This window comes from Durio zibethinus, chromosome 6 (genome assembly GCF_047325235.1).
Source record: "Durio zibethinus cultivar Kanyao isolate XHJ-2024 chromosome 6, ASM4732523v1, whole genome shotgun sequence".
In the NCBI taxonomy this organism is placed as follows: Eukaryota; Viridiplantae; Streptophyta; class Magnoliopsida; order Malvales; family Malvaceae; genus Durio; species Durio zibethinus.
The window spans coordinates 32,324,831-32,461,031 of record NC_143167.1 but is presented as its reverse complement, the minus strand read 5'-3'; the positions used below and the strand labels follow the sequence as shown (position 1 = coordinate 32,461,031).

Here is a 136,201-nt window from a genome sequence, read left to right as displayed (position 1 = left end):
AAATGCTGATCAGGTGCCTTGCAATTGCATTATTTATTTCCTAGTTAGTGTCTTTTCCTGCAATTATTTATTAATTTGGAAGATAACATTTAGGGGATTAACCTGCTTATCTTTGCCCTTTTGTCGGTCTCAGTCGTAATATCCACGCAATTTTCCTTGTGAAATTTCCTTCTCACGCTTAAGTAGTGCATAGGGATATGCCATCCATCTCAGCAGTGTTTCATAAATTTTTCTACCATGGTAGTTGAGGACCACTTTTGAGTTCTATCTTGTGATAGATTCTATGCCAACTTATGTACTTCAAACCTCATAGTATTAACTTATTTTTACAGTTTAATGTTCTCTTGTTTCAGAAAGCCCTTTAGTACATATTTAATTTCTTCTGGTTCATGATTTGAGAAACAAGTTGCATAAAGTAAGATTGCATTATATATGTCATGTATCATGGTTCCTTGTTTGCCTTGGACTTTAATGTTTTAAAGCCTTCTTCAGTTGATTAACAATGACCCTAACTTTAGGCCATCTCTAGCTGATACTCACAACCAGCATTTGTTCCTTATAGGACTAATAAGTGGTTGATTTTACCTTACCAAGATGTCTTTGTTTATATTGCTTTGTAAACTAGGTATCCGGATTTACAGAATTAGAACGTTAGCATATAATTTGAAGACATATTTGAGGAAGAAAAAGGAAATATGGCAGTGCTTGTTTTCTGATGCCTTACATCTCTTTTTAAACTTGTATTTATCTTCTTCTTTCTCTACGTTCCTCCATTTGCTATATCACTTCATTTTAGCTTATTCATTCTGAAGCCATTAACAGCACATTATAGCGAAATTGGATATGAGCTACCTTTCAGGGGAGTTTGGAATGCCATTGAAATGAAAATCTCAATGGAAGGAGTGACATACTGGGATGTCATTTTCATTAATTTGCTTGCTGTAGTTATGGTGAAGTCATTTCACTACAAAGTCAGCTCTTCTGCAATACTTTATTAGTTTTTACTCGAAGTAAAGCCATCACAAATGTCATCTTTTGGTACATATCTTGATCTTATCACTCTGGGGTGTTCTTAAGTTGTCAGATCATGACTCAGGCATTACATCCTCTCAGGAGTTCGGGTTTCTCAATAGATCCTTGTGGCATATCTTTGAATTTGTGTTTCCAATTATCATGGTGTGGGATGGCAGTTTCCTTTTCTTTTAAAATAAAGAAACAAAAAAAAACTGATTAGTGATTCCTGTGTTAGTTACTTTCACAGTTGTGAAGCATAATTGCTTCAGTCAATCAAGATCATCCCTTTTTTTCTCTCTCATAATCCTCTTTACAATATAGACATTAGCCATTGGCGTGAATCATGCAGATTGTCATTATTCATCATGAGTGCATTAAAGCATTAGCAATTGGCATTATCGAATGCGCTAGGGTTTGAATCATTCTCTTTCGGTCTGACATCTAATCTGTTTTTCATGCTAACCTGTTCGAATGATACGAGTCATTCTCTAACCAAATGTAGGCAGAGTATTGTAACTTGAGAAACTGTGCCACATTCCAATCAACTATCTATATATAGCAGCAGTAAAAAATTTTACTAAAAGACTAAAGAGACATGGCCTAGTAGTTTGCACTCGTCTTGTGTTAGCGAAGCAGGAGTAAATCCCTTGGTCGAGCTTCACAAGATCTCCACTAACAAGGGGCCTTCAATTTACAGAAGCTCAGCCGAAAAGATAAAAAGGCAGGTGGGGGGTACCATTTGCAATTTGAGAGTGATCGCCCCCCATTCCTCGTCGCAGTTGGGGAGGCAATTACTCTGTTCAGTCTCCATGCCTCTGGCTGTGGCAGGGATGGCAATTCTTCCGACCTATGGCTGCCAGGCAGTTAGGCCAGCAAATGCTTTTCTTCCATTTCTCAAATACTAACACTAAAATTAAGGTGAGGGTCAATAGAGAAATTGGCAATTTTTGGCCTCGGCCAATCCTAACCGACAAGGGGAAAAATATTACTCTCATGTAAACCTTTTATATCAAATCAGCATAAATCAAATTTTCCTGATAGACAATTTTTTTTTTTATCAAACGTAGCTGTAATTAACATTTAATGAATTATTAGTAGATATTTTGTTTGGGTATGAACGACTCAAATTTTGATGTTGACTGTACACTTACCAAGAACAAAACTGAAGGGGAGATTCTTATAATTATACCAGAAAATTTGCCTTAACCTTCATCAATCAACAGAGACACTACTATTCTGTTGTTGCACCTCGCTGTACCCCTTCTCCTCTCCTCTCTTCCTTTTTGCCGATTAATAATAAAAGAATCTAACCATTTTTATAGAATTCGAGTAAATAGGAAAAGGTATTGTTGCCAGACACGTTTCTATTCCTTCCAATCATCCATTCCATCAAATCGCACGCGAGAACATGCCATGGAACTAGCAAACGACAGCCTTCGCCAAATGCCAACCCTGAAATCCGAATGATTAAAAGAGCCGGTTAACGTAAGGTAGCGACAACAAAGCCACTGGCTGACAAATAAATTCCTGCCTTTAGGTTATAAAAAAAAAAAAAAAAAAACCCACAGGAAAGAGAGAGAAAAAAGAGAGAGATTTTAAATTTTCAATTAGTTTTTTTTGTTTGATGATTGATTTCAGAGGGATAGCAAAGAAGAAGAAATGTGGGAATCGATCTGTTTAACATTGGCTGCCACGGCGGGCAATAACATTGGCAAAGTTCTACAAAAGAAGGGCACTGTTATTCTCCCTCCTCTCTCCCTCAAGCTCAAGGCAATTCACTGGTTTTCTTTGACCATTTTCTTTTGTAGGTTTTTGTTTTCTGTTTCTGGGTATCTCTCTTTTTTATGTTATTGCATCATTCTTATGGTTATGAAACTTTTTAAAGCCACTGTAGAATTGGATTTGGTGTGGAATTTTTCAATTTGTGGAACTATTGAGATATTGGTCATGAAAAGTTAATTATTTTTTGTTTGCTTTTGGTTATTGTTCAGTCTTAGCAATTGCAGCTTGAGATCAGGTTTGGAATGGGGTCCTTATTTTTAATCGTTAATAGAAATTGTTCAAGATGTTATTTTTATAGAAGAATAATGAATTGGATTTGGTTTCGAGTGTTGAATGACTTTACGTGTTTTTGTGTAGGTGATAAGAGCATATGCTGTTAATAAATCATGGGTGATAGGATTTCTGATGGATATATGCGGTGCCTTGTTGATGTTGAGAGCGTTATCTCTGGCTCCTGTAAGTTAATGTTAATGATTTCTTTGTTTCTGCAGAGAACCGAAATTGATGTTCCTTTATAACTTTATTGATATGAAAGATTACTACTTTAACTACATAATGGCCAATGTTTGGCTGCACACTGATAGAAGATTATTTCTGATGATTTATATTGTAAATTTTGTGTATTCTTTATCTTGGTGATGACAAAAATATTGCTCAGGTATCCGTCATTCAACCAGTTTCTGGCTGTGGGCTTGCCATTCTTTCTATCTTTTCACACTTCTATCTACAAGAAGTCATGAATGTTATCGACTGGATGGGGATTACTTTAGCTGGCATTGGCACCATAGGTAATGCAAGTTTTTCATGGTTCTCGTATTTGATTAGTCCCTGTGGAATCAATCATATAATACCATTACAAAGAGATTGCAGTCAGAATTTTGCCATGATAGTTCTCAATTTAATTTAAAAGAATAAGTTAATTTATTTAAAACCTTCCTCATTGGCATCTTCAAATTGTATTTTGTCAATGATTTAAGGGTTTTAAGTCTGTAAAATGCAGCCTCTCCTAATGTTTATGCATATAGTTTCTGCAATGATCACAATCATCTTGTTTTGCGATATGATAGTCGAATAGAATACTAATGACCTAAATAAAATAATAATATTCCTTTTTTTTTTCTTTTTTGCACATTCAGGAGTTGGTGCTGGTGGAGAAGAGCAAGAGGCTTCTTCAGTATCCATTTTACAGTTACCATGGTTGGCATTCGTTGTCGTGATCATGTTTGTGGGTACCTTTTCCCTGTACTCTTATCCAATAGTATTGTTTTTATTAATATTATATGTTTTTATTATCATAAATATATTGTAGGGTTCTGTGAGAGGCTAAGTCTATTTTATGATAAAATTCTTGCCTTGCAAACTTGAAACTTATTACAAATTCTTAAGTTCAATGGAGCATGTCATCACTTTAAGAGATACAAACCTTTGATGCATTATGCCAAATGGTGTTACTTAACAGGAAACTTCTAGAAGTTATCTGAAGGACTTGTCCTATCCATAAATTCTATATCGTTAATCTTATAAAAAAGCAAGTCAACTAAAACAAGTGTCATAATATATAGATCCGTAGACCTACTGTTAGACATGATTTTTAAGAGTCGCCACCAATTTTTTTTGTTTAAGTATGACTAGCCATCTCATCGAATCTGTTTCATTTAAAAAAGAGTCCCAAGATTGACTTAGGTATCTTTAAATAGTATATTTTGATCCACGAAACTAGATTTTAGGTTCGAGAGTGCGGTTACGTGTGAGGAAGGTTATTGCACCTCTACCGTGTCCATCTAAAGGATAATATCAGTTTGATTTCAAATTATCCAAGTCTTAAATATGTTATAATTTATCAAAATATTTAATGTTAGAAAATTAATCCTAAAATTACTCTAATAGTTTGGTAGCAATTTAAGATAATTTTCTCCCCTAAGGTGTATTCATGGAAATTAGTGTCCCACGCACCGTTGTCAAATTTATTAATGTATTTTACCCAAGAAAATAATTAGTAAAGTCCTCCAATAGTTTGGTAGGATTTACTTTGATGTAGATCTCCTAATAGTTTGGTGAGATTTTCTTGTAAATTTATTTTTAGAAAATGTATTAAATCTTTCAATAATTTGGTATGACTTAATTTAATAAGCAAATCCTCTAATAGTTTGATAAGATTAAAACAAAATATTTTATTGGTAATATTTTTTATAAAATTGATTTATAAGATTCTTCAATAAGTTGGTAAAATTCATAAAAAATTTAAATTCATGAAAAATCATTCAATAGTTTAGTAAGATTCATGAATTTATTTTAGAAATATTTTTTTATTATTTTTAAATAAATTAATAAAATAAAATTCATAAAGGTATTTAAAAAATAACTAATAAAATTTGTAATTTAAAATAATGAGTAAAATAATAGTTAAGATGAAAATAATAAGTAAAAATAAAAAATCTAAAAATAAAATAAAATAGAAAAAGTAAAGTAAAATAAAATCAAAACAGAAACTAGGATGAAAGAAAAAAGGAAAACCTGCCATCGGGTCAGGCTTGAAGTGCGGATCTTTACGCGAGTCGCCAGGTTCAAGCAAAAACATCAAACTTCAACCAGAAAATTCATCATAAACCCAGAAAAGTTTCCAGATTCTCCTCAAGAAACAGCTTGGTCTAACAACCCTGCATCCCATCTTCCCAAAGCAGCAACCTCCAATCCCTTGCTTTAGCCACGGTTAGACAATCACGACATTCTTGCTCGGACAAATCAGGAGTGCACTGTTCTAGAGCATATACTGTTTGAAAGGCGCCCACCCATAAGTTATCTGCTGCATACTTGCGAAGAGGACCCCCAGCTGCAGCTCGACTGCTCAGATTATTCAACAGGTTACCCAATGCCTGATGGAACTGATCAGCATTCGCTACGTCCTGTGTGTTGAGTAGACAAGCGCCAGCAGAGTCTTCCATTTCTCCAAGGATGTCTCAGTTTGCGTAGCGCAGCATACAAAATTCAGACCATCCAACCACCTCCTTGTAAAAGGGACATCGCTGCCTGAGTTCAGATATGGTATCATTGAGGCAACCATTGCAATCAGCTTGGTTTATGTCCCCCCTGCAAAGTGCGATTGCATTAACTTTGGTGGTGTATTCACCAGCAGACAGATTATAGAACCCATAGTTGAATTCTGTCAGAGATGTGAGTTGAAAGAAGAGGTTGTTGAGGTTGGCCTGGTAAGTGCTGTTTGTGGTATAGTTACCTGCTGCGCTTATACAACGATCCTGAAAGTATTGATCGGCTGTAAGGGTGAGAGTAGCAAGGAATGGGAGAACCAAATAAAACAAGAGAAACAGTCTTGAAGATCCCATTGCCATACCACCTTCTCCTTTTCCCATTGCTTTGATTACTGATTTATATAGAAATTCATGCTCCATGAATCCTCCTTAAATCTATGATTTTATTTGATTTTATTTTAACGTGAATTGATTCTAGAATTAAATCCTAAAAATCTCTCAACATCATTTTAATATGAATTGATTTGGAATTAAATCTAAAAATTTCTCAAGTACGGTTGAAGGTTGTTTCAATTCCGGAAAAATTTCCAGACAAAATGGACTGTCTGCAACAAGTCTTAAACTCTTTTGGCCAAAAAAAAAAAAAAAAAAAACCAAGTCTTAAACACAGCCTGCAGAGAACAAAATTGGTTTAGTGGTTTAAACATATTGTCTCAATTGTGATTAATTTTTTGCTGGTGTCCCCCTCCTCTGAGGTGCAAGATTAGATTGGCATGATGATGGCTATTATTGATGACTATATATATATATTGTAAATTCAATACTGAATCTATTTTCTTTTGCTCCTATAGAACTCAAAATATTTTATGAATTATCAATTCCTGTCAAGGTATATTTTATTGGATTTAAAATGTTAGAAAATTTAAAGTTTAGTGGAGGTGAATCATTTAAAAAAACTAAAGGCCTGTTCCAAACATCTTGTGGTTATATTGTGGTAATCCATTTTATGATAATGGAGTAGAATCATTGTTCCCTTGGTTATATTGTGGTAATCCATTCTATGATAATGCTTTGATAATCTATATATGATTATACAGGTACTCCTAAATGGGTGACTGCGCATATGCAAATGTCAACAGAGAGAACAAGAACTGGTAAACGTGCTCTCTCAATTTTAAAGATTTTTGTTGCTTTCACTCTGTAGTGGTGATCGCTTATGTAACGTTTTGTTTCTTTTCACCCTTCAATGTAGTGCACTTGTTAACAACTTTTCTCATGCAGATGGAATATGAAGTCGTTGAAGAAATTATATATGGCTTGGAATCAGGAATTTTATTTGGGTACCCTTTTTCACCTCCTAATGGAGATTTTACCCTTTTAATACAAAATTAACAAAGCATTAGTGTGTGGCTGCTTCAAAACCGATGTGTGATTATGGTTCTAGATGTTCACCTTAAATGGAGTTTCATCTGTTTGCAGAATGGCCTCAGTGATTTCAAAGATGGGATTTGTCTTCGTGGAGCAGGGCTTCTCCAAAATGTTGATCCTCTGTGTGTCTCAATCAGCATTTGTTGTAGTGGTACTGGATTTTACTACCGGGTATTTGAGCCACCTAAGTGCTTTATGATGAGATCTGACCATGTTGATATCCTTGCCTTAAGCTGTTTAGCCTTTTTCGGCCCAACAAAACATTTGTCCTGCATATCCTGCATAATAAGTTCATGTCCATGTGTGTGATTCAGGAATTCATGTTTACCGTGGTCCAATTATGTTCAGATTTAGTGGAAACCAAGGTTCATTGTCAGGAAATTTATGTTTAACAGGGTCCACTATTGTCTTACTTTTTATATAGTTGAACAAACTATTGCTGCATACTTGAGCCTCTTGAATAATTATAGCATTATCTTTTTACACCTTTTGAGCAGACTCGTGGCCTAAAGCATGGTAGAGCAATTGTGATCTCCACGTGTGCTGCTGTGGCATCAATTGTGACTGGTGTACTAGCTGGTATGCTTGCATTGGGTGAACGGTTGCCTTCAGCACCAGTTGCTTGTCTTTCACTTCTGCTTGGATGGTATATAGTGCAGAACCTAATTTTACACTCATATTGTACCAGAATAACATCTTATTCCAAAATTTTGCAATGTGTGGCTTCTCAACATCTTCCATGTGGCCAGTATATGCATGGAAAAGCTTATCCGGTAGAGATGATCCAGTTAAACAATCTTGTCTACCACATGTTTTTTAAATTAAAAGAGAAAAAAAAATTGGATGAGACTGTGCCACTTGTTTTTGCTTTTGATTGATAGGTGTAAATAGTTTTTATTTCAAAATCATTTGATCATTTACGTATACCCATTTTTTTAAGTGCAATCATTTGTGATTTCATATTTTTGTAGCTCAAATTCAACATTTTTGCCATGAATTGTAGTTTACCTGAATTTTCCCATTACAGGTTATTTATCATGACGGGCGTGATTTTGCTTGTGAGTTCGACAAGACTGATGCGGCATCTTCCATGGCCATTGTGGAATTTGGTACCCGGTGGAATGGACCGGAATTTCAATCCTAGGCGTTCAGGCTCTCATCGAGTCAAGGATTCTAGTCCATGTGCTGTTATCCAGGCAGCGACATTGCATCATCTAATTCCGTTACCAAGTAAGGAGAAGGCATAAATGAAGACAACAAAAGATCACTGCATATGACTATGTCACAGTTAATCTATGATCAAATTTTAGGTCTTGATGCGCTTAGGATGTAGGGGGGGGGGGATGAGAGTTTTTAAGTTCAGTCCTTCGCTGAGCTGTTTGACATCATAAATTGTGAAATTTGTTAACCAAAACTATTCTAAAATGCCCTTAATACAGTATGCAAGTTAAATCTATTTACGACTTCTTGCAAAAATCATGAAGGCAACCTCGTAAAAAGTTATAGAATTGCCAAGAGGGCATAAACAGATTCAGGGAGCGGTTCTCCCTTCTTCCCTTATCTGTAGCCCTTATCTCATTGTAACCATAGTCGGTTGTTGTGGGGCTCGGTGCTCACTTGATGAATTTTTATGATTAGATGAGTGGAAACAGTAAGCAATCATCACATTTTCTGTTCTTTATTAATTGATAAGCATCAAATTATTCCCCCTTTCCACATACATGTGCACGCGGGAACAGAGCAAGACGAACCTTGTAAGACTTACTGCGTGGAAAGCATATATGCAAACTCAGGCAATCGGTGATTATTCTCTAATTCACCTAGAGAAAGTCATGTTTTGTTGACTTGAGTGATAAAGGAAGGCAGCATTTTACCTGTCTAATTCATCATCATACAAGCTTTAGCTTAATCATAAGTTACAAGTGGCTATGTGCTTAGACGTGTAATAAGCTCCATCTTATACACCCCCCCCCCCCCAAAAAAAAAAAAAAACAAAAAAATACGGCACAACCTAGAAGGAAAGCGTTTTTTCCCTCTTGATGTATTTCTAAGCATATCATATGCTATTTGCTTGGCACTGGCAAAGGTAATCCCTTTACGAATCCATGAATCTCCCTCGAGTCAAGAAAGTAACAGGACCAGGAAAATGAGGCTTAAGCATTTTCTTTTGTAATGGCTTGAAGTATGATCTCAAAGGAAGCCCACAATATTTGTTGGAAGTTTACTACTTATCCTTTGTAATCTTGTAAAATTTAATAGAGCAAATGACACAAGTAATTTCATGCTGATTTGCTACTACTACTAGGCATGCAAGAATGAGAAGAAAGGGAAAGTTTTGGAAGTAAAAGTATAATTTTCCTAACTTGAAAAATCTTTTCTACCTTCCATTAAAGAAAGGAATAAATTTATGAAACAATCAACTCAGAAGTCAGAATGAGAGGACAATAATAAAAAGGACAATGTCTGTATAGGAAAACAAGACCTGATTCTCGAGTTGAAAAAGGTGTAAACCAGAGGGTCCCATAGTCCTTTCAGAATGAACAGTGAGGATGAAGGGGACGGCCAGAGGGGACCCCCAAAGTCCGTACATGGCAGAAATAGTGGTGGGATAACTCTGCAATCGCTCATGGTATGTCTGGTAAACAGTTGGTGGCTTTTGGGTTATTGCAGCAAACCATTTAAGATCGGCGAAGGAGAGAAGAGGGACCCCGGGGGCAAGCAACAGCCACCTCCACCTTCACCTCACTCTTGTTTTCTTGACATAACAGGACGCGACACGACACCAAGGTCCACCATGACTTCTACGCGGACCACCACTAGTGAAGTGAATGTTCCACGATGAAAAACAATAACCCTTGAGAAGTGCCATGACTACCAATGGAAATAGGCTGGCCTGTTCATTTTCCTATTTTTGAAATGACAAAACAGCAAACTTTGTACTCTCCGAAAGTAGTGTAGTATAGCCTAATCCTAACAGAAATGAATGAACAAATTAATTATGAAGATGCTCACAGGCATTAGGACCCCTTGGTAGCTTATCCCTTGAAAAGTCCATGTGAAAGGCAGTCGGCATCTTCAAGAAAGGACAAGCTTGCCTAGATAGCTACATATAATGTTTCTGAAAAGTGACAGACTAGCCATGGTTCCTAATATTTTGGACAAGGTTTTCTTTTGCTCCATTAAGGAATATCCTAGCTTCCTATACCACAAGTACAAAAGTTCAGATGCTTGTGGAAGCGTGGCTTCATGGCCAAACATCTTTTAGTCATTGCTCATTTCTTTTGCAATGTCCAACTTTTTTAAGGGTTGCAATAGGTTTCCTTTGGGCATTGGGCAGAAAAAGAATTTGGTACGGAAATGACAATAAAAGAATGCTGTGTTTGAAGGCATTTTTTCACTAATTTTGATGGCACCAAGAAATGATCATTCAAAAACTTGTAGAATTATCATTGTCAAAGTTATAAAAAAGCAAGTGCTCCTATTTTAAACCCCACGAAGGCAATGAACCTTGGCAAAATATCACCTTAAATTTAGAAAGTAGCAGTATAAAAGGTGGGAACTGAGGTGGATTGATTGCTTGGGCACTATCTTCTAGGAATCACTCTCTTTAGAGATTAGACCTCAAGATAAGCCAAGGCCTTGTGGTCCACCGGTCATACTCGCAGCAAAATATTGTTAAGAAGTATGGTCAGCTGTTGTCATCAACAACTTCACCCTATGCCCCATTCCCTTCGGTAAAAATGTAAAGGAGTTTTAACTGTAGTTTCCCTCTCCTTGAAGAAATGCCTTAGAAAGCCGGATTGCCCTTAAAACTATCATCATCGAGATACCCTGGCAGCTGTTTTTAAAGTTAAGCCAGATTTAGTTGCTCGGGATTCTACAACTTTACTTCTAAATTCGTAAGATGTCCCCAACTCATGCACCTTATCCGCCATCGCCACTCCACCGTGGGACCATCTCACTACACCAAGAAGATTCTGCTGTAAACTTTTCGCATTTCAAAGTATTTTTTGTCTTCAATATGTAGGAGCATAAAAACTTATTATGTTGGTTAACAGTAAACAACTTAATATGACTAAAGATCCAGAGGAGCTTGGTTGGCCATAATCAGTGCAGGTATGTCAATGGCAGATGGTGTTGGGAGCCAAGGGAGCTTACCCCCCCAAATTTTTAAAATTCCCTAATTTAAATATTATTAGTATTAATAAATATTTAGCCTTATTTAGTAGGAACCATGAAAAAGCCTAATGGTAAAAAATTTATTAATCAAATTGTTATAACTATTTTTTTTTTAATTTTGTAGCATAATATTAAAGTACAAATTTTCTATTATTACTCCTTTTTATCTTTCCTATCAATAAAAATTTGCTTTTCTTTTATCAATTACAACTTCTTTTCATATATTTCAATTCTATTTTATATATTTTTGATCGTTTTCAATATATTTTGCTTAATCATTTGGATTACGACTTGACGACCACCTTAACAAAGCTAAAATTATTGTTAAGATTTGTTTTTTAATATATATTCTTGTATTTATGTAAGTAATTTTAAATTTTTTATATTTTATCAAAATTCAAGATAATTTATTTTTAATTTATGACATAGTACTATTTAAATTAATTTTTCTTAACAATTTATGAAAACAAATTACAAAACTTAACACTTGTGGAGAATTTATTACGAAAATTATATTAATAGATTTATAGATTATGAATCCATAAATTTTATAATTTTATGAGATATATATTTTCATTAGTATATTACTTACATATATCTTTTTTATTAATAAATATAATAAAATACTTTAAATAAAAAAATTACAATTTTAATTGGGCCAAAATCAAATATAAGATATGCCATTGATGTCTCTCAAACAGTTAAAATGATTTTAAATAGGATCAAATCCCATTTAATGGTAACAAAAGTACATGGTAAACGACCAACATGTGGCCCATCCAAATAGATTGTCGTGCACAACTCGATGATGAAGCAATCAGGAATCAACAGGGGAATCCTACCACAATGCTTCATTGCGCATTTAGTTGCTTGGGATAATCACCAAGTTGCTCCATCTGCCAGCTTTCATGAGGAGCCACTTGTTCATGTGAAGATGTGTATTGCTGGAGAATTTAATAATAAATTTTAGATAATTGTAATCCAAGATACAAGTAGCGGTCATATTGTTGTCTCAAATATCTCCAAAGAGCATTGGAAGTTTAATTATGAAAACCTGATGGCAAGGCACAGAGAAAGCACACACAGACAGGCAAATGGAAAGCAAAACAATCGACAATAAACAGAAGGCTGCCATGCCAGATTTGGAACCTTTCACATTTCACAGATTCAAGTTCGACCATGTATTTCTTGGAAAGTTTTCGACTTTTGAATTGCTTTGATTAGCAGGCTAGCCATTTCTTTAATTATCATCTCTAGCTTCTTTCTTTATGTCAATATTTTCTCACCCAGATAAAATAAGGCCAATTAATTAGCTTACTTTTGACAGCATGGTAAAAGAAATTTCTATTCCATCATAATATTATTTTATGACTGGATGGATTCTTGGGAATTTAATCATTGGCTCGATAAAATTCTCTTTACCATGCTGCCAAAAAAATTTTTTAACGGCGTGATTCAAAAAAAAAAAAAAAAATCTGAAGTTCATACCTCCATCTTCTCCAAAAGTTCTTTGGCTGTTGGAGCAGAGACAATTATATGCCTGTCACCTGGCTTGATGAAACCTTCGTCAACGCCATTGTCAAATAAAGCGAGCAAATTATTGTAGTAACCGTCAACATTTAGCAAACCAACCTGTATTACGTGCAATGAGAATAGCAAATATTAGTGAATGTTTACATAGCTAGCTTAATTCTTCAAGCTTGAAGATTGATGTCTCACTGTTTTCTTATGTATTCCAAGTTGGGACCATGTTATCATCTCCAACAACTCTTCCATTGTTCCATATCCACCTAAAGCATCAAATTCTAAGGTTAGAGCTAGTTTTATTATCAAATAACAAGACCAAAATTTTCCTTTTTAATGAAAATGGTCAAGCTATTTTTACCAGGAAGAGCAACAAATGCATCAGCTTCTCGGGCCATTGCAGCTTTGCGCTCATGCATGTCTAAAACAGCTCTCACTTCTCCGACTGTTTCTCCTGATATCTGTCAATATTATCCAGGATTATGCATTAATGGTCGATCAATCCCAGCCTATAGAGATAAATACTTACAATTAAAGAAAGCAACAATTGACATTAATGATATTCCTGCAAATTCTTTTACCAAAATTTGTCCTAATAATAAGAACTCTTGTGCTGATGAGCAACATCAATTATTACTAATGTACCAAATTCAGTGATGTGAATGATGAAACCGTATAAAACCATTAAATGGTGAATGCAGGAAAGCATAAAACCTCAAATTAGGAATTTTCAAAGAAAGACTGATTAAAATTATTAAACAAGACTCTTGGACACAAGATTCAATAAAAAATAGTTATACATGGTTGCAAGTAAAGAAACAGATACCTCTAGAGGCATGAGAGCTTTTGGAATTATCCTGCATGTATAGAACAATTATTTACCAAGTAATACACCTAATGTGAACAAGAAGGAAGCTGCTTGCAACTTGTAACAGGTTCTGCAGTGAAAACCTTTAAAAATAGGCTCTTCAATATGCAAGGCAAATTCCTTACTTACCCAAGAACATGACAACCTCCATCATACACTGTCCGGGATATCAAACCCATCAACCCAACACTTCCCCCACCATACACCAAGTCTATCTTCCTCTTCACCTGTAATCAACACCAAGAATGAGCAAAACAGGAGTCCACAAATTATTAGAAAAAGGCAACCAATTTTGACATAGAAGTCAAGCTGAAGAACACTAGAAAAGATCCATTTGGGCAAATAACTTGCTTGCATCAAACCCCAAAATTTTAACTCATGGATATCACTCACGTATAGTCAAAAAAGAGCAACACCCTGTCAGCAGAAGCTACCTTGATGGTCAACAGTGCCATGACAGCAAACAGAGCAACCCCAATTCAGTACATGAAACACCAAATGTACAACTCCACCGTCATAGAATAAAAAAAACAGCAAAAATCTCATCTTTCTCACTAGAAGCTAACACCCAATAATCTAAAACAATGACCCCAGTTTTCAAAAAAGACAAACACCCACTTACCACCACCTCAAAACAAGCATTAAACCATTAAAAAATTCATCTTTGGAGACCAATAACACAAACTTTTTTCAAACTAACGTGTATAGAGATAGAGTTAAAGCAAAAAAAGCAAACCAGTTCATTGCCCAATTCAAGAGCAGCATCGCTGAAGACTTTTCTATGGCCAGAATTGCTTCCACAGAAAACACACACCTTTTTGAACTTGCTTCTGGCTTTCTCGTCTTCCATTAACAATCTATCCCTCTACCCTCAGTTTTTGTTTTTATTCCAATCTCAAATCATTGAGTTTAACTAAAGAAAACAAAAAGCAATAGCCTTTCCCTTTGAAGAGATAAAATTGTCCCCCTGACAATAAAAACTTTCTGAAAAGAAAGAAAAGAACCAATCAAATAATAAGGAACACCAAAAACCACTTCTTTTGAAAGCAAAGCAATCTGGGTTGATCTTGAATTGGTAATAAATAAGAAAAAAATGCAAATTAAAAATGAAGGAAATCAAAGAGGGCCTTTTTATATTAGAGGAGAAGAGAACATGTGGAAGACCACATGCTCCATCCCCTTTCTAATCCAACGTTTCTCTGTCGGCTTCAACCCTTCATTATGGGATTTATCTATTATGATTAAATTAATTAATATATTAATTGTACAATTTTTACTTACTAATTATTGTTTGTTTTTTCATAGTCAAAGGGCAAATTCAAATCAGAATTTTTTTTCATAAAAGCTAGCAAGAGAACTTAAAAAAAGGTGAGAATTAATAATGGAGTGATGGCTAAGTTGTTGCTTTCACTAATTATTAAAAAAAGTAAATGACATATCAATTTTTTTCTTATTTTCTTTCTAAATTATAATATAAGCCAAAATATTAAAATTTATTATAAAGTTTTCAAAACATGATTTGGTAATAAATATATGTATCTTAATTATCAAATTAAATTTAAATCTATCTTAAGAAAAATTATAAAGTTTGAATCTATCTGATTCATTAAAAAAATAACATATTTTTTAATCAAAATTCAGATACATAATATATGTGCTATGGCAAGGAAAAAACAAAAAAGAGATCCCCCATTATAATTGGATAAGATGGTTTATAAAGTTACATGTGACACGTAGCGTACCCATGACCATTAAAATTAAAAAAAAAGTTAGCAGAATTATTTGACTTTTTAGTTCAAGTTAATCTCTAATTACTTATAATGATAATAGTGTAATTTAAATATATAGTTTATTTTATGAACATTTGCTTTGTTTATTTTAGCATAAAATCACATAAATGTTATTTTTCTTATTTTATTATTTATTTAGTTAAAAAAAAATTTAAGTGTGTAAATTTCTTCAAGTTCATAACTTTTATGTGCTAACTCTAATTCCATGCAAAGATTCAAGAGATAATTAATATAAGGTAAATTAATGTTTTTAATGTGAAAATATTAGAATTTTTGTTTTTTGAAATGGCAAAATACTAGATTTAAGTAAAAAGAAATTCGATCTTCATGTTGGGCCAAGGCCCTTGCCCCTTATTAAAGGGCTTAGGAAGCACACCTAGGTAGATAGGTCCATTTTTAGGTCATGACATTGAACATTATTCAAGGTAGTAAATGCCAAATTTAAACTCAAGTTGACAAGGAAAGTAACTACCGTAACTGCCAATGAGATGCTTTGCCAAAAATGGAACCTTTGAAAATCAAGTTAAGCGACTTGCAACTCTGCCTCCTCACCTCTGTTTTCCTTACCTTCCACTCCTTAATTCAAGCAATTTTTTTTTTTTTTTTTTTACTTTGACAGAAAATTACACCAAAACAAAGCCAAACACAAACACATCCAGTTCATTGTTCCCACATTTTCTTTTCCAGGGAAATCTAAAATAACCTTGTAACACATGTTTTTAACATCAAACACCCAACAAGAAAAAAAAATTGGTGAAAAACCAACCAAAGAGTAATTATCTAACCTTTCAAACTTCCCTTTTCTTTATGTTTGAACTATGGCAAGGATGATTCCATTAGATGGTGATTCTATAATACATCCGGCATTGCCATTTTCTCTCCTGGTGGCTGGCATGGCTGCAATCATTGCTATAGTCACTGGTCTATGCGGGTTTCGGAGAAAACCATCATCAGATTTATCAGCCCCTGATTTGGCAGAGAAGTCAGATTTAGATATTCCACCATCCAATGCAGCAATTGCAGAAGCAGAAACTACAATGATACCCCCCCAGCCAGCCACCACATCTACAGCATTAGAAACAGAGGAAGAAACAGAGAACTCGGATCAAATAATCAAAGAATTGCCTCTTCCACCAGGTATGAGGACATTAAAAGAGACCCATTCTTGCAACAATTTCATGACAAAATCCGCATCCACGCGAAAACTAAGCTCAACCTTGAGTGTGATGCACGTAAGAAGCATTTCGGTGAGCAAGATTCGAGAGAAAAGGAGATCCAAAGCTGAGGATTCGGTTTGGACAAAAACAATTCTATTAGGGGAAAAATGTAAAATATCAGATGACGATGATGATGCTGTTATCTATAATGGCAAGCATAAAACAGTTTCAGCATACCACCCCAGGATCCAGAGCACCGCATCCATTTCTATAACGAATTCCTTCAGAAATCCAGACACGATTCTAGATAAAGACAAGGAGAAAGAGGCAACAAGAGAAGAGAAAGAAGATTCTTGATGTTTATAGATAATCTATTTTAAAAGGTAGTAGGTAGATTCATCTTTTATGAAAGAATGCAGCTGTTTTCACGACCAAATGCAAATTAAACATAATTGATTAATTTTCTACTAAAAGTATTACTACAAATTTACTTTTCTAGCCAACTAGCTTGCCTGAATTACAACTTATATGACCTACCTTTTCTTCATTTTTCTTGAAAGATGGTATGAGGATATATAATAGAAAGCTTAATACTTGATATATAGAAACTTTTCACAGCCAGTAATTTAGGCAGAAGGCTCATATCCGAAGCAGAAATGTGCTGGTAATAGCGTTAAGTTGAAACTCCCGTCGAAAGATCAGTCAAGACAATCTTTGTCCTTGACAGGTTTTCCATGTTCTTGAATTTTGAGGTTATATTGGATGATGGGAGAGTTAAATTTAAGGTTGTTTCTGTGATGACTATGGCTGCTTTAAGACAGCTGCTTACCTTGAAACGTTGAACAAGACAAACTTGATTGCGACAGAATTTAATGTTCCGAAAACTTGATAGGTAAGGTAACCAAGACCAAAGTATATACATTGCATCGTCTAGGAAATTGCTGAGACCATCAATCAAATTCAAAAGGGCAAGTTGTATCACAACCAAGACAACTTTGACTAAAGTACTAGGAAATTCATCAAAACTCATAAACAATGAAATGAATCATTTTTGGCCAGCAAACAGCTAGCTTACGCTTATTGCGGGCTTTCCTTTTCAATGAAATATTTCTGCAAACTGGTTTTAGACTGTGTAAACGTCAACGAGGAAAACTTGAGTCGGTAGCCAAACTTTTAGGAGGAAAATGTTACATTCTCTCCGGTGCATACTCCCCATGGAAACTTCATACGACTTTGATAAATGGCTGATATTGAGGTAGAACTGTTTAATGGGAATATTATATAATTTTAAAAATAAATACAATGACGATTTTCTTTACACGAAATTATTGTCTATTTTCATTCTTTTGTAAAATTAGCAGCTTCATGTAAAAAAATATGTAACATGAATACTATCTGTATAACAAAAAAACACTGATTTCTCACCATGATATTGCTCACAATTATAAAAGAAAATGTGCGTTGTGCATATTATAAATGGGCTTTATATTATGTAGAAAAAGTATTAAGCGGCACTAATAAAGATTTTTTTTATTAATCATATCAGAGTGAAAATAAAAAATTGAATAACGAATTTTAATTTTTTTAAATGTTAATTTTAAAAATAATTATATAAATCAATTAAATTAAATTATAAATTTTACCTTAACAAATATTTAAAAAATTAAATATTATATATATTGATAAAAAAATATTTTTTTTTTTATAAATTATGTTATGAATTTTACAAATAAAAACAAACCATATCGTATCCTCAAGATTTTCATTTCCACTCAAACACTAAAAAAAAAAAAGAAAAAAAATGAATAAAGACGTTACCTAGGGGCTAGGATGTTAAGAACATCCAATCCATCAAACGTTCAAAAAAGGTCCATCATCGTCCATCCAAATGAGTGATCTACTACCCTAATTTCTAGGACGTTGCGTGCGCCATAAGTTACCGTACAGTAGTGTATCGAACGCCAGTTACGTTTGAAGCTCCACCGACTTTAGTGCACCATTGTCAGACCATAAGACTTCTCCCTTCAAATTTGCAACAAAAAACGCCGCCTTTGAAGCAAAAAATAACCACAAATACAGTCTGGCTTTTGAAAAGGAAAGGGGAAGAAAAACCAATAAGGAATCCCTCTCCTCCTTTCTGGGAGAACAGGTATTTTCGATTCTGGTTTTTACCCAATATTTACATGCCTGTTCTCCTTTGATTTAACCCCCTTTTTTTCTTTTCTGGTACGCTTTCTAAACCCTCTTGGATTAATCTCGCATGGGTATTGAATGATTTGAACTTGGAATCATCGGAAACTCTTTGAATTGATTGGTTTTTGGAGTTGTTGAGGGTTATGTTATTTATGCTTGAAAGTGGTCGCTTTGGGTGCTTTAAAGGAGACTTTTTGCTGAATCTAGGTTGAGGGTATCGAAGCTTTTTATGATATAGATCCCATGGGAGCAATGTTATAACTGAAAGGATCGATTTAGGGTTTGGCAATCTGTGTGATCTGTTTTTCTTTCTATTCTTGGATGTATCTTGTTGTTATTGAAGAAAAGGATCGGTTTGTGAACTTGCCCGGCTCTCATCTGGATGTTCTCAGGCCATTGAATCTACCCTTTGAACAGAAATCGTTTTCTTTTTGTATCCCAAGAGATAGATGGGATAAAGAGTTCTTCAAGCTTCAGGGCGGGTAATTATAATTTTACAGATTTGTTGAATTGAGGAAGATTTTGGTAATATAATTGGTTTGAGTTGGATATTTTAAGATGGGTTCTCCTCAAGGCTCCACATTGACAACAAATATGGCCGGGCTTGTTGATGGTTCAACTGCACGCAAAGAGGTTTCCCATATTGATTGTTTGCCTGTTTATGTCAAAGAGCTAATAGCTGGTGGCGCTGCTGGAGCGTTTGCTAAAACTACTGTTGCACCTTTAGAACGGATTAAAATACTCTTGCAGGTCAGCTACTGATTTATCTATGTTGCTTTTTTTAGATTTTAGCAACATTCATAAATACAAAGCGAAAAACGGTGTTTGTTATTATAGCATTTGTGATGCTGAGCGCAATTATATGTTTAGTTCGTCTTTGGGTTTTGTAAAGATGTTACTACATTTACAGTAGTTCTGTTACAATCAAGTGATTTTCCTGCAAAAGTAGTTTAAGTAACAACGGTTTTTAAGGGTTAGTTATATTATATGTTACTGTGGTGCTTGCTGGATGTTTGTCAAGTTACGAATTTGTTGCTTACTTTGTTTTTCAACCCCCCCCCCCCCCCCCAATATTTTCTGCATCATGCATGTTATTAGTAATAGCTTTCATATGATTCTCTCTCTCCTTCTCTATTCTACAGACAAGGACTAATGGTTTCCAGTCTCTTGGGGTGTATCAATCCTTAAGGAAGTTACTAAAGCATGAAGGTGTTATTGGATTTTATAAGTAAGTTTACAGATTATTTTACCATTTTCCTGTATCTCTGCCCTCTCATAAAAGTTAGACTAATTCATGCCTATTCTTACCCGCAGAGGAAATGGAGCCAGTGTTATTCGGATCATTCCTTATGCAGCCTTACATTTTATGACTTATGAGCAGTATCGAGGTTGGATCTTAGATAACTATTCTTTCTTTGGATCAGGACCTGTTATAGATCTTTTAGCTGGCTCTGCTTCTGGAGGAACAGCAGTGTTATGCACTTATCCCTTGGACTTGGCTCGCACTAAACTTGCCTATCAGGTAAGAAGTTTCTCATAGCATAGTTTCTCATAGATATTTTTGAATCCTTTTCTACTGTTCAAGTGAGGTTGATCTAGCGTGCTGGTATTTATAATAAATTAATTCTGTCATCTTGTTATACTAGTTTAATCAAATCTATTATTACTATCATGTAATTGCTGAATGCTGATTCTGGTTGTGGATTTGAATTACTAAAGCACTCATGGCATTAATTCCTTATGGAAGATGTTTTTAAGTAGACCTGTAACAGTAAAGAATTGATGCTTTTTGAACAAGTACACCCATTCCTTGGATGAATGTAACTTCTTATCAAGTGCTTCTTGGATAAATTGGATTACTAAAGGAAATGAATGTTTTTTACTCTACTTTATCTTTCTAATTTAACTTTTATGGTTCAATAGGTTGTGGACACCAGAACAAATTTCAGGAGTGGTATAAGAGGTTTATATCCTCAACCTGCATATAGTGGCATAACAAATGTACTGACAACTGTTTACAAGGAAGGGGGAATACGTGGATTATATCGAGGTGTAGGTATGTAGGCGGTTGTTTTTAATGCTTCATATTACAGATTAAGAATGAATAGTTTTAACAGTGGCTCCTAGTTCTGTGCATTATTGTTATAACTGGCACGATCATTCTTGTTGTCCTGTTTAAAGTATCTTCGGTCTTTCATGACAATAGAGATTCATTATTTTAACATGCAATCTTGAATTTTTTTTTTTTTGGTGTTGCTTCATGTGGCATCTTACTTTCTTTGCTAGTTGTGCTTGGACTTGATGAAATTTTTGTTTTCATAGGTCCGACACTCACTGGGATCCTCCCTTATGCTGGTTTAAAGTTCTATGTTTATGAGGTACTAAAGACGCATGTTCCTGAGGAGCATCAAAAGTCCATTGTGATGCATCTTTCTTGTGGTGCTCTGGCTGGGTTACTTGGGCAGACCTTCACATACCCATTAGATGTTGTAAGGAGACAGATGCAGGTATTGTGTAATTGCTGTACACTTCTAAGCGGCTGTAATTATTATTCTTTATTTTGTTGGGAATTGGCATTATGTTGTCTCTTTCATGTGTTATTATTAGAATGGAAACCTTTGGGGAATGTTTTAAATGTTGTGAGGTACACATGAACTATAGTTAAGTGCTAGATATATATATAAACCAACCTGGTTAAATAAACTGGTTTGGAAGTTCAACCTGATATACGTGCTAGTGTGTTTTCTTGGTGATGTCAATTAACCATGATCGAATGTAACAAGTCATTAGTGTCTCTCGGCTTTCCTATTGGCACCTAGCTTGTGATTGACACTGCTGGAAAGAAATTTTTGAATGTTACCCTGCAGGTTGAAAGTCTTCAGCCTTCAACAATTCAAGGTAATACAAGATATAGAAACACATGGGAAGGGCTCACTACTATTGTCCGTAATCAAGGATGGAGACAATTGTTTGCAGGCTTGAGCATTAATTATATTAAGGTAGTCTATAAACTCAGAAACACTATTGCAGATTTTTAAATTTGTTACCCTTACCCCTTTCTCTCCCAACTTTTGAGAAACAATAAACATCAGTACTTGTAAGAAAGAGATGGAAAGTTTTTTATAGTCAAGTGTGAGCTTTGTTATATAATTTCCAATTTTTATTTTACTTGGCTTTGTGATGGTTTTCATTCTAATGAAATCTGTTGCAATTTGCTTGTCAGATTGTTCCTTCTGTGGCAGTTGGATTCACGGCATATGACATGATGAAGGTTTGGCTTCACATACCACCCCGAATGAAATCACAGGCAATATCTTCTGGATAAATGGAGACGGATTTACAATGGAGGCAACCAAAATCGAAAATGCTTCTGGATAGAACTATATTTTAGCACCCAAAAATAAGATGCTTGTGCTTAATCTTTTTATTTTCGGACTATTATATCAGAAAATAAAAATGAGATGCAAAAGTGAAATGGAGTGTGTTAATACTAGAACTGATCTCAAGATGCTTGTGCTTAGTATACTTTTTATGTACTATTACTGAGCGAGGCATATAAAATATCTTATCTTGTTTCACTTTTTGAGAAAATTATCAGACATGGCTTTCAATGATTAAGATGGCTTAACAAAAAAATTGGGGTATGGTTTTGTAACTCGAAGACATTTAGATACCATTCATTTATTGATTTCTTTTGCATGATAATGGTAGTTGCCCATGGATTTACAAGGCACTGAAAGAAAGCTACTTAATGCCCAATAGTTAGATGGACCAGAGTGAAGGGACCATTGTTCGGGACTGAAAAAAATGTACATTGTATTTTGTATATATGTAGGTAAGACATTGGATGGAACATAGGTTTTATATATATATATATATCACAAGTGGATGACTACCTGAAATGTAGGTTATTTAAAGGTCAAGTTGGATTGGAAATGTCACGTCCTTCATTATTGCAGAAATTTTCAAGCCAATTGAATTATATGAGAAACCCATAAGACCAATCCTCTAAAGACGTGGTACTAATTGTTTAAGTTTTCAACAATGAATGTTACGTATATTAACAAACCTCAGCAATAAAGTTAACGAGTGCATGCATGTATCATTTCTTAACATATATGCTAGTAAACTATCACTTAATCTTGAGCTACTTGGCTAAAAAAAGGGTTTTATTCGGTTCTATTTGAGTAAAATCAAACAAGTAGTGGTTACTCTATTATAACCTTTGACATCATTGAACCAAAAAGAAAAATTCAAAGGGTATATTGACTTTTCTTCTTTTGAAAATAAGTACATGGAATCTGGAAGTCAACTAATTGTCAAATTCAAGTTGTTGAACATTTCAAAATCATCTTTTTCAGGATAAAAAAAAAAGTCATAATCCATCAAACTACAATTTTGAGTAATGATTTTTTGGAAATACCTGCATTAATTTTTTTAAAAAAATAAAATATATATTATCTCCCTCTTACACTAAAATGAAATGACATTGGGTGCTTAGCTGTCGTTCTACAGTAATCTAAACACCAATGATTTGAGTCAATAGAAAAATAAAATAGGCAGAATCATAAAATCATGGAAAGGCCAATGGCTTATCACAACTTGAAGAGGTTGAAGATTTCGTTTCCGAGTATGGCTGAAAATGAAGTTCCACTGACAACAGTACAAAATATTGCAATTATAGAGCCCCCACCACCCACCATTTCTTACAGTTTCTACGACCAGGCAGAAAAGGAAAAAAAAAATCAGTAGTAATAGTAAAATAAGTAACGTCTTTAGCTTATAGCCTCATACCTCCTATAATTTTGTTATTATCCTCTCTTTTCCTTCCATTTATAACATGTTTTCTTTAACTGGCGCTTCTTCTATCTTTCTTATAAACTTCTTTGAAGGTCTCCTGAACCCCGCCATATTCACTTTTTTCCTTCCCAGTCCCAGCTCAGCTCTTTCAGTGAAATTGGGTAACTAGCTTTATCCATGACTCGCCAACTTTGAATTGTTTTAAGATTGTCCTTTCCATAGTATTAACTTTCCACAAAGAGCAGTAGCTTTGATAGTTCAAATGCCACCCAATTGCCTATATATAAGCTGTCTTACCTAGTTAACAAGTTGCATGCTTTGCAGTTGGACTTGGACTCAATTGTCTTCTCTTTGGAAAAGGTTGGAGAAAAAAGTTTTCTGGTTTTTGGACTGCTTTTTTTTCTTGATCTGTAGGTGAGGTTCTTAATTTCATTTATTTGGTTTTGATTTTTCTCTCTAATTCTTCTTTCTCTGAAGACTAATTCTTGCTTTTTTTGTTTCTTTGGAAAATTTCTATGTGGTTCCCTTCCGAATGAGTCAAGAGGACTAATGGGTATTGCTTTCTTTAAATCTAATGATCATGTTTGATAGTTCTGATTTCACAGGTTTGAGTCTATAAGAGGTTTTAAAGCAATGGGTCTTTCCCTGTCTTTGCTTTTATCAGCATGGAAGGAAATCCTGAAACACCAGGTTTTTGGTTATGCCGACACAGAAAAGGTTATTGTGAGGTCCATAAGCCTTGGAAGAGAAGATATAAAGGTGACCCTAAAAGCAAAGAGTTTCAATAAGGATGATTCAGAGTCTCCAATTAACAAGTTCGATAGTTTGAATAATGGTGGTGATTTCAAAGAACCAAAGCTTGAAACATCCGATTCATTCAAACAAATAGCTTTTGATCAAGGGAATGGAAATTCAGTTGTTTCAAATGATAAAGCGAACAGAATTGTCATACGAACAAAACCCACCATAAAGCTGCCTGAACCAGCGGTACTATTTTCTCCGAGGCCAGTAACTGAGCTTGATACTGCTGCAACTAAGCTTCAAAAAGTCTACAAAGGTCATAGGACAAGGAGGAACCTGGCAGATTGTGCAGTTGTGGTTGAGGAGCTCTGGTTTGTCTCCATATAATCTCAATTTCTATTGCTATTTCTCAGTGTTTCCGATTTTGAGTAATTTGTTTGTTTCTTACATTCATTCAACATTGTAGGTGGAAGACCTTAGATTCTGCAGCACTAAGAAGGTGTTCTATTTCGTTCTATGACATTGAGAAACAAGAAACCGTTATGTCAAAGTGGGCACGGGCTAAAACAAGGGCTGCCAAGGTACTTTATTAAGCTGTCACAAGTCCTTAAAATGTGGTTTGCTACTTGGCAAAGTTGCTTGAAGACTGACAAGAGAATCCTTTTGAGTTTGTAGGTTGGTAAGGGTTTGTCTAAGGATGAGAATGCCCAAAAACTAGCCCTTCAACATTGGCTTGAAGCTGTAAGCCAATATTATCCTTCTTGCATTAGAATTATCCCTGTTGATTTGTACTACAGTAGACTAGGTTCGCTTACAAGTAGTTTGCTTTGCTAATTCAAGTTTTATGGAAGAACTGCAAACTTGGAACCATCAATTTTCTTTCAAAATTGGCTTTCCATCCTTCAAAAAGTAGATATTGATATCCTCTGGTTTGGTTTAGAACAACTGAACATAGTATCAAGATTATGGTAAACCATATGATTGTATTACAGAATTCCATTTTGAAAACAAAAATTGGTGACTTTTATCAAAATTTGATGGTTTGATAGGACGCATAGGGTCTTCATATGTAACAGACACCAAATTCACATTGGCTGGATTGATATCCTTCAAATACAATATTGCTATTTTTAGGACAAATCAAGGAAATATCCATGAATAACTGTTCTTTTTATATTTCTGCAGATTGATCCACGCCATCGTTATGGGCACAATTTACACTTCTACTATGATGTCTGGTCTGCAAGCAAGAGCACACAACCTTTCTTCTACTGGTAATGTATTTCATTAAACCGACCTGAAAGTTACAAAAGAAAAGGTTACTCCGTTGTACCCTTATATTCGGATTTCTGAAATTCATTTTCTATCCTGGAATTGAAGGTTGGATATTGGCGATGGCAAAGAACTAAATCTTAAAAAGTGTCAAAGAATAGATCTACAACAGCAATGCATTAAATATCTTGGACCGGTGAGTCTTATTACTTCTATCCCATGTTAATTGCACCAATTCTGTCTAAAATGTTTTGTACATTTCTTAACCATATCTGTTTTATTGCCTGCAGAAAAAAAGGGAAGCATTTGAAGTGATTGTGGAAAGTGGAAAGCTTGTTTACAAGCAATCAGGAATGCTTGTTAACACCCTTGAGGGTTCCAAGTGGATTTTTGTACTTAGCACATCAAGATCCTTGTATGTTGGGCAAAAGAAGAAAGGTGTTTTTCAGCACTCAAGCTTCCTTTCCGGAGGAGCTACAACAGCTGCTGGAAGATTGGTGGCTTCTCAAGGAGTTCTTGAGGTACATATGTTGTGCAAACACTAATACACGAATTATTTTTCTCTCGGATTTTGTTTGATGCTAAATGATTCTCTTCTTGTCCAGGCTATTTGGCCTTACAGTGGTCATTACCTCCCAACTGAAGACAATTTCAAGGAATTCATTATTTTCCTTGAGGAACACAATGTGGATTTGACCAACGTTAAGGTAATAATAAATTCTAGTTCATGAAACTTTCTTTTCTCCACCTTAGCATGTGATTAGCTAAAATAGGCATTAGACTTTAATTAATTTTCATAGATAGCCACCAAAATTGCTCATTTATTGTGCAGAGATGTGCAATAGATGATGACTACACGTCATACAAAAGTGCTAATGATGAATCCAAGCATGGGGAGGTCAAAGATCCAACGGCAGCAACAAAATCAACAGATTCAATGGCTGTGGATGTTGATGGGCCCACAAATGGTGCGTGCATGATAATTGAAAGTCTACAAAGTAGCATGGGTACCAGTGCAGCCAATGTGGAAGCACCAGCATTCAACAAGGCCAAGCGTTTGTCTTGCAAGTGGACAAGTGGGGTTGGTCCTCGCATTGGGTGTATCAGAGACTACCCAACAGAACTGCAATCCCAGGCTTTGGAACAAGTTAACCTATCTCCCAGAGTCACGCCTGGTCGCTTTGGAAACTCTGGTCCCATACCTTCACCAAGACCAAGCCCCAAAATCCGAGTCTCACCCAGGCTTGCATACATGGGACTCCCTAGCCCGAGAGTGTCAGTGGTTGCTAATAAAACTTTTTGAGCATTCACCAAATGATAAATGACCAAGGTTGAGCACTTCTTGTGCCCACAATTTTGCAGCAACGGTAGTAATAAAAATGTAAAATAGGTGAAGTGATCTGACCAAACATTCTTTGTTCTTTGATTTGTTTTTTAGGCTTTAGGATAACCCCTTCTGTCATGTGGAGTTTGATTTGCTTTGTCAATTCTTTATTTAAGCTGTAATAAGTAGTAGTAGTTTTTTTTGAAATAATGAACAGTTTATGAAAGATGCAAGGGATTGCCTTCCAATCCCAACTGTTTTTTATTTGGCTGGTGGTTGGAAGGGGGTGCGGGGGGTGAAGACCACGGACGACAGACAAGGTGAACATTCATGGAACTATAAGCTTTGACTATTGACTATTGCCCTTGTCTATTAAGATGAAACAACAATATTACCACTAGGATTTCTTCAAAACCTCCCCCATATTCGGCAAGTTACTCGATCATCTTCAAATCCAAGTTCTGAATTTCGATTTGATGAGAGCTCTGCTTCATCTTCAATATGCACCTCTACCACACCAGTTTCTGGAAACGCTATCTTGGCTTCAGATAGAACAGAGGAGAGTGGCAATAGTAGGCCAAACTATGTGAACTTGACGGAGACTACCAAGGCAAAACAAAGAGCTGGCAATCATGCCTTTTACCGAATCCAAAGGTGGTCCATGGATGAGTTCCAGTTCAAAAAGTAGTGTTGGTTCTGATCCCTTAGTCCATATGTCTCGACCACTATAACCACCTACACGATTGGATAAAAGCACAATGAAATCCAGGAAGAGGGGAAATTGCTTGTATGATTAGATGGATTAATTGGATAAATGTTCAACACCTTGTTGTTCTTTTTTATTGAAGTGTACTAAGTTAAGAGCAAGCTGTTGCAAAATCCTCATTGAGTATTTTGTATCTGATTCAAGGGCAATCCATTTTGTACAAGTGTTCATTTAGCTCTTCCTCGAATCACTTCTACTTTATCATTTTTTGCATTTATATGAATGAGGAAATAAAACTCAGCCAGATACAATAATCGTGTTCTTTTTATGACTCTGAGCTCTACACCATGTTTGAAGTTGAGAACTATGCTAAATTCAAGCTCCAAAGGTTTTGCCACGCTTGAAGAATGTCGATATGTATATTTCCGATACAGTTATATCAAGGAGAGTTTGATTTCTTGTATGGAGAACTTCTGGCCAACGCATGCCTAAGGCCCAATTCCAAAGGGTATGAGAGCATAAGGATGCCTTCGTTTCTCTTCTTCACAGTTTGGATCAAACCTTTCCGGTTTAAATTTATCTGGATCCGGGAAGGTCTTTGGATCTTTTGCTAGGACTCCAACTGCTAACCAGACCCACGTTCCCTGCTCAACAAAGCATAACAAAAAGGTGGAAAATCACGGACAAGCCTTTAGTCCATGCACAAAATTAAATTGCATTGAGTTCTATATAAGCGATGGTAATACCTTAGGCAGAAGGTAACCTCCTATCTCCACTTCTTCTGATGTTTCTCCTGCAAGTAAAGGAGAATATAAGTAGAACCTCATAGCCTCTTTAATCACCTGAAGTCAAACCAACAAACAGAATTAATGAAACATAAAAGCACAAATCCAATCTTGGGTATGGTGTCATTGTCAAACATTTCATAAATGTCAGAAAGTGAAGCCCCACGGACTTGCATGATCAAGACACGGAAATTTATGCTGGAGATCATAAGCTGTTGGCACCGGGTCATGCGGCCCAAACCCATCAATCTCTGCCAGCAATTTTTTCTCTACCTCTGGATGTCCAGCAACTAAATATACAATGACAATGTAAATGCTGTTGTTGATGAGCCAGCAAGAAGGTGTTTGTGTCACGGATTTAAGGGAAGTCTTGAATTTCACGTCGAATATAATAAGAAAATTCATGAGATATAAAAAGGTTCACACAATCTCCGTCTTGTGAGACACTTTTTGTAGGATAAAACCGTGAGGTCAGATGGGTCAGAGCGGATAATACCTCACAAAAGTGTGAACCGTGACGAAAGACTGATTTGAGACGTCGGAATGATGAATGTCCGAATTTCGAAACCGCACGAATTCGAAACTTGAGTCTCGATCCGTGACACTTGTACGTAACTGCGCTGATGTAGTCCGGAGTAAAAACATTCTTAGCCACGTCCTCTGATTCCCTTGCACTCAATATTTGAGACAAGAAGTCCTTTGAACCTATGTTCATCTCTTTCATTCTGTTTGATACGATCTCATCAAGCCGACTACTCAACTTCTAATTAGTCCTGTCAACTTTCCAGTCCATAGTTCCTGGTATTCTTTTCAAAATCTGCCTAAAAGGCTCCTGCAATATGGGGACAAGTAGACCTATTATAATTGAAAGAGAACCAGATAAGTCCATCTTAAGTTGTGTCGTGGAGTATATGTGGTGATTGATGAAGTCAGAGATAATGATGTCAACCGGTTAGGTCGGGACGGGTCTTTGTTCTCTCCAAACTTGATTCCATTTAAATATATAAAATTTAAACTTGATTCAATAATTTTTTTATTATTTTTTATATCCAAATTTGATTCGATTTAATATTATATAAAATCATATCCGATCCAAAATTAATAAAATATTTTTTAAAAAAATATAAAATATTATTTTTAATATAAATATAAAATTATATATATAATTAATTAAATAATTAAAAAATAATTTATATATATCGAGTTGGTAGGATCAAGTTTGCCTAAAACCCAACTCTGACCCGACCTCAAATTTTTTTATACCTTTCAACCTGATTTGATATTCGATTTTCAAAAAAAAAATCGACTCTAAAAAATCAAGTAAAAACCTGTTGATTTCGAATTTTTTTGTCTTCTCTAGTTAAAGACTTCATCATTTTAACTGCATTTGTTATCTGTAGTCCTAATTGATTCACTGATTGATTGTGGTTTGGATAGACCAAGGTCAACCCCAAAAGCAGCTTGTCCAATTACATCAGTAGTTAGTTTGAGTGAGAAATTAGAAAAAGTTGTCTTCTTTAGATGAATGGAGATTTTCGGTAGCAGATTCAATATAAGTTTGCATGGTGGGAACTAGGCTTGCCAAGTGTAACGGTCGGTAGATTGATAACATTGCGTTTCTCATAGTCGACCATCTAGCATCCCTGCAATATCAGGTGTCATCAAGATTTTACATTATGTTTGGATTGAGTGGAAGGAAAAGAAAGGAAAGGAAAATAAAGAAAAGTATGAAAACAGAAAATTTTTTTCTTTGTTTGAATAAAGTTTTAATTAAAAAAAGAGTAAAAACTCAATAATTTTTTATTTTTTTTATAATTCTCACTTTTTTAATATCTCAATTTGAGAAAAAAAACTAAAAAAAAAAATTGAAAAAATTTTATTTTTATAAAAAGATTATTATATCCATATTTTGATTATGACAGTATATTTAATTATATAATTGACACTTCCTAAAAAAATAATTTTTTATAAGTATTTTATATAACATCACAGCTTATAAATATTTTATAATTTTCCAAGTCTCAACAACAAAATAAATCAAATTATTATCAAAATAAATTAAAAAACTAAATTAAATATAAAATTAAAAGTAAATTAATAACCAGTTAATACATCTTATCATATTATATATGCTTAATTTTATTTAAAAAATTTTATTTATATAAATTAAGTAGTATAAAAATATATTTGTATATTATATATTATTTTATTTAAAAAAATTATAATTAAAAAATATATTATAATAAATTATTTTTTTTATTATTTATCCAAACAAAGCAGTACTGTAGTTGTATTATTTGTCTGTCGGCCTAGCTAGCTAACTTGATTTGAGTACCTTGTGAAAAAAGAAACCCTTTTGATGAAGTGGGGAGGCTGCAATTGGTGAGGGAATGCTTCTGTTGTTAGGCCAAAAAGCCTCAATCTAATCATATCAGTGAAAGTAAAATCAAATAATAAATCAATCACAAGAGAGAAAGTAATTTAATGTGGTTCGGTCCAACTAACTTAAGTCCACGGATGAGAAATAAGATCCACTAGTTATAAAAAATTATATTGCATTAAATCAAATCTCACTCAACAATCAATACACATAAGCTTTCTTGATCTTCTCTAGTCCTATGGAGTTCTCAACCTAAACAGACGCATACTCATGTGCATCATTTTCACACAACTAAACATATACCTATATGCACCCATACATCATACCTATGTGGACCATCTCAGTCTTTTCTAGTCCACTCATAAATAAATATATACCCATAAAACGTAAATCTTCAGTAGTCTTATAGCGTGTCTATCCATAAAACTCTATAATTCTCTTATATCTTTTTCTCATACCTAACCCTACAGAGATTTTTCCTATTTATAACCATATAAACTTGCATATTAAGAATCTTTTTCCTCTTAAAATTTTTTTCCTGCAAGTCTTCTTGTCTATCAAGTAATATCTAACAAATCGTAAATAAATCTATTATAAGATTTAAGTCATTATTCCTAATACTCTCCACATTGACTTAAATTTTATCAATTATTTATTTTTACTCTAGACATGCTTGGCCTACCTGCAATGGAAGTCTCACAATCATCTTCTCTTATGTGTCTTCACACTTCATACAAACTGATATTCAATTCTCAAAACTTGAACTCGAACTCTTTTTTTTTAATCGAGTTATTCTAGACTTACCTCTTCTCATATCTTGAATCATGCTCTAATAGCACTTATTGAGAATCACCTCAGCTCTGATATCATTTGTTAGGCCAAAAAGTCTCAATCCAATCATACCAGTAGAGGTGAAATCAAATAATAATCAATCATAAAAGAGACAGTAATTTAACATGATTCGATCCAACTGACTTACGTCCATGGATGAGAAATAAGATCTACTAGTTATAGAGAATTACAAACATATATCAAATTAAATCTCACTCAACAATTAATACCCATAGACCTACTCAATCTCCTCTAGTCTTATAGAGTATTTTTAACCCAAATAGACACATGCTCATATGCATCCTTTCAACACAACTAAACACATATTCATATGCACTCATACATCATACCTATGTGGACCCTTTCAGTCTCTTTTAGTTCACTCACAAATAAACATACACACTCATAAGACATAAATCTTTAGTAATCTTATAAGGTGTCTACACTTAAAATTTTATAACTCTTTTACATCTTTTTCTCTTACTTAATCTTGTAGAGACTTCTTATATTTATAACCATACAAATTTGCCTATTAAGAATATCTTTTCTCTTAAAATTTTTTTTCTATAAGTTAAACTTGCTTATTAAAAATTTTTTTACTTTTAGAATTCTTTTTATACAAGTTTTTTTATCCATCAAATAATATCTAATAAATCTTAAATAAATTTTTAATAAATTTCAAATAAATCTCTTATAAAATTTGAATAATTATTTTTAATGTCTGTTTGGGATATCTTTGAACTTCTTTATTCCAACTTCTTGACAAAGGTCCGGGTCTGCTACAATTATCAAAGGTTGTCTACCCATATGAAACCTGCTCCACCAAAATCACATGCCCAATTATCAGTACCCAATCCATGTTTTGTAATGTTTAGAAATGGGTCAGTAAGTCATTTTGAACTTTTTCTTGTATTTTGCAAAGGAACGAAAGTGGAAGTTCTTTGCAGTAATCAGATAATGTAGCATTTTTATGAATTAATAGATGCAACCAAATGTCAGATGCATTTGTGAAAAAGTAGGTAAGATGTTCATCGCATTTGGCTAACCTTCAGATATGGTCCTGACTTCTGACAATGCCATGAACGTGAGTATGTGTGTGTATATATATATATATATAAACCTATATTACAGAGATGTACCTTTTAGCAAAAACTGATAATAATTTGTGTTGACCAAAGAAATTCAAAGAATCGTGTCAACTATGTTTTATGAGTAGTCTTAATCATATTATCATTTTCTCTGCTATATCTTGTAAGAAAGAGAAAATGTTACACTTTACTTTCTGCAAAGAAAAAAGAACAGACTAAAACATTTTCTGTTAATTTCTATTGAATTGTCAATGAACTGTAACAATTAAACCAGGTAGCAAACATGATTCTATCTATTTCAATTGTTGCAGGCAGTTATATGTTTATCCTTCTCTTTTATTACCATTCTCCATAAACTAATTCCATTGAACAAGTGATGATATGAACATATAAAAGTATCACCAAGAAAATAAAAAGATTAAGCGGGGATTTAAAAAAAAAAACTTATTGGATGTTGACTTTACAAAAGGCTGCAATGGCAATAAGATCGGCATGTCCAAGAAGGGCTTATCAAAGTTTTTTGGTCTGAAATTCATTAGTTACTACTCCACATTGATCATGAAAGATCTTATTTGGTCTGAGCTGTACCAATTGCTCTGACAGCTTTCAAAGAATTCAATTTATACATGTAATACCCAACCCAAATGACAATTGAGTTAAACTATTATCAAAGCCCATTATATTAATTAAGATATTAATTACTAAAAAAAAAATGGGTTGAGTTATTTTATTAGAGAAAACTTTGTTATTTTTGTTCAACATGAATAAAAAAAAAAAAGAATTTTTATTCATTTTCATTAGAGTTAAGGAGTTTAAAAAATCAAACTGAGAATTCGAAATCAAAGGCTATAATTTAATTAATTTTTCAAAAGTGAGTGTACATTTTTCTTTTATTTAAGAAAAATATTATGTTGACTATTATTACTTGAAGTTGAAGTTTATGAGAGAAAAATCTAAAAAATTTATGAAATCTCTTATTAATCTTTATAATATATTTTGGTAAATTATTAGGTTTTATATATTTAATGTTATTAAGATTTAATTATGATTTTTTAATGGATTTTAAAGGTTGAATGTGAATATTTGAGTTTTTAAAAATTAAAGGAGAAATTTTGTTTTTGAATAAAATGCTATTATTATACAATAGTCAATTAAAATGAAATTTTATATTAATGGATAAATTATTACCATAAGTATTATATATCATTAGAAAGTTTGTTAAATCTACTTTCCAACTAAACAAATGGAAGTCCATTTCAAGTTCTTTACGAAGAGTTGTCTTACTTAAGCATGTGTTGGTTGCTTGGTAGCAATAAGGATGAATAACAAAAATTTTCTTAATTTTTATACAACGAATTATGAATTGAGCCATAAATTTTTAGCAAGCTTATTGAGTCTACTTTTCAACAAAATAAGCAAACTGAATTTCAAATCTCCTATTAATAAATATTTAATTTTAATTAGAATGTATACATGCTGTTTGACAATAACATATGATGTGGATTGCAAAAATTATTATAATTAATCTATAAGAAATTACAAGATGAATCATATATGGTTAGAAAGCTTATCAAGCTTAATTTCTAATGCATTAAAAATATCTTAATTTCAAGTTGTATATCTTGAAATAAGGTCTTTTGTGAAAAGAGCTCAAGTTGTCAATATTAATTAGTTGATTTAACATTTGTATAATTTAATTATTTTTAGTATAAATGGTCTAAAAAAAGATTGACTAATTTTTGATATATTGAAATGACTTTGAGTAGATAATTAATTATTTTGGAAAAAAATTAAGTGGTGAAATTGAAAGGAAACCAAGTAAAATTTCACATTATATATATATATATATATATATATATATATACATGCATATCCTAAATGAGTGAATGTTTATTTCTTTATTTTCAATATATGAATGGATCAAATATTTGATTATTTTGTATTTTGTTATATAAATGATGGATCATGTTTATAAATGAAATGAAAAATTAATTTATGTTTAAAAAATGATTTTATGGTAGCTATTAATGAATTTTTAGGAAGTGAGATTATCGGCACAAAAACTAGTTTTATAACTTTGGTTAACTAATTATAATAGTTAGTATAATAATGATCATACGCCCTTAGTTAATGGGTTATAGTAGTTAGTATAAGATCATGACTAACATGTTATAATAATTAACAATAATCATGAGAATAAAATTATCAATACAACCATTATCATTGGTTATAATAGTGACTGTAACCAATGATGAACTAATGACAAAAACAATACATTAATTTTGTGTTTGGTGCATAAGATTATAATAAGATAAGATGATATTATGAATAGGAATAGATTAAATAATATCATTATATCTTATTTTTTATATATGTAAGGATTAAGATAAGATAATTTAATTTTTTGTCAAAATTATCTTTTCTCAAATTTTTTATAATTTAAATTATTAATGTAATTTTTAAAGGCATAATAAGAATATAAATTCAATTTTATGAATTAAAAATAATCACCTCAGTTTTAAGAAGATTAAATTATTTATCCCAAAAATATAATTAATTTTCCTTATAATCTTAACCCTTTTTTTAATATATAAACTAAACAAAGTATAAAATAATTATTATCTTAGCGTATCCATTATCCTATATACCAAACATAGCCTAAATATCTTAGTCCAGTGAATTCTATTTCTTCTATCCCATGTTTATTGCACCATTTCTCTCTAACATTTCTTTTCCATATCTGTTTTATTGCCTCCAGAAAGAAAGGGAAGCATTTGAAGTGATTGTGGAAAGTGGAATGCTTGTTTACAAGCAATTAGGAATGCTTGTTAACACCCTTTGAGGGTTCTAAGTGGATTTTTGTACTTAGCAAATCAAGATCCTTGAATGTTGGGCAAAAGAAAAAAGGTGTTTTTCGGCACTCAAAGTTTCCTTTCCGGAGGAGCTAAAACAGCTGCTGGAAGATTGGTGGCTTCTCAAGGAGTTCTTGAGGTACATATGTTGAAATGCAAACACCAATACAACAACTATTTTTCCCTTGGAATTTGTTTGATGCTAAATGATTCTCTTCTTGTCCAGGCTATTTGGCCTTACAGTGGTCATTATCTCCCAACTGAAGACAATTTCAAGGAAGTCATTATTTTCCTTGAGGAACACAATGTGCATTTGAGCAACGTTAAGGTAATGATGCATTCTGGTTCATTAAACTTTCTTTTCTCCAGTTTGGCAAGTGATTAGCTAAAATAGTCGTTAGACTTTAATTAAGCCTCATAGCTAGCAACCAAAACTGATTCCTCTTTGGAGAATAGTGCAGAGATGTGCAATAGACGATGACTACACCTCATACAAAGTTGCTGGTGATGAATCCAAGCATGTGGAGAGATCCAACGGCAAGAACAAAATCATCAGATTCAAAGGCTGTGGATGTTGATGGGCCCGCAAATGGTGCATGCACGATAATTGAAAGTCTACAAAGTAGCATGGGCACCAGTGCAGCCAATGTGGAAGCACCAGCATTCAACATGGCCAAGCGTTTGTCTTGCAAGTGGACAAGTGGGGTTGGTCCTCGCATTGGGTGTGTCAGAGACTACCCAACAGAACTGCAATCCCAGGCTCTGGAACAATTTAACCTATCTCCCAGAGTCACGCCTGGTCGCTTCGGAAACTCCGGTCCAATACCTTCACCGAGACCAAGCCCCAAAATCCGAGTCTCACCCAGGCTTGCATACATGGGACTCCCCAGCCCAAGGGTGTCAGTGGCTGCTAATAAAACTTTTTGAGTATTCACCAAATGATAAATGACCAAGGTTGAGCACTTCTTGCGCCCAGGCTTTTGTAGCAACACTAGTAATAAAAATGTAAAATAGGTGAAGGGGTCTGACCAAACATTCTTTGTTCTTTGATTTGTTTTTTAGGCTTTAGAATAACCCCTTCTGTCATATGTCATATGGAGTTTAATTTGCTTTTGTCAATTCTTTATGTAAGCTGTGAATAAGTAGTAGTAGTAGTTTTTTTCTTTTTTGAAATAATGAACAGTTGGTGAAAGATGCAAGGGCTTGCTTTCCAATCAGAGAAGGTAATATAATATGAATATAACAAATTTCTATTTGCTTTAATCTTTTAAACTTTTTTTTTTTAAATTAGATATCGAATCGAATCAAGTTTTAGATAAATACAAACTTATTCTATCTTATATATATATAAATTAATATTTAAATTATTTATTTATTTTTTTATATTTATATTAAAAATAATATTTTATATTTTTTAAAAATAATATTTTATTAATTTAAAATCAAATCAAATATAATTTTATATAATATTAAATTAGATTAAATCGAATCAAATATAAAAAATTATAAAATTAAATCAAATTCAGACTTTATATATATATATATATATATATATATATATATAATCAAATCAAGTTGAGGATGAGTAAGAATTCACCCCGACCTATTATCATCATTATTTCCAATCCCCAACTGTTTTTTATTTGGCCGGTGGTTGGAAGGGGGTGCAGGGGATTGAAGAGAACGTGAGACAGACGACAGACAAGGTGAACATTCATGGAACAATGAGCTTTTACTATTGACTATTGCCCTTTCTATTAAGATGAATAATAAAGCTTTCAGCACTAGCGGAAAAAACAGGAAAAACAAGAGCTGGGTGAAGGCTATTATAAAAAGATACAGTAACAGAAATCTATTATATGTGAATGCTATTTTGAATTATCATCAACGTTAATTCCACCACTGCCTCAAACACCATATTAATGAAGGTAAGATTCAAGCTTAAGCTTGCATCCATTAAGAATCATGGTAAGAATAGTCATATATAATATAAACCTAGTAAGGACAAGGCAACTAATGACCCCCAGAGTTATTTAATTCTCGACGTCAACGCCTGACAAACACAAAAATCTAAGTAAAACTTTGGCAGTAATTAATTAACCCAAACTTCCCTGTTAAATGCTTTTTACTTTAATGTTCCTCTGTCTCTCACATATTCCATGGCATCTCCTCTTCACACTTCACGCAGCTCATTTTCATTCAGCTGCAGGCAGCGTTGTTGCAACCAAACGGTTTTAAACTTACTTGTCTTTTACTCCAATTACATTGCCACAATTAATTCCTACCATCGACTTCTGATGCTTTTTTATCCATTGACAGAGAATCCTAAGCAAAAAAGTTCACTTTAGATTATATTAATGGATTAGAATTTGAATGTTAAAAGACAAAAATAGATTTTGTCATTTTGGTTTTTGGAATAGAAATCTCAGACTATATTTTTATTCAAAAAAAAAAAAAAGAAATCTCAAACTGTAGCAAGTTATATTGGAACCAAGTCCTCATTTTCAAGAAATTTGAAAATCAAAATTTGTCTTTTGCAGAACAATTTGAAATCAACCTGGCTGTAAAATTCAAGTGCTATTTTTATTATTCTGAATACTTACTGGCCTTCAGACCACCAATCAACTTTTCAGAATTTTTGTTTTTGTAATGCTCAAAGCTATGCCCAAAAAAAAAAAAAAATTCACAACTTTTGATTTTTTTTTTGTAAAAAAAATCTAAAGATAAATAAGTATTTAATTTTTAAATCAAAATAAAATATATTATATTTAATAATTATAAATCATGTGTTTAAAATAATTTTAATAAATAATTATTAATAAAATTCAAACTTAAAATTTTTTTATAAAAAAAAAATTTAATTAATTAAAAAAATTACTTATTAATAAATAATGAGTAAGTACAAGTCTTTGAGATAAAAAATAATAATGGGCAAGTACAAGTCTTTCTAAAGAAGAGGATTTCGAGCAGAGATTTTCAGCACTGTCCATACAAGTGTCCCGAGCCAGTTACTCCAACAAATAAACCAGATCCTCGAAGAGGAATCTTTTGTCGGGTAACTTCTTGTCTTTTTTGTAACTTTTCATGTACTAAAACAAGGGGAACGTGCCTTTTCATGACGAATTTCCCTAAAAGCTGTGGGACCAAAAATGCCGTAAAAATAGTTCCAAATACAAGGACAGATAGTATCACTCTCAAAAGCAATTCAATTGAGCGGGATCGAGATCAATCCTTCTGTGTCCGTTGGTTGGTTTGTTTTGAATTTCAAAATACTGAACGGTATCATTGGACCTTGGTAAACCCACTCTTGTAAACCCGTTAACCCGAAAGTCCAAACCCACAATCCCTACATTTCCCCCACATTTCTCTCTCCCCCTCCTTCTGGTTTCAGGTTCTTCATAGTTACCCAAAACTTTATTTTCAGGGCTCTTTGGGAACTATTGTTTCAACTCTCTCCATTTGGGTTTTTGTTGTTTTGAATTTTCATTCAATCTGCTTTCTTTTTCTAAAAAGGGAAAAGTTTTCTTCTTGAGCCTCGTTGAAGTTTGTATTTGTTTCAAAATTTTTCCTTTTTGTCACCCCTACTCTGATATTCACTGTTCTCATTGCTGCCCATTTCCTTTCTCTTACAAAGTTGCCTTCTTTTGAGCTAGTTGAGATCAAACTTGCTTCATTTATCTGTTTTTTTTACTCCCCTCAAAGAAAGAAAAAACAGTTCTTTGTAGCTCTGAGAAAATATATACCTTGAACTGCGACTGCCAATGGGTGCTTCTGGGAAATGGGTGAAATCTCTTATTGGTTTCAAGAAGACTGAAAAGGAGGACCAAGTAAGCTCTATGCTTTTGTGCATGATTAACTGTTATATACGTGTTTGAACTAAGCTCTTCTTCATTTTGCTGTGCAGGAAAAGCTGAGCGGCAAGAGTAAGAAATGGAGGTTAAGGAGGAGTTCTTCAGCGGACTTGGTGTCCTCGTGGAAGGGTTTTAAAGGAAAGTTTCGAGCAGATTCTGAAGGATCTGATTCTTCACCAAGGACTGATGCTTTCACCGCTGCAATGGCCGCAGTAATTCGAGCTCCTCCTAAAGATTTCAGGGTTGTAAGGCAAGAATGGGCTGCTATACGCATCCAAACTGCGTTTCGTGGCTTCTTGGTAAATTTGAATTCCCTTTTACTGCCATCTGTTTCTTTCCTCGCTTGGTGTCTGAGAAAGTGAAAGAAATTTTCCGGAGCGGAAGTTCTTTATTGTTTCTCAAATTTCAACGTTTAATACATTAGTGCAGCCATAACAAATAGTAAATAAAGATTAGATCTAAAATGATTCAGCTCATGTATTTTTTTTCCAACACTTAATTCTTAACTGGACTTAGCTCGTTATTTACAAATTTGAACTTCATTGTAAAATAGTACAGTAGTATTATTTGATCTGGATTATTGTTTTTAAGGTTTATGTACTTACGCTTATTCTTCAGTAAATTTAATGTCAATTTTGTATTGATGTATTCACCCTCGGATTTTGAACTTGCTGGTTTACTACATGGACAATGTTTTCTGTTATATTCTCCATGTTGATGGTGATTGTTGCGGAAATATTTGGTTGTTGTTGAACCAACATACCTATTTACCAGCAATTTTTATGTAGGCAAGAAGAGCTTCGAGGGCTTTGAAAGGAATTGTGAGGCTTCAAGCCTTAGTTCGTGGTCGACAGGTGAGAAAACAGGCTGCTGTGACACTTCGGTGTATGCAAGCTCTTGTTCGTGTCCAGGCTCGTGTTAGGGCTCGTCGTGTGCGAATGTCCATAGAAGGGCAGGTAGTTCAGAAGATGCTTGATGAACGCCGCAGTAAGGCTGATATCTTGAAACAAGCAGAGGTACCATTAACCAAGATTTTAGTTGGCACTTCAATTTGCTAATGTCATTAAATTTTCCCCCTATGACTGTAAAAATGCTCTCAGGATGGCTGGTGTGATAGCAAAGGAACACTGGAGGATGTTAAAACAAAGCTACAGATGAGGCAAGAAGGAGCATTCAAGAGAGAAAGAGCACTTGCTTATTCTCTTGCTCAGAAGGTATGGAGATTTTCTAAATTTTGTACCTTTGTGATGGCTAAAAATAATTAAGTTCTTTGCTTTTACAGCAATGGAGATCAAACCCTGGTTCAACTACCCGATCAAATAATTCATTTCCATATCTCAAAAATGAAGAGTTTGACAAGAATAGTTGGGGATGGAGTTGGCTAGAACGTTGGATGGCAGCCCGGCCATGGGAGACTAGATTGATGGAGCAATCACAGGCTGACCCTTCAGAAGTAACTCCACCATCAAAAAGTTATTCTTCTGAGTCCCTCGTGGGAAAGAATACAAGATCTTGGGAACAATGCTCTGTGAAAGTCAGAAAGAACAATATTACCACTAGGATTTCTTCAAAGCCTCCCCATATTGGGCAAGTTATTCAATCATCTTCGAGTCCAAGTTCTGAATTTCGATTTGATGAGAGCTCTGCTTCATCTTCAATATGCACCTCTACCACACCAGTTTCTGGAAACGTTATCTTGGCTTCAGATAGAACAGAGGAGAGTGGCAATAGTAGGCCAAACTATATGAACTTGACACAGTCTACCAAGGCAAAACAAAGAGTTGGTAATCATGCCTTTCACAGAATTCAAAGGCAGTCCATGGATGAGTTCCAGTTCAAGAAATCAGCTGCTTTCTATAATGGGGATTCAAATAGTAGTGCTGGTTTTGATCCCTCAGTCCATATGTCTCGACCACTATGTCCTCCTACGCGATTGGATAAAGGCACAATGAAACCCAGGGAGAGGGGAAATTGCTTGTATGATTAGTTGGATGGATTTAATTGGATAAAAGATCAACACTTTGTTGTTCTTTTTTATTGAAGTGTACTAAGTTTAAGAGCAAGCTGTTGCAACTTGCAAACACTTTATTGAGTATTTTGTATCTGATTCAAGGGCAATACATTCTTTACAAGTGTTCATTTAGCTCTTCCTTGAATCAATTCTCCATTATTATTTTTTGCATTTATATGACTGAGGAAATATAACTCCAGCCAGATACATTAATCATGTTCTTTTTGTGACTCTGAGCTTTACACCACGTTTGAAGTTGAGAACTATGCCAAATTCAAGCTCCAAAGGTTTTTCCATGTTGGAAGAATGTCGAAATGTATATTTCCGATACAGTTGTATCAAGGAGAGTTTGATTTCTTGTAAGGAGAACTTTTGGCCAACGCATGCCCGAGGCCCAATTCCAAAGGGTATGAGAGCATAAGGATGCCTTCGTTCCTCTTCTTCACAGTTTGGGTCAAACCTTTCCGGCTTAAATTTATCTGGCTCCGGGAAGTTCTTTGGATCTTTTGCTAGGACTCCAAGTGCTAACCAGACCCACGTTCCCTGCTCATCAAAGCATAACAAAAAGATGGAAAATCACAAACAAGCTTTAGTCCACGCACAAAATTAAATTGAATTGAGTTCCATATGAGAGATGGTAATACCTTAGGCAGAAGGTAACCTCCTATCTCCACTTCTTTTGATGTTTCTCTCGCAACTAATGGAGAAACTATGTAGAACCTCATAGCCTCTTTAATCACCTGAAGTCAAACCAACAAACAGAATTAAGGAACATATAAGCACAAATCCAAACATGGGTATAGTGTCATTGTCAAAAAGTGAGCCCCATGGGACTTGCCTGATCAAGATACGGAAATTTATGTTGGAGATCATAAGCAGTTGGCACCAGGCCATGCGGCCCAAACCCATCAATCTCTGCCAGCAGTTTTTTCTCCACCTCTGGATGTCCAGCAACTAAATATACAATTGATGACAATGTAAAGGCTGTTGTTGCTGAGCCAGCAAGAAGGTGCTCGTAAGTAACAGCACTAATGTAGTCCGGAGTAAAAACATTCTTAGCCACATTCTCTGATTCCCTTGCACTCAATATTTGAGACAAGAAGTCCTTTGAACCTCGGTTATTCTCTTTCATTCTGTTTGATACAATCTCATCAAGCCGACCACTCAACTTCTTGTTAGTCCTGTCAACTTTCCAGTCCATAGTTCCTGGTATTCTTTTCAAAATCTGCCTAAAAGGCTCCTGTAATATGGGGACAAGTAGACCTATTATAATTGAAAGAGAACCAGATAAGTCCATCTTAAGTTGCGTTGTGGAGTAGATGTGTTGATTGATGAAGTCAGAGACTTCATCATTTTGACTGCATTGGTTATCCGTAGTCCTAATTGATTCACTGATTGATTGTGATTTGGATAGGCCAAAGTTAACCCCAAAAGCAGCTTGTCCAATAACATCAGTGGCCAGTCTGAGTGAGAGGTTAGAAAAAGTGATGTCTTCTTTAGATGAATGAAGATTTTCAGTGGCAGATTCAATATAAGCTTGCATGGTTGGAACTAGGCTTGCTAAGTGGGATGGTTGGTAGACAGATAATATTGCGTTTCTCATAGTCGACCATCTAGAATCCCTGCAATACCAGGTGTCATCAAGATTTTAGTTACAACACTTATACTATTGACTGGCACAACTGTAGTTGTATCCCTTGTCTATCGGCCTAGCTAGCTATCTTGATAAGAGTACCTTGTGAAAAAGAGACCCTTTTGATGAAGTGGGGAGGCTGCGATAGGTGAGGGAATGCTTCTATTTGGGATGTCTTTAAACTTCTTTATTCCAACTTCTTTACAAAGCTCTGGGTCTGCTACGATTATCAAGGGTTGTCTACCCATATGAAACCTGCTCCACCAAAATCACATGCCCAATTATCAGAGTACCCACTCCAAGTTTTGTCATGTTTAGAAATGGGTCAGCATGTCATATTGAACTTCTTCTTTTATTTTGCGAGGGAAAGAAAGTGGAATTGCTTTGGAGTAATCAGATAATGCAGCATCTTTTATGAATTAATAGGCCGCGGCCAAATGACAGATACTTTGGTGTATGGTCCTGACTCCTGACAACGCTAGAGACAACTATTTTGGGATTTCTGAAAGGTCAAAGGGAATTCAATGAACCGTGTCAACAATGTTTTCTTGAGTAGTCTCCATCATATTCTCATTTTCTTTATGCTCTATCTTGTAAGAAAGAGAAAGGTTACACTTTCTCCAGAGAAAAAAAAACTGAATAACATTTTCCGTTCATTTCTCTTGAATTGTCAATCAACTCTAACAATTAAACCACTCGACAAACATGATTCTATCTATTTCAATTGTTGCAGGTGATTATATGTTTATCCTTCTCCTTTATTACCATTCTCCATAAACTAATTCCATTGAGCAAGTGGTAATATAAACATAAAAAAGCATCACTAAGAAAACAAAAAGATTGAGTGGGGAATTTCAAAAAAAAAAAAAAAACTTGTTGGATGTTGACTTTACAAAGACTACCATGGCAATAAGATCGGCATCTCCAAGAAGGGTTTATCAAGTATTTCCTGAAGGGGAACAGAGAAACGCAGCAGACTGACCTGAAAATAGGACCATATTGTTTGGCAAGGACTGAAAACACATCAAGGCCGTACTTTGCCATCAAGGGCAGGTGTCCTACCAGTGGGACAGCTGGTGGACCAGGCACCCTTCTTACCCCCCAATAGGGCCTATATAGATAGCCCAATACACCTGCTACCATGGCTAGCACTGTGAAGATTGTCGACGCCGTAGAGATATTAGGGTAGAACCCTTCTATACCAACTGAGCTTTGAAGAGTTTCATAAAATAGAGCCATTTCCTTCTACTTTGAGTGTTTGAAAGATATAGTTTAGCTCTCGCAAAGATGGAGGGGGTCTATATGGAATGGAAAGTGGGATTTCTCAAAGCATCTTTCTGGCATTTGGTCTTTGTCAGTATTTGAATGATTATTTTGGTGAAATAGATACCTCATTGGTTTATTTATATCCGTTAGTTTTATATTGGACAGGATAGTGAATAAATAAATTCGAGTATTGTGCTTGTTATGGTTCTTTGTATATAGTCCTACCAATTAATCCAGACCCTAGACAGCAAAATTGTCCTTGTGGGGCCCTCCTGAAGCCCACCATTACATAAGATTTGAAGCCTCTAAAGGATCGTTGATTCTCCCCAATGCGGGACAGAATAGATCACTTCATTTAGATTTTCAGACTTCATAATGCTTTAAAATCATGCATAGTTTAATCAGATTATGAAACAAATTCCATTCTTTTCCATATTTCACAGTAACAGGTTTAGAACCTGGAATTTTCTGGGCATTTTCAGAATGGGATTATTATGGTTGAAACATTGACTCATTGGCCGGAAAGCAGACCAATTGTTTGTTGACAGCAGCTTTCCATCCTTTCAATCCTGATGTTGGGATGTTATTCTTTCTTCCAAAACAAGTTGATTTGAAAATGATTCCCTTTAACTTATGCGGATTGCTAATATCACCTGTCTGTGCTACTCCTCCTGGCCGCTTAAGATTCCTTCGGGTGTGTTTGTCATACTTTATGTTCTCACTAAATTAGTATTTGTAGGCAAGTGGACAGAGCCAGATAACATTAACTAACCTCTTTTCCCTGCTCAGCTATCTTGTATTACTCGGTTTTAGATGTTAACAGATAATGTGCGATAACAGGCTGGAACACCCTTTTTTCTTTTTTTGAGAAATCTATGATTGTAAGGGTTCTGGTGTGGTAACCCTACTGTTTTTTTGCATTCCAATATCTATTATTCCATGGACGCTTGAAGCACTCTCCATTGAAAATGATTCACGTTTGAGTAACATATAAACGCGACTTCTGCCAGCCTACATATATTGATTCACTTAGCCACAAATGAATGACCCTAATCAATTCGTTGTGCTACCGGTTTAATTCTTCCAATACACAATTGCTCCGTTTCCCTTACTTTCCACAAGTGTCATGCACCCGGGGAAAACAAGTGATGACTTCCCTTTGTTGGATAAAGTCTTACGCACGAGGAAAATCCATGCTCATCTTGTCTTTACCATCTGGCAAAGTTTGACACTCATACTGTTCTTCAGACAGCAAAAGACTAGAAAAGCATAATTGGATAAAACTAAATCTTTGATCAGATTTATACAATTATTTCATCTTTTGCAGAATAAGCATAGTTGTTCTAGTCTTAGCATCTAGTGACTCAGCTATTAGAGAAGTACTTAAACTTTGCTGTTGAACAAGGGTTGAATTCTTTTTTGACAGACATCTATTCCCTACCAATCCAAGATGCTTCTATTTCATCAATCGAGAGCATAAACACAAGCCAAAACTCACGCTACTTCCACCACCTTGCTGAGTTACAATTATTCTCTTGAAACCATGATTAACACTTTGTCGATTTATCAGAAAAAAGACAACAGACTTCTGAAATTCATTAGTTACTATTCCACATTTATCAACGAAGATCTTATTTGGTCTTAGCGTTACCACTTGCTCAGACAGCTTACAAAGAACTCAATCCATAGAGTAATATTCCTTGCCTATATGCATATCGAATATATGCATCCATACTGTACACATGGATTGAAACTGATATTTACATTAACAAAGATTAATATGAAGTTAACAAGGATACAGAAAGAGCATTAGCGCAAACATATATAGGCAGTAGGAAATAGGGACTGGAAATCTGGAACTAGAAGCTTCTGGAAGACTCGTGCTTGGAGGGGTCCCCCAATAAATCTTTGTCGGTTAGCCCGCCTGCAAAAATTTGCCACAAGAAACAACAAATATCATGTAACTGGTAAATCAAATTCCAAAGTGCATTAAAAAGTGTCAAAAGGAAATGAAGGACTAGATTATCAGTAAGGATACATAACAACAGGAACATCTGTTGGCCCCTTGGAAACTTTCACCATTCCCTGCTGTGTGAGAAATCATATACTCTTATTAGTCACAAACAAAATACAGAAGCAACATAAACAAGAAGCAAAAATTCATGAAATTACCAGTTTAAGAAAACAAGGAATGGTGTCGTAGAGACCAACTCAAGCCTAGAACAACAATATCCTACATTCCATTAATGTGTTTGGTCATGGCTTTGACCCGAGATAACCCACCTGATCCACTAGGCCCTGCAAATCATCAACCCAATCTGCAGGGTTTACAGCCAAATCCTCTACCTCAACATCAACTTCAGGCTGATCACCCACCACAATTTCCCCCTCTGGTTCACCAGCTATTAGGTTTTCACTGATTAACTCCTCCCATATTATCTCATTAACACCCAAATTAGCTCCACTTGATATGGGCACCGGACTTGTCATAGGATCCTTGATTTCACTGCATGATTCATTGTCCAAGGCAGAAGAGAAAAATGTCTCTATCTCAGACTCTATTGTTGCCAATTCTTCTTGCTCCTGGTTGGTGCAATCAACAACTTGGTCATTATCAACTACCACAGGAATTGCTTCTTCTTGCAAATTCTCTACACTTGGGCTAGCTGTTAGTCTCCGTTTTCTCCCGATTTCAATACCTTGCATCTGTCTTTTGTGTGCAAATTGCAGGATAAAGGTTGGGTTACGAAGAGCCTTGGCAAGGAATGTCATTATCTGCCGTTGCTTTCTTTCCGTGCTTTGTAACCTCCCCTCCATTGCAACAATTTGGTCTCTTGAATGCTGCTGTTGCTGCCTTAGACGCACGATTTCTGCCAGTAGCACACCTCGATCTCTCTTCAATCTCTCAAGCTCTTCGTCTAGTCCAAATTGTCCTAACTCAACACAAGCTCCTCCTTGCTGTTGCAAACTTTGCGGGATATTTCTTCTCCTCTTGATCGTTTTCAGTAGGCATTTTTGCCCTCCCAGAAATCCTTCATTGGCAAATTCCCAACGGTCTGGATCAACTTTCCTAAACCCCTGCATTAGGTTACAGCATTAATGTGATTAGTTTACCTTGAAATTTATCAGACTGAAAATTGATCACCAAGACACAGAGTAGGACACACAAGAAAAGCCGTGGGGTTGAGTAATCACAACGTTAAAAGAAAAAAAAAAAAAAAAAAAGAAGCCAAAATGAGTTCTGATTTTCTCAGACTATTTTCTCAACTAAGAGGCAAATAGATTTTAGACAGAAAAAGCAAAACAAGGACAACCCAAGTAAAAATTGTACAAAATTAGCAACAAAACTAAAACAAAGACAACATTTTTCAATAGATTACTTACATATGTATTGAGCTGGCGAATGAAGCTGGAGAAATTACTGTGCTTGAAGTACCTAGGAAGCAGAGTAGTCGAGAATTTATGAGAATCCCAAACAATGAAGCTATTACGAGCTTTACTCCATGAAACCACTGAGTCCGTCGAAGGATCTTCCACCATTTCAAAAGTCTTGGTCAAGAACGGCGGTGGACCAACCTCGTTAAGCCCTTCCATCGGCTGTGGAGTAACACTCGAAGACGGAGAAGAAGATGAAGATGTAGATGTAGATAATCCTGCAGTTCCAGCTACAAACATCACTGTTTCCTCTTCTTTTATTACCACTCCTTCCATTTCTTGTTTCTTTCTGATCTTCTCTTCGGCTCTGTAATAAATCTAGCAACGTTGCTGAATCTGTTGTTGTTTCTTTTGGTGAGTTTTCACTTCACTTTGAAGTTCTGTCCTAAGTTTCAGTTTCGTATGAAAAAAGAAAACTGAGAATGTTTTAGGGGCAAATGTCCTGGAATTACAAGTCAGAGAGAGAAGTGATAATATAAGGCGGTGGAAAAGAAAGTTCTAGTGACAGATTATGTGTGAGCTTTTTTTCTAAAGTTTGTAAGAAGTTTCTGCTCAGAAGCAAAAGTCTGGAAACTTCTACATTTTGCCAGATTCGCCAAGGGTCAAAAGCCTAAGAGCTTGTCCACAGCCGTCGATGGTCGGATTATGGAGCCTACTTGGTAAGTCCAGATCTTTTTCACCCCTCAACTTTTGCCACGTAGGTTGTTTAGATTTTTCAGGGTGGAGCCGAGGAATAAACAAATGGGTTTCGTTAACTCAGATCGAGTTTCCATGGACAACAGACCCAATGTTAGTTAGAAGAACCTTATTCTAAATAGTTACTACTAACTAGTTGTGAGGAGGATTGAGAACAAGACAATGATTTGGGCTTCAAAGATGGCCCACTAGACAGTCGGGAGGAAAACAAAAGTCTTGCTGATGAAGTTTGTTCCAGCTCCAAATATAATATTGGATCGAAGTCTGCTCAATTTTCTTCCTCACTGGATCAACATGAAAACTTGGGCCGACAACAATTCTGTTCTTCATCTTGTTCTGCAATGTGCCAAGGCATATACTCTGTTTCTGTTATTTTTTGGCTAGCTTTTACAAGTTGAAGTTAGTATAGGTTGAGTTATTTTTTCTTTAATAAAACCCAGATTCTTAGCATAGATGTAAAGGATTTGACCTATAAAATTAATTGGTATCTTCAATGATTTGCAGAGCCAGGTAGTTTTTTTTTTTTTTAAGAAAATAATTATTTTTTTCACAGTTAAAAGACTAAAACGTCTTTAATTTTATTTCATTTTTACATACTTTGTTAATTGAGTTTATGTCACTTGACTCGTAACATCAATTCAATCAGAAGTTATATATATAATAATATACATATAGATAAGCCTTCCATCAAATAAAAAATAAGTAAGCAAAGTTGCATGTGTTATAAAATCAAATCTATGATACGATAACTTCCACTTGAAGGGATCATCCTCGTTTTTTTTTTATTATTGCTTACTACTTATATCTTAAGTAAAGAGATTCATTCAAATTTCAATCAGCTTATATGTAAGACTAATTTCCCTTGAAGGCCGTAGCCCGTGGAAAGGTAAGCCACTTATGTTAGTCAATTAGTTTAATGCCACCTTGAATGCATCATCATTGAGCTATTCTAAACCAGAAATTAATCCCCAAAAAAAAAAATTAAGAATAATAATTGAAGCCCACCACAGTAGTTGCCAAAACTAATGAGAAAGTAAATGGCTGCCGCTCCGACTTTTTATTTTTTCTATGACAACCCAACCAAGGTGATGACTTCATTTTGTTGTCCATTATTTTTGGGGCCCTGCCCTCGCATGCCTTATTTTCTGTCTCTCTCTTTCCCATTTGCCCAACCAAAAAAAAAAAAAAAAACCCTTCTTTTTCCATTCTGCTATTATAATTCATGATTACAGTATGTTAAGGAGGAGAAAGGGTGAAATAGAAATGACTTATTTATGGAAAATAGAAATGACTTATTTATGGAAAAAGTACTATAATTAACCCATTTTGTTTGGTCAAAACTCTAGTACATTATAGTTCTTATACAAATTTTCGAATCCATTGAAGTTCTTTGGTTGTAAGCATAGTTATTAGAGTTGAGTTGGATCGTCAATCCGATCGGATGAATTGGTAAACAAATATTGAAATCGATTCGATTTTATAATTAGATAAGTTTTACAATTAAATTATTTTAAATCGTTGTAAACAGAAGATTCACATAATAAATTAGCAAATCGAATGATTTTTTTTATTGAAATAATTTAATACCAATTAATAAGTTTAAGTAAAATATAAAAAAAAATGTTAGTATTCAAAATAATATAATTAAATCCTTATACTACCATTTCATCCAAATAACCCACAATCCTTATTTTTTAATATCTTACATCTTTATATTAATGATATATTGACATATTTTGACACGTGAATAATAATATTGTAAAAAAATTTATACATGTATAAAAAAAAGTAATTTAAAAAAAAAGGATAATCTAACAAAAAATTTTATTAATTGATACCATAATTAAAAATAATTATAACAATAATAATATATACAATTAATAAAAAATAAAATATTAATAAAAATGATTAATTATTTGATCATGAATGAAAATAATTAATAAAAAAATGTATATATGTAAAATTAATAAAAAAATCTACATTCATATAAAAAATATAAAAATGATTTTAATTTCTCTTTTACTAATTTTCATATAAATATAAATATTTTCTTTTTATTAATTCTATATATAGATATTTCTTTTTTATTAAATAAAGATTGATTTATATTAATAAATAATATTTATATCTTAATAAATATAAAAAATAATTATTTATAATTATTTATTACTTATTATTTATTGTATTTATTAAAATATAAATATTATTTCTAATTATTAAAATATAATATATGATTTTAATAAAATATTAAGTAATTTAGTATTTAATTGTTTTATGAATTTTATATTTTAAAATTTATAATTTATGATATATATGTTAAAATTCATAGCTTTGTTATTGAATTATTAAATTTTAATTTTAATTAAAAGTTCAAAATTTTAAAATATTTATATTTTATATAATATTTTATTGAATCGATAATTAATTAATTAATTTAATTATTAACTTAATAATTTAATATTTAATTCGATTTTGATAACTATCATTATAAGTCCAAAATGGCGTTCTTTTCAACACTTTTACCACCGGTAAATCAAAATGCATAAGCCTAACCTAAAAGCTACATTTACAACCTCTATCATCGATCAGATTCAAGTCGGCAACTCAGTTTATCTTCTTCCTCATATTCAATATGCTAGCTGTAAAACTTGCAAGTTTTTTTGTTTTAACATGAACAATCAAATTGATTTTCTGGACAAGACAAGACTGTGTGTGCTTCAGATATCTTCAATAAATTTTAAATGTTGTCAACTGACACGACACACTCTATCTAATGAACATTTTTTTTTTAAAACAATTGGGATAATGGAATAAAAAAATAAAATTTCAATGAAAGAAGAATCAAAACTCTCGGACAAATGGGAGCACTCAATATTCAATACCCTTATCAGGCCTTAGCATTATTGCTCCAATGAGCTGTTAATTATCCATGCCCCCTCCTCCGCTCTCACTGCTCATTGTCTCATATTTTTGTATGGTCAAAACCTAACAGAAAACAGGCATGGCCACCACAAACTTAAATCGGTTGACCCCATGGTATCAACCCCACAACTTAATTACAATCTGCCACATGTACGGGCATGATCAGATGGTTTTTCCAGGGGAACAAACCCTTCATATTTCACCGTGCAAGGGAGATAACCTCCCCTTCTGCAAAAGGACCAGAGGGAAACTAGACTACGTTACACGTATGAGCGACACAGATTCAGATCATGACATCATCGGGTCCTACTATCTGACCCCTGACTGTCACAGCAGGTTTTGTCACCCATGTGTCACACTGAACCAGATAACGAACTGATTTACTTAAAAGAATAACTAATAATAAATAAATAATACGACTGAAATTTATGTTAAAAAAAAAAAGCAGCGGCGCCAATTAACGAAACAGCCTGATAACAAGAACAAGGGGCTATGCTAAAGTGCACAACTGTGGATAATGAGCACCAATGACGACCTTAAGTGCAGGCCTGTACCCAATATGTACATGATACGGATTCGGGTCACGGACACAGATCTTGCTGACAACATCTCCTAAATCTTCGCTTATAGAAGGTACGGACATGTGACCACTCACGTGGGGATTGTCAGAAGTAACGAATCGTGCAAGAAGAGAAAAAAATAGTTAAAGGGTAAAAATTAGTTTTAAATTATAATTTAATAATTATTTAAATTTTTAATATTTTATTATAATTGATCAAACTTTAATTTTTTATTTTGATTTAATTAAATTTTAAATTGACAAAATTCAATCACATGATAAAATTTAATGAATTAAATTTTGAATTAAAATCAATTAAATTCATGAAAAAATCTTAAAAAGAGGGGACAAAAAAATAAAAAAGGAAAAAAATTATTTTACTTTATTTTTACTTATATCAATTATGTCAAGTAATAAGCTTTTGTTTATTTTAATAATGTCACATAAAATTTTATCTTAATTTATAATAAATTAATAATGTTAAAATTCGTCTAAATAAAAATTTAATTTAATACAAATAAATACTAAAAATATTAATTAATTATAATAATAATAAATATTTAAATAATTTTTTAATTAAAATTCAATAGCTTTTTATATTTTCTAAAATAAAATTCACTGCACTATCATGTAGCGCGTGCATGAAAGTTTTAAATTCTTAGAGTAGGAAATTATAAAATTAAAAAGTGAAGTGAGGTTTAGAGGTTTTATATTTAGACCTTTTATGTTTTATTATGATATTTTTCTCCATGAATGTCGGAAAAGATAATGCATTTTTTACGCAAGTTTGATGAAACAAAATAAAGGTGAAATATACTTTACTACTACTATATATCATGTGAAAATTAATTTTTAATTTTTTTATTTTTTATCGTATCTAAAATTATTTTAATAAAGTGAATACTAAGCACGCCTAGAAATATGTGTTATGGAGGTGATTTGATTTCGTGGGTTTCCCACTTGCCACAAGAAATTCTCCTAATTGGCTTAGTTTTTGTAATTTTATTGGCAAAGTCTATGATGTAAAAGCACCCAACATAGTTTCATCTTGTATTTTTAAATGAAATTGAGAAGATAATGTATCTTTGAATTGACAACATTAAAGAGACTAGATGATTTGTAATCATTATGTCAAAACCTTGCGACAATAAAAATTTATTTTCTGAATTATTTTTTATCTATATGGTATGTGATATCAATCACATATATGATATATTACCAACCAACCAAGCATTTATAATGAATGCATTAAATGTTCACAGGGTATTAAATAGATTCGTTTTGAAAATTATAATTTATGGGACCCTATACTATATATGCAGTGATCCCATAGTACCATTTTTTCTTGAGTACAAGACCGTAACCAAAACATTAAATTTGGGATTTATTTTGTACATCAACTAAATTTTAAATAGGTTCATTTAGTCATGTGGAGAGTAAAAAAAAAATCTACGTCTCCCTTGTCTGTTGGTGAATTTGTAAAGGGCAACTCGATTCACATTTTTTTTTTTTATAAAAAATTTGTAATTTAAAAATATTAAAATATATTAAATATTATTTCTTAATACTGAATGTTCACTAATTAAATTTATTGCATGGTGCTTGGCTTTTAAGTTTCCTATAAGTTAGGGTTCAGGTCAACTTTAGTGGCACTTCATTGATTGAGTGATAACTATTAAAGCAGCCACCGAAAGACTTAGTACTATAAAATGGGATGGGTCCACGAAACACTAGTGTAATATTACAAGACGGGCTCATTGAAAGCTCATCTCATCAATTTGACCCCTCTCTTTAAAACAGCATAAGTATTTATATATATTCCGATTAACTCATGTCTGCAAATATATGATAAAATGAATTTAAATGTTATTTTAGAATAAAATTGGCACAATTAAAGTGAAAACAATGTATTAAAATAATATTACATATGATTATCTTTAGTCCATATTTATAATCATTTGTTAATCGAATTTTTTCAAACTCAAATTAAATTGAAGATGGGTTATAAATGAAAGAGAAAAAGAGGTGATGGCCATGGGTAATTCATATACAGCAAAAGAGTATATTAATGATATAAATAAAGGACTAGCTGCCAATGCGGAAAATGCCGGGGTCTGTAGCATCAAATTCAGCCTTTGCTTTTCTTTTTTCTTCTTTCTCCCTTTATCTTTGGATACAACGTGAAGCATGTTAAGGCGTGGTCTCTGAGGAGTTCTGGCAACAACCTTAAAGACTTTCCGTCCATCAACAATGGCTGATGACGTTGAGAATGACGATAACTTGTTGTTTGTTGATTTGACCCTTATGCATGGTGACCACGAGTACCACTTCTTTTGCATTGTTCTTTTCTCACTTTTGTGATATTTTATCAAAGGAAACGAGGGCTTTTGGTACACGGCTTCCAACCAACTCGCATATATCCCCATCAATGCCAATGCCATTGTAGCACAGCTTGTAAGTCTCTTTTGCTTTTGAATCTTTGACCTCCAATCAAAACCAACCTTTTTCTTCTTTTTTTTTTTTTTTCATTCGGTTACCCAAAAATTAAAAGTCAAATTTGAATGGATGGCACTTGTGATTTTTAAGTTTTCAAACATATATGTTTTCATGATTTTTCAAGTGCCAGTAATAGACGTGATACCATTAATAATGTTTTTATTTAAGATTCGAAATAAAAAATCATTAATTCTATTAAAAATAAAGTTTTTTAACTTTATAAGTTTGATTAATAAGATGATTCACATCTTTTAATGTATATTAAAAAAAATACATGTCATTTTATCAACCCTCTTATAAAATTAAAAATTTTTATTGGCAATATATTAAATAATTTTTCATATTACAAAGTGCTTAATTTTGTGGGATTTTATCTAATACAATATGATGCAAAAAAAACCATTACAACTACGATTATAATGATGAAAAATAATAAATAAACAAATATATGAACATTTGATTTAATAATAAGTGTATTTTTATTTTAAAAGTTAAATTCAAATATCTTATTCTCTTATTAGTAATTAATTAAAAAGTACTAAACATGAAAAATTATGAATATCATACCATTTAAAGGGTTTTTTTAATTTTTTGTTTGCAAATTATTTGGAATTTAAATCGAGGAAGTTTATTTAGTTGATTTGGTTAATTTTAAATTAAATTATCAAAAAATAAATTAATTGAATGATTTTTTTTATTAATTGAATTAAATTTATTAAATTAAATTTGGATGTTTTATTTATTTTCGTTAATCAAATAATCAAACATATTTAAGTTAAATTATATTTTAAACTCTTTATTTCATATATTTGAAACAAACTAAATAAAATCATCTAATAAAACATTCAAATATTAAATTAAAAACTATAATAATTTATAAAATAAAACTATCATTTCATATATTTTTTATTTTATTTTTTACTTCTATTATATTTTAATTATTTCGATTAAAAATTTGATTAATTAAAAATTAATATTATTTTAATATTATTTTTAAAACTATTAAAATTAATTTGATAATCAATCGATTAATTAAATTAAATTAATTAAGATAATTAATTTGATTAAAATAAAAATTTAAATACCCAAATTTAAAATGTTTGTTTTCACCTCAAATAAGGAAGAGGTGAAACATGACTACATGTGGGTGAGTCAAAACATTTTCATTTTATTGAAGTTTATAATTACTCTTCTTTTATTTTATTTTTCTTTTACACAAATTCTTCAACCATTAAAAAACCAAACCTACTACTACTATGAAAACAAATAAAAAGGAAAAAGAAAATCTTTACTTAACACAGCTTGAAATGAATAATTGAAGTGGCAAGGCGAAATTAAGAGAGTGGATAACTGAATATTCAAATGTTATAGATTAATAAAGTTTTGAAAAATTGTACATTTAAAAAAATTATTTAATGTATTGATAATAAAAATTTTTAATCTCACAAATGAAATTAAAATTGTAATATATATTTCCTTTTTTTAAACTATTTTTTTATTTTTTAATATCTTAATTTACTTATAAAATTAAAATTTTTTACCATTAATATGTTAAATTTTTAAAAAATTTAACCGCATTATATCTTCAAAATGAATAAAAGTAAAATATTAAAAGTAGATTAAAAATAGAAAATTGATGAAGTGGGCCCCAAGTGCCGGGGTGATGCTGATGCAATTGCCCTTTGCTTATCTCATCACATGTAGCAGACAAAATCCACCATCAACGGTGCTCCTTTAATGTGCTCCTCAAACACCACATTCATGATGGTGGCCCACACGCACAAACAAAAGCAAAGCGGACCAGCCCCCTCCCTTCCCCTTTGCCGCCAATCCCATCAACGTCGCAGAACGCCGACGACCATGTGGCATACTCTCATTAGCTCCATCTTTGAGACCCAAAAGGTGTGGAGGGCCCCACATCTCCCCCTAGAAGGCCCCACAATCTCCATGCCTGAGGGAAAGTGAAACACAGCTACCACGTGTCAAGCACGGAACGTCACGATGACGAGGAAAGTGTAATTTCGTTCCGATGATTATGTCATGGAAGTGGGGTCCAGCCATCCCCCCTCCTCCCAATCAGTATTCTCTCCACATCAGCTATCTTTTTCCCGTAGCGCTTGCGTTCGTTTGCTTTTAATTTTAGTAGCGGTGCAATTTTTAATAACAATAAAAGACTTTTTTTTTTTTTTCAAGAAGAAAATTTAGTCGATCGAGAGAGAGGGAGAAAGGCAAAGTTATAGCTTATGGGTTACGTCATGGTTCAATCAGAGTGTTCCACGTGGAAAATAAGTTGACCAAAGTGGGGGTCATTTATTACGATCACCACCATCTCCATGTGACTGATCCACGCCACTTCTGCGGCTAAAATCCTGTATTTCGGAACTACTGTATCACGTGACGCACGACATACTCTCCCCTCACTCGTTTCCTTGGGTATTTGTAAGCCCACCCTTTTCAATCCTTCACTATTTCTTTTTGCTTTCATTTAATCTATTTTTAAGCCCAAAATTTTTATCTATTTAATTTATCTAATGATTATATTATGACTCTAAATTTTCTCCAATCTTCGAAATTTTGATTATTATACATGTTATTTAAATTAATACTTAATCGATTCTTTTGTTTTCTTAATTATTAATATAATTTTTATTTTTTTCCTTTTATTTCATGCAATTCAAATAGAAAGAAAAAAATAGAAATTAGCTAAGTTAAACTACTAATTTAACCAAAATAATTGTGGGGCAAAATTAAAAATAAACTTGATGGTATTTCGTTATTTATAAGTTTCTTAAAGCTTAAAAACAAGAAAAAAAAAATAGAACAAATTGATACAAAAGGGATATGACATGTCAATATGTCATACTTACAATTTCTAAGACAAAAAATCTGTAAGGATTTTATATAGCACGGTTTCTTTCTCCTTAAAAGAATAGCCAATTGGCAGTCAAAGACTTTCCACCTCATTTTGGAACAAGAAAAATCTGTTAAATAAGAACACAAGAATCCACTTGTTTTTACAAATAAGGATAGTTTTGTCGTCATAAAAAATACACAAGTCCAACCTCCGATCACTACCCTTTCTAATATTTGCGACTAAAAATACCAATATGACATATGCCCACGTGCACATGAATGAATATGAACAACAAACCAAACCAAAACACACATATAAAGAGAAACTTTAGTAAATTAGTTTTTTAAATTTTTAAATATTAACCATTTCTTACTTCTTAGTATTTAATAGTGTCAATTAAGATAATATTTAAAATAATAAATTATTAATTTTATTAAAAATTATAAAAAATAAAATTTGATTATTATTAAATTAAAATATTAATATTTTATAAACAAGTAACAATAACTGTCGGTTATTATATATTTTTGAATTTAATGAAATTATACATTTAAAAAAAATAATATTTTAATTAGTTTACATTTTCTTTTTTCTTAAGCGCGTGGGCTTTTCCAAAGTCTCAGCACCCCAAAAATCTCATGATCCCAAAAAATAAAGAGAACCTATGTAACACAGTACTTTCTGATGTAAGCAAGCATAGCCAAGCCAAGCTCAATTCTCTTCTCTCTCATTTTTATACTAGCTTTGTATTTAAATCTCCCATCCCACTAGTTTCTCCTCGTTGACATTACCATATCACAACGAAAGAGCCCTTGTTTTTCTTTGGCGATGCAAAGCCTGAGAAGCTGCCCAAGTGACGTCGTTCAGCTTGATCTAACACCATTACCACTACTACCTCCTTCTTCCTCTTCCTCAAACAACAATCCCATGAGTACCAGCACCACTACCACCGCTCTCAGCGGCGCAGGCCTTTCCATAGGCGAGGAGGAGTCAACGGAGACACGAATCAGGAGGCTGATATCGGAGCACCCTGTCATCATCTTCAGCAGATCATCTTGTTGCATGTGTCATGTCATGAAAAAGCTCTTAGCCACCATCGGGGTTCACCCTACTGTCATCGAACTTGATGACCATGAGATCGCTTCCCTCCCTTCACCGTTTCTTCACGATAGCCTCTCCGCTCGGAATCCTGTCCCCGCAGTGTTCATTGGTGGATCCTGCGTCGGCGGCCTTGAATCCCTCGTTGCTCTTCACCTTAGCGGCCACCTAGTCCCAAAGCTCGTCGAAGTTGGCGCTCTCTGGGTATAGATTATTATAATAGCATTAAAAATCATATAATCAAGCTGCCATTTTTAATGCTTTTTTTAGTCTTGGGTTTTTCTTGTCATTATAATTATTATTGTAACTTCTTTGTAAGTTGATGAACATAAAAATTAGGCAGTCCACTTCCAAAAATAAAATAATTTCAGCTTCGTTTTATCATTTTTTTCTTCTCCTATTAGCTTTGCCGGTCAAAGAAAGCATATTGAATATAGTATTTAGAGAATTGTATTAATTAAATCAAGTGAATGAGATTATGTGTGTGAAAGTTTTCTTCTTTTTCCTTTTTTTTTTCCCTTCTTGTTGGATTTGTGAAGTGTTATGGGGGTTGGAGCTGTGGTGTTTCAGGAGCTCTAGTCAGAGTGGGGGGGGGGGGTTTGATCAGGAGCTCAAGTCAGGTGGGGTCCATTGCCAATTATTGAGCAATCGGAGCCGTTGAAATTTGTTCGAGGCAGGTTCTAGATGAAAAAGAACGGTTAATAATCTGATCCGGGTTGTTTTTAGAGGAAGAGGTTATGGTTAGTGATGCTTTTTACTGACAATGACGAGCTCCAATCCAAGTGGGCATTGTCGCATAATCTGACAAAATTCTTCCAATTATTATTAAGAAAACAAAAAAAAAAAAAAAGAAACAATATCCTGGGATTGCTACACGGTTCTTTTCAGTTTGATTCTCTCACAGATTGCATTCCACAATTTGTGGTTCAATATTTTTCATGGATTGTGATTTTCCAACAATTCTTCTTAATTTTTGGTATATACTTATTAACATATATTAGTATAAGGGTTTCTTTTTATAACTCAAAGTAGATCTTAGATGAAGTTTGAATGACTATTAGAAAAGGTTTGGTGATCCCAATAGCACACTTGAAACTGAGCTGTGAAAAAAGAAAGAAATAAAACGCTATTCCCTCCCCCACCCCAGATGCCATAATAAGTAAATTAAACAGTAAAGGAAGGAAGTGAGTGAGAAGCTGTAATTTTTAGTATATTCTAATTGGCGTATTGGGTGAAGGAAAGGGTAGCTGACAAATAAGATCAGCAAAAATTGAAGGCAAAGATAAGGCACCAAATTATCACCAACCCATCAGACAGTAATCGAAGATGCGTCACAGCTTCAGTTCAACCACCTGACAGCATCATTTTATTACCAATTTTTTGGTGCTCTCAAACTCCAACTCTAACCCACTTCGGTTTTCTGTAGCCGTGTAGCGCGTGGTCTCATCATCATGTTTCTCATTTTTCTTACTCTTTTAAACCTTTCTCTTGGGGTGGTTTCAGCTTTCAAGTTTCAAGTCTTCTTTTTTTTTTTTTTTATGATTTTACTAGATTTTTATAATAAGTAGCGATTTATGCGAATTGTGAAGTAGTAGTATCGTAAAATATCTTACTATTTGCATTTATATGTTTGGATGTTGAGATGAGGAATTATTATTCAATAGTAATAAAAGCTGAGCAAGCGGGAATGTCCTTATAGGAAGTAGGAACCCTGCTCTAAATGACAATGTTCCTGTAGCGAGGGAGAGCTACAGTCACCAAAAACAATCTGCTGTTTGGAGTTCTTTCCAATTTAAGGAAAACAAGAACGGGTGAGCTGGGGTAAAAGCTAAAGCATCTGTTTCTAGCCAAATGGGTCCCAAATAATTATTCTTTTTCCTTTGGGCTTGGAAAAGACAGCACGGTTGATGACAAGAACTACCATCAAACAGCAAATCCACAAATCACAACCACGATTCAAGAGTGGGTGTTACCTTTGGATTTTTTTTTAATATTTTTTGAATTTGTACACATGGCATCCGTGAGATGCTGTTGATTTACCCCATCACTGGACCCCACCTAGAATCTTTACAGCCCACCGTAAGAAGAATCGCTTTCTGATTCCCTATAAAGCAACTTGTGGGATGAAAAAAGTTATAAAGAAATTAATAGTAGCGTTTTTTTGTGTATATATTTTAAGTGGAAGTAACGAGAAATGGGAAACTCAAGTACGCAACTGAAAGTTCCTTAATGGTATGGTTTTTGGTCCAAAAACTTAGTCTAAAAGTTGGAAAAAGCATCTTTTAAATACTTTATCACTTCATCACCTTTCGTTTTCTTTTGCCCTTTTTCTTTGATGGGTGAAGTCATGGTTTTGCTTCGGCTTCTTTACGGGGTTCCCACTTGTATGCATGTATTTTTATTGTTGTCCAATTTTTCTTACCTAATGTTTCCAAAATTTTCCGTCTAGTTTGGGCACATTGTTTATGGCTGTCAATTCTCTCCACTTAACACCTCCCCCAGATTATAATTTGACCAATAGCTAAATGCCACCTCATTACCAGTCAAGCTTACATCACTTTGGGAAGCAAAGAGAGAAACAGAGAAACACAACTGAATTACTTTACTGAAGTACTAATTCTTGATTAAAGCATATTCCCACAACTAAACAGCATATGATGTTATGGAGAAGCTGAGGCGTAAGTGCTTGAACTCATGTTTTGCACCAATGACCTTAATAGTACCACTAGTTCATTACAACTGTTACATGAAATTATGATTGTTGTCGTTATCTGGCTAGAAAGTGATATGATCTATTCCTGGACAGCAAGCACGTCAGTGGCAGCACAAACAAGAAGAGTAAAGGAGAGAATTATAGAGAAAACAATGCAGTAATCTTTGACAATAAGTGAAAGAAGTGCTGGTGAGTCAGGAATTAAACATAAACAGGAGAGTAAAAATGAGATCACTGCAACAACATCAGGATTTACAGTTTTTTGCTGTTTTAGTTAAAGTGAAGTACCTGTCTTCCTCTTAGTATTGGTATTAGTTTTTGCTGCAATCTCTGTCCCCAGCAGCATCACATCGAAGAAAACGACTTTCAGAATGACAGTCGGAATTTTTTTTCACATAATATCAACTTTCCATGGGATATTTGGAAGCAGTAAGGAAATAAGTAAATGGATGTGGTTTCGGCTCCTGGATATCCACAAGAATATACCAGATACTGGGACGTGGATGTTGATATGAAAGGAACAACTAGACAGAACCCAATTTATCCCCCTTCCCCAATGACAAAACTGTAAAGAAAGTGACACAAATTTGGTAATGACCTCCAGCACAAGAGTAAACAGCAACTTGCTCTTTTTCATTCGTTAAGGAAAATCAAGATGTGTGACTCGCCAAAAGCTTTGCAAGTTGCAATGAAATGTGGTAAATGAAGGTCATCCATTACATGTTAAGGCATTGAGTGTATCAACCTTGGCTGCACTTTACAAGGTTTTCCTGATGTAATCATGAATCTCATTCTACTCTAATCCTTCTGTTCAAAAAGAAAACTGTCAAAATTCTCTTTCAACTACTATCCACCCCAATTCACGAGACTCTTGACCTCATAATACAGAACCAAGATGGCCGCAGCACCAGTGCTCCTAAAAGCATTAGACAGTAACCCACGGTAATGAAGTTAACCCCTCTGTCCTATAAATCGTCCTCCAGCAGTCCAGCTGGCTATGGTACATTGGTTTTTCCAAGCCAGATTACATCATCATCCGCCTTCAAACTGTATCTAGTGGATACGACAACAATCCAGCAGATGTTGTCACAGCCTGGGCTACCACCCAACGCTTCCATAATGCCAATTCAGTTTTGGATTCTTCTGTCAAAATTTCCTTTATTATATCAAATCCTCCGAAACACAGACCCCGATGAACAATCATCCCCGGTAGAGAGGCAGGAAGACCCCTGTAAATTCCCCGAATTCCATCTTTTTTTGCATATATTACTCAGGAAATGATAGATACCTCAGAATTGACGAACATCAGTTCTCCCAATGTCTGAAGCAAGAAGAGTGTGAGACAGGTCTAGAGGGTAGATTAAGATCTTGAAAATAGCCGTTTCTTAATATGTTTCTATTCAGATTCTGCATAAAGAGATGCTAAGTATTTAAAGAGATAACCACACAGTGATGTTGTCAGTTTCTCGGAGTTTTATTCAAAAACTCAAGCAAAAAGTTCTATTTTTTTATTTGTTTATGTTTGAGGTTCTGATTTTGAAGGCTGTTTTATCCTTTCATACATACAGAGACTCATTAGGCCTTGAGCCACTTAAAAGGTAGACGACTCTCAACAATTTCATAAATCCCACCTCCTCCATCCCCAAGATTCAAAACTCAGATCTCCTAGTTTAATTTAAAGACTTAAGTTTTAACACTTGGATTATCCCCTTGGGGACTTTCAAGCGTGCTTACCACCAAGAAAAGCTTATCTGAATTCAAATGTGCTGTTGCCAACTTGTGTCAACAGCATTTATCACGTGATTCATATGAACTTTTTATTGATGGCAAATTCATCTCACCTATTCCTAATGCTCTTCCAGGAAGTGGCACTATAGTTATTTCTTACAGGAGTTGTCATCCCAACTATCACTATTAGGGCCATATGGTTAATAGCTCTCTTAGCTTTTCTGTCCCTATTATTCCAACATCATGATATCTTTGAGATTAGACTAGGTTAATGCGCCTTAAAAGAAAAAGATGAAAAAGAAAAAAAAAGGCAAATTGTATGTGCGAATGTGTCACCGGCTGGGAACTTAAGCCTAACTACCATGCAGCGCAGGTCGTGACACATGAACGTACATGTAGAAAAAAACAACCTCAGCTTTAAATTTTATTCCTACGACATTATCGTCAATAGCACTATGACTGGTTCTTTTGACAGTATACACAAAAACACAAATAAATAAGTTTCATTTGAAATATTTCCAGGTTACTGCTAACATGTACATCTTTCTAGGTGGATTAGGAATATTCATGAAAAAGGATGATTTTAAAGTTCAGAAAGCTTCGTCTCTTTAGACTACATTAAGATTTTAGTCACATGCTTTTATTATATACTCCTATATGATATGACAAGCCAAAACACTGAATCACCGCCATATTAACAGTAGCTGATTATTCTGTAAAAAGGCTCCTTGTGCTATACTAAACTTGCAGGTTAATGCCCTCTTCATCTGCCATGGTCCTGAAGGGCAACCCTCTGTTGCCTCTACCAGGTATAAAGGTATATTATATCTCACGTGTTTTCCTTATACTCTGCAGAGCCACCAAAATAATATTCCAACCATTTTCTGCCAAAAATGTGATTCCAGTAATTTACACTACACAAAAGGGTGCTAGAAGCTTCAACCATTCTCAAAGATTCATAACCTAGGTGATATATTAGAACTCACACAAAGAATCCTATCATTACAAACTATGTATTTTCCCATTAGGTAGAGTTGGCTATATGAATATATTGCATCATTGAGCACTATTCAGGAATACATCCCTCGCAAACTCAGTAAGCAAGGTTTTTTTTTTTTTTGGTTTCCATCCATGTCCTCTTTAGTCTTCATATATTTTTCTTGACACAGAAGTTATATTCTTGGTCAAATCACATCTTATGTACAATTTGTATTTCTCCTCCTTACATGGGCACCTTACATGAGGATGGCCTCATTTGTCCTCAATGGGTAAGTATCCTGTCTCTTCTCTCATATTTCTAATTGTATCTTTCAATATATATGCACTACAGACATCTAGAATAACATTCCCATCTAAGCCACGTTTTTTTTTTTTTTCCATATGTTAATACTTGTAGTCCAGCATTGAAACCAATACAACATTGCTAGTTTGACAGCCGAACTGTGAAATTTTACAATCAGTTAAGATTCCTGATGCATTTCCCTGTGCCATCCCGCAGATCTGGATTCTATGAGTGACCTCTCTATCAATTTCCCCATTCTCTAAGATAATTAATCGATGATAAAATTTCCTTTCTTTGGCCAAAATAAAAACGTGATAAAATTGCTAACTTCATATCATATCTTCTATAACTTGTCCTCTATAACTGGTCCTTCTATAACCATTCTAAATGCTCTAATTTTTATCGATTAAAGCCAAAAATCCGTGCATGCCGAAAACAAAAAGAATTAAAAGAGAATAAAAAGCCTCATCTTCATGGAAAATTGCTAACCATCTGAAAAATAGCAAGAAAGCATCTATAGCAGTTGAGATAAGGTTGAGCAATAGGAATAAGACTATCAAAGGTTCTACATGGAAGTAAAATGACCAATAAGTTTGTCCATGTCCAAGGATTTCTAGTTTCCTTGCAGGCTATATTGGAACTGGTGCCATAAAGGACACTATAAGATTGGACTTGCTGATAAAAGAAAAGTTACAGACTAGCATGTTTCATAAATTCACCAGACTTATTAACTCAAACGAAGACATTTTCCAAGGACAAGATGGAAACGGGAAAAAAGCAAAAAAGAACCGCAATTTGGTCCCTTACCTAATAAGTAGGCTAAACAAAATTCAGCTTGGAGATTAGGATATTATTACAGGAGATAGGTTTCTCAAATTCTCAAGTCTCCATGAATAAGATTGACCTAGGAATCATTATCAAACTAAGATTGACGTGGGAATTATACCAGTAATTGCACAAACAGCAATGCCCTGAGGAAATTACAGTTGCAAGTAGCTACGTGGACAAACAAATCAACTGGGTAAGGTCTCTTTCCCTAGAATCTCCTATTAAGAAATTGAACAAATTAGTATCTCGAGTTAAGTACATCCAATGTAATAAGAATAACATCACATCTCGAAGAAACATTATATCATTCAGTTCACATGCACACAATATCACCTCCCAAAACTCCGAAATTTCAACAACCCATCTCCAAATAAGATCTACTAAGACTAAAATAACCATGCCAACCAATTAATTCATTCTAAATATCCAAAAAAATCACTCCGTTCATTCCACTTCATACCAAAAACCAAGAGGAAAAAAGGGAAAGATGACAAATTTGATAAATTTATTACCTTGAGGGAGAAATTAAGAGCAACAGAAGGGTAATATCTGAGCAAAATTAGTTCCATTGCCTCTCCATAAAGAAAGAATGCCTTCTTCTCTAACCGTACGGAAGATACAATCAATCATCCCTTTGAATTTCCAAAAATATCTAATTGTGGATTCTTAATTGTGTCTTGACTTTTACTCAGCATATTATATTTTTATAATAGCTTCATGTTGAATCGAAAAGGTTAGATTTAATTGGACATTCAAAAGTTTTAAGAAAAGTGGTACATAGTATTAGATTCATAATTGAACTCAGTACTAGTTATAATTACTTCTTGTACCAAAAGTGAATAAAAACATAGAGTTGGTAACGTCAAAAAGGTTGTTGTCTTAAGTGATACCGCCTACGGGAGCATAAGGCAAAGATGCTACTATTATTAAGTGAAAGGGTGACTGAAGAAGAATGATATTAAACTTGCTAAAATGATGTGGTCGCAGTTGACTGATGTTGTTTCAGTTGAGATATGGCTTTCTTCTTTTTGTGGCAGTGGCAGAAACTATTTGAGCTTTCTTCATATTCCAGGCATTGAGGGTTGAAATAGTGACATCAAAAGTGCCGTTGTTGAATGCATATAGGTAGGCTTGATTATCAATGGCCAGCTTGGGATAAACTCTGGCAGTGATGCATGCTCTCCCCTCCCCACCAAAGCTCTCAATTATGGAATGATCAATCTGTAAACATGAATATGGTCAAAGAACAAAATGGGAAGAAAAGAGATGAATTCTAAGTCAAGACAGAAACTTCAGAGAACCTTGAATAGTTTAAAATCAGTGGATGAGTTGCCAATTTGAATCAATTGCTAAGGAAGCAGCATACCAAAGTCCTCAGAGAAATCTTTTCGTGACGAAGATCTATGTTAATGAAAGCTCCATAGGTAGTTTTGTCAGGCCCTTCTCTCAATGAGGACCTGTTAAAAAATTTGTAACGTCAAATCTACAAATTAATGCACTCAAAGAGAAGGAATCTTTGGCCAGTAACAAATTAACCTGCTCTGATCACTATACATGGGCACAACATATTTGTAATGGTTTCTAAATATGCGGAAGAAAATTGCAGTTTGCTCTGTCAAGCCTTTGGATGCTAAAACCTGTAAGCCAAACGGCCCAGCTTTGCCTCTAACAGAAGCTTTCTTTTGGCTACATAGTAGTTGAGGATCAACCCAGCTTGGATTCATTACTTCAGCCTCATTTAAGTTGGGCAGATTAAATGAAACTTCTATATCAGCCTATGCAGTGAGATGAAGGAATGTTGTAAGATATTCTTTCAAACATAAATGATTGCATTGATCAACAGTGAATTAGAATTAAAATACTTAGTTACCTGTGAAGCCGTAACGCTAGAAACTTGAAGAAATGATCCACCCTTAAGCTTCTTATTATGGATGCTCACTTTGTTAGTACGGAGTTTCTCAATCTCTTGGATTGGCCACTGAATCAATTGCCTACCATCTTTACTGAGCAGAATGCTTCTTGGAAATGACTCAAATGAAATACAAAGTATCATCATTAGAATCTTCAAACAAAATCCACTTTCATCCAAAGTTAATAACTTAATATTGTTCAGTTTGCTTATTAAGAGTGTGATAAAGACTTTATGAGCGGAGATAAAGAGAAAAGAATAGAATGGTTTCGATCACCTGAAGCCCGGACCAACTTTTCTTGATATCATCCGATTCACTGTCAGACTCATTTACCCATCCCCACAAGATATGCCTCTTCATTCCACTGTCAAAAAATGTCTTTGAAGCATAAAACTTTCCACAGTCGTATCTCAAATCCGAACTAGTATTCATAAAGTCAATGTCAACTGAAAATTTGTCTCCTTTGGGCGTGTACTTTCCTAGTACATAGTAATCATGGTGATTGAAGCTTGCCTTGAGCACATGCTTGTTTGATTTATCTAATGACGAGGTGTCAACTCCAATTTTACCATTGATGGCAACAGGATAGAAATCAGGACACTCCCACATATCTGTTTTGTTGGAGGAGTGAAGAGGAACCTTACTTCTACTCCAACTAACAAAATCTCTGCTTCGATATAGAAGTGCTGTTCCAACGCCATTCATTTGGTTTCCAGCTAAGATTCTCCATAAACCATCAGGACCTTTCCAAGCAGTTGTTGGATCTCTAAAATACTTCTGGTCAATACCATCAATGGGGGTCATAAGAGGATTACGAGGAGATTTTACCCATTCTCTAAGGAAGGGGTCAGAAAGGTTCTTAGGCAGTGCCAAATTTTGAGCTTGACGACTTTTAGTATCAACTCCTGGGTAGAGAATGGCAGGTTTTCCCTCGGAAAGGAATGTGGTTGAACCAGACCAGCAGCCATTGAAGTCATAAGGATCCACTGGATCAAGTGCATGCTCAAGATGAATCCAATTAACAAGATCATATGATACTGAATGACCCCATGACTTGTTGCGCGGCACTGCAGCATAAGGATTGTATTGATAGAACAGATGGTAAACTCCATTCAAGTACATCGGTCCTGTTATAGGTGAAGACAATGGTGTCAGATCAAACTTTCAGAAAAGATTTACCACTGTGAAATTTCAAAATTTGATCTGTAGTTCATTATGCTCTCTAAAGAATGATATGCCATGCCATGCTTCAGTTTCGCTTCATAAATTTCAGAGAAAGAAAGGATTGTTCTCTCATCACCAGGAAACTTTATTCAAAGAGTTTGTACTCAAAATATCTTTCCTATTGACTGAATCAAATAACAATTTTGATTTAGTTAATTATGCTGCTAGGAGAGTATTTAGTTACAAGGTATGGATCATACAGTAGATTTTCTGATAATTGAAACATACCTAATCCAGAAAGTAAAGTGAAAGAAAAAAAAATGTAAAAAGATCAAGAATTATATATAAACAGTACAATAAGGAGAAAGGAACAGGCTTACCATTGGGATCTACATTGCCATTAGTGTCCATTTGCAGATTACATGTCAAACCAAAGGAAAAAAAATCAACATTTTTTAAAGCTAAAGCAAACCTAATGTTGTTAAACAGCAAATTTTGTTGCTGCAGAAACAGATAAAGTTCCTGAAAACATACCGTTCATACCGTTCATCCAATATTTGGGAGGTTGGAAATGGTAGGCAGTCCTATAAGGCTGCCTTATTGAAGAAGGCTTAGGATTTTTGTCATTCATATGAGAGCCGTAAACTACATTGCCAACCATCGCAAAGCATAACCCAACAATCCAAATAACAGATTTAGCCATTGCAAATGACTCAATGTTGGCACACACTTTCTATGAGAATATGTGCAAATTGGAAGGAGTATTTTGAAGGTAAGATCAAACAATCTTCGCCTCATTTTCATGAAGTAAGCTGCATTGTCAACTTTGCATTTTTATAAGCATCTGAATAAACTCAGTAACAAGCTAAATGGCCGCCTGGTTGACAAGTTGTATTATTATTCTATGTAAATCAATTTAGAATATAGTAGACAGAGACAAGTCTAGTTTAATAATCTATCCAAATTTGTCTGTTTTGACTATATGCCTAGTTTTTCATCATTAAGAAAATTGTAACAAAGCTGGAGTTGGAAATATATAACTATCATATCAGATATAATCAATCAATATTATAAGACTTCAAATTCTCTAAGTAAACACAGATCAATATTTATTATACATGCCAGTTAAGGTCAAGGTGGAAATCTACCAAGTATACTTTTAAAACGAAAATTTTGGTTCTATCAAGGGTAGACGTATCTGTTTCCCTGAAGTAGTATCCACGAGATGAACTTGGGTCTTAGACTGGTTGTTAAAGTTTCTTGTTTCTGCCATGTTATGAATATGACATAGGGAATTGGCCTAATCAACCCCAACTTCAAGGAATCTTCACTGGCCTTTTTTTTTTTTTAAATCTCAGCGATTCCAAAATCAAATTTCAAGAGTCCCCAGGAAGAGAACAAGGTTAATTGATTTCCCGATGAGATAAATGAGAGATCTTGCCTTGTGACTGCACTTTTGGTGGCCCCAATGCACTAGTCATTGATTTGTGCCGTTATAAAACCTCACCCATCATTTCAGCACCACTAGAAGGCAAAGAAGCATAATAATAGTAAAAATCAAGCAATATTTAGCTCTTTTATAAGGTTGAATAAAAGTGTTTTCTTTTCATTTCTAAGTTTTTCAAAAGTCCTTTTTGGGGCTTGCAAATCCAGAGACAGAAGGAAAATGAACATATAGACTACAAAAGTTTCACCAATGACCATTGTATTAGTAACTGTGATTGCCAAGACATAAAAAAATGGGCCAGCTTGTTATTGCTTTCACCACATGGATAGTGTGGAATAAATCAAGAAGGCCTCAGATATGTTTTCTCTTTTCTAGCATGATGCTGTATTCTCCAAACCTCCCCTGCAGTTAATCCTAGCTTTGTTCATACTCCAGGCATTCAATCTTGAAATTGTTACACTGAGAGTTCCATTGTTAAATGCATAAAGGTGGGCTTCATTGTTGACAGCAAGCTTTGGATAAACTCTAGTGGTGATACAAGTCTTTCCATTTCCTCCAAAACTCTCTATTATGGAGTGATCTATCTGCAATAGTTGGACCAAACAAACAAACGGTAAAAACAAATCAACACACCAAAAAGGCATTCACAAAAAAAAAAAAAAAATGGTAAACGCAAATCACCGCACCAAGCTTCTTAGTGAAATCATTTCCTGGCTAGGATCAATTTCTACAAAGGCTCCATATGTGGTTTTATCTAACTCATTTCGCAAAGAAGACCTGCGAACACATATTTTAACGTTGAACCAAATCAATATGGATGATTATTGCACAATTGTGGATGGTTCTGGAAAGAAGGGGGCAGGGATGTCTGTCTTTCTAGGTTAGTAGCCAACCTCTTCTGGTCACTGCACATAAGTACTCTATATCCCTTTTGGCCTGTAAAAACCCGAAAGAAAATTGCTGTTTGTTCTGTTAAGTCCTTTGTTGCCAAAGCTAATAAACCAAATGGTCCAAATGTTCCAGTGACAGATGCATCTTCTCTGTCACAGATTAGTTGGGGATCAACCCAACTGCTATTCATGAACTCAGCCTCTTCTAGTTCAGGTAACTCAAACATTATTTCTATATCAGCCTTCCAACATGGTAAGAAAATTGTCATGATAATGCAATTACTTCAAATATGACTGAATTTACAGAAATGTAAATGGGAAACTGTTTCATGAGAAAATAGAAACTAAATTATGATATATGACGGTGGTAATATAAGACAATAGAGTACTCACCCGTGAAGCCGTGATGCCTGAAACTTCAAAAATTGATCCACTTTCAAGTTGCTTACCATAAATACTGACTTGATTGTCACGTAGACTGTTGATTTCTTCTACTGGCCACTGCACTAATTGCTTTCCTGTTTTATCAAGCCAAATCTGCCTAGGAACTGACTGCAAAGGATTGTCCAGCAACCATTGAGGATCAGTTTGCTTCTAAGACATCGATCCATACTCAAAGTAAGTTAGTGGTTACATCAATAAATATATAAGATATCCAAAGTCTATGTAAATCACCTGAAGTCCAGACCACCCTTTCTCTATATCATCTTCTGTACTATCAGATTCATTTACCCAACCCCACATTATCCTCCTGTTCTTCTTGCTGTCAAAGAATGTCTTTGAGGCATAGAATTTACCGTAATCATATCTCAAGTCTAGACTTGTTCCAGTAAAGTCAGTGTCAGGAAGAAATTTTTCCAGCTCAGTAACATAAGTCCCCACTATATAGTAGTCATGAGAATTGAAACTTGCCTTCATGACATGCCTAACACTTGGATTCTTGACAGAAGCGTCAACCCCATTGGTGCTATTAATAGATACAGGAAAGAAGTCCGGACACTCCCACATCCCAGTTTTTATTGATGAATAAAGAGGATCTTGATACTTAGTCCAGTGAACAAAATCATCACTTTGGTAGAGAATGGCCATTCCCTGGTTATTGCTCCAGCTTCCAACGACTACTCTCCAGGTTTTATCTGGACCTTGCCAAGCAGTTGTTGGATCTCTAAAATTATCCCCCTCGACACCATCTGGTGGAGTCATTAGAGGATTTCCGGAGTATTTGATCCATTCTATTAGCAATGGATCCGATAGATTTTTTGGGGTTGCAAGGTTTTGAACCTGGTTATTGTTAGCATCTATTCCAGTGTATAAAATAACTGGTTTATTCCCTGGGAGGATTGTAACAGAACCCGACCAACAACTGTTTATGTCAAATGGCTCAGATGGAATGAGTGCATGATCAAGACTGAACCAGTTAACAAGATCATATGATGCAGAATGTGCCCACAACATACTATCACCAAACAATGCACCATGTGGATTGTATTGGTAGAACAAATGATAAATTCCCTCATAGTACATTGGCCCTGCATTAGATGGAACAATGTCTTACTAGTCTTATTTCACTGGTTAGAAAAGCTCCTTGTTTTAAGTTTTAACATGCTAGCTCAAATTCATCTACTCTGGTCCTATCTAAGAAATGATGGCTAGGATTGAATACTAAAATTGTTTCATATCTGCTTAATCTAATTATATACATCTATTTTCCATTATAGAACTGTAAACTAGTAGAAGTAATCCAGGTGCATTGCAACACATAAGGATCTAAAAACACTTCTTCTGATCTCAGATAGTCTTCCACAATTTCTATTATTCTTCCAGAGGCAATTAAAATTGCTCATTCCTGGATTTTAGAAACAACCTGGTTATTTGATACTACACATGCTAACATTGACTTTTTTTTCTGGTTTCAAATTTTCTTCCAACTAACAGGTAGAGTGCTGAATTGTACTCCAAACATTGAGGAAATCTAGGGGATGGATTCATTATATGCTGTTTCCAAACCACCATGAGCAAGGAGAAAAGAAACGGTAACTTGAAACATAAATGAAGTTGCCTACTTACCATTAGGATCTGTGTAGTCAATGTTACCCATTTATCCCATCATTGAAGCAGTCGATTGAATGTATTGATACCAAACAAAGATTAAAAAAAAAATCACTAAAAAAGAAAGAAATCTTAAAAAAGAAAAAAGGGTTTTAGAATATCTAGATATTTGGAAAGAATATGATGTTGTAAGAACAACGATTAGTAAAGCTAGCTTGTCATACCATTCAGCCAGTTTTGAGGAGGTTGGAAGTGATAGGCTGTTCTGTAAGGCTGCTCTGCTGGTACTAGAACCTGGAAGGATTGAAAACTCGTATTGTCTGTCAGATGATCACAGTCTTCCACTTTAATTCCATTGCTTAGCAGAATACAAGATAACCCAAATAACAAAAGTAAAGATAAATCCATTTTCTCTCAAAGGGCTGGAATAAACCAATGGCTCTGTCTTGAGATCATAGACTAAAGACTGCCTCTTCGTTAGGTACTTGAGACAGAAGTTACACACTTATAAGGAATCATGTCCAGACAATCCAGGAATCTTCCGATGATGTCTTTATCTGTCCCAACCCGAGCAGGTTGTAACTTGCTATACTAATTTAAAGTCCCTGAACTGTTCTGACATGTATTATTTGAAGAAAAATAAGCTCAATTGTCAAATCTAATGTTCAATTCAAGAATTACTCCATAATTAAAAGAAAGAGATTATTAATTAATTCTTGATTTGCAATAAAAAATTGTCAAGTGGATGCCATGTTGACGTGGAAGAGTGATCTGATAACTTCCCTTACATCATGGATCATTCATGATTGCTGGTGTAAGCCTGACTATTTATTCGTTGCGTGTGATAAATTCTCATTTAATTAAAATAAAAAAAAAAACTTGCACTACCTTATTTGTCAATATATGATTTATTAACCTAAGTAAAAAACAGATACTCCTATTAGAGACAAAGAGAAAGCCATGGAAAATCCCGTTCATCTCACTACTTTTACATCAAAATTTTGTTGTTTCTGACATGATATTTTATTATTGGTTTGATTGTAATATTTATAAATTAATTGATTTACCCAGAAATTGATGGATTCCATATTTGAATTTATTCAATAATCACATGTCATGTAAAACAAATATAAAAATTTGGAACAATCACCTTTTATTTTGCTCCTGCCATGTTATACATAGTCAACTGATAGATACTTATACAGAGGAAAAATGAAGATATTAATGCAAAAAGCCAGAAAGTGAAAGGATAGGCCAAAAATGAGTTGTTATGAAACATGTTAATTATATTATGGTAAAAAAATTAAGATATATAAGTCAATGAATAATTAAGAAAAAACTCAATTTTATATCTACATACAACATAAACCTTAGCCCCTGTAACAAAAATAATTTCTCCCCCCCATTATTACAGAGTTGAGGAGCAGAACCAAGGTTTTTTTTTAATCATTAGTGCAGCTACTTTTTACTGCCCTTACACCTCAATGTCCCTAATTGAAGTAGACTTGTCTGGACCTAGCATGATTTGGACCAGATATTGGATAAAAGCTTTTAAGTTTGATCTGACTTGAAATATTGTGTAATTAATAAAAATATTTTTTGAATAATTTATGTTTTTTTGGATTTGACCGAGCTCAGACCACTTTTACCTTACTAATGCTAAAAAAACTCTGACCATTCCCTTCAAATACAGCATGTAAATGGCAAATTGGCATGGCTGAAACCCATTATTATGTAGCGCGCCTTCCTTGTTATTGATTTGTCATTCTTCTTTATAAGATGAGAAATAATAATTAGTGATTCTCTTCCAAATTGGAATGGAATACTATATACATAGATTTTTAACCAAAATGGCAACTCCAATGTAAAGTCCCTTCATTTCCACCCTCTCTCTTTGGTAGCTAAAAATTGTCACCAAAAGAGAGCTGGAAAACCAACAATAATGCAAATCGGAGTAATCATTTCCAACACCAACATTTTCCCAAGAAATTTCTCCAAGCCTATATACACAATACTTGAAAAACAGGAATGATTATTCCATTTCTTTCATGATTTCATTCTCAGTTTCCATGTGTCGCATTTCTTTTCCAACCTTATTCATTATTTCCTTTGTATAGCCTACAGCTATCACGTACCCAAATACATGATTCAAAGAAGTGTGGCATGCGACTAGAGTCTAGTGGGTCTTCAACCATGTGGATAACTTGGTCCACATCTGAATGAACAACGTCAACAGCTGTTGCTGTAAACCTAGAGTCTCAAAACAGCCAGGCCTTAGGGTCCCTGCAGCCAACTTTTGTATTGTCCGCTAGTATTTGTAGAATACATCACTAAGGTGACATTAAAACATTAATTTATCTTGTCTCTCTGATCGTCATTTCAAAATTGTAAACCCTTTATGTGATTTTACCCTTTTTTTTTACTTTTAAAATATTGAAAAAATAAAAAATAAATATAAAAGCTTAATAGAACCGAAATGCTACCTCATAAGATTGACGTTTCCGTTTATGATTCTTATCTTCAGGGTTTGTGGAGCCAAATTTTCTCTCAATAAATATTCCAATATCTATTGCTTTTACAATATCTCTCCATAAATATGCTACCCTGGAATTGTTTTTTCAGGTTTTTTTTTTTTTTTAAGCTTGGCTTTGAAAGTTCTTGTTGAACTCTGTATCCGTAACCATTCAAGACCCATTTAATAGATTTTCATATCCTGTACAAGTGTAGTGTAGACTCTTCAAAATATCTCATGTCAATGTCTGTCAATATTCCCTTCTATTATTGAAACAGCCCACATCAAAAGTTGTGCACTAGAATACATATCTATCCAATTTATACTGATTTAGGAGGGGAAATTTGAGAGAGAACGCTCTTTTTTTGGAAATCCATAGAAAATTTTTTATGGTCTAAGTCTAGAGAGTGGCAAGCAACACAGCCTTACATCTTACCTTCACTGTGCCTTTATATGGAGAGAATGATAGCACAAGTGTTGACTCTGGTTTTCGCCTTTCTTCTTCTTTCTTCTACAGTACTGTTGATGTATAACATTACTTTCTTCTTTATGGAAAATGTTTTATTTATTCCATAGTCAATGAAAAGAAAGAAGTTTACAATTTGATAAAAGGATTTTTATTACTTTTCATCTGTTTGGTATCCATGAAATGTCGGTTGAGATGAATTAAAGTTGGATATGACATGGTAATGAAAAGAAATGAGATAATGACATTTTCATCTGGTTTTATACAAATATTGGATGCCATCCCCAACAACACTAACAACAGCCAAAGCCTTTTCACATCACGGGGGAAACATTGCATACATTTATGTTTTACTCAAATATATTGGTTGAAGCTACCTCTTGGGAAAACAGAATTGGATGAAAAAAAATCATAAGGCCTATGGCAGCAAGGTAATAAATTAAATATTTATAACCCCTTTTGTTAACTGTGTTTAAGGGATTTATTAAGCTTGTTAATTGAGGCATGATGTTGATATTGGGATAATAATAAAATAACTAAAAGGTCTAAAATAAGGGAATGGTGAGCTGGAAGCATATAATGGTGGAAATGAAACTATACTAAAACCAAACTGAAATTAGTAAACAAATTAAAAGCTGAAAATGATAAATGAAAACAAATTAAACCCAACTTTTTTAATACCCATTTGATAGTGTGGAGACAAAAAGCTACTGTGAATAAAACATATAGACAATGCATCTCCAAAGCATGTCACATTTTTTCTGTTTTGTAAGATCTATTTGAGTGGGGTCGACAGCAGTCAACTTTTTTTTTTCATTTTTGTTGGCTCTTTGATCATCTTAATTCTTATCTTAAGCGGCCAAATTTTGACTCAAGAACATATATGGATATATAATTTAGGATTCAAAGAACCAAAAAATACTATGAAAATATTTTAAGAAGATTTTATTAGAAAAATAGAGTTATCCAAAGATATTTCCTGAAATTAACTTCTTAATTAACTAGTACTTTTAGGATACTCGTTAACAATGGCTATAGGTAGATAATATTAGTTTTTGAGTCGTGATATTACTCCATATCCTTGTTTTATGCCTAAACCAAAAGCTGTTAGCATCAAATTCTATACTATATATCACAGTACAGATTTAACTAAAATGTGTTAACAAAATTGTTTTTTCACAAGATTCAATCATTCATGACTCAGGAACTTATGCATTTCCTTGTTTTGGCCTCTAGGTATTCTTGACCTTCATGTTGCCTTATGACCATGTTGCTGTCACTCTTTCTCTCTCTCTCACACCAACAATAATTTAAGTGATGATGGGTTTTGGGGACCGACTGCCTCTCTTTATAAACAGATCATTTTTCTACTGAGATTAGTAGCTTTTTAAATTAAAAGTAATTATTTAAAAGAATATTAAGTTAAAAAAAATTTTGGGAGCTGTTTTCCAGGAGCATGTCTGCTGGAAAATGGAATTCAATCACTGAACCAATCATGTTTATGTAAGTTTCACAGGAGAAAGAGGTTTTGCTTTCTAACTCCTTTTACCCATCATGTTAAAAGCCTGTAATCAACTTTGCTTATAACCATCGTCTGTCTCTCCTCCTTAACATTTGTGCATCTGTTTATATTTAGGATGTAAAATCCTACTACTATCTTTTTGATTTGGGTTGCTTTATGTCTACTTTTTATGTGAAGAGGAAAGGTGGTGTGAAAATGGGAAATAAGTCTGTTTTTTGAAGACAGCAAGAAATTATTTTATGAAGAAAAATTCATAATTGAATAAGAATTGTTTTTTCTTTTATTTTCTCAAAGAGTAATAAGACTAAAAAGAGAACAAAAGAAAAGACAGAAAGTGCAACGTCATAAACAAGCCTGTTGGCTTGGGTTTTGTATGAGTGGAGTGCTTCTCAGGAATCTCTTCTCATCCACATTTTTCTCTCTCACTCTCTCTCTTACATCTCCCTTTCTCATGTTTTTTCAGTTCTCGTTTACATACTTATACAGTAATTTTTTTTTTTTGTGTTCAGTTTGTAAGTTTTTGTGTGGCGTTTGTTCAATGATCTTCTTGTGTTATTTTCATTTTACAACATCATCTATCTTTTGTTTATAGCTTCAATTCAAGTTTCAAGAACTTGCTGAAATTAAAAGCAAATAAAAAAAACACTAGAAGAATTATCAGGAAGATACTGAGAAATTGGGATTTATTAGTAAGGAAGGAAGAAACTGAAATAAGCTACTCTTCTTGCATTGTTATTAATTATTTTCCCATTTATATTAGCCTTTCTAAATTAGGGTTCATTTATAAGTAGATCTCAGGACATTCTGTCATATATTATAAAGTTGATATATATGTATAAGAGGGCTATAGGCTTTGTCATCAAGTCAATCTTGTATAGTTTGTATCATCATCACAAAATCCAGTAATTGAATATATATATATATATATATATATATGCGGGGAGAGATGATGAAAGGTTTGGTTGTGGATGAGAGTATGTCCAATTTGACTTCAACATCTGGAGAGGTAAGTGCTTCAGGTACCAGATTTGAGACTGGCACACTGTACCCACGACAGTCTTTAGCTCCAACAAGTCAAGCACCACCACCAAAGAGGAAGAGAAGTCTACCAGGCAACCCAGGTTATTTTTTCAGATCAAATTAAAGCAAATTAATGAAATACTCTCAGTTACTACTACTTGGTGGTCATTATGCCTGATTACTTTCTTTTTCATTTTTTTAACATATGGGTTTCAATTTTTTTCCCCCTTTGGGTGGATTTTATATATGAATTATCAGACCCAGATGCAGAAGTCATAGCTTTGTCTCCCAAGACACTGTTGGCAACAAATAGATTTATATGTGAGATCTGTAACAAAGGGTTTCAGAGAGATCAGAATCTTCAGCTTCATAGAAGAGGACATAACTTGCCATGGAAACTAAAGCAAAGGACAAACAAGGAGGTGATCAGAAAGAAGGTATATGTGTGCCCAGAGACAACATGTGTACACCATGACCCGTCTAGGGCTCTTGGAGACCTCACGGGTGTCAAGAAGCACTTTTCCAGAAAGCATGGTGAGAAGAAGTGGAAATGTGAAAGGTGTTCAAAGCGTTATGCTGTTCAATCAGACCGGAAAGCTCACTCCAAAATTTGTGGCACAAAAGAGTATAGATGCGACTGTGGAACCCTTTTCTCCAGGTACCAAAAGAGGAACAAGTAACATCTTTATATATAATTAAGTCGCTTCAACACATGCTAATTAATTTAACAAGTTCAGATATCATAAAGTTAATCTAACTAAATCCTCGATCTCCATTTGATCTCTCTTCACTTTTCTGCATGCACATAGCGTCAGCTTGTGGTGTGTAACTGTTTGTGAGAGACATATATGGGAGGCATAAATAGCAGTATATCAGGTTCACATGATTTACCAAGCAGAATGGATTTCAATTTTATCCTTACCTTCCCATGATTTGCCATTCAAGAGCAGTAAGTTAGTAACCTTGCCTCGTATCCATTAAAAAATTTTTAATACTACTGTAGTGAATGAATAGGAACCTCGTGGAGCACAATACAGAAAGGGGCCGGTGAGAGAGTGGCTTAGATTGTTTAAGAAACAATTTTCTAAAGGCCAACCACAGAGTGCTGATCTTAGATTAGGAAATTAGTACTAACTTTTAACGGTTAATTTTGCTATGTCTTTTGTCCACGGGGAAGAAAAAACAATGAGAATACAAAAAGTTGACGTGAGAAAGAGTACTATTACACTGTCTATCTGGACCTTGATAAGTTACTCTTTTTGTTTTCTTCTGCTTGTTTTTGTGGTTTCAGGAGAGACAGTTTCCTCACGCATAGAGCGTTTTGCGATGCTTTAGCTGAGGAGAGTGTAAGAGCAATTACAGCTGCAAACCCACTACTTCTCTCCTCACAGCAACCTGGCTCTTCAGTTTCACATTTGACCAATCTGCAACCCCAACTCCATAGCCATGCCCTCCATGCTCTATCAATGAAAAAAGAAGATTATCATTTTAATGCTGCTAGAGTACCAGCAGACAGCATTCCACCGTGGTTAGCTTGCCCAGGTGTAGGGGCTGGGCCTGGTCCCCCCTCTATAAACCTTTCATCATCGCCATTACTTTTAGGCCACCCACTGTCACAGAACGAAAACCCTAGCCAAAACCCTAGTTCTAATACACTTCCTCCATTCCAGGCCCCCACAGCTTCTCCACACATGTCTGCAACTGCACTCCTACAAAAAGCAGCTCAAATGGGTGTGACAATGAGCAAACCACCCTTACAATCACCTATAACCATGCAAAGACCTCGTCAACACCAGGCTTACATGTCTGGAACCACTGGTTTCAGTGGTTCCGCATCTTTTGCCTCGTCTGCAGCTGGTTCTGGTCTGGGTTTGTCCGCACATGAAGAGCTTGGAAGTGGGTTTCCCCATGGGTTGGCATCTTTTGGGAATAAAGCTGCTGTCACCTCTGGTTTCATGGAACAGGTAGCTGCAACAAATAGTACTGCTGGTGCTGGAGCCGGTCTAGCCGGAGCAACTCCTAATTCTCCCCTCCATGATATGATGAGTTCTTTATCTTCTCCCAGTGGGTTTGACGGGTCTTCATCTTTTGAACAGTCTTTCAATGGGACATGGAACACAAAAGGAAACAGCATTAATTTTCAAGATCATCTCTCAAAAACAACAGAATCCCAATTAAGCAGAAGTGATCATGGAGGTAGAGGAAGTGGTAGTGCTAGTAGTAACATAGGAGGGAATGATGGACTGACAAGAGATTTCCTGGGCCTTAAAGCTTTTCCTCGTAGAGATTTCTCCAACTTAGCTGCGCTTAATCGTATAAACAACTCTTCTTCAGCATATGGACAACAAAACCAGCTCAGTCAAACACCATGGCAAGGTTAGATTGTGGTTAAGTCCATAGCTGTGCTCAAGTTATTTCCCAATCTGTTTCCATCGAAAGATCGGAAAATTGGAGATCTACCACTGCAGCCAACTATTTCCGGGGTATTAATCTTTTAAGTTGCATCAAACCGATACTGAATATACAGTTCTCCCCAGTATTACCTTCATAGTTTGAAGTCCGTTCTTTCAATTTTCATAATTTTATAATTTTGATTACAGTTCAATTATTTTATAGCAGCTACTTTCACATCCGTTCATCTATATATAAGTATTAAAAAATTCAGCAACCAGTATAATAAAGCATTATTTTATTGCTTCAAGTGTTCAACATGCATTTCTTGTATTTAAATTTTTTTTTTAACCTTAATTCTGAGTAGTGCCCAAAAATACTGATCAAAATAACATTCGAAGGGTTATTGAATAGAATGAATAATATATTATAGTTATAGCATAAAGCAAAGTGATCAAATGCAATCTAATTTATGATCAACTAATCCTTTGGAAATCTAGTAAGGAATATTTCAAATTGTCTAAAGTATAATTATAAGTGCACTTTTTACGTGTATCCCTGGAATATAAATATAAATAAAAAAAATACTATATACATTCATTTCACATATTCACATAATATAAGTTTCAAAATTTTACTATAAATAATGACTTAAACTACTTTTTTTTTAATGAGTTTGGGAATAGGAAAGAGTTGCAAATCATCAACTTATAAATGATTAATCAATGTCGTCAACTCTAAATGATCAAATCTTTCACAAAGTTAAAATATATAAAATAAAAGACAAAGCAGATTAATGGATAGAAATAAAGTGAAGGAAATATTACGTAATTAGAGAGGTTAATTTCCATAAATTTATCAGGTTTATACATGTTGAATGAGTCTTCATACAATTGCCATGATCATGACAATTGTTAGCCCCTTGGACTTAATACTACATGTCTATAATTTCCCCTTCCAATTAGAGGTTTATGCTGCTTTTTGGTTATATGCTTGAAACAAAGCATGACTGTGGAACAAGATTTAAGTACTGCTACAAACCCTACCACCAAAAAAACTAAAAAGAAATGGTGTAAAATGCAAAGAAATTTTGGTGGAACAGTGCCTGGATGTTGTCTGCTTGCCTGGCCTCGGATGCCATTTGTCTGTAAAACAATAAAAAAAAAAAGATGCCTTTGGCTTTGACACCTTCATGGCTAAAAGCAGTTTAAAATCCCGAGGAGAATTGAGTCTACTAAGTACTAACATATGTATGTCTTCCCCTGGTTACGGAGCAATAGCAGGGGCCCTTCTCTTTCAAAAACATAATACAAAATTTCTCAAAAAAAAAAAAAAAAAGGAAGAAGGTTTATAATTAATGACCGTTAGGCTTCAACAAAAGCCCAAACTATGACGTTAGGCTCGAGACCAGCCTGTAGTTTGATTTACCCCTTAAACATTAATGGCCGACCCAAAACTTTCTCAAAATTGTAGAGTCTAAGATTTATTTGCAATTATCTTGTTTCTCCTTTTATAATATTAAGAAATTTAACCAGCAAACCGAATACTTAACATGATAATAATTACATTTGTCCATTACAGGTGCATTTCTACTGAAAAAATAAAATTTAAATATTTTCTTTCTTTTAAGTAAAATAAATTTTCGTGAATACTAATTGACTATTTATTTATAAAATAAATAATATAAATGTTAGTTGAAAAAAATGTTGTATTATAAGAGATAAGGATATTATTGAATTCCATCATTACTCTAACAACTCTATATAAAATCACATAATAATATTAATAAAAATAAGAAAAAGGAAATTAATAGAAAATTCAAAATTTTGGTAATTCAAATAATTTAAATAAAAATTTATAAATTAATAATAACACATATCTCTTAAGATATAATAAAAAATTAAAAGATGAATATGTAATATCTAATTTTTTTAATGGTGCTGCAATTAAAAAATTTGACTACATGAAAAATGAATTTTTAGAATTTATACAATTAACAAAAGTTATCTCCTAATCTCCATTTGACTATACATATCAATATTGTATTTAAAAATAATTATAAAGGCAATTGAGGGAAAGGAGAAAGCATGGAGAAAGAAAGGAGAGATAAAAAAGGAAGATTCTAGAACAACAGGATCTAAAAATTTCATACTTACATTTTGTTTTTTTTTTTTTTTTTTTTTTTTGTCTTGCTTTTCCCTTTATCAAACTATTATGGATAACCCTAAAAAAATGGCCTATGAAGGAATCCTTTTCAGGATAGGCAATCTTCTCCTTGACATTTTATCTATCGTGAATAAGGATTTCTTGAAAAAGTACGATTATAACATTTGATTTCATTGTTTTTGTTAGTCGATGAGAAAATACCTACCTATGTGAGCAAATTTTGTTTTTGTTTTCACGATCTAAAAATTTGTTTTTGTTTTCTTATTTTAATATGAAACCTGATCAACTACAACTATGATTGTTATTTATGGTAGTATCATTTATTTATTTATAATTAATGCTATTTATAGATTTTATTTTATTTTAGATTTTTTATTGAGGAATTTTATATGGAATTTCTTCTTTTTTTTTTTTTTTTGGTTTTTCTTGCATGCATTTGGGTTTGGTTTTTTTGGTACAGATTGAAACCAATCAATAATTTATGCTGATTTTTTCTTGATTTAAATGAATAGGGAAGGATATGCTTAACTCGAGATTTGTTATGTCTTTTTGGTTTTTAGTTTGTGTAAAATATTTGTTGCGAGGTCTGTATATTGTTTTGAATGTATTTTTTTTAGAAGATTTTGTCTTTATATGTTAGTACTCGTGTGGAATAACCTTTATGTTGATCTTGATTTTGGATTTTGCCAAGTTAAAAAACTTTTAAATCACCTCAAAAGTATTTATATTAATGAGCCAGTTTTAATTAAGAGTGGTCAGCAACACATTATAGAAGTTAAACCTCAAGTTAGTCTACATATTTATTTGGATACCAGTGTCTGTCATTATTCTTAAGTCTTTATATTACATGAATTACCTTATTGCACGAGTTAACAGAACACTCAGATGTTATGATAGTCATAACGTATAAATCGTAAATCTATCGCTAATCCTAATATTAAGAGTCGTTGTCAATTTTTTTTGTTTAAGTGCAATTAATCACCTAATTAAATCTGTCTCATTTTAAAAAGAAAATTTAAGTTTGACTCGGGGTATCTTTAAAAGGTAGATTCTAATCTACGAAACCAAATCCAGGTCTAAAAGTATAGTTACGTGTTATGAAGATTATAATACTTTCATAACATCCATCCAAATGATAGTACCTGTTTGTTTCATGTTGTTTAAGCCTTAAAATGTGTTTGTAATTTTACAATTAAATTTAACATTGAAAATTAGTTTTAAAGTTACTCCAATCGTTTAATAGTAATTTAAGATAATTTTTTCTCCTAAAAAAATTTATAAACACTTGTGTTTCACTTTGAAGATGTTCCGTTATTAGATTCATTAATGAGTTTTTTTCAAGAAATTAATTTTGAAAACAATTAATAGAATTCTTCAATCATTTAATAGAATTTTATATTAAAAACATTTTATGAAAATAAAAAAGCCAATTAAATCTTTTAATAATTTGTTAAAATTTAACTCAGAAATTTAAGTCTACCAATCTTTTGGTAGGGTTGAAAAATTATTATTATTATTATTATTATTATTATTATTATTATTATTATTTTAAAATTTATTAAGTACTCCAATAATTTAGTAGTACTTAACTCGAAATTTGAATCTTCAAATAGTTTAGTATGATTAAAAATAATTTATTATTTATTTATGTATTATAAAAATTTTTAATCGTTTGGTATAATTTATAATTTGAGATTTAAATTTCTAATCATTTGATATGAAAATAATTGTTTTTTTATAAAGAAATTTGTTATATAAAATTTTTTAATCATTTGGTAAAATTTATAACTTAAAATTTAAAATCCTTCAATCATTTGGTAGGATTAAAATTTATTTTTATTTTATTATTTTATTTTAAAATTTTTGTTATGAAAAATTTCAATAATTTGATAAAATTCATAATTTAAAAATTCTTAAAACCATGAGAAATATTTTATTAGTTTGGTAGGATTTATATATTTATTTTTTAAACATTATTTTTAAAAAATCAATTAAAATAAATAAAATGTACATTACTAAAATAAATAAAAATAAACAAGAAAAATAAAGAAAAACCAATAAAAAAACATTAAAATAAATTTTGAAAAAAATAAAAAGTGAAAAAATAAAATTACTGCAATAAAAATAGCTCCACTTGACTCGATAGCTAAAGAAAGAGTGGATTGTAGAAATAAAAAATTGACCAGATCAGCTTGAAAAGTAGCTCGGTTCGACTCAAACACTAGTTGCTGAAAAGCAAGTCACCAAATCGGGTGCGCTACAATTCAGGTAGAATCGTGACAAAACAAGCGGATCTTTAGTCTTTTTATAAACTTTAAAACAATCATATTTCTTTCCTATATAAAAGCTAAATCTTTTTTTTTTTTTTCAAAATCCTTTTCTTCTCTTTTATCTCTATTCTTTAGCATCTCTCTCTAGCTAGAATCAATTAGGAGCCATCGAATTTAGCAAAGAGTATTGAAACTGAGGAAATTATCAGAAGTTGATCGAAATTTTCGTCAGATTCTGGAATTTTAAAAAAATTCTTAAAAAAAAAAAAATTCAACAATTTCCCCTTTGATTATGACTTCCTAAACACATTTAACCAAGAATCTTTCCTAGAAAAAACTATTCAAATCCTCCAAAACTTAAAAAAAAAAAAAAGCTACATGAAATCTCCTCCTAAAAAAATTGCTATCCAACCTTCTAACTATTTTGTGCTTCTATGATTGCTTCCTAATTGTTGATATTGTGTGTGTTCTTTTTTGTGTCGATTATCAGCCTATTTATAAGGCTAGAATTTTTTAGATTTGATAAGGATTATAAGTTTGATAAAGATTAAATTTTATGATAAAACACTTTAAATCAGCTTAATCTAATCCCCTAAAAATGCCTTGGATTATCTAAAAAGGAAATACATACATTCTTAGCCGAATCATTTTCAATTTTCCTCATTTTATTTTCTCCTTTTTTTTTTAGTTTTTTCAGATAAGCAAAAATAATAAAATAAGTGAGATAAAGTAAAAATGAAGATAAGAATAAAAATAAAATAAAATAACAATAAAAATAAAATAAAGATAAATGAATTAAATAAAGAATAAAAATAAAGACAAATACAAAATTAAATATAAAATAAATATAAAGATAAAGATAGTAAATAAATAAAAAATATAAAATTAGATTTTTGAGCTCAAAACTAAGTTAGACCCAATTGGTTTAGATTCCGGACTAAATAGACTATCTATAATGATAATACAGGGAGGGATCACAGCTTGCAATTGCAAACTTGTGTTGATTTAGTGAACAATTGTCCTTATCTTTCTTTTTTGTTGCTAAGAGATTTTAAGCTACATGACCATTTTCTCCTTTTGAGATTGTTTGATTTCAAGTATGATATGATAATTATTTTTGTTGATTTTAATATGGTTTTACAAAGTGTATTGAGGGGTTATAATGGCAAGTTTATGTCTTATGGTCAAATAGGCACTAGAAAAACTTTTATGCTTGACCGATTTGGTAAAGATGATGCATCTGCACGTGGTATTATGGTTAGAACTCTAGAGGACATAGTGGCCCATATATCCATTACTTTTGACACTGTGGAAGTCTTTTATTTGCAAGTAAGATTCATATTGCATTCTTTTGTTTCTTGGGGAATGTTAGTTTATAGGCACCTATGTTATGGTTCTAAATTAAATTAAGTACTATTGAGGTGTGTTTTCTTCCACAACCAATAGCTATATATTAGTTTGAGATATATTTATTATTGGATGCTTTATCTCATCGATAGGCATGGTTTTGTTTGTTGTTTTGACCTTTGAGTTGAATTTTAGCAGGATGAAAGTCATGCAGAAGGAAAACAAAAAAAATATGGTGATATAGGAATTTATATGTAACTAGGAATTTGTATTCGCATCAGAACTCAAACATAATTGTATGGTATATGTAACTATAAATTTTGAATTGATATTGTTGTGGTTTGCACGAATCTGTTGATTTTAAAATTATTTAGAAAATTTTGGGATGAATGTTGAAGTTAAGATTTGATCATTTTTTTTTTTGTTTTAACTTTTGAGTCATTCTGATTTTTTTGCAGATTTGCGATTTGGTTTAGATTATGGGTTTTGCATTTTTGTTTTATGTATTTTTTTCACTTCTCTTTCCCTTTTGTATGCATTTATTTCTGATGAAGCGAATGTAAGGCACATATTTCATTTTCAAGCTTAGAATTCTGATGCGCCGTTGAGAAAAGATTTAATGTACCATCTGATATATTTAATACAGCATCACCAGCTAACTTCTCCTTAGGAGAATTAATATTTGAATCAAGAGTTATCAAACACTTGGCAGAAGATGCACCAGCAGAGATTATTTGTTTCTGAGAATCAGGATGAGCTTTAAATAAGGCCAAAAAGTTGATCTCTTTCTAAATGCTCTGACACATCTATAGCTCTGGCACTTGGTTTCGTTACAGTTGAGCCCTAGGATCCATTTTCTGCACCTGGATGATCAAGTTGCAATGAATTATTTTCTTTTATGATCAAACTTGGGGGTAATCCAGAGTGCATATGGCCATCATTTATTTTCCCAGCATCTATATTCAACTGAAAACAACTTTTCATTTGTTTACTACTTTCCCAGAGCCCAAGCTCCTTCTGAAAAGTCTGAGACTTGCTGTGGGACATGTTCCAGCATATAGAAACCTCACTTTTCAATTTCTCAATCTACTTTGATGGTTTGAATTTAAATCAACGTAAAGGTTAATCCCCTCTTCTAAACTGACATGAAACTGAAAAGACGAAGGAGAAATAGTTAGAGCATTTATGAAGGAAAGACATTCTCATTAAAACATGCAGCAACATTTGTGTCTTTATGTTCAATTTGGGGCATATCATTCATCCTTCTGTCTCTTGTGAGACTCAAATAATTTATATTGAAGCATAGTGTTGGGAACTCTTTATTCTTAAAATCATTGTCATTACACTGAGTAACAAAACGAGACTGTGGTCTTTGCTGGGAAAAAATAAAACCACCACCATAACCATCTAGCATTAACAGATCGTTAGATACAAGTTTTAATTCTTGAAAGAAAACAATTCAGCATTGAAGGTTCAAGCATCCACATCTTTCTGCCAGCATACATTTTACATAAATGCAATCACAGATTAAAGATATTTATGCGTTCATTCTTTTGCTGGTAGTCACAAACTACAATAACAAGTCAATTTTTTGTCCTTTTATCATTATGTCATAATTACTTCAAATAATTATTTTATTATTTGGAATTAAACATTCGCTACTGCAAATATGAAGAATTGATACTATCGTGTTTTGTAAGAATGATCTTGAAGTCATTTTGGAATTTTTGGGGTGATCGTTGAAATTAAAGTTTCATCATTCCTTTTTTGACTTTGTTTTGGCATTTCAGTCATTTTGATTTTTTTGCTGATTTGGGATTAGATTTATATTCTGGGTTTTGCATTTTTGTTTTATGTATTTTTTCACTTCTCTTTCCCTTTTGCATGCATTGATCATTTCTGATAAAGCGAATGTGAGGTTATCCCTTTTGCATGCATTCATTTCCTTCATATAGACGAATCAAATTATTTTGTAACATACGAAAAAAACAAAAGCAAAGGTAAAGATCACCAAAACGACAAATCCTTTAGCTTCTTCTTCTCTTCATCTTCATAGCTGTAATCTCTCTCTTTTTTCACCCAGTTGGAGTTACCGACTTAAGAGTTTTTCTATTGTGTTTTTTTTTTTGTCCTCATGTTTAAAATGCTGGAATCTTGAAAAACCTTGGCAAAATAAATATTGAACTTTTACCCATTTGTAATGAAAACCCTTTTTTTTTTTTGTTATCTGGGTTTTCTTTATTTTTGTTTACTAATTGAGTTTTTCTTTTTCTTTTTTTTTTTTGGATTCAGTGCTAGATGGCTTTGTTGCGAGTCCTTCAGAGCCTTTGGCTCCAAAAACTCCAATTTTGGAACAAGAAAAGCCTTTCCAGCTTGATTATACGAAAGATGATTTACTTTCCACTGAGTTTGGAGCAAGCAAGGGTCAAAAGTAAAAAACTTTTCCTATGCCATTGTCTGAAGGGAACACTTTTGGTGGTTCTATGAACTCTGTAGAAGGTAAACTAGTTGGTAAGGAGTCAAGTGATTTTGTTCCTGAGGCTGTTGAAGTTGGGGTGGCAGAATGCAGTAAGATGAAAGGAGAAGTTAAAGGAAGTGTCGAAGTACAGAAAGATGTAGTTTTTCTTTACTTTGATTCTGATTCTCAATTTTTTTTAATTTAAAACTTATGAAACTTGGGTAGTTTTTAGCTCTTTTAGTGCTCATTGGTTGTTGTTTTTCACAGCAGTTGAAGGAGGATCAGAAGCTAACTCGACTACTTTGAAGAAAACATATTCTTTCGAATACGTGGATTCGCTGAAAAATAAAAAACCAGTTAGTCAATCATAGTACATAACTAAATTCTTTAAAATCCTTACACTTGTGGGTAGGGTTCAATATGAGCATCAAGAATACATGAGTTGAGTAATGGTTATTTTAAAGTTCAAAGAAGTGCTGACTTTTATTGCTTTTTTAATATTGGAAGGCATCTGTTCTTGTCTTTTTTTTTTTTTTTTTTTAATCCAGGAAATTCATGCCGTATCACATCTTACACTGTAGTTTCTACCATGATGAGAGAAATTTTTATCAGAAATTTTAGATAATGGAAAAAGTGAAATGTCAGTTTTTATTGTTAGGAATTGCCTTTTATACCTCAAATATCTTGAATTATTCAATTCTAGAGTTTCTCCCTTTGCTTCTTAGAAAGAATTTTTAATTGACTTTTAAATGACTTAATCACTGTTTTACAGGTACATCTGAATCTCACTGATCACACAGACAGAGAGGGTTGGGTCCAGTTGAGATCAGGTTATCACTAATGCTTTGTTTGTGCCTGAGCTCCACGAAGATATTTTCTTTCAGGCCATGCCCTTATCTGCCTACCCTCTCTATTTCTTTAATTGAATTTTCGGATGTTGAAAGGCTGTGTGATGAAGAGTAGATATGAAAAATAGTACATAATTTTTTTTTTATTTTTTAAATTAAAATTAAATAACAGTTATATAATTTTATTTTACTCTCACAGTAAAGCACGAGTTTGAAATTTAGTTTATATTATTTATAAGTATTATTATATTTTATTATATTTCCTTTTCAAATTTTAAGCCATTTACATAATGGGAAAATAATTAATATCAGCTCCTAAAAGAAAAAATCACCGTGTCATACTTAATCATATCTCCAGAAAACAATGTTGAAAGGGTCAACAGTAAAAAGATTAAAACCAAAGGGCAAATCTGGCAATTCTGGTAGATGATTTTCTTCGACTGTTTTTACATCTGAAGGCAGTCACCAAAACAATCCGAGGACAAAAAGCTTGAAAGCTTTTCAGTTTTTTCCCAAGTGAAAGTGATCTCACGATTTACTGCGCTCTCCAGATTTTTCCTCTTTAACTCTCTCTTTTCCCTCATTTTCTAGCTAGCCAAACACGCCCATCAATCACCAGATAGAGAGAGGGAGAAAGGATTGAAAGATCAGACCTTTTTGGTCTCTGAAAAAAGGCGATGGCTTGGAGACGTCTCATCGTTCAGGTTACTTTCCCTCTCTCTTTTAAGCTTCATTTTACCTAGCTCATGATATGCCTTTTCTTTTGCTATGTCTTTTTTATTTATATATTGGATTTCTATGATATGAAGTTCTGAAATTCGGGGATTGTGGAAACCCTAATTTTGGATTAGCTTGAAGGTGTCGCATTTAACACTTAAATCTGAGCTAGGTATTACTAGAGTAGATAATTAATAGAGTATTGGAATTGAAATTTGGAATCTTCTATTTTAATTTTCCTTTGGACGTAACAAAGATACTCATTTGCTTAAGCTGACTGGGACTTTTATTGGCACTAAAAGTTTCAGTATTTTAAGGGATTTCAATTTTTATTATATCAATATGAGTATTTGTAAATGTAGTTTTGCATGAGGTCTTGTTAAATGTAGTTGTAAATTTTGCACTAATTTTGATTGGTGCAAGGCTTAGTTAATATTTTGTGTGAGTTATTCTTGCTTGCTAAAGAGTAATTTGCAAGTTAGACATAGATTTGAATTTTCATTCTTTAGATAAACAAGTAAGTTTCATCTTCATCTTAAAACAGGTTTCAAAACAGCAACAAGAGTTGGGACAATTCGGAAACCTGTTTTGTAGAACTCATCTTTCTGGTATGTGTATATGTTTGATCGAAGTTTTTATATACTGTCATTAACTTTATAGTTTTATTCTTTTTTCTCAGGAAAATACTGGTTTATTATCCCTTTCATTGTTAGCTTTCCTTGTTCTAAACTAAAAAACTATCTTGCCTAAGCTGAAATCTTGTTGGAGCGCAGGTAATAGGCTTTTCAGTGGCCAACAGAGGTTTAAGTCAAGCTATGTAGGTAGTTTAGCTCGCAGAGTTCGAGATGCAGAAGAAGCTAGTGAAGCTGCTCATTTAAGAGAACTTTACCATAGAAATGATCCTGAAGCAGTGATACGGCTATTTGAAAGCCAGCCATCATTACATTCTAATCGTTCTGCACTTTCTGAATACGTTAAAGCATTAGTCAAAGTTGACAGGCTGGATGAAAGTGAGCTACTTAAGACATTACAAAAAGGTGAGGGGTCATGCTATGTTGCATATTTAAATTCTTTTAAAATGTTAGTTTTGCAATATTTTTGTATTTTTCACTTTACTGGAGAAATCTTTGAACTTAGTTTCTAATTTGATAGTGCTCATAAATTCTCCGTTAAATATTATTAGGCCATTTCTTTCTTAATCTTTGTTTACCAAGAGATTATGCAAAATTACAGGTATCTCTAATTCAGCAAGGGACGAAGAGAGTAAAGGTGGTCTCTCAGCTTTCCGAAATGTGGGAAAACCTACAAAACATGGTGTCCTAGGAACTGCTAGTGCTCCTATCCACATGGTGGCTTCAGAAGGAGGGCATTTTAAAGATCAATTGTGGCGTACTTTTCGTAGTATTGCACTTGGCTTCTTATTGATTTCTGGTGTTGGAGCACTTATTGAGGATAGAGGGATTAGTAAAGGTAGAATGTTTAAGTGACAGAATTTTTCTCTTAAATTCTCTATGTGCATGTTTAAACTAATAATACTTTTTCTGAATTCTGACTGTCTATCCTTGTTTTAGGACTTGGCCTACACGAAGAGGTGCAAGTTGTGGAATCTAACACAAAATTTAATGATGTCAAAGGTGTTGATGAGGCAAAGGCAGAGTTAGAAGAAATTGTCCACTACCTTCGAGATCCTAAGGTAAATGCACTATTGGATTTGAGGAATCTCTCTCTCCCAACCTATCTTCTCTAAATACCTTTGCGCTTCTTGCAGCGTTTCACTCGTCTTGGTGGCAAGCTTCCAAAAGGCGTCTTGCTTGTTGGTCCACCTGGCAATGGGAAAACTATGTTAGCAAGAGCTATTGCTGGAGAGGCTGGGGTACCTTTCTTCTCCTGCAGTGGCAGTGAGTTTGAAGAGATGTTTGTTGGAGTTGGAGCTCGAAGAGTGAGAGATCTTTTTGCTGCTGCAAAGAAGCGATCACCATGTATTATATTTATTGATGAGATAGATGCCATAGGTGGAAGCCGTAATCCAAAGGACCAGCAGTACATGAGGATGACTTTGAACCAGTTGCTCGTTGAATTGGATGGATTTAAACAGAATGAAGGAATTATTCTAATTGCTGCAACTAATTTTCCAGAATCATTGGATAAGGCACTGGTGAGACCTGGACGATTTGACCGCCGCATTATTATTCCTTATCCAGATGTTGAAGGACGGAGGCAGATTTTGGAAGCACACATGACAAAGGTACTGTGTTGACTGTGTAGAAGTCCATGTGTTGTAGGAGTTTGAGCTTGAGTTGATAGCTGTCGGTGGCTGATTGATCAGGTTTTGGACTGTACTTTGCGCAGACTGTGCTTTGCTGGCCCCAATGGAGCATATATCATAAAAGTTGGCTTGATATTAGCTTTACAGACATGCTTCTAATTAATGTCTTTGCTATTTTACATGTTGGTTAAATTACATCAACATTTGGTTGTCTGTCTGTCCATATTAGGTTTATGTTGCATCACAGTAATAATTCATCTTGGTGATATTTTTTGATGGAATCATTGTGTGCATCCATGCATGTCTAACCATTCACTCTGGTGCATTCCAGGTCTTGAAGGCTGATGATGTTGATTTAATGATCATTGCTAGAGGTACTCCTGGATTCTCTGGTGCTGATCTAGCAAATTTGGTCAATGTTGCTGCTGTGAAGGCTGCAATGGATGGTTCTAAAGCAGTGACAATGACTGATCTGGAGTATGCAAAGGATAAGATCATATTGGGAAGTGAACGCAAGTCAGCTGTCATATCTGACGAGTCACGGAAGTTGACAGCTTTCCATGAGGCCGGCCATGCCCTTGTTGCCATCCATACTGATGGGGCACTTCCTGTTCACAAAGCAACAATAGTCCCTCGAGGGATGGCTCTTGGTATGGTGTCCCAGTTGCCTGACGTGGACCAAATAAACTTGTCCAGAAAGCAGATGCTTGCAAAGCTTGATGTTGCCTTGGGGGGGTGGGTTGCAGAAGAGCTCATCTTTGGAGAAAATGAAGTTACTTCTGGTCCAGTGTCTGATCTTGAGCATGCAACTAATATAGCTAGAGCTATGGTTACAAAGTATGGCATGAGTAAAGAAGTGGGGTTTGTTAGTCATTCTTATAATGACAATGGTAGGAGCATGAGCACGGAGACTAGACTTCTTATAGAGAAAGAAGTGAAGAACTTATTGGAAAGGGCTTATAACAATGCAAAAACCATCCTCACCACCCATAGCAAAGAACATTATGCACTTGCTAATGCATTGCTTGAGCATGAGACACTCACAGGAACTCAGATTAAGGCTCTGCTTGCCAAGGTCAACTCCCAGCAGCAGGAACAAGAACAGCATCAAGAAATGGTTGCACCACAGAATGAACCTCAGTCCAACCCAGTGCCTCCAAGTCCAAGTCCAAGTCCAGCTGCATCTGCGGCCGCTGCAGCAGCTGCCGCAGCTGCTGCTGCAACTGCTGCAGCTAAAGCCAAAGGCGTTGCTCCTGTTGGATCTTAGCATGCAAGAGGCTGGTAAGGGCCTCTTGCCTGGTGGCTATTTATTGAATTGAATATGCACATACATATTTTCCAGATTTATATGAGCTTTAGGAACTTTGACTGATTGCTGCTGCTGGGATTATTTATGTATAACCTTGCCTCTGATATGGAATGAAAGATGTAGAAGAATCATATGGCAGTGAAGTCGCCATGGCAAGTAGCAGTTGAGTATTTTGCCCATTTAATTGAACAATTTTACTTATACAGTGGATAACGTACCATTTAAAAGTTTTACTTTCCTTGGGATTAGTTTGTAAAGCCTTAATAATAAAGTGCCTTTTGATCACTTTTTTTACTTTTTGACTGTTATTTGGGTTCTGCATTAAGGCTTGGACTTGGCTGGCAGGAAGTCACTTGAGAGTTCAAACCTTTGGTGTTATTAGTATTTGTGTTCTTTTCGGGATTTACTTGACCGGAAAATATTAAGTGTTGTGGTTGACTTGCTGAGTTATCACTGAAATTATGGCTAGTCTTTCTGACTGAAACAAGAGCTCTGTACCGTCATAGCTAAAATCTTGATCTTTCCGGGCGTGACCATTTGTTTGTGCTCTTAATCATTTTTTGCGTTAATTCTTGAAAGGGTTTTTTCGTTTTAGTTTTGTTTCTTGCTTCTGTTTGGGGATAATTAATACTCGATTTATAAATACACTAGCTAGTTCTATGCAAAGACATACAATCTTGTTTTTGTTTATAACAAGGTCAAAACGATTAGTAGTCTTAATGTAAATCTTTGGCGCCTGACGGTTGAGCTGGAACATGTTTCGGTTGGGTCAAACATTAACTCAAAGATCACAGTTTAGTAATCGGATAGAGCTACTTCGAATTCAAAAGAACATGATGGCTCCTCTCCTTGAGCCGGCTCATCAGTCTTGGTTATACGTTCAATCGATGCGTTTCCAACTCGCACCCCCCATGACTTCAGGCAAGCAGTTCATTGATGTGGGATTTTTTCGACAGGAATTATAATAATAAAGAAAGATGGATGATGATTTTCTTTTTACTTTTTCATGATTGGTTTGTGGATTTATTATTTGTCTAACCTTGATAACACAATGGATGTTGCATTCTGAGATATGTAATTTGCAACAGTTGAACAGCCGAGAATTGTAATTCTAAACAGCCATGGGGAGAACCTTGTTGGAATATTACATGAAACAGGTTCCAGGGATCTTGTCATCATATGCCATGGCTTTCAATCAAAAAAGGTGAGTAAAATTGTTGCATAACATTACATTGTCATTGATTTCCATGAGTTAAAAACTTTTGTCCGACCGTTCATAGGCTTTCTTATTGTAAATTAAAGTGAAGACCAATTCACAAACAAATTTGGGTTTTTATGTACAGGAACGCAAACCCATGTTGAGTCTTTCCGCTTTCCGCTTTGATTTTGCTGGGAATGGGTAAGAATATTACTGGAAGTGAAGAAGCAAAATTTTGAAATTTCTGAGTTATACTAATACCAAAAGTTACATGTTGTTGATACAATCAATGGTTATTGAGGCTATTTGTAAGGTTCCTTTATGTATGGTAACTACCGCAGAGAAACCGAGGATTTACGAGCTGTTGTCCAACATTTCTGCAAGAAGGAATGTCTTGTAAATGCAATTATTGGCCACACTAAAAGTTTCTTCAATATACAATTAGGATATGAATCAATGTAATCAAACTCTAAATGAAAATAGAAGGGGAGGGAACTGGTGAGGTTTTATGAATACATAAAAAATTTTCACGTCAAGTTGTTGAATCTAATACTCTGTGCTGTGAAGAACTTTAGTTCTTAGAAATTAAAAGTTCCCCCAGAACCATAAGAGAAGAGTTACTTTATTATTGCATAAAAAACTAATGCAATTTGCAGATTATCAAGTTTTTTCATGTCGGATAGTGATTAGTGACTTTTGTTGTCTTTTCATATGTCCACCTTTTTTTAAAATATGCTTTTAAAAGATCAAATATTTTGATTCATTTATGAATTCTTTTAAGTTACTATAATGCTGAAAAGGGTTCCTGTAGGGGGAAATATGGTGCTTCTCCATGCTTCAAAGTATAATGATGTACGCACCGTCATCAATATTTCTGGCCTGTTCCATCCAGAGAAAGGCATTGAAGGAAGGTCGATTGGGTAAAGATTTCTTACAAAATATGGAGCAAAATGGGTTTATTTATGTTAAGAATAGAAAAGGTAGCTACCATATTGTACTTCATTCTCTCAATATTTTATGTGAAGTTCTGTCGTCACCCTCCAGTCAACAATTTTGAGATAAACTAGTAACTTTTTCTCTGAAACCAATTACTCGCTTGTCATTTGCAGGAAAGTTTGAATATCGTGTAACTCAAGAAAGTTTGAAGGACCGATTAACCGCTGATACTCATGTAGCATGTCTTTTGATTCATCAAAATCGCAGGTTAGAAAATGCTAGATTGATTGCTTTTCTGAAGTTCATGATACAGCCGAATCAATTGCAATGTGGATATCACTTGGTGCAGTCATATATTCTGGATAAACTTAATTTTGATCCTCCATCCGCTAAATCAGATTCAACCGTTTGTTTTTGGAATTATTACTTTGCTTTTCACTAAAGTTGTGATTAGTGGTATAGAGTTCTCACTTGTGTTTTAGCTTTTAACCTTGATGCCATTATTTTCCCGGTATTGACAATCCATGGATCCATGGGTAAATTTGTACCAGCCAAAGATGCCCTGGAGTTTGCCAGGTTTATTGGAAATCATAAACTGCACATAATTGAAGGAGCTGATCCAAGGGGAGTTAGCTACAGTTGTGGTTGACTCCATAAGCGCAGTTCCTGAAGACAAAAACATACCCAAGGCCGAACATTTACAATTGTGCAAAAGAGGAGTTAATTTTCTCAAAGCACGTATCTGATAAATTGTGAATAACAGAGATGTTCAGTGTTCCTGATAGAAGAAAATAGATGCAGAAGATTTTTGGGGATGTGGTCTCGTGCTGAAAAATATACAAATTCCAGCCCAGATGATGCAGCTAATTAGGCCATTGATGATGCCCTCAGTTCATGTAATTACCACAGAGCAAACGATAAGCAAGAGGATAACATTTTGGAAATTCAGTCGCCTCAAATTACGATAAACAGCGGCTAATGGCTAATACTTGTAGGTTTCGGATATATTACAGTAATTATTGAATATTTTCCAGGCTATCAAGCATTCAAGCTATAGCAAATGAATACAAAACAGGCTCACAATGCATAGTACTTCCTGCACCAAAAGGCCACGACTCGAAACGCAAGATCTCTATCTGTCAAACACTTAATTAGCTAACACAGTCTGTTGCTTCACCCCAATTTCTCTCCAAGAAACAGTGGGCATAATCTGTTTACTGTCAACACGATCCTTGAACTTAATAGCAAAGTTGAGCAATGAGTCAAGAAGAGTCCGAGAGGAGATGCGGTTTGAGTCCCAGCTCAACGAGTTTAGTATGCTTTGCATTGTAATAATGTTCCTCTGCCTCAACTCTTGGATTGGGCACAGTTATGGTTTGCACATCAAGTCCAAGCTTCTCTCCTGCCTTTGCTACAAGGGTAGCCAGTTCATTGACAAAAAACTGCTCAGTGAATTGACTGAAGACCCGAAATTCACCAGGTTGTGCAGGATTTGCAATGTTAAGTCCAACACACTGAACTGTGTCTCTTATGTCAAGGTAACCCCTGGTCTGAATTTTATAAAGAAAGCAGGAGAGGTAGAATTAGATATGAAGGAAGGAAAAACGCCACCCTCTAATTATAGCTAAACACAAATATGCCTATGAATTTCGGGCATTATTAAAAAAAAAAAAAAAAAAAAGCCATGTCTCATGTTTGTGGTAACACATCTACATGTTGAATGAATGGGTCTGGGTATGTGCAACATGCAGCTATCTGATAAATGCGGCATTTGTCTGTGCCAGACATGATGCATTGCATAAGACTAACAGACTAAGTAATTATAAGGTTGATGAAATCCAATTCAGTTGACAGTGGACAGTCATTCCTCCCAAAATCAGAACCACAGCATAAAGACATACCTTAAGTTATTTATTAAAACCAAATGATAAAAGACAAAATGTAGGGCATCAGTGCTTTATCAGGTTCGAAAGAGGCTTCTCACCTGACCGCATTTCCCATTAACAGTAAGGAGGGGACAAGCAGCAGCCTGAACACAACCGATTCGATGCTGTTCCAAATACTCCATCATAATCAAACTGTTACACAGCTGTTCATGCATTGAAGTCTCATTGGTCCTTCGACCATACACCACTCCTTGATTCAGATCAGTGGCTCTGGTCCCCCAAGCCTTGCAAGTGAGGGCTATACTATTTGAATCATGAACCTACTGAGATGATAAAAGGAGCTCGCTTGCTTCGGATAAGGTAAAGTATCAGTCCTTCCCTTGTGAGTAATTGTTATATAACCTCCAATATCTATGTTTGGAGTTCCATGCTCTCCCATTGTCCCAAGCTTCACAAGATGGCACTGTTCTCTGAATTCCTTTATTGCAAAAAGAATGTTAAGAGTTCCAATCACATTATTCTTCTGAGTGAACACAGCTCTTGAACAATCAATCATTGAATAAGGGGCAGATCGCTGCTCTCCGAAATGGACAACAGCATCAGGTTCAAATGAGTTGAAGGTTTCAGATAAGAACTCAAAGTCACAAATATCACCAATATAAAGTTCAATTGTCTTTCCAGTGATAGATTTCCAAAAACTGAGTCACTTATGGATGAAGGAGATAAGTGTCAAGGAGTCAAGACCAAGCTGGTGGTCAAAGAGCTGACGGACAAGGCTATCAACATTGCAACCTCATAAACTTTGTGGACAGGTGGAGGGCTGTAGCCTGACCACAGTACCCATCTCCGCCAATAACCATGACCCGCTGAGGCTTTGAAGATTCATTTGGGGATTGATTAGAACTAGACCTGGGTTGAGCTAAAATTCTTGGCTTACAGGCGCAGCAGTATCACGAACCACACAACTTCTTCCTGCCCTGTCTCCTAGCGAAAAAAGCCTTTTTGAAGGGAGATTTGGAAGTCTGAATGATAAAAGAGGTAGGTTCAGCTGTCCGAACCGGATTCAGAGGTTGATCACAAGGTCTGAAGCTAGAGATCTTAACAGAGCATGAAGTTGACAGCAAATGTGCCATTTTAACGTTTGATTGTGCCCAACAATATGCACATGCACCCGCCAAATACCAATTAAGGGTCCAAAATTAGTTCCAAAATCCAGGGAAATGTCGTTTAGGCAAAAACTTGTATTATTCTGTTTTGCTCTTCTGGAACAAGTTCCACTCTTAAAGCATTGCTGGAAAAGAAGAAAACATTTCTCATGTCCAATAGAAAGGCAATTTACAGAGTTAAAACCGTAACTTCTAACAACCACCACATCTATAAGCTCATAATAAATTTTTGGTCCAACACTACTTTCTATTTGGGACAACCAAACAAAAAATAAAGCATTTAAGCTGCATAGCTGAATCATACAAGTAAACCCACTTAAAAAAAACAGAATCTCAAATACCCAACAGTTTAAAAGTTGTTTGCTTTCTCATTTAAGAATAACCAACCATTCCTAAGCACCCAATAATGAATAAACATATAAAAAGAACCAATAACAAGAAAAACGAAAAAGTAGAAAACATTGCTGAACTGAACAGTGATTACCTTGAGAGAAGGAAAGCTTAGAAATGACGTTAAAAAGAAGAGGTTGTTAAAAACTGGAGATGAGATGAGAAGAGAGGCCTCTGCTTCGGGCTTCAGGGACAAAAGAAAGGGGGGGGGGGGGGGGGGTTCGTTCTCTACATTCCGGGACGAATCAAAACAGAAAGAGGATTTTCGTTCTATCTAGTGTGAGTACTAACTTTTATTGGGTGTGTATTTTGGTCTGAAACAAAATAAAATGGAGCGCCGTCCAACGACCGGTGGACAGCTTTTTGGAGCGACTCGGCTCGACAGCCCATTTGCTGGTCTTTTTATCCCCTTGCTTCAAACTGATGCTTGTGGCGACTGGCGAGGGTGTTGTTACGTTGTAAACTTTTCTCATGTCTTTATGCACCAAAAAATCATGAACCAAACCCCATTTCTCTCCTGCTGTTTTTAAGTCAAAGTTCGAATGTAATCCTTGTACCATCTCAGTTGTGAGGTTTAAAAGTTTAATAGGCAATTTGCACCAAAACAAAGGTTTGACGACTTTATTTAACAAAATAATATAATAGCAGGTAAAAATATTCAGACGAACATCATCACTGAAAATGAAATAACCTCTAAACATTGTGTTACTACTATATATGCCCATTTTACATAATCTTGATTCCATGATACGTTGAACAAACATGAAACATGAACTGGCACAAGTTCATGAAGTTGTTCATTTTTGTGGTGGGACGTCCCTCGTTCAGAAAGATTTTTGGATGCAAAAGCTTTTGTAATGTGGGAGTTCCAGCTCCAAAGAAGCCATCGTTGTTCATGATAGAGTTTCAAGAGAGGCTTCTCTAATCTAAAAATCAAATGAAACGCATCCAATTAAGGTAGCCGCCAATGACATGCTAGTCAGAGTGCGAATCACTTGACTATTCCTCGGCATTTCATTGGTTTCCACCGGCATCGTCAACTACTCCAACAAGCATTAAAAAGATCGGAAAACCAATCCATATTTACCATGCAGAAAGCTTGTATTTCTTCGCATACACGGGAGCACTTGCTATGAAGTTCTGCTCAAAACAGGTCATTACTTTCAAGTACTAAGATATTCTCTATCTATCTACTTTTTCTTCCTCCAACATCATTCATACAAAAACGAACTTTTAAGTGCTTTGCCCATCAAAGAAAAAAACAGCTTGCAATATAAAAGATTATGCCACAAGCCAAAAATATTGAAGTAGCATGATGTTTCAAGAACCAGTGAAGAGTAATGCTCCAGCAGTACACAATTTTATCTCTGACATGACAGAACTTCTTCTCAAAAGGTATAGCAGGTTTGGTGAAAACTATCCAACTAAGGATGAATAGATGCTCTGTCCAGTCAAAGCAAAAGTGCCTTATCAATGTGCTGTAAAAGCTCAGCCCAAAGTTTTGCTCCAACCTCTAGTATCAAGCAGCTGGAACCTTTTTCCCATCCTCAATGAAGAAAATAGCAGTTTCAGGCACCTGAAAGGGCACAACAAAGACGGAAGATTCAATTCATAGAAGGGGAGAGAGCAAGTTTTGGGAACATGATGACTTATTGCAAAAATAAAAATATATTGGCGAATAGACAAGCATCCAAAGAAATTTCAGTAGAATAATCCAAAGAATGGGACTGCCACCTCTTCTAGCAAGGAGGAATGAATTAAATTTTATATTGGTGTATTAGATATAAACACAAAATTAACAACTATAATGAAACTTAACCAAACTTTAGCATTAGCAATGAACAATATAGCATCACTTTCAAGGGGATAGAGAATCATTTTTCATCATCAAGCTATACCTAAGTGGGAATTGGAGACTTTCATGTTGAGTTGCTGTATCTCCATGTGTAAGCAGAGAATAGTTCTTTTTAATAGAAAATTCAAAGAAAATAAACATCGATGCTTTGATATTTCTCATATGCAGCATTTTCATATTGAAGGAAATGTAAGTAAGATAATTAATTAAATTACAGCTGGCCAGGTCTCTGTAATAAATTCCACAATATCATATGCTATGTCCCCTTGAACATCAATTTGCTCCTTTTCAGTTGGCCCCTAAAGGAAATCAATCATCAAAAAGTTTGTAAGTAACGAACCAATAATGGAATGAAAACTATAAATGCAGATGACATTTGTACACCTTAACAACTGAAGCTCCAGTGGCAAACTTCTTCCCAAGCTTTTTGGAAGCATCACTGAGCTTAATTCCTGAAATAATACCTCCTAATCAGAAATTAACTTGTTTTGGCAAAACTAATCAGGAGATGAAAAAGATAAAATTTGAGAATGAATAGAGTCATATCAGTAACTGGCTCACCAAATAGATCCAATCCTTTCATAATGGTGATACATTTGCGCCTGTTACGTACGACCTTTTCAATAACAACTTCTTGTTTCTCCTTTAATTTGACAAAAAAAAAAAAGTGGGGAAAATTAGGAAGACAACATATGTTACTCTCACACCCTAAAACTAAGAATCTTGTAGGTAAAGGTCCACAAGCAATGACTTTGAATAAGAATTTGTAATTATTTTACCATGATTTAGAACATAAATCATGCGCATACCAACAACAACCAATTAGATTAGAAACACCAGAAAGAAAAGAAAAGGAAACAGGAGGACTAATTCCTCCAATATTTGGAGGATTCAACCCTGCACATTTACCTAAGCTAATTGAGAAAAATGTTATTTAAGGATTGGGGATCAAAACCTTCAAAATAAACTATGAATATTTGGTGCAAATAATACCAAAGAAGAAGAATAAAAATTATAAAAAAAGCCATACTTTCTTCTTTATTTTTCCACCAGGAAGACGTTTTACTTCTTCTTGCTTAGATGATGATGCATCCCCTGAAAAATAAAAAGCATTGGATCAATGAGAAAAAAAAAAAAAAGAATTTCCTTCCTGGAAGACAATGAATAAAGTTTGAAGACAATATTTGTGATCAAATATTCCCAATGTGAAGTAATGCTAACCTGGTTGAGAGGAAGATGCCGCCCCATCAGCAGCAGAGGAAATACCAACTGATTGGAGCTGTTCAGAAACCTTGCTAGCATCCCTTTCATCAGCCTCTGAACAACAAAAACAATTATCAATGAGAAGTTATTAACTTACTATAACTGTCAGAACTTAAAACTATAAGAAGTTCACATATAAAAAACCAAAAAATTTCCTTTCTTCTCTTACCCTACAAAACTAAGTAAAAGGGTGTTCAAATCACACAAAAGAATTGACATTAAGAATATATATATATATATATATATATATATATAACGAAAAGCAGAGAATTTTCCCTTCTTTCATCAATCCATATCAGAAAACATCCTCCAAAGAAACCAAATTTAAAATCCAAGAAAACAAAAAAAACCTCCCATAAAAAAACCAAAAAGTTGTCTTCTTTATTGCCTGTTTCATGATACTTTATAAGAGAAAGAAAAGATATAAAACCTTTAAGGAGATGTGGGTAAAGGTCAGGGGCGTTGTTGATCAACCAAGGCTTACACTTTTCGAAATCCGGGCCGAATTCACAGTACTCAGCTGGAAGAGAACATATGGGACAATATAGTACTTTCACCGCTTGAGGTTTCTCTGCCATTTCTTCAATCTTTTTCTTTTCCTTCTCTCCTTTGCGTTGGATTTATTATTAATCGAAACCCAACAGATTTCTCAAAGCAATATCGGTGCAATCATGCAAACAGAACCCGATTCTGCTTTTTCTTTTTCATCTCTCTTTCGTGTTGGGGAACAAAGCTTATCTATGTGGGCTAGAAGGGCTTGGAAGCCATGAATATGGATTGGGCTGGAGCCATATTAATGGACCTAGTTGGGCCATTTATACTAGCCCAAACAATCTATCTAATTTATTATAGTGTGCAATGTCAGCTTGTTTCTTAAAAAATGCAAGGGAAAAAAAAGCTTACTATTTTTGGGAGAGAAAAACTATTAAGTTAGATTTTCCATGGAAGAAGAGTGTTAAATGTTAATTGTTCATTAAAAAATATATATCAGAGTACATATGAAAATTTTTCATTTTAAAATTAGAAGTAAAGTTAAAAATTTTTATTTTAATAATTAAAATTTAAACCTAAAATATAAAAAATAATAATTAACATGTTTTTTTTTGTAATTTTCATATTATACTACTCTCAAAGGATTATCATACATGTAAAGACACATTCACGTATTTACGATAAGTTATAAAATTTTATTTAAAGATATCTTTCCCGGAAAGTATTATAAAATTATTCGTATTAACAAAATATCGAATTCTTAATTTTAATAGTAAAAATTTAACTTCCAATGATCTTAAATATAAAAAAATCATAGTCTTATAAGAAGATATACCATTGCACATGCAAGATGCGGTTATGATAATTTTAAGTGGGGCTGTGAATATATTTAGAGCAAATGCAGTGGCATATTTTAATTTTTGTGCACCTAACGTGCTTGCTGCTTTGCCTTGTCCCATTTATCTAACGTTCCCAACTATATATTTCCTCCAACTACCATTCAAAAGAAATTCCTACTGAGTTTGGAATATTCCTTTCAGAAGGGTTAAGGGGGAGAATATGAATATGAATATTCTTTTCATGATTTTTTTTAAAGGGAAATTAAAATTAAAATAAATGTGATTAGTATTAATCATCATTTTTTTAGCTACATATTAATCATAATTACTCGCGTATCATGTGTTTATCGTTAAATCAAATGGACAAATTATTATATACATTATTTTATTATGAGAAAAAAATGAATGAATTTATTTTTCAATCATGAAATGAAGTAATAATTATGAAATATCTCCTCCTCTTGCTTTTCTCTCTTGTTGTCTTCTCAATCATGTAAGGATGAGAACACAATAACACTATTCCACTTGAAAATGGTTTTTTTTTTTTTTTTTTTGGTGAGATCCACTTAGAAAGGATGAGTAAATAAGATATTTAAACTTTGAAGGATATCAATTTGATTTTTAAACTTCAAAAAATAATTTTAATTTAGACATCAAAATGATATTTGTTTCAAAATTTGAGAATAATTTTTAAAAGATTAACATGGAGGTTTATAAGCTCCAATTGCATGTCATTATCAACAATTAAATCCAAAATTAAAATCATTCAAGAATATTGGAGTAAACATCAAGTTCTTGGGACAAACACTATAAAAAAAATGTATCACTTTCTTTAAAAAAAATCCATAAATTACTCACAATAAGTCATTAAAAATGTTAGTAGCATGTGGATAGCACATTCTTATGCAAACGACACTAAGTTTTTAAAAATTTTAATAGTTAAATATTAATTCAAATGGTACATATGTCAGTTAAATTTTTTAAAGTTATAAATTTAAAAATATAAGCTTAAAAATTAATGGATTAAATATAAATTATAAATTCATTTTTAACAAATTTTTAATTAGCCAACCAAATAACCCCCAACAACCTCAAAGTTATTAATGAATTGCCAAAACCCCCGCAATTAATTTTCAGTTTTGTGTATTAATTAGGATTCATTTTTTCGCGTACAATTCAAACTGCACCATTAATATGCTAATTCACTCGCCAAAAATGTTTCGTTGAATGAAAGAAACAAACAATGGATGACAAATTGCAATTTAGTGTTAAAAATATCTTGAAATTTGAAATCAGTTAATTAATAATTATAATGATATAGGAGACCGTTAATTAAAAGTTTAGGGAAAGTTTCAACAATGATTTGAAAATCTTAAAAAAAATATACCACCGTTTAATTTAAAGTTTTTTGTTTTTTCTCACTTTTTTTTCCCGACAAATCATAGAACAAAGACAGGCACATAGCCATAGGTGCTGAGAGAAAGTAGAAACAAAAGAATAGATGCAAAACTGTCCATTAAATATTAAAAGCAAGGTTGACAGAAGGAGTAATAATTTATCGCCCACTCAAGCCCAAGATATTTTAGTTTCTTAGCTCTTAAGGTTTTATCAGCTTTTTATTGTTTAAACTATTCTGTGGCGCTTCTTCAATTTGCTTGTCTGTACGCACCCAACCCTGCTCTTTTCGTACTATATATTATGATATGATATCACCTCGCTTCGTTTCTCCGTCACAACCCTAAAGGCAAAGGCAAAGGCAAAGCAAAAAACCAGACATAAAGCTGAGAACTTTTCATTCATTCGTACATTGGAAGAGAATCTCAGCCCTAAAAAGGCCTTTTTTTTTTCTCATGCCATAATCGTTTCACAACTACAAGGCCTCTTCATTTCACTCTCCTGGAAGGAAGAGAAACACTAAAAATCGGATCCCTTTTTTGGTTGCTTGGTTCTTGCATCAAATGGCGGAGTCAAGGAGGTGCATTTCCAAAGCAGAGCTTGAAAACCACAAAAAACCAGGAGATCTGTGGATCGCTATACATGGCAAGATCTATGATGTCACGGAATGGAGTCACGACCACCCTGGAGGGGCACTTCCATTGCTGAATCTGGCTGGCCAAGATGCCACCGATGCGTTTGTAGCCTTTCATCCAGGCTTAGCTTGGCAATATCTTGACAAGTTCTTTACTGGGTACTATCTAAAAGATTACTCTGTCTCGGAGGTATCCAAGGATTACAGAAAACTTGCTGCCGAGTTTTCAAAGATGGGTCTTTTCGAAGAGAAAGGACATGGAACATGCTTTTCACTTTGCTTCATAGCATTGTTTTTTTGGGTCAGTGTTTATGGTGTTTTATGCTGTAACAGCGCATGGGTGCATCTCTGTTCTGGCGGGTTAATGGGGTTCTTGTGGATTCAGAGTGGGTGGATGGGACATGATTCTGGCCATTACCAGGTTATGTCTAGCAGAAAATTCAACAGATTTGCTCAGATCCTTACTGGGAATTGCCTTGCAGGGATCAGTATTGGTTGGTGGAAATGGAACCATAATGCTCATCACATTGCTTGTAATAGTCTTGATTTCGATCCAGATCTTCAGCACATGCCTTTATTCGCGGTATCTTCAAAGCTTTTTAATTCGCTTACATCTTATTTCTATGAAAGGAAGATGAATTTTGATTCTGTTGCTAGGTTCTTGGTTAGTTACCAGCATTGGACATTTTATCCTGTAATGTGTTTTGCTAGGATTAATCTATTTGCACAATCCTTCGTATTGTTGTTTTCTAAGAGGAAGGTACCAAATAGGGGTCAGGAGATTTTGGGGCTTCTTGTTTTCTGGACTTGGTATCCTCTACTTGTTTCTTGCTTGCCTAATTGGGGTGAGAGATTGATGTTTGTGGTTGCCAGCTTTGTTGTTACTGGAATTCAACACATTCAGTTCTGTTTAAACCATTTCTCATCCAGTGTTTATGTTGGGCCGCCTAGTGGAAACGATTGGTTTGAGAAGCAAACTGATGGGACACTTGATATATTGTGCTCATCCTGGATGGATTGGTTTCATGGTGGTTTGCAGTTCCAGATTGAGCACCATTTGTTTCCAAGGATGCCTCGGTGCCATCTCAGGAAAATTTCCCCATTCGTTAAGGAGCTATGCAAGAAACACAATTTACTATACAATAGTGCATCATTTTGGAAGGCAAACGCAATGACGATTGGAACTCTTCGATCAGCAGCATTGCAGGCTAGGGATCTCACCAACCCAATTCCAAAGAACTTAGTCTGGGAAGCAGTTAATACTCATGGGTGAGATGAAAAATGTGCTGCTCTCTAAGTTTTGTTGCTGGAGTTATTTTGTCCTGCCATGAACTGGGTATAATAACTTCATTTCAATTCAGAGGGTGCTTATCCTTGGTTTCAATGGAATAATAATCATCTTTGTCATTGCTTGTAGGCTTCAATTATTTATAGTTGAGCTGCATGTTTATGATAGAGCTTTTATGACTAGATCTTAAAAGTTGCTTACTGATTCCTGTAGGCTGATAAAAATTTTCCTCTGTTCATGCTCTTAAGTAACTGCCAGTACATTAGTTGGATGTAAAATATTGCATTTAATTTTGTTGTTTCTTTTGATAGTATACTTTTATGGGGCTATGTTCTTTTCTCTATGATTGTTTGAGATTTTGTATGGATGTAACATTTGATGGTTTTTAGGTCAATTTGGAATTTGAAGATCTGTCCTTTTCCGGACAATTCTCTCTTGTTGCATTTCCTGATACATTTTTTCTCTTCATAATGCTGATGGTTTTTGTTTCGACAGGCAGATTGCAGATCCTTATTATTCAATCAGACTAAAATGCCTTTCAAATTTGTTTGCTCTAAAAAGGTTTTCCTCTTACTGGTTGTCAATTGTTGTATCATTCAACCTAATTTTCCCACCTGGCAAGTTCTGATTTGCTTTTTCCATCAATAAACAGACAATTTATTTTGGACAATTCGACCTTGAAACCAGCATTGCCAGCCTAGAATGAGGACCCCTTCTCTTTAGTTGCCAACCTGGCTCCTCTAAATGCAATGAGCCACATGAGTTTAGTTGCCAAAAAGGAGGGCTCTGAAGCCTTGACAGGAGCCAGGGAAAAACACTGTTAGATGAGTGATTACTAATTGGTGGTAGAGAGGACCCAAACCCAATCCTCCACCCTTCAACAGACATCTCACATCTGTGACTGTGAGCAGTGGTTTACATTGGAGTGATGGGAGAGTTTTTGGACAGTAGAATAAACAACAAAAGGGATCTCAAGCAGGCTATTTTCACAATGGATACTCGGTAATGCTTGGCTTGGTTCTTGAAACAGCTGTAACCTAACCATAATCATAGTTAGGTTGAAGGCTAGGCATGTAGTAGCAGTTATTCTCTTCCACACTTGGAAACATATAGGCTCACGTGATACTTGGACCATTTGCAGTCCAATAAATACCATGATAAATGATACTATTGGCACATGCGGTTCACGGAATGAAATAGAAAGAAAATGGAATAGGTTTTTGTGAGAATAAAAAATAACAATAACAAAATAGAATATATATTATAAAGTTTGGTTTAACTAAATGGAATAGAGAAATAATTATTATTAATATATTTGTTAGTTCAAAGGATATAGTTGAAATAAGTTTAAAAAACTATTTTATCTTTTTATATTAAATTAATTATAATTTATTTATAGAAATAAAATAAATAATATTTTTTTATTAAAAAGTAATTATTAACTTTTTATAATTAATTATTAATTAAATAATAAAAATTAAGTATTATTCATAATTAATAACCCAACTGAAGTTAATCATCATTTTTTTAGCTACATATTAATCATAATTACTCACGTATCATGTGTTTATCGTTAAATCAAATGTACAAATTATTATATACATTATTTTTATTTTGAAATAAAAAATGAATGAATTTATTTTTCAATCATGAAATGAAGTAGTAATTATGAAATATCTCCTCCCCTTGCTTTTCTCTCTTGTTGTCTTCTAAATCATGTAAGAATGAGAACACAATAACACTATTCCACTTGAAAATGGTTTTTTTTTTTTTTTTTATGGAATCCACTTAGAAAGGATGAGTAAATAAGATCTGTAAACTTTGAAGTATATCAATTTGATTCTTAAACTTCAAAAAATAATTCTAAAGTTTTCTTTTTTTTTAATTTAGACATCAAAATGATATTTGTTCCAAAATTTGAGAATAACTTAAAAAAAATTTAACATGGAGGTTTATAAGCTCCAATTTCATGTCATTATCAACAATTAAATCCAAAATTAAATCATTGAAGAATATTGGAATAAACATCAAGTTCTTGGGACAAACACTATAAAAAAAATATCTCACTTTCGTTAAAAATATCCACAAATTACTCATAATAAGTCATTAAAAATGTTAGTAGTATGTGGATAGCAAGTACCATATTCTAATGCAAACGACTAGGTTGTTTGATAGCAAGAAATGTAAGGGTTTATCACAACTAAGTTTTTAAAAATTTTAATGGTTAAATATTAATTTAAATGGTATGTATGTCAGTTAAATTTTTTAATGTTATAAATTTGTAAAAAATAAGCTTAAAAATTAATGGATTAAATATAGATTATAAATTTATTTTCAAAAAATTTTTAATTAGCCAACCAAATAACCCCCAACAACCTCAAAGTTATTAATTAATTGCCAAAAGCCCCGCAATTAATTTTCGGTTTTGTGTATTAATTAGGATTTATTTTTTCGCGTACAATACAAACTGCACCATTAATATGCTTAATTCACTCACCAAAAATGTTTCGTTGAATGAAAGAAACAAACAATGGATGACAAATTGCAATTTAGTGTAAAAAATATCTTGAAATTTGAAATCAGTTAATTAATAATTATAATGATATTGGATACCATTAATTAAAAGTTTAGGGAAAGTTTCAACGATGATTTGAAAATCTCAAAACAAATATACCACCATTTAATTAAAAGTTTTTTTTTTCTCTCTTTTTTTCCCGAGAAATCATAGAACAAAGAAACCAAAAAGAAACGCACATTGCCATAGATACTAACATAAAGTAGAAGCAAAAGAATAGATGCAAAACTGTGTATCAAATATTAACAGCGAGGTTGACAGAAAGAGTAATAATTTCTTGCCCACCTAAGCCCAAGATATTTTAGTTTCTTACCCCTCAAGGTTTTATCAGCTTTTTATTGTTTAAACTATTCTGTGGCGCTTCTTCAATTTGCTTGTCTGTATACACCCAACCCTTCCCTTTCCTACCATATATTATGATATCACCTCGCTTTATTTCTCCATCACAACCCTAAAGGCAAAGGCAAAGCAAAAAACCAGACATAAAGCTGAGAACTTTTCATTCATTTGTACATTGGAAGAGAACCTCAGCCCTAAAAAGGCCTTTTTTTTTTCTCATGCCATAATCGTTTCACAACTACAAGGCCTCTTCCTTTCACTCTCCTGGAAGGAAGAGAAACGCTAAAAGTCAGATCCCTTTTTTGGTTGCTTGGTTCTTGCATCAAATGGCAGAGTCAAGGAGGTACATTTCCAAAGCAGAGCTTGAAAACCACAAAAAACCAGGAGATCTGTGGATCGCTATACATGGCAAGATCTATGATGTCACGGAATGGAGTCACGACCACCCTGGAGGGGCGCTTCCATTGCTGAATCTGGCTGGCCAAGATGCCACCGATGCGTTTGTAGCCTTTCATCCAGGCTTAGCTTGGCAATATCTTGACAAGTTCTTTACTGGGTACTATCTAAAAGATTACTCTGTCTCGGAGGTATCCAAGGATTACAGAAAACTTGCTGCCGAGTTTTCAAAGATGGGTCTTTTCGAAAAGAAAGGACATGGAACATGCTTTTCACTTTGCTTCATAGCATTGTTTTTTTGGGTCAGTGTTTATGGTGTTTTATGCTGTAACAGCGCATGGGTGCATCTCTGTTCTGGCGGGTTAATGGGGTTCTTGTGGATTCAGAGTGGGTGGATGGGACATGATTCTGGCCATTACCAGGTTATGTCTAGCAGAAAATTCAACAGATTTGCTCAGATCCTTACTGGGAATTGCCTTGCAGGGATCAGTATTGGTTGGTGGAAATGGAACCATAATGCTCATCACATTGCTTGTAATAGTCTTGATTTCGATCCAGATCTTCAGCACATGCCTTTATTCGCGGTATCTTCAAAGCTTTTTAATTCGCTTACATCTTATTTCTATGAAAGGAAGATGAATTTTGATTCTGTTGCTAGGTTCTTGGTTAGTTACCAGCATTGGACATTTTATCCTGTAATGTGTTTTGCTAGGATTAATCTATTTGCACAATCCTTCGTATTGTTGTTTTCTAAGAGGAAGGTACCAAATAGGGGTCAGGAGATTTTGGGGCTTCTTGTTTTCTGGACTTGGTATCCTCTACTTGTTTCTTGCTTGCCTAATTGGGGTGAGAGAGTGATGTTTGTGGTTGCCAGCTTTGTTGTTACTGGAATTCAACACATTCAGTTCTGTTTAAACCATTTCTCATCGAGTGTTTATGTTGGGCCGCCTAGTGGAAACGATTGGTTTGAGAAGCAAACTGATGGGACACTTGATATATTGTGCTCATCCTGGATGGATTGGTTTCATGGTGGTTTGCAGTTCCAGATTGAGCACCATTTGTTTCCAAGGATGCCTCGGTGCCATCTCAGGAAAATTTCTCCATTCGTTAAGGAGCTATGCAAGAAACACAATTTACGATACAATAGTGCATCATTTTGGAAGGCAAATGCACTGACGATTGGAACTCTTCGATCAGCAGCCTTGCAGGCTAGGGATCTCAGCAACCCAATTCCAAAGAACTTAGTCTGGGAAGCAGTTAATACTCATGGGTGAGATGAAAAATGTGCTGCTCTCCTAAGTTTTGTTGCTGGAGTTATTTTCTCCTGCCATGAACTGGGTATAATAACTTCATTTCAATTCAGAGGGTGCTTATCCTTGGTTTCAATGGAATAATAATCATCTTTGTCATTGCTTGTAGGCTTCAATTATTTATAGTTGAGCTGCATGTTTATGATAGAGCTTTTATTTTTATGACTAGGTCTTAAAAGTTGCTTACTGATTCCTGTAGGCTGATAAAAATTTTCCTCCGTTCATGCTCGAAAGTACTGCCAGTACATTAGTTGGATGTAAAATATTGCATTTAATTTTGTTGTTTCTTTTGATAGTATACTTTTATGGGGCTATGTTATTTTCTCTATGATTGTAGCATTTGATGGTTTTTAAGTCAATTTGGAATTGTGAAGATCTGTCCTTTTCCGGACAATTCTCTCTTGTTGCATTTCCTGATACATTTTCACTCTTCATAATCTGATGGTTTTTGTTTCAACAGGCAGATTGCAGATCCTTATTATTCAATCAGACTAACCCAAAAATGCCTTTCAATTCTGTTTGCTGCATAAAAGTTTTCCTCTCACTGGTTGTCAATTGTTGTATCATTCAGCCTAATTTTCCCAACTGGCAAGTTCTGATTTGCATTTTCCATCAATAAACGGACAATTTATTTTGGACAATTCGACCTTGAAACCAGCATTGCCAGCCTAAAATGAGGACCCCTTCTCTTTAGTTGCCAACCTGGCTCCTCTACATGCAATGAGCCACATGAGTTTAGTTGCCAAAAAGGAGGGCCCCGAAGCCTTGACAGGAGCCAGGGAAAAACACTGTTAGATGAGTGATTACTGATCAGTGGTAGAGATGACCCAAACCCAACCCAATCCTCCACCCTTCAACAGACATCTAACATCTGTGACTGTGAGCAGTGGTTTACATTGGAGTGATGGGAGAGTTTTTGGACAGTAGAATAAACAACCAAAGGGATCTCAAGCAGGCTATTTTCACAATGGATACTCGGTAATACTTGGCTTGGTTCTTGAAACAGCTGTAACCAAACTATAGTTATAGTTAGGTTGAAGGCTAGGCATGTATTAGCAGTTATTCCCTTCCACACTTGGAAATATATAGGCTCACATGATACTTAGACCATTTGCAAATTGCAATCCAATACATACCATGATAAAAAAAATACTATTGGCACATGCGGTTCGCGGAATGAAATAGAAAGAAAATGGAATAGGTTTTTTGTGAGAATAAAAAATAAAAATAATAAAATAGAATATATATTATAAAGTTTGGTTTTTAACTAAATGAAATAGAGAAAGAATTATTATTAATATATTTGTTAGTTCAAAGAATATAGTTGAAATAAGTTTTAAAAACTATTTTATCTTTTAACTTTTTTTATAATTAATTATTAATTAAATAATAAAAATTAAGTATTATTCATAATTAATAACCCGACTGAAGTTAAAATATTTTACTTACAATGTATCAAATAAATTCTCAAAAAAAAAAAAATCTTTTTGTATATATTTAAAAAATAAAAAAGTTAAGTTTAAAAAATAAGACGTGTCACCGAATAAATGGAGTTAAAAACTCCAATGTATCAAATAATTTCCCCATTCAAAATCCTTTTCTACCTAAGTGAAAATTGATAAATTTCCGCAAAAGCAACTACTAAACAGAGTAAATTTCCCTCATAATTGAAAATTAAGGAGATAAGATAATTAAGCCCAAAATATATAATCATCATAATAATCTTCAAATTTTGAAATCCGTTAAAAAAAAAATCCATGACACGTAGAGTCATACGTCCGTAATTGTTCTCCAGCAGAACAAATCGGTTGAAGCTTAGACGTTGGACCCTCAATTTTTCATTCTTGCGTTCTCTCAACTATTAATTTTTTTTTCATGATTTCTCTTTTTTGCGATTCTTTTGCGTAAATTCCTGCAATTATGCATACATGTTCTTAAAACTGAACAGCCACAACCAACATGCAAAAGTCCACTGGGAATAACAGCCCGCATCTCAACCTTGTGCTGTTTGTAAATCCTGCAATCACCAGAAAAGATTTCCTCAACACCCGCAAACTTTTTGATATTAGGAACATCAACAAACTCATCGAAAACCCCTGACCCTCTCATTGCCATGAAATCCATTATCTTTCAAACCGTGGTTGTAACCTCATTATTTCTGAGTTGCAAAGACAGATTGATTGGAACTAGTCTTGAGCTTGACCTTGTGCTCCAACAGCTTGTAAGACCCGGCGGCGGCTACTAGGACAATAGCAGATAGTTGATGGTTCAAGTGGTTGATGATCATGATCAGGCTATTTGATAATTTCTAATGGCAACATGGTGCAGCCTTACATTCAAGATTGTGAAGATATGAGCTTTAAGTGTTAGAAACAACTCATTGCAGGGTACTTAGTTGCATAATCTTTCGTAAAGTTTGTTAGTATTGTTAATCTACGAATAGAATAATAACTAATTGCAATGACCATTGAAACTTTATGTTTTCGACTTGTATGAATTGAAAGAAGCATCTGAGTAGAAAATTTGCAACCTGGATATCTTTCTGAATTTAATATAAAATCTTGTGACATATATATAGAAGAGTACTCCCTTCTGTATTTATGACATAGCAATGTTCCATGAATTTAGTGAAAGCTAAGGTTTTTTCTTTTCCTTTTTCCATACTGCTCTAGTTTGGGACTGTTTTGCAAAGAATGATTGAGCCAGGTTAAAAATTAAAGCACCTAGGAGATGTTAATTAACTAACTGTCTTTCCATGTAGGAAAATGTTAATCTTTTTGAGGCCCCTGTAATTGTAAATGGTGAGTGAAGATCAAATCAGATGCAATAGGATATGTTTATTTTGGTTTAAAGTGGATTATAATAAGATTTTCTTAGGTCTTTCTTTATGTGTAAACAATATGTATTAAGACAGCATATTTCTGTGGACCTAGTTTGGCATGATTCAGATTGATGGCCTGCCTGGTTTTTTAGTTAAAGGGTTGGTGTATCCATTACTTTATGCATACCTTAATAAATGAAGCATTTTTCTCATTTACTGCTCTGCTTCAATTGACAATCCAAGCCATGGTTTTATTTCAGTGACAAACTTGTGTCGAAGGAAGAGCTTGGGTCAATTCAACATTAGCAGAAGCATGATCTCAAGGATGCTGCTTCCCTGTTTGCTCTCACAAATGGCCAGGGATAAATGAGTTTGAAAATCCGCAACTAGCACTGTTTAGATCACTTTGTAGTCCTTGCTGTCCTCATAGTCATCGTTCATTTTTTGTACCGATCGTTCTATATGGTGTAAATACGGTGAGAAAGCATATTGTGCATATGGGGCTAATAGTTTTAAAAGCGTAGTCAAAGTTGTACTAAACTACTTGTTTGATTTGATTCATATAGGAAAACTTTTTCTTGCTTTTAATTCTTTCTTTATTTTGCAATTGAGTTGGTGTTGAAACAAAGACCGGTTTTACTTTTTTGCAAGAAAACCTTTTTAAGTCCTGTTAATTACTTCAATAAAAAGGGACAAACCTAAAAGCAGACAAAAAAATTTATCCCTCTAAAAGATTTACATGGACCACAAATTAAGCCAATGGCCTATGGTTTAGGAAGAAGTCGGAATGGAGCAGAGTCATATTTCCGTCTTCGCCAGAATGCAAATGGGAGCCACTGGACCCCAAAGCCAACCCATATATACTATTGGCACCACCAGGATTGGACAAAATCGGCTTTCTGGGCATGCCTGAAGGCGACATGACCATGTGAAACAGCATCAATCCTTTTTGCATTCATTTTCAGCCATTTTAACTGGTTCTCAGATTTTCTCTAGTCGGCCTCTAGATTTTAGCAATATTTGAGGATTTCAGCACGGCCTCAATAAGGTCCCTCTTGTGTCTCCCGGCAAAGTTCTTAAATAAGTAGTACTATATTAATTTTAGCAGATGTATTAGAAATTCCATTGGCTACAAATCGTTTTCTTTATGTTAGAAGTTAGGGAATTGCTTCCTTTTATTTTTAAACTCTTTTTGGGGGATAGATGAGGGGGTTATGCCAAGATTTGATCGACCCCTCTTCCATGTTTTGAAGTATCTGATTTTAGATTCTTGTTCCTCCACGGTGTGACACCATCTTCTGCCTCAGCAACAACTAGCACCTTACCATCTTTTGTCCCACATGGTCGCTGATTCTCTTGAAGTTGAAATTAGTATTTCAGCTCTACCAAAATTACTCCAGGTGAAAATTTCAAAAAAGCACTAATATCATATTCATATCAAATGCTTGTAATCTCACAAAGAAGAATAACACAAGCAAATATCATCACACACACACCAAAAAGAAAAAAGAGACTGAATCATGACTATCTCCTTCCTCGTCTGTCTCGTGAAAGCTGCTTTTTACCTATTTGAAGCTAAGAGTTCTTTCTGACAGAGTTGGAGAAGAATCAGAGGAAAAATCATTCAAAATACATATCGTCCCACCATTTCTTGCACCTTTAGTCCTAATATCCTCAATCATCCTATGCACCATGCTCATCTTTGGACGATCTTTTGGCAATGTAGCCACGCAAAGCAATGCCACTTGCATTAGACCCATCATCTCCTCTTCCATCTCCTTATCCCCTAACATCTCAAAATCAAACACCTCCCACGCCCACTCTTCTTTTCCCACGCTTTGAACCCATTTAACCAAACTTACCCCACTTTCTCCACTCACCATTTTCCCTGTCAATATCTCTAATAAGATCACCCCAAAGCTATAAACATCGCATTTTTGCGTATACTTTCTGAGGTTGCCTTCTTCACCATTATTAAGCACGAGCTCCGGGGCTTCGTAGTCATCGTTTGACAAAGATGGTGCATACAAAACTTGGCGAAGACCACAATCTGAAATACAGGCATTGCCCTGCCGATCAACTATGATATTTGATGATGTAAGGTGTCCATGAAAGATCTTGGCTTTGCTGTAACCATGGATAAAAGCTAGTCCTCGTGCAGTCCCTGAAGCTAGCTTTAACCTCGTACTCCAACTCAGCGGCGTTCTTCCGGGTCCCCTGTTTCCTGCAAAACAAATTAAGACAAAGGGAATTTATTACAGATAAAACCTTAAAAACTTGCTCAAACAGTACATGCAATTGCAATGTGACCAAAATACTAACCATGCAAGAGAGAATGCAAGCTTCCATTTGGTAAAATATCATAAACCAAAAGCAGCTCATCTTTGGAATTATAATATGCAATGAAGCTCACAATATTAGTATGCCTCAGCCCACCAAGTATTCTCAACCACCCATTAAGGTCCCTCCTCCTTCGCCTCTGCCGTACCCTCTTCACCACCACCACATCACCGCCGTCCATCACTACCTTATAAGTGGTTCCCACACTTCCTTTCCCTAACAACTCAGCCGAAGATTTCAACAAATCTCCCACTTTTCTAAAACCCTTGCACCCTTCGAACACCACCATTTCCTCCGCCTCCACATCCCGTTCTCTGGACCCACTTCGCCTTTGCAATTTGGACCCACTTTTTGTTTCTAGAACTTCCTTGTGCTCTCCACCAGAGCAACACTTGTACCGGCAGCAACACCATGTGATGGTTACCAGCGCGGCCATAACCGCCACCGCATCGACGGCGATGATCATCAGCACCACCCTATTGCTTAACCGCTTGCTTTCGGGATGATGAATCTTTTGTGTTAAGGGCGCAGGGAGAGCCGTCCGATTAAAACAATCGGACGGCAGAGGCAGGCCGCAGAGTTCCTTGTTTCCTTGGAAGGAAGAGGCAGGGAAACGAGACATCCACGCGGGAATCTCGCCGGAGAGGTTGTTATCCGAAACGTTAAAGTCTAAAATAGCAGAAAACGAGGCAATTGAGTTGAGGGGTCCAGTGAACGAGTTGGACTCGAGACGGAGTGTTAACAAGTAAGGCAATTGAGTCAACTCGGTCATCGGAATTTCGCCGTGGAAATTGTTGTGTGAAAGGTCGAGCCGGTGAAGCCGCCTGAGAGTGGATATTCCGGTGGGAAATATTCCAGTGAGGAGATTTCCAGAGAGGTAAAGATGCCTTATGTAATGCCATGAAGAGAAGTTAACAGGGGTGGAAGAGAAAAGGCGGTTGTTTTTTAGGCTGAGAAGTCTTAGATGAGAAAGCTGACAAAGTGACTGAGTTGACCCAGAAAGGTTCATGTTCTCAAGAACAAGTCTTGTGACTCGGTGAGTAGTAGGGTTGCATGTGACACCATACCAAGAACCAAAGCAAGGATTTGATGAGTTAACCCAGGAGGAAAGAGAGTTTGAAGGGTCAAAAACACTGTTTTTGAAGGACAACAATGCGTTAAAATCAACACTACATTGTCCCAAAGAGAAGAACAAGAAATAAATTATGAATAACATTTTTTCTTTTCTTGCGCTTCCTTTCCTTTCCTCTGTAAGTTTCCCGGAAAAGTGAAAGGAAAAAAAAATCAACAGTCGGAGAGAATACTCAGAATAGTGGGATTGAGCGAGTGAGAGAGATAAGTAGCCGTTGATATTTGATGAGAATCGGAAAGTGGCACGTGAGAGGGGAGCGTGTGATACTCGCGCGCTTGCCATAAAAGCCAAACACGAGATTAGGCCAGGGCATGAAAAGAGCAGACATTAGAAAAGGATTAGCGTTGGGATGGTGCAATTGAGACTTCCCCGTAAATAGTAGTGTCCACAACGCCAGAGGATTCCAGCAAATTGCTGACAGCGTAAGTGCGATTGGGTTTTTGTTTTGTTTTCCATTTTGTTTTTTTTCTTTCATCCGGACAAGAACCTCTGATAAAAAAATTTCCACCAACCAATCATGTTCCCTTTGCCCAACGAAATCTAAGAACCTAAATTTTACTACCAAAGACTTTTTGTTTCAGGTCAGGTGTGTACTCAAACATCTCAGACTTCAAAATATTAGTTGACACGAAATAAATAAATGCAGTATGATATTGCTAGAAATCCTGACTGAAACTTTACATAAATGGTCGAAAATTTCAAGTATTAGTTCACTCAGTAGTTGAAGTAACGCAAAAGTTACTCTCAACATGCAAAACTTACACAGTCAACGCTTTGTGTTGAATAATTACACGAATAAATCTCAAGTTAGAATCTGAAGTCGATACATCCTTTGAATTACACGAGTAACATGCGTGAGCAAAGGAGCTGAAGTTTTGTCGTGGACACCTATGCAAATTTTGTCAGCCGAACATATTAGTACAACTGTTTCTGTTCTTGATTTCTCCTTGAATTTGGTTCAATGGTAGCTGGCTATGGACCAATTCTAGATTGTCTGCCAGATCATGGTCAGACAATCTAATAGTACAATTTGCCAGGCCATGTGTCACGGACGCACATTCTTTAAATCGAAATCACGTATCTGTGTAGCATCAAGACTTTTTCATAATCGACCTCAACCTTTCGCGAATTAATTTTTTCATGGTCAGTTCGATATCGATCCTGTAAACAGCTAATTCATGAGTCTTTTTTTGGTTCTAATCATGTAAGGTTGCACGTTCTCAAACTTAGGAATCCAATTCTCCTCAACTCATCAGTCTACAATTCTTAAAGTACGTCTAAATATCTATCTCTACCTGTAAACATCAAAATTTCAAGCATCGACCCACCTAGTTCATAAGGGCACACATCTTAAGTTCTCGTGATATTGTCTCATTTTGACATGATGGGAATCCAATATAATACTTGCTTGCATCATACGCAAGATTTCGTGCATAGATTCTGAAAACACAACTCAAATGCTGGTCGTAGTCAATCCGAAGCTATACTAAGCTCATCTCGTCTCACAAACTCATATCTCAGGCTCACAACCCTTAGCCTCATTTCAGACTACCCACATGCATGATGAACACTCAATGTCATGCTTGTCTCGTCTTGAGGAGCTCGAGTGTGCTACTTGCTTGCAGCACACCTCTACCAATTGACCACAAGGATCTAGCATTGTATCTGCTTGTCAACCTGCTCATCCCTCAGGCTCGATGGTATCTCACTTATGCAAACACCATCTCATAATCATTCCGACTTAAGAAGGAGAAACTGAGAAGCATAGCAAATACTACCGCCTAACCTTATGTTTCAAGGTAATGGCACGATAAGAAGCCCATCGACCCTAATCGTCTCTGGGTTTACTATGACCTAAGGAGACACCATGACACACTCATGATCTGATGATGATTGCCCATATAGATACCATATGTACGTAGGAGTAGCTTATTTAAGACTAGTCAGATCTCCACTTACCCGCTAGCGAGGGGATAGTGAAGAACTAACACAAAACGTCCCCTTATAAAGAAGGTAAGAGCCTTTCTTCACCCATAACAAGTAACTCTTATAAGTAATCATAAGAATGTCTGAAATGGAAACATTTTTCCTCCCAATTATCTCAGAGCCTTTTTTCACCCAACTTGGGACTCAGTGACTTTCTTCTTAGTCACCATAATTTCAACATTTCACTTGTTGCTTCACCAACCAACTCGAAGGTGCACACACACGACTTCAATCGACGGCACCCGACTAACTAATCAACTTCAAGGCACCCGTCCATTGACTCGCACTTACTCGCATATCTTGAGGCTAAGGCTTACACTATCAATACACAATATCAGTAACATGTTTTCATGCTTAAAATATTCACACATGGCTTCAAAACTACTGTCCCAACAACAAGATCTCATCCGCTATTCAGCTCAAGATCAATTATGATAGGATCCAGACACACCGGAGCCTGACTATGACACCATGTCTGCTGAGAGAAAGCTCTACAGCCCGGCTGACGTTTTCTATGCAGATACTTGCCACCAACGATTTGGCACCTCTGAACTATTCTGAAATCTGGTTACATATTAATCCAGTCCAAATACAAGAAGGTCCACGAGACAGGCCCAGACTGTCAAAAATCGAGTAGTAGTTGACACGATCTCTCTCTTCCCTTTGTCAGTTGCAATGGGTTGCAGTTTCTTTTTAGTGCTTAGCCGAATAAAAGGGTGTAAGAATCTTGTGTTTCCCCCTCCAAGCAATCAACTCGGTAACAACTCAACTTAGTAGTAAAATTTATTGATCTAAAACCGCCTTTTTAACTTGCCAAAGACAAACCAAAAGGTCTAAATTCATAATCCTAGTCAAGCTCGGTGGGATTTGAGCACTTGTGATCAAAACTCTTTAAAGAAATGTTTGCAACTATCTGACAAAATTCCAACTGCCCCTGTCTAAGCAGGCCTATAGCACACAGAAACCACGTGCACACGAATTTACTCCCTTTCGCCATCATGGGATGCACTTGAAAACATTAATTATCAAATCATAGTAGTAGTATATAAGATTGATAAGTCTCATCCTTGCCCCTTTTTATGCTTAATAAAAAAGAAAAAAAAAACTTTTAATGATATCCATAACTCATAAGACAGTCAATCTATGCATTCACTAAAACCTTTGGCTCTAATCATTTTGGTCTTAGTTTCAATCCTAATAACAAAGTTGCAATTCTATGGGTTGAAGTTGAAATATGAAAGAATAAAGATTATCCTGTTACCTAACTCAATTTGAAGAACAGATTTTAAGAAACTTAATTTGATGCATCTGTATTCTAAACTAAATTCAATTAGTTCATTTTATAACCTTCTAAAAGAAAAATGCATTCAACAATCTTGAAAACACAAGTGATTAGTTCAATTTTAAATTTTAATACATACAATTTTTTTTGTATTTTTGAATTATCAATTTAGAAAAAAAAAAAAAGATGGACGCTTGACAGCTTCATTTGCCGCAGCAGAAATTATATATGGTTAAACTCTACCGACAATGTCAAACTGAAAAAATGGGAATTGGGATTATGGGAACTGAAACACAAGTAACTGGCAGATTGCAAGTTGCCACACCATGATTTTTCTGCTGGTACTTTTAACTTTCTTCTGCATGGAACCGTTTGAATTCAGATTCACGGAAAGCAAGAGAAAAACCATTGATTTCAGTAAATTCTAAAACCATAAAAAAGTCATCAAATTTAACCTCAGTAATATATGATTGGACTGCTTCGTCAGGGAATGCCAAGCACATTATTTTACTGCCAAAAGCAAAAGCCAAATCCCTTGTCAGTTTTCCCTGTATGCCGCTTCTCACTTTCTCCTAAAAGAGCCAAAAAGCATTAACTCATATACCTTTTTAAAAAGTTTTTAACACGAAGAGCTTGTCATTTGCTTGATTAGATTGTAATGGCTACTTAATTTTTTTTTATGGTGATTAAAAAACAGTGCAAAACTAAACCAACAATGAAAACAAAATGAGTAGAGCAAAGTTACAGTGATGGTGGAAATAATATTTCATATAATTGATAGTAATTCTTAAGGTATTATCACATTGCATTCATGAAATAAAAATGAAAATCCAAAATCACTTGCAACACCAGGACTATATAAAAATCTTCAAAAAGAAAAAGAAAAAAAAAAAAACTAATTTCAACATCTTGTTCTTCAGAGACTTCAGCCTCTCCTCTCTAAATTTACTAACAATGAATCCCTGAATTGATTCTTGAATCGTTTCATGACATTTTTTGGCCATATCTTTTGCAAACCCCAAAAAAAGGTTAAAAAAAAAACCAAAAGAGTTGAAAAAGTGAAGAAAAAAATATAAGGAAAATATAAGGAAATAAAACAATTGGGATTTGAGAGAGTGTGCTCTCAAAAAGTCCATTTCCAGATCTTGATCCGGAGATCAACCTTGCACTTGGCCCCAGACACATTAGCGACCGACGGTGTCTTCCCCTTTGGTACAACCCCTTCAATCCCATCACACATAAACCTAATCCCAACTTTCTTGCTCTTCAATCCACCCATTTGCACTGTCACTCTAGTATCCATCTGAACTTTCAACAAGATCCCATTTTTCTTCTTCAGATCCGGTCTTAAGTTGTTGACTGTATCTGCATCTAGATCACTTGATGTCGTTACCACAACTCCCCTGAAAGTTGTCTCATTTTTTGTGTTACTGACGAAAGCTGGCAAGGTTCCGTTGCCTATAAAAACATCACTGTTGCTTGATACGCATGAAAGGACAAAAGGGTCGTAAGAGAAGGAAAGATGGGAGTTGGGGTTTTTGGAAGAAAGGGTTAAGTTGAAAAGGGTTGAGAGATGGGAGGAGGAGGAGTCGGCGGTGGTTGTAAGGTTTAAACGGTGGATACGGAGGGAAGCAAGGGTAAAAGAGGGACGGTGAGGGCGGTAAAGGACGTAAAGGACAGTGCCAGTTATTGCAACTAAAAGCGCAAGTATGAGAATTATGAGGATGGTCCAGAAACAACAGCAGCAACAATAGTTCCGCCGTGGACGATGGTGGTGACGACGGTGATGAGGTTGTGGACGGTATGGTGGACGAGAAGTGGGGTTATAAAGGTGGGATTTTGTAGTTCCACCGTTGGTTGTAGCGGTTGTAGTAGCCGCGGCTCCACCAGTGCCGCCGTTGGCGGCAGTTGGAGCAGCAGTGGCAGTGGGTTTGGAGGAAGGGAAGACTTTTTCTGACATGGTTTAGAAAAAAAAAAAACAGAGTACCAGTTGTAGGGCTTTTGGAAGAGAAAGGGGGAGTGAAGGGTGAGATTTACAAAGAGAGAATGTGTGAATTTGAGGAGAGGAATTGAAGAGAAAGGAGAGTTACTCTCCACCCAATAGAGGATGTTGCCACCTCACCACATTTAGAATCTTTTTTTTTTTTTTTTTTTATGACTGTAAAAATTTTAGCTTTACAAACTTCAATGTCCAAAGGAACATCTCACACGTTCGCTGGTTATATTTTTTTTAGATCACCAACTATCAGAAAAATGGGGTCCACTTTTTCTGTGGTTGGAGATTTTAGATCAGACGGTTTAGAGGAGTTTGATCTGATGGTTCACGAAATTGCCCTAGCTGTCTCTAGACATTTGTTCTAACATTTTTTTTGGCGGGGTGGGGGAAGGTTAAGAAGAAGAGAAGAAGCTTGATTTTTAATGATTTTTATGTGCATTTGAACAAATTAAAATTCCTTTAATTTTTTTAAGTTGTTTTTTATTATGTCTAAAAGGATAGACCAATGAAGGAATATTTCATTGACCATTAATGTGATTTGTTAAGGAAACATTCATAAATTTAAAATTCAAAATTTAATATTTATAATTTGTATATCATTATATTATAAAAAAATCAGTAAAAAAAAAAAAGAAAAAAGTGGAGTAAAATGGAAATACAGATATTAATTAATACAATAGAAAGAGTGTTGGAGACATTGAATTTAAAGACCAGACGGCTAAACAGTGAAGTAAATAAAGATGTACCAAATCTCAAACCTGTTCCAAATAAAGGAAATAGGAAGGCCACCGACGAGTCTGGCCTCTGTAGTAGGTAAGGTTACAAATGCAAAAGATTGATGCATAGAGAAAACTTAATTAGTAGGTAAATGATCCAAATCAACCCAGTTGCATTAACTTAAAACCCAAGTCAATAATTAATGACCTGTTAATTCAGTGTTATTAAACATCAATTTCAAAATTGAGAATATGAATTGAAACTCCAATCATAAGTTTAAAAAATAAATAGGTTAATAATTACTTCATTAATTAAGAATGGAGATTGGAGGATCTTTACATTAATCTAGTAATTAATTTTATAAAATAAAAGGGGGGACAGCCATAATTATGAAGATTTTGCATTGATGGAATGATGAATTTTGTACTTTCCTTGGTGACAGTTTTATCTCAAGGATATTATTTCGGGGGGAAGAGCCAGGCAGACCTTCATAAATAATATAATACTTAATAAAAAACCACCAAAAAAAACCAAAGGAGCTGGAAAATTAGAAATGTTATGTATTGATCTTGGGTTAGTTCAGACATGAAATAGGTAAAGATGATTATCTTCATTCTTGTCATGTGGGTCATGTTTTTTGACTTGAATGAACATTGTAGTAAACTTTGAGTCTTTTTTTTTTTTTTTTGGAGGGGGGGGGGGGGGGTTGGGTTGGAGTTGGACAAGGCCATTTCATCCATATCTTTGATTTTACATGTACGTCAAGAAATGGGGAATAAGCCAATAGGAAGATCGAACCTATCTTTCATGCTTCACTTTCAGATTTCCCTACCAAATTACTATTTTTTTTCTTTTTTTACTTATATTGTTTCATTTCTAAGTTAATTATAATTCCAGCTACATCATTTAATTTTAAGGCATAAATATAAGTATAGCAACCGAGGTATATGGACATAAGACTTGTGTCCAAAGAAGAACAGTTTGCATGAGGAGCGTATGTATGTATGCATGTCGCCTAAACACATTTCATGTTAAGCATGTGGCAAGAAATTTTTTATGTCGATTTCCCATTGCCATGATCATATATTTTTAATGAAATTAATCATAAGGACATTCACAACGAGGTTGACATTCCAGATATCATCCACCGTCAAACCCTCATGAACATACTAGTGATTACTCATTTGAATCTGCTTTGATTAACCAGTCATCCAACAACCTCATTCCCCATAGAAACTAGGAAAAGAAAAAGGATGAAAATGCGGAAATTCTCTTTCTATGAAAGAAAACTTTGATCATTTGAGCATATATGACTTTTTCAGGAAAAAGTTACAATCCATGAGTGCTATAGGGTTCTGTTATGCAAAAAGACGATTAACCATCTCTGAATCAAGTTTCTAGAATCAGAAAATTAAGATTTTGATCGATTTGACAAACTGCTACATGTAGGCCATTAACATGTTCAGTAAGTTCCTAGAATAGCTCCAAAAGCTGTTACCAATATCATCAGTCACTAGGTGAGTGTAATTCATGTCACATTATAAGTAAGGGGAAGAAGGAGATACAATGATAGCAAAATGTGCACTACACTATGGCCATGATTTCACCCCCACAAAATGACATGGTAAGGCAACATCACAACTCAGTCAAAACACAACAAAGCCATCATGTGCAAATTTAGAATGGTATGATGGTTGAAAGATTCCACTTGCCTTCATTCTTTGAGGATTCAGAGCAATGCAGAAAGCATGGGAGAAGAAATCTTGTCAAGTTCTTCATTGGCAGCAACTTCTAAATGGTAATTGTATCACTTGTCACTTTTGATGATTCTAAACATAAAAAATTTCTCAGGCACTCCAAATGTTGCCCTGGCAATGCCTTCATCCACTTTGGATTCTTCATCAGGGACATTCTTTGATTTCACCTAATCTGTCATGAGCTCCATTAACAAGTAAGAAAAAAGAAAACTTTTTCTGCAAGTCATCAGCAAGCATATGTAATTCATACAAAGATCAAATATTTAACAGCACATCTTGAACTTGATCCTCACATTGTAGTTAAAATGACGATGTTCTACTCTAATAATTTTTAACACAAAAGTAGATTGGATACCCAATGTCAAGAAGTATGGAGAAACAAAATGAAACACATTGAGAACCCTAACAGACACGCAAATTTTATAATAACACTTCCAAAAAACATGCATTTCAATCATTACATTTGGATTTGGGACAAGCCTTTTTACATGAAATATTAAATTGCCTCCAATGATTTCCATCCCAAACCATAAAATTTGAATACCTCTGATATCTGCTGCTCCTCTGCATGAGCATAACTGTAACCAGAATGGGGGCAATTGCTGAGCACAGGTGCTCCAAGGAGTGTCCGCTGATAATATAATTATTTGCACGGTATATTTTCATGTCAGCGAGAGCTTCCATTTTGGCTATGATGCAAACCCCTGTATCAGATGGTTTTCAGACTTTTAAGTAAGCCAACTTTCTTGAAAGTGAGGAAAGAAAATACTATGAATTGCTGATGCTTTTCAAAAACTGAGAGAGGGAGAGAGAGTTAAATGCCATAAAGATAAAAGAAAATTATGCAAAGGGGCAAAGACAATTATTTGACAACTCCATATCTTCCACGAAGGGCTTCCACTTCAAGCTCAGCCAAATTTGCCTTGGAAATGGATAAATAAAAAAAATCCAACACCGGAACCTTCTCCATATCTAGTCGAGAAAAATTACAAGAAAAAGTATCACTGCAATGCACACACCTACAGCCCTGTAATGCCTTCTCCCTTCCCCAACCCTAAATTAATATGATACCTGCATGGTCCTTGAGAGTTTCATCAAATTTGGACCAGGGTTTTACTTGGTAAAAATAATTATTTATCAGGAGAAGGGCAAAGGGACTGCTCTTGCGACTGCTGTTCTACTTCATAATGTGCACAAAACCACAAACACTTTGAATTCAAATGCATTCAGATAATAGGTTATACAACAGCTAAGGTATATATTTATACAATTTAATCAAAAGGCCAAATCTTTCTGTTTAGCATTCGGCTTTGCTCTGGTACCATGAATCCTGCCTCAAGTAAAATTGAGTCTTTTGACTATAGAGGACCTACCCTCCCTATGTAGGTGCCTTATATTTGGTAAAACCATGGGGTTCAAAGCCCAAATTGAGCTACACCTCAGATGAGCCATGGAACAAACCCCAGTGTACTCATAAGTGTCATTTGTGGAAATCCATGGCTGTACACAGATTCCCTCAACTGAAGAAGGGTATGGTGGTGTAAGAAAGAGAATCATGAATCTACCATTCGGTGGAGTTGAGGGATGTCTCTCAACTTATGACGACAAACATTGCCAACTCTCTTGACTTATGAGGACCAACATTGCCAACATGAGACCCCCCTTTGGAGGACAAAATTGTGAAACCTATAGGCCAAAGTAGACAATGCCACACAAGTCACAACGAAAACCCCATTGTACAATCCTTTCTATGTAAATGCATTGAGAGCTTGAGTTATGACAATCACTCGCCAGCAAAGGAGGCATATATACCATGCAGCTCCTAATATGCAAATACACATATGGACATACTAAACCAAAATTCCTAACCCTTTTTCCCTACGATTATTCCCTTTAAGTGGGATTTCTATGCGAGCCTTGGTGCACACTGTCATCATATAAGTTGGTCCTTACTTTATTACCCCTTCCACTTGATTAGCATAGTTGCTAACATACAAAAGGACCACTCAGACAAAGGCATAAAGCCAAAAATAGGAACTTGAATGTGTTTTTTCTTAAATAAATAGAATGGAATGAGAGGGAGAGAGAGAGATGACATACCTGATATCCAAAGCCAGTATCTTGAGTGCGTATATTTAGGCGGGAACAAAAATGTCATGATTGGAATAGCTATGCACGGAATTAACTGGAATGTCATGCACAACCGAAGATCATTAAATGTTCTGCAAAGAACTAGCAAGTCATATTCAGCCAAAACACATTGAAATTTGAGTGACAAGCTTCAACCAATTAAAAATAGAGATAAAATAGAAAATTTCAAACAAGAACCCAACCTTGCATAACTTGTGCTTAGAACTGCAAGAACCAACAGTGAAAACATGCAGCTCAATCCAATCCTCTCTCCGAGTCTTTCAAGTATAAAACTAGAGAAAAGTGAGGAATATGCAATCATCATCTGCAATTTGTGAATTAAATTAAAAGTACAATATATATTAATATTAACATCAAGTCAACAGAAATAAGGCAGTCAAATTTCAAATGACCATTGGTTATTGATAAAATTGAATGGACAGTCATCTGCAGGTTCTGACTCTTTTTCAATCAAAACACAGCAATAGCTACAAAGCAGTGAAATTTCAACTATTTGGCTATTGGCAATATAAGAAGTGAATAATAAAACAAAATGTTAAAGTTCATCTTTTCAACTATGGCAAATAGTTGTGTTAGGCACAACAGTTGAGTTAAGGGCATAGCTTCTACATTCTAATAAAACTGTTAACCGTCACCACTTAGAAAAAGTTGCTACCTCCAACATCATTTCCCCAAAAATTTAAACTTAGAGAATAATTGAAACAACAATCAAAAACTGAAAGTAAAAATTCAAACTTTGAAAATCATAGAAACAACAATCCAAAATGAAAGTTAAATAAATAAATATGTAAATTTGCAATGCTAACCGGCAAGGTGTCCAACATTACTCTATTGTCATCAGGCCTAAGATGATAATAAGCTGAACCAAAAGCCACACTTACAATCGCTCCATAGAAAAGCACCCAACCCCACACCTCTCCTCTCAATCTGTAACCAAACCAGTGTCTGAAAACGTCAGTTATTCACCCAATGATCACAAAAATTTAACCTTTTCAACTTAAAGACATCAAGAAAATAAGAAAAAGAACCTTATGTTAAAAAAGCTTCCTCCTCCCAGGCAAAGCACAAACCCCAGAACACCCACAATCAGAAAAGGGAAATTGGTGATCACATTCAACGTGTTAGGAACTCCTATAGATAAAACAAAGAACACCCAGATGGAACAAAGCCACAGGTTATGCACGTGATCAAATGAGGTAGCATGACAGAGAAATAAAAGGTTTAAAACAAGGGATACCTAGGAAATTCCGCATGTCAGCGTAGAGATGGTTCCGATAAGAAAGTGGGATTTTAGGAGTAACCAACATGATGAAAAGCCAACAAAGAAATGTAACTCCCCATATTCGAGTTCTTCTTCCTCTTGTTACCTGTTGATTTACCATCCAAACCATGCTTTCCTCTTTTTCTTTGAAAGAAAAGCTGTTCACTTTTCCCTCTCTGTTTCCTCTGTTTTACTTTCTTGTGTTTGGTTCTTCCGTTACTTGCTCTCTACTGGGGGAATCCAATTGTCGTTGTGTTCGATTTTGCATTTGTTTTCATTCCATCAGACGATGTTTCATATGTCCTCCGTTACTCCCTACTTGGGCTTTTTCGGCCTTTTTATTTCATACTGTTTTCAGGTTACTTGGACCTGAAAATAGGATCCAAGGAAACCCATTTTTTTCCTTTCTCGATAGATACAAATGAAGGCCCAATGCTGATTCTTCATGCTGACCAATTCGGCAATTTCTGGTGGTTTATGGCAACTTTCCTCAAGTCGGCCGTTCAAATGAAAAAGGCTTGGCTTTCACATCAATTAGAACAGCCCTTTTTTGTTCTCATGCAGTGAGTTCTTATGCTTAAAGAGGAAAAAAAATAGAATGTTGAACCGCCAACTTGCCATGTTCTACAACTTTACACTTTTCCCAGTTTTGCTTATTTTATTTTTATTATTACATAATGATTGCTAGACCTCTGTCATAACCAAAACTGACTAGTTAATTTTCCAGTGCTATTACTCCAAAATCAGCCCCTTTCTGAACCGACAAGCAAACACATTAAAATTGTTATCAAGTGACATTTTTGTGAATTGTGATAAGATGTAGCCTTCTTTATTATTGCTTGGCTAACCAAAGGAGCAAGCAACCTTCTAGTTTCTCCATGTCATTACATCAGAAGATCTAGGTACTCGATCCTTTCTCTGAACCAATTCATATGACCAAAGAACAAAGGAGATAGGGAATGGGCGTTGGATACTCTGAAATCAAAACTGTGAAAGACAATATGGGGTCAATTAATGTTGATTTGACGTCATTTCATCTCTTAAGATGACTTAAACTAGTCAGTAGTCATAGCAAATGGATTGATGGCTGTGGATGATATGGAACCACTTTCATTCAAAAAGAAGCACAAGATCATATTGCTATGAAAAAAGAGCTAATGTCACTTATAAAGAAAGAATCACAAACAAGATCCCAAATGCCCAAAATTCAACTTGACTGGTGTTTAATGGCTTGATAAAAGCTTCATTTTGGAAAAAATTTGGTAATTGGCAACTCCCTCCCCATTACATTAAAATCCTTGCTTTACATGCACGTTGAATTGGGTGTTAATGCATAGTACCCAAGCAAAATCTCCCACGTGCAGCACAGCCAAGCACCTGCATAGATGGGATCAACATTATGTGGACAAACAAATTTAACAAAACTCCTTTTACCAAATCGCCCCATCGCCTTGACCCCCCTTTCTGTCTCTTTCAACCAACAAACGTGGGCATTTTAGTAACACTGCCTCTCCGCTGCAAAACAATTCCTTCTCCTTCCACTTTTCCCAGTTCCAGAGTTGAACAGACAAGCTTCACAGTTCAGTCTTGTCTGAAATCACTAAAATATCCTTACATTGTTTGTTAGCACTTGGCAGAGGCCAGAGAACACCAAAAAGCTAATGACTAGGAATGGCAATGCAACAATCATATGACTCATGAACCGGTATGGAAATTAATGGATATAAGCCTGGAGAATGAGCAAAACAACCTAAACGCCATTGAAAGGAAAAGGAAAAAAAATGACAGTGCCATGTTTTTGAACAGAAAGTTCAACAGACGTAAACAGTAGAAGTAGATCTCCACTTACATTACACCCCAATAATTAAACGCCGAAATTAACCACGAAAGGGGTTGAAAATCTAAGCTTCCCCCACGAAAAATTTCAAATTTACTTCACCTTCCACTCCCTCTATTCACCATCTCCTTTTTCCTCAGGATGGAATCAATCCTTTGCAACTTCAACTGCTGCTTAAACTTGTTGATAAAATCATCAGCTTTGGCATCCACCTCCTCATCTTCCTCCGTAGCTTTAGCCTTCCCTTCCCTCACAGTAGCTGGCCGTCGAGTTTCCACGATGTCCTCTTCCTCCAAATGCGAAAAGGCAGATTTAACACTCGCAGATTTCCTCATCTTCCTTGGAAGCTTAGTTGGTACCTCCCCACTTGCTGGTTTGGTGTCGGATTTGGTCCTGCTAACATGAGCATCCTTCAGCTGACCGTATATTTCATCAAGGGTTTGCTCTTGACCTTGGGTTCCCTCATCTTCCTCTTCTTTGGCTTCTTCCTGATTTACCCCTACTTGGTTTTCTTCTTCTTCTTTTTCTTCGGGTTCTTGTACTTGTTCATATTCTTCCTCAGGAGGTTGCTCTGGAGTGTAATGGGAGTAAATTTCTTGATTTTTGTGCAAGGTGGTCTGCTCTGGGGAGAAGTAACTATAGAGCTTAATAGACTTAAACCTTTGCAAAACAGAAGGAGATCTATCAAGGTAAAGCTGTTGCTGCCTTTGGTCTTGTTCAAGGGTGGTTTGTTGTTGAAAAGAGAAATGGAAATCGCCAGCGACATCTGGGACTTTCTCATAGACAGTGGCAGTAACAGGTTCTTGTTCTTGGGATCTATAAGAATACCAGTTGATAGATTTCAACCTTTGTAAAACAGATGGAGATCTAACAAGTTTTGGGTTGGTTTCATCTCCTTCCTGTCTTTGCCCTTCATCAGCACGAACAGACTTGTTAGAAGCCAAACTGGAAGTAAAATAAATGGTACCAATTGTAAGGTTGAGGAACACGAAGAAAACAGCAGGAGTAAACCAGCTGAATATGGAAGCCCAGATAGAAGAAGGTACAGTCGACATTGATTCTTGCAACATGGCTTTGCTTTCTTCTTTCTTGCTAAGAGAACAAAAAATAAATAAATAAATAAAAAGAGAAAGACAAGGGCACCAAGGAAAGGATAGAGAGTGGGAGGGTCAAGTGAAGGCCATTGCATATCAGACACCTTTTATCTTTTAGTTTTTATATTTTTGGGAAGGACCGACTCCATTTTTGGTTTTTATATATATATATATATATATATATATATTTAGGGGTTTTTTTTTTAAGAGGATTTAGAAGGGCAATGGCTAGGGAGTGAATAGATCTGTAAGAAAGGGATAAAAGAGAAGAAAGGGGTTACTGGCTTTGGTGGGAGTGTGAGTAAAGGCTGTGGCTGCCTCTCATTAAAAGGAAGCTGGCAGGGATGGCATTTACATCTCACTTTTAAAACGACGGCGTTTCAACAATTTATTTATTTCACTACTGTTATTTTGTTTTTACTACCACTACTTTCTCATATTTATATTCTTATTATTATCTTTAACAAGTGATGAAATGGGTTTTAGTTGTACTTTGTCTTTGCCATTGATTATCCAACTTGTACGTTGAACAAAGAACTAAATATTTGTTGAGGTTATGTTTATTTCAAAAAAATAAAGGCTAATTATTTGTTTTATTTCATGTTCTTTCCATTTTTTTTTTTAATTTTAATGTTTGAAAGCAAAATTATTGACCTTCTAAACCTAATGTCATACCGTATAACTGATAATTTTTTTCAATCTCTTAAACAATAACTTTTTCACATAAAAAATGATAAAATATTTTTAATGGGCTCCAAATATCAACATGTTTATAATTTTGTCATTTGAGCTTTAATAAAATAAAAAAAGGCACTATTTATGTTTTTTTTTTAAGTTAATATTAATCTAAATCAACTAACATAGTACAAAAGAATTAAATAAAAATTATGTTAAGTAAGTAGATGTCTAAATCCAAAATTGTAATGTAACGTAACATCTTACCTACTCTTTTGAAATTTTGTTCCGACACATGGGAGGCTAGATTTTCGGCTTTGGGACAAGACACATCTCTTGTTTCGATAGAAGGAAAGGGGTATGGCTGTTAATTGCTATCACCAAAAGAGTCGAGAGATGATAGTCCAAAAGATGCATGGTTTCAATGATTGGTTATGTCCAAATATTTCAAATATGTGTGTGAACCATTTGATTTTACTTTAAAACAAAAAGGCAAGTTCGAATCTTCTATTTTCTCAAATAAAGAATATTATTAATTAATTTTAAATTAAAATTTTTTTTCTTACATTTTTTTTTTTTTGGAAAAAAACGGTTCAAGTTCAAATTTTAAACAAAATATACACAAACATCTATCACTGAATGAGGCCATGGGCCATTAAATCAGGTTATATATACTGAGGCACAAATGAAAATGATTCGATGAAACTAAAATAAGCTGATTGTACTCGGATACTTTTTTGTATCTTATTTGGAGCTGTTGGGCCGCACCACTTCGCTAGATTGGGCTTTTTTCTTTTACCAGTTTAACTAAGAGTCCAACTTCAACTAGTAGAAGGAGATTTCAAACTTTACCAAAATCACATCTAAAACTTTACATGACAAAGAGTATGATTTTATCTTTGGCTTATGATTTTATTATCATACCCTCACTACCCTTTTTCAAACCACAAAATTTTTTTTTAAATTTATAATTTAAGGATAAAAAATGTTATAGTCGTTGAATTTTAAAATTAAGAATTATTAAATATTATATTTTAAGATAATTATATAAATTAATTGAATTAAAATTTTGAATTCAAAAAATTAAAAATTTTAATTTCATAGAAAAAGTCACGAGATGTCCATATCCTAAGACACCATTGTTTTCTGAATATTATTCCTGCATCCCGTAGACACTTAGATCATATGAAATAGGATTTGTTTGCTTACACCATGTTCACGTTTAGCACAAAAATATTATTCATTACGGTCTAATCGTAATCTCTTAGTCATGTATAGAGATTGTAATGGATTAAGTCAAGATAAATTATAGTTCGTCTCAAATTTTTAACTCAAATTTATATTAATGATATTTGAATCTGATTCGATTATATAATCATAATATTCAAATCCAATATTTTTTTAATTTTTGTATACTTGAATTGAACTCAACTTGATTCGATATTATACAAAATCGTATTTGATTTGATCTAATCTAAAATTAATAAAATATTATTTTTTAATATAAATATAAAATTAAATAAATATAAACAATATATAAATATAAAATTAAAAAATTATATATATAAAATCATATTGAGATAAATTTATCTAAAATTCAACTCCAATTTTATTTTATAATTACCTAACTTTACTCGATTAAAAACTCAAATTTAAAAATTTGATCTTAAAAAATCAAATTGAGTCAAAATTCATTGAACACAAATTGGACTGTCGTTTTTAGGCATATGCATATAAACATATACAAAAAAAGTGAAAAATATTAAGCAAAATAAATACTTTTTTATTTTCTTTTTTCAAAATATATTTGTATCTTACATTTAATACAAGTACTAATTTTACAAGCAAACAAATAAAAAAAGTCAATTGAGTATAATTTTGTAGTTTGAAATTTTTTAAATATAATATTTTTAAAATAACTATATGAATTTAAATTATAGTCCAAATTCAATTGAATGCTAATTTAAACAGCATGTATGGGCTATGCATACATATATAAACCTACACAAAAATAGTGAAAATTTAAATAGAATTAATGCTTTTGTATCCCAAAATAGAATAAATGCTTACTTTTATATAATGTTTGGATAAATATTAATAAAAAAAATGAAAAGAAAAGAAAAAAAGATTTTTAAAATAAAAGAAATGATATATGTATCTCTTGCTTGGATAATTAAAATTAATAAAAAAATAAATTCTTACAATTATTGTTTGAATAAATAGTGAAAAAAAATTATTATAATAAATTTTTTAATTATAACCTTTTATTATCTATAATTTTATAGTATTATTGGACTATGATATATTTGTTATATTGTATGACTTTAAAATTACTGTTATATCAATAGTTTTTAATCAAGTAAAATAAAAAATTATTTTATAAATACATATTGATAGATTTTTTAGTTATTGTCAAAATTTTAGTATACTATTACTTTGACGATGTATTCATATAAAAACTATTAAATATAAAAAAATATAATCACATAAAAATATTACATATAAGCAAATTATATGTCATTTTTGCTTCAAATAAAAAGTAATAATATATCATTGTATAGTTGTCTAACATAAATTTATTTTACCAAAAAAAGATGATTTTAAAAAAATAAAAAAAAATTGTGATATGGTTAGGTTTTTTAAACTAAAATTTTAATATTAATGAAAAGATAGATATAATAATATTTTTTATAAAAATAAAATTTGTTTAACTTTTATTTTCTTAATTTTTTCTTAAATTGAGGTATTAATAAGTAAGAATTATATAAAAACTAAAGATTATTGAATTTTTATTTTTTAAAATTAAAAATTTTATATTTTTATTACTTTTATATTTTATTTTCTTTATTTTTCCCTTCTCTTCTATCCAAATGTCATCTTTTCTTTCTTGAAATATATTCTTACCTAAATCGCGCTAATTTCGGAGGCAAAATTTTGATAGCATACTGATTTAGATGACATGTATACGGAAAAAGATTTTAAATACTTAAATCATAGTTTTTAAGTGAATAAAAATTAAGAGTTAAATGTAAAGTAAAAATTAAAAAAAAATGTTAGCATCTTAGTATTATATATATAAAAAAAAAAAAAGAAGGGAAACCGACGGCGACGCGGAAACAAAAGAAAGATTTAGAAACAATGTCGACATAGTCGCACCCATATTTTAACGAAAGGTCACAACTGTAGACGCCACCTCTTCATATGAGTTTGCCTTTTCGTCCAACAATGTCGACACTCTCTCCTTATTCGCCTTTCTTTATATGTTGTCCCGTCTTCCTTTCTCTGGTTTCCATGCCCTTGTCCAATCATTTATTACTTCAACTTTAACATCTCATCATCATCAACACTACCATCATCCCTTCGAT

The 136,201-nt window shown here is 34.3% G+C and overlaps 19 protein-coding genes and 5 pseudogenes across 68 annotated transcripts in view; 12 read left to right on the top strand and 12 right to left on the bottom strand.

The window, feature by feature from the left end:
- Positions 1-8,667, top strand: part of LOC111284927 (putative magnesium transporter NIPA9) — a 9,055-nt gene extending 388 nt beyond the window's left edge. The window contains exons 1-10 of one of the 15 annotated variants that reach the window (XR_016343172.1): positions 1-2,784; positions 3,154-3,252; positions 3,455-3,584; positions 3,933-4,021; positions 6,881-6,937; positions 7,065-7,123; positions 7,263-7,382; positions 7,709-7,790; positions 7,900-7,998; positions 8,239-8,378. The exon at positions 1-2,784 is cut by the window's left edge and continues 388 nt beyond it. Coding sequence is in view for 3 of the 15 variants with exons in the window: in XM_089763017.1 (XP_089619143.1) it covers positions 7,065-7,123; positions 7,263-7,362; positions 7,709-7,857; positions 8,239-8,458 (528 nt within the window). In the remaining 12 variants the exon portion in view is untranslated. Of the gene's footprint in view, positions 2,823-3,153; positions 3,253-3,454; positions 3,585-3,932; positions 4,022-6,880; positions 6,938-7,064; positions 7,124-7,262; positions 7,383-7,708; positions 7,858-7,899; positions 7,999-8,238 lie in introns of those variants that run through there. The other 14 variants (XR_016343180.1, XR_016343181.1, XR_016343174.1 and 11 more) reach the window with 14 other exon arrangements.
- A 3,387-nt stretch (positions 8,668-12,054) lies between these two features.
- LOC111285304 (cytokinin riboside 5'-monophosphate phosphoribohydrolase LOG8-like) lies at positions 12,055-16,501 on the bottom strand. Of its 4 annotated transcripts, XM_089763015.1 has the most exons (8): positions 16,358-16,501; positions 14,519-14,766; positions 13,912-14,009; positions 13,741-13,771; positions 13,276-13,375; positions 13,110-13,180; positions 12,879-13,022; positions 12,055-12,334 (listed from the first exon to the last, which is right to left on the bottom strand). In XM_089763015.1, the coding sequence occupies exons 2-8, from the start codon at positions 14,630-14,632 to the stop codon at positions 12,242-12,244; spliced, it is 651 nt and encodes a 216-aa protein (XP_089619141.1). In that variant the 5' UTR covers positions 14,633-14,766; positions 16,358-16,501; the 3' UTR covers positions 12,055-12,241. The 4 variants fall into 4 exon arrangements, with proteins under 4 accessions (XP_089619141.1, XP_022730409.1, XP_089619142.1 ...); XM_022874674.2 differs by lacking the exon at positions 16,358-16,501 and having other exon boundaries at positions 14,519-14,983; XM_089763016.1 differs by lacking the exon at positions 16,358-16,501 and having other exon boundaries at positions 14,597-14,983.
- Positions 16,502-18,667: 2,166 nt separating this feature from the next.
- Positions 18,668-22,500, top strand: LOC111284786 (mitochondrial carrier protein CoAc1-like). 2 transcript variants are annotated; one of them, XM_022873728.2, is made up of 7 exons: positions 18,668-19,672; positions 20,065-20,150; positions 20,237-20,444; positions 20,846-20,978; positions 21,245-21,429; positions 21,790-21,921; positions 22,146-22,500. In XM_022873728.2, exons 1-7 carry the CDS (start codon positions 19,481-19,483, stop codon positions 22,245-22,247), a joined length of 1,038 nt encoding a protein of 345 aa, XP_022729463.2. In that variant the 5' UTR covers positions 18,668-19,480; the 3' UTR covers positions 22,248-22,500. The 2 variants fall into 2 exon arrangements, with proteins under 2 accessions (XP_022729463.2, XP_089619140.1); XM_089763014.1 differs by having other exon boundaries at positions 21,766-21,921.
- Positions 22,501-23,747: 1,247 nt separating this feature from the next.
- LOC111284783 (IQ domain-containing protein IQM1-like) lies at positions 23,748-28,012 on the top strand. Of its 8 annotated transcripts, none has more exons than XM_089763009.1 (10): positions 23,748-23,883; positions 24,047-24,082; positions 24,387-24,834; positions 24,930-25,044; positions 25,139-25,204; positions 25,649-25,737; positions 25,844-25,931; positions 26,026-26,256; positions 26,341-26,442; positions 26,568-28,012. In XM_089763009.1, the coding sequence occupies exons 1-10, from the start codon at positions 23,763-23,765 to the stop codon at positions 27,036-27,038; spliced, it is 1,767 nt and encodes a 588-aa protein (XP_089619135.1). In that variant the 5' UTR covers positions 23,748-23,762; the 3' UTR covers positions 27,039-28,012. The 8 variants fall into 8 exon arrangements, with proteins under 8 accessions (XP_089619135.1, XP_022729461.2, XP_089619137.1 ...); XM_022873726.2 differs by having other exon boundaries at positions 23,754-23,883; positions 24,047-24,275; XM_089763011.1 differs by having other exon boundaries at positions 23,866-23,883; positions 24,047-24,136; positions 24,328-24,834.
- A 7,426-nt stretch (positions 28,013-35,438) lies between these two features.
- On the top strand, positions 35,439-36,895 carry LOC111286533 (IQ domain-containing protein IQM1-like; annotated as a pseudogene). Its single transcript, XR_016343170.1, has 3 exons — positions 35,439-35,840; positions 35,928-36,029; positions 36,163-36,895. The product of XR_016343170.1 is annotated as an IQ domain-containing protein IQM1-like (transcript).
- A 1,728-nt stretch (positions 36,896-38,623) lies between these two features.
- Positions 38,624-41,542, top strand: LOC111286349 (protein IQ-DOMAIN 6-like). Its single transcript, XM_022876261.2, has 5 exons — positions 38,624-39,528; positions 39,606-39,851; positions 40,341-40,568; positions 40,653-40,766; positions 40,835-41,542. The coding sequence occupies exons 1-5, from the start codon at positions 39,463-39,465 to the stop codon at positions 41,537-41,539; spliced, it is 1,359 nt and encodes a 452-aa protein (XP_022731996.2). The 5' UTR covers positions 38,624-39,462; the 3' UTR covers positions 41,540-41,542.
- Positions 41,543-41,761: 219 nt separating this feature from the next.
- CYP711A1 (cytochrome P450, family 711, subfamily A, polypeptide 1) lies at positions 41,762-45,976 on the bottom strand. The gene is made up of 5 exons (XM_022876260.2): positions 44,179-45,976; positions 43,299-43,451; positions 42,402-43,185; positions 42,208-42,303; positions 41,762-42,106 (listed from the first exon to the last, which is right to left on the bottom strand). The coding sequence occupies exons 1-5, from the start codon at positions 44,433-44,435 to the stop codon at positions 41,777-41,779; spliced, it is 1,620 nt and encodes a 539-aa protein (XP_022731995.2). The 5' UTR covers positions 44,436-45,976; the 3' UTR covers positions 41,762-41,776.
- Positions 45,977-46,209: 233 nt separating this feature from the next.
- Positions 46,210-48,504, bottom strand: LOC111285907 (heat shock factor protein HSF30-like). Of its 12 annotated transcripts, none has more exons than XM_022875572.2 (4): positions 47,847-48,386; positions 46,746-47,540; positions 46,501-46,550; positions 46,210-46,386 (listed from the first exon to the last, which is right to left on the bottom strand). In XM_022875572.2, exons 1-4 carry the CDS (start codon positions 48,171-48,173, stop codon positions 46,272-46,274), a joined length of 1,287 nt encoding a protein of 428 aa, XP_022731307.2. In that variant the 5' UTR covers positions 48,174-48,386; the 3' UTR covers positions 46,210-46,271. The 12 variants fall into 12 exon arrangements, with proteins under 12 accessions (XP_022731307.2, XP_022731308.2, XP_022731309.2 ...); XM_022875573.2 differs by having other exon boundaries at positions 46,501-46,547; XM_022875574.2 differs by having other exon boundaries at positions 46,506-46,550; positions 47,847-48,384.
- A 9,616-nt stretch (positions 48,505-58,120) lies between these two features.
- LOC111285988 (glutaredoxin-C6 pseudogene) lies at positions 58,121-59,027 on the top strand (annotated as a pseudogene). Its single transcript, XR_016343169.1, has one exon. The product of XR_016343169.1 is annotated as a glutaredoxin-C6 pseudogene (transcript).
- Positions 59,028-61,105: 2,078 nt separating this feature from the next.
- Positions 61,106-69,597, bottom strand: LOC111284473 (beta-fructofuranosidase, insoluble isoenzyme CWINV1-like). The gene is made up of 8 exons (XM_089762998.1): positions 68,691-69,597; positions 68,528-68,536; positions 67,260-68,110; positions 66,944-67,102; positions 66,610-66,848; positions 66,440-66,530; positions 65,586-66,294; positions 61,106-65,291 (listed from the first exon to the last, which is right to left on the bottom strand). The coding sequence occupies exons 1-7, from the start codon at positions 68,848-68,850 to the stop codon at positions 66,076-66,078; spliced, it is 1,728 nt and encodes a 575-aa protein (XP_089619124.1). The 5' UTR covers positions 68,851-69,597; the 3' UTR covers positions 61,106-65,291; positions 65,586-66,075.
- LOC149518591 (ADP/ATP translocase At5g56450 pseudogene) lies at positions 62,082-62,875 on the bottom strand (annotated as a pseudogene).
- Positions 69,598-69,732: 135 nt separating the features above from the next.
- Positions 69,733-73,222, bottom strand: LOC111286012 (beta-fructofuranosidase, insoluble isoenzyme CWINV6-like). 3 transcript variants are annotated; one of them, XM_089762994.1, is made up of 6 exons: positions 72,758-73,222; positions 71,160-72,013; positions 70,878-71,078; positions 70,488-70,726; positions 70,281-70,371; positions 69,733-70,178 (listed from the first exon to the last, which is right to left on the bottom strand). In XM_089762994.1, the coding sequence occupies exons 1-6, from the start codon at positions 72,939-72,941 to the stop codon at positions 69,966-69,968; spliced, it is 1,782 nt and encodes a 593-aa protein (XP_089619120.1). In that variant the 5' UTR covers positions 72,942-73,222; the 3' UTR covers positions 69,733-69,965. The 3 variants fall into 3 exon arrangements, with proteins under 3 accessions (XP_089619120.1, XP_089619121.1, XP_089619122.1); XM_089762995.1 differs by having other exon boundaries at positions 70,878-71,036; positions 72,758-73,219; XM_089762996.1 differs by lacking the exon at positions 72,758-73,222 and adding an exon at positions 72,552-72,730.
- A 4,074-nt stretch (positions 73,223-77,296) lies between these two features.
- LOC111286013 (protein indeterminate-domain 7-like) lies at positions 77,297-80,748 on the top strand. The gene is made up of 3 exons (XM_089762997.1): positions 77,297-78,154; positions 78,312-78,711; positions 79,345-80,748. Exons 1-3 carry the CDS (start codon positions 77,968-77,970, stop codon positions 80,432-80,434), a joined length of 1,677 nt encoding a protein of 558 aa, XP_089619123.1. The 5' UTR covers positions 77,297-77,967; the 3' UTR covers positions 80,435-80,748.
- A 9,262-nt stretch (positions 80,749-90,010) lies between these two features.
- Positions 90,011-94,119, top strand: LOC111284637 (ATP-dependent zinc metalloprotease FTSH 4, mitochondrial-like). Its single transcript, XM_022873426.2, has 7 exons — positions 90,011-90,237; positions 90,795-90,858; positions 91,024-91,287; positions 91,484-91,720; positions 91,822-91,943; positions 92,019-92,495; positions 92,848-94,119. The coding sequence occupies exons 1-7, from the start codon at positions 90,211-90,213 to the stop codon at positions 93,781-93,783; spliced, it is 2,127 nt and encodes a 708-aa protein (XP_022729161.2). The 5' UTR covers positions 90,011-90,210; the 3' UTR covers positions 93,784-94,119.
- A 153-nt stretch (positions 94,120-94,272) lies between these two features.
- On the top strand, positions 94,273-97,950 carry LOC111284639 (uncharacterized). Of its 3 annotated transcripts, XM_089762993.1 has the most exons (6): positions 94,273-94,746; positions 94,914-95,029; positions 95,169-95,224; positions 95,835-96,003; positions 96,133-96,226; positions 96,511-97,950. In XM_089762993.1, exons 1-4 carry the CDS (start codon positions 94,581-94,583, stop codon positions 95,869-95,871), a joined length of 375 nt encoding a protein of 124 aa, XP_089619119.1. In that variant the 5' UTR covers positions 94,273-94,580; the 3' UTR covers positions 95,872-96,003; positions 96,133-96,226; positions 96,511-97,950. The 3 variants fall into 3 exon arrangements, with proteins under 3 accessions (XP_089619119.1, XP_089619118.1, XP_089619117.1); XM_089762992.1 differs by lacking the exon at positions 96,511-97,950 and having other exon boundaries at positions 96,133-96,422; XM_089762991.1 differs by lacking the exon at positions 96,511-97,950 and having other exon boundaries at positions 94,273-95,029; positions 96,133-96,422.
- Positions 96,967-98,978, bottom strand: LOC111284638 (UDP-sulfoquinovose synthase, chloroplastic-like; annotated as a pseudogene). Its single transcript, XR_016343168.1, has 2 exons — positions 97,944-98,978; positions 96,967-97,509 (listed from the first exon to the last, which is right to left on the bottom strand). The product of XR_016343168.1 is annotated as a UDP-sulfoquinovose synthase, chloroplastic-like (transcript).
- A 1,503-nt stretch (positions 98,979-100,481) lies between these two features.
- Positions 100,482-103,241, bottom strand: LOC111286313 (translation machinery-associated protein 22-like). The gene is made up of 7 exons (XM_022876221.2): positions 102,950-103,241; positions 102,478-102,573; positions 102,287-102,351; positions 101,818-101,899; positions 101,641-101,708; positions 101,472-101,555; positions 100,482-100,977 (listed from the first exon to the last, which is right to left on the bottom strand). The coding sequence occupies exons 1-7, from the start codon at positions 103,095-103,097 to the stop codon at positions 100,921-100,923; spliced, it is 600 nt and encodes a 199-aa protein (XP_022731956.2). The 5' UTR covers positions 103,098-103,241; the 3' UTR covers positions 100,482-100,920.
- Positions 103,242-105,403: 2,162 nt separating this feature from the next.
- LOC111285209 (acyl-lipid (9-3)-desaturase pseudogene) lies at positions 105,404-107,598 on the top strand (annotated as a pseudogene). The gene has a single exon (XR_016343167.1). The product of XR_016343167.1 is annotated as an acyl-lipid (9-3)-desaturase pseudogene (transcript).
- A 2,478-nt stretch (positions 107,599-110,076) lies between these two features.
- LOC111285207 (acyl-lipid (9-3)-desaturase-like) lies at positions 110,077-112,181 on the top strand. Its single transcript, XM_022874523.2, has one exon. The coding sequence runs from the start codon at positions 110,408-110,410 to the stop codon at positions 111,749-111,751; it is 1,344 nt and encodes a 447-aa protein (XP_022730258.2). The 5' UTR covers positions 110,077-110,407; the 3' UTR covers positions 111,752-112,181.
- A 3,834-nt stretch (positions 112,182-116,015) lies between these two features.
- LOC111285665 (putative leucine-rich repeat receptor-like protein kinase At1g68400) lies at positions 116,016-118,487 on the bottom strand. The gene is made up of 2 exons (XM_022875219.2): positions 116,931-118,487; positions 116,016-116,832 (listed from the first exon to the last, which is right to left on the bottom strand). The coding sequence occupies exons 1-2, from the start codon at positions 118,360-118,362 to the stop codon at positions 116,174-116,176; spliced, it is 2,091 nt and encodes a 696-aa protein (XP_022730954.2). The 5' UTR covers positions 118,363-118,487; the 3' UTR covers positions 116,016-116,173.
- Positions 118,488-122,098: 3,611 nt separating this feature from the next.
- Positions 122,099-123,484, bottom strand: LOC111285704 (NDR1/HIN1-like protein 13). The gene has a single exon (XM_022875273.2). It carries the CDS (start codon positions 123,306-123,308, stop codon positions 122,472-122,474), a length of 837 nt encoding a protein of 278 aa, XP_022731008.2. The 5' UTR covers positions 123,309-123,484; the 3' UTR covers positions 122,099-122,471.
- A 2,047-nt stretch (positions 123,485-125,531) lies between these two features.
- LOC111286558 (Alkaline phytoceramidase (aPHC)) lies at positions 125,532-129,510 on the bottom strand. 6 transcript variants are annotated; one of them, XM_089762987.1, is made up of 7 exons: positions 129,207-129,510; positions 128,998-129,100; positions 128,776-128,914; positions 128,152-128,273; positions 127,919-128,040; positions 126,363-126,522; positions 125,532-125,990 (listed from the first exon to the last, which is right to left on the bottom strand). In XM_089762987.1, the coding sequence occupies exons 1-7, from the start codon at positions 129,358-129,360 to the stop codon at positions 125,963-125,965; spliced, it is 828 nt and encodes a 275-aa protein (XP_089619113.1). In that variant the 5' UTR covers positions 129,361-129,510; the 3' UTR covers positions 125,532-125,962. The 6 variants fall into 6 exon arrangements, with proteins under 6 accessions (XP_089619113.1, XP_089619115.1, XP_089619112.1 ...); XM_089762989.1 differs by having other exon boundaries at positions 125,532-125,985; XM_089762986.1 differs by having other exon boundaries at positions 125,532-126,522.
- Positions 129,511-130,233: 723 nt separating this feature from the next.
- LOC149518590 (pathogen-associated molecular patterns-induced protein A70-like) lies at positions 130,234-132,736 on the bottom strand. Its single transcript, XM_089763378.1, has one exon. It carries the CDS (start codon positions 132,135-132,137, stop codon positions 131,166-131,168), a length of 972 nt encoding a protein of 323 aa, XP_089619504.1. The 5' UTR covers positions 132,138-132,736; the 3' UTR covers positions 130,234-131,165.
- A 3,291-nt stretch (positions 132,737-136,027) lies between these two features.
- LOC111286233 (zinc transporter 4, chloroplastic-like) overlaps positions 136,028-136,201 on the top strand; it is a 3,291-nt gene continuing 3,117 nt past the window's right edge. Inside the window, exon 1 of the mRNA XM_022876106.2 lies at positions 136,028-136,201. This exon is cut by the window's right edge and continues 194 nt beyond it. The gene's annotated coding sequence lies outside the window, so the exon portion shown is untranslated.

Excerpts from the sequence above, each read along its gene's own strand:
- LOC111284639 (XM_089762991.1), top strand. The coding sequence starts at position 95,856 with ATGCTTCAAAGTATAATGATGTACGCACCGTCATCAATATTTCTGGCC. Across the intron at positions 96,004-96,132 it reads TTATGTTAAGAATAGAAAAG|GAAAGTTTGAATATCGTGTA; the intron begins GTAGCTACCATA and ends TGTCATTTGCAG.
- LOC149518590 (XM_089763378.1), bottom strand. The coding sequence starts at position 132,137 with ATGTTGCAAGAATCAATGTCGACTGTACCTTCTTCTATCTGGGCTTCC.
- LOC111286313 (XM_022876221.2), bottom strand. The coding sequence starts at position 103,097 with ATGGCAGAGAAACCTCAAGCGGTGAAAGTACTATATTGTCCCATATGT. Across the intron at positions 102,352-102,477 it reads GGCATCTTCCTCTCAACCAG|GGGATGCATCATCATCTAAG; the intron begins GTTAGCATTACT and ends TTTATTTTTCAG. Across the intron at positions 100,978-101,471 it reads TTACAGAGACCTGGCCAGCT|GTGCCTGAAACTGCTATTTT; the intron begins GTAATTTAATTA and ends GTGCCCTTTCAG.
- LOC111286012 (XM_089762994.1), bottom strand. The coding sequence starts at position 72,941 with ATGGATTTATCTTTACTTTTGTTATTTGGGTTATCTTGTATTCTGCTA. Across the intron at positions 70,372-70,487 it reads ATGTGCAGTGACCAGAAGAG|GTCTTCTTTGCGAAATGAGT; the intron begins GTTGGCTACTAA and ends ATGTGTTCGCAG. Across the intron at positions 70,179-70,280 it reads TGATTTCACTAAGAAGCTTG|ATAGATCACTCCATAATAGA; the intron begins GTGCGGTGATTT and ends CAACTATTGCAG.
- LOC111284783 (XM_089763008.1), top strand. The coding sequence starts at position 24,036 with ATGCTTTGCAGTTGGACTTGGACTCAATTGTCTTCTCTTTGGAAAAGG. Across the intron at positions 24,137-24,327 it reads TTTTTTTTCTTGATCTGTAG|GTTTGAGTCTATAAGAGGTT; the intron begins GTGAGGTTCTTA and ends CTGATTTCACAG. Across the intron at positions 25,738-25,843 it reads ACACAACCTTTCTTCTACTG|GTTGGATATTGGCGATGGCA; the intron begins GTAATGTATTTC and ends CTGGAATTGAAG.
- LOC111285304 (XM_089763015.1), bottom strand. The coding sequence starts at position 14,632 with ATGGAAGACGAGAAAGCCAGAAGCAAGTTCAAAAAGGTGTGTGTTTTC. Across the intron at positions 14,010-14,518 it reads TTGAATTGGGCAATGAACTG|GTGAAGAGGAAGATAGACTT; the intron begins GTTTGCTTTTTT and ends TGTTGATTACAG. Across the intron at positions 13,376-13,740 it reads AAGCTCTCATGCCTCTAGAG|ATATCAGGAGAAACAGTCGG; the intron begins GTATCTGTTTCT and ends TAATATTGACAG.
- CYP711A1 (XM_022876260.2), bottom strand. The coding sequence starts at position 44,435 with ATGGCTCTATTTTATGAAACTCTTCAAAGCTCAGTTGGTATAGAAGGG. Across the intron at positions 43,186-43,298 it reads AAGGGTCTCTTTTTCACAAG|GGATTCTAGATGGTCGACTA; the intron begins GTACTCTTATCA and ends CTGGTATTGCAG. Across the intron at positions 42,107-42,207 it reads GAGGTTACCTTCTGCCTAAG|GGAACGTGGGTCTGGTTAGC; the intron begins GTATTACCATCT and ends TTTGATGAGCAG.
- LOC111286013 (XM_089762997.1), top strand. The coding sequence starts at position 77,968 with ATGCGGGGAGAGATGATGAAAGGTTTGGTTGTGGATGAGAGTATGTCC. Across the intron at positions 78,155-78,311 it reads AAGTCTACCAGGCAACCCAG|ACCCAGATGCAGAAGTCATA; the intron begins GTTATTTTTTCA and ends ATGAATTATCAG. Across the intron at positions 78,712-79,344 it reads TGTGGAACCCTTTTCTCCAG|GAGAGACAGTTTCCTCACGC; the intron begins GTACCAAAAGAG and ends TTGTGGTTTCAG.
- LOC111285704 (XM_022875273.2), bottom strand. The coding sequence starts at position 123,308 with ATGTCAGAAAAAGTCTTCCCTTCCTCCAAACCCACTGCCACTGCTGCT.
- LOC111284473 (XM_089762998.1), bottom strand. The coding sequence starts at position 68,850 with ATGGCTAAATCTGTTATTTGGATTGTTGGGTTATGCTTTGCGATGGTT. Across the intron at positions 66,849-66,943 it reads CTAGCGTTACGGCTTCACAG|GCTGATATAGAAGTTTCATT; the intron begins GTAACTAAGTAT and ends CTCACTGCATAG. Across the intron at positions 66,531-66,609 it reads ATGTATAGTGATCAGAGCAG|GTCCTCATTGAGAGAAGGGC; the intron begins GTTAATTTGTTA and ends ATTTTTTAACAG.
- LOC111284786 (XM_089763014.1), top strand. The coding sequence starts at position 19,481 with ATGGGTTCTCCTCAAGGCTCCACATTGACAACAAATATGGCCGGGCTT. Across the intron at positions 20,151-20,236 it reads GGTGTTATTGGATTTTATAA|AGGAAATGGAGCCAGTGTTA; the intron begins GTAAGTTTACAG and ends TCTTACCCGCAG. Across the intron at positions 20,445-20,845 it reads GCACTAAACTTGCCTATCAG|GTTGTGGACACCAGAACAAA; the intron begins GTAAGAAGTTTC and ends ATGGTTCAATAG.
- LOC111285907 (XM_022875572.2), bottom strand. The coding sequence starts at position 48,173 with ATGGAAGGAGTGGTAATAAAAGAAGAGGAAACAGTGATGTTTGTAGCT. Across the intron at positions 47,541-47,846 it reads TTCGCCAGCTCAATACATAT|GGGTTTAGGAAAGTTGATCC; the intron begins GTAAGTAATCTA and ends AACCTAATGCAG. Across the intron at positions 46,387-46,500 it reads ACAGATGTTCCTGTTGTTAT|GCGGGCTAACCGACAAAGAT; the intron begins GTATCCTTACTG and ends AAATTTTTGCAG.
- LOC111284637 (XM_022873426.2), top strand. The coding sequence starts at position 90,211 with ATGGCTTGGAGACGTCTCATCGTTCAG. Across the intron at positions 90,238-90,794 it reads GGAGACGTCTCATCGTTCAG|GTTTCAAAACAGCAACAAGA; the intron begins GTTACTTTCCCT and ends ATCTTAAAACAG. Across the intron at positions 90,859-91,023 it reads TTGTAGAACTCATCTTTCTG|GTAATAGGCTTTTCAGTGGC; the intron begins GTATGTGTATAT and ends GTTGGAGCGCAG.
- LOC111285207 (XM_022874523.2), top strand. The coding sequence starts at position 110,408 with ATGGCAGAGTCAAGGAGGTACATTTCCAAAGCAGAGCTTGAAAACCAC.
- LOC111285665 (XM_022875219.2), bottom strand. The coding sequence starts at position 118,362 with ATGGCAAGCGCGCGAGTATCACACGCTCCCCTCTCACGTGCCACTTTC. Across the intron at positions 116,833-116,930 it reads CTTGCATTCTCTCTTGCATG|GAAACAGGGGACCCGGAAGA; the intron begins GTTAGTATTTTG and ends TTTGTTTTGCAG.
- LOC111286349 (XM_022876261.2), top strand. The coding sequence starts at position 39,463 with ATGGGTGCTTCTGGGAAATGGGTGAAATCTCTTATTGGTTTCAAGAAG. Across the intron at positions 39,529-39,605 it reads AGACTGAAAAGGAGGACCAA|GAAAAGCTGAGCGGCAAGAG; the intron begins GTAAGCTCTATG and ends TTTGCTGTGCAG. Across the intron at positions 40,767-40,834 it reads CTTATTCTCTTGCTCAGAAG|CAATGGAGATCAAACCCTGG; the intron begins GTATGGAGATTT and ends TTGCTTTTACAG.
- LOC111286558 (XM_089762986.1), bottom strand. The coding sequence starts at position 129,360 with ATGGTTTGGATGGTAAATCAACAGGTAACAAGAGGAAGAAGAACTCGA. Across the intron at positions 128,915-128,997 it reads GGAAGCTTTTTTAACATAAG|ACACTGGTTTGGTTACAGAT; the intron begins GTTCTTTTTCTT and ends TGACGTTTTCAG. Across the intron at positions 126,523-127,918 it reads ATACTGGCTTTGGATATCAG|GGGTTTGCATCATAGCCAAA; the intron begins GTATGTCATCTC and ends CATCTGATACAG.